General features: G+C 38.7%; 3 protein-coding genes across 12 annotated transcripts; 2 read left to right on the top strand and 1 right to left on the bottom strand.

Annotated features, from left to right (window-relative positions):
• Positions 1–13,305: 13,305 nt before the first annotated feature.
• Positions 13,306–63,077, bottom strand: CDCA2 (cell division cycle associated 2). 5 transcript variants are annotated; one of them, XM_032332198.1, is made up of 16 exons: positions 62,991–63,077; positions 62,295–62,358; positions 62,026–62,199; positions 60,753–60,907; positions 48,986–49,136; positions 47,406–47,605; positions 45,702–45,786; positions 40,365–40,451; positions 39,843–40,051; positions 37,532–37,616; positions 36,827–37,077; positions 32,298–32,376; positions 30,921–31,009; positions 29,840–29,977; positions 19,932–20,103; positions 13,306–17,024 (listed from the first exon to the last, which is right to left on the bottom strand). In XM_032332198.1, exons 2-16 carry the CDS (start codon positions 62,356–62,358, stop codon positions 15,796–15,798), a joined length of 3,168 nt encoding a protein of 1,055 aa, XP_032188089.1. In that variant the 5' UTR covers positions 62,991–63,077; the 3' UTR covers positions 13,306–15,795. The 5 variants fall into 5 exon arrangements, with proteins under 5 accessions (XP_032188089.1, XP_032188090.1, XP_032188091.1 ...); XM_032332199.1 differs by lacking the exon at positions 62,991–63,077 and adding an exon at positions 62,812–62,909; XM_032332200.1 differs by lacking the exon at positions 40,365–40,451.
• Positions 63,078–63,092: 15 nt separating this feature from the next.
• Positions 63,093–107,616, top strand: KCTD9 (potassium channel tetramerization domain containing 9). 5 transcript variants are annotated; one of them, XM_032332204.1, is made up of 13 exons: positions 63,713–64,031; positions 64,298–64,967; positions 73,244–73,365; positions 75,787–75,830; positions 79,381–79,477; positions 80,097–80,155; positions 80,360–80,488; positions 91,595–91,662; positions 91,750–91,845; positions 92,764–92,913; positions 102,301–102,406; positions 103,143–103,276; positions 105,692–107,616. In XM_032332204.1, the coding sequence occupies exons 2-13, from the start codon at positions 64,932–64,934 to the stop codon at positions 105,806–105,808; spliced, it is 1,158 nt and encodes a 385-aa protein (XP_032188095.1). In that variant the 5' UTR covers positions 63,713–64,031; positions 64,298–64,931; the 3' UTR covers positions 105,809–107,616. The 5 variants fall into 5 exon arrangements, with proteins under 5 accessions (XP_032188096.1, XP_032188098.1, XP_032188095.1 ...); XM_032332205.1 differs by lacking the exons at positions 63,713–64,031; positions 64,298–64,967 and adding an exon at positions 63,093–63,167; XM_032332207.1 differs by lacking the exons at positions 63,713–64,031; positions 64,298–64,967 and adding an exon at positions 63,629–63,648.
• A 3,343-nt stretch (positions 107,617–110,959) lies between these two features.
• Positions 110,960–115,507, top strand: GNRH1 (gonadotropin releasing hormone 1). Of its 2 annotated transcripts, XM_032332210.1 has the most exons (4): positions 110,960–111,029; positions 111,910–112,051; positions 113,313–113,408; positions 115,359–115,507. In XM_032332210.1, the coding sequence occupies exons 2-4, from the start codon at positions 111,911–111,913 to the stop codon at positions 115,398–115,400; spliced, it is 279 nt and encodes a 92-aa protein (XP_032188101.1). In that variant the 5' UTR covers positions 110,960–111,029; position 111,910; the 3' UTR covers positions 115,401–115,507. The 2 variants fall into 2 exon arrangements, with proteins under 2 accessions (XP_032188101.1, XP_032188099.1); XM_032332208.1 differs by lacking the exon at positions 110,960–111,029 and having other exon boundaries at positions 111,852–112,051.
• The last annotated feature ends 2,350 nt before the right edge of the window (positions 115,508–117,857 follow it).

Raw genomic sequence — 117,857 nt, 5'->3', positions numbered from 1 at the left:
AGGATTTTACTTGAAGTAAATTAGTCCTGGTACCAAAAGGGTCGCCTCAGAATTCCTCAGTGAAAATCTCTAAAGGATATGTCACCCCAATGGATTGTGCTTGTTATTATTCTCCGTGTTTAGGCATGAGAACATTGAGTCAGACCAATCAGCTCCAGTTAGCTGAGAAGGAGAGCAAATCGACAGCTCTTGCTTGCTGCTCGAGTCTGGCCTGAGCTAAAGGCACACCACCAGACCACATCTCCAGTTTCTCAAGTCCTAACCACCAAAATGTTAACAATATCGTCAGCACTCCCTGAGAAAAATAAACCTTCATTTCAAAAATAAACCTGACTAGAGGTATCTGAAGATAAAGTGTTGGTTTCCAGCCAGCAACAAAACTACACAAGAGGATTACAATTACTTTGAAATAGAGTTCTGGAGAGCTCATCAGAATTAGGAAGAACTGTGAAAACAAAGCCCCAATAGCTCCAGCGACAGAAGCATGTGACAGGTTAGCCAAGATTAGCGCGTGGAGGATCTCAGGGCCCCGGTAGAGCTGCTCCTAGTTTTTCTTACTTTCTCCATTTTTATAATAGAATGTAGTCAGCAATCTAGACCAAAGAACACTGTTTTTGTTAGGAGTGTAGTTTTAATACTGTTACGCTGAAAATAAATTAAAAAAAAAAAAGAGTGTAGTTTTAGAAAGCACACAGGGCTTCAAGGACTCAGAAATGGGTTCAAATCCCTCGTCTTCCACTAATTGAGTTCCTGCTGGAAATTTACTAACTCCTTACATCTCTTTAGTTACTATGTTCTGCAAAATGTTGTTAATAATATCTGCTTCTTGATGCTCTTGAGAGAATCCGATGGAATATTTTCCAAAGCCTCCAGGACTATGGCTGGCACATAATACATGCTCATTAAAAGACGGTTGGCTCCTGATCTGAATCAGAGACAGAGAAACACTGCGGAACTGTGGAAGTACTCCCAGCGCTGTAATTAGAGCCCCTTAATAATAATCATCATGACATGCTATCCCATGTTTTCAGGAGGTTTACACTGAAGAATTCAGGCGTACAGAGGCATCATATCTGCAATCCTATTAAGTGGTTCAGAAAAAAAATATATTTACAGATAGACAAATATGGATATAGAGATAGGCAGTTATTACGGTCCCCAACTTAGAACGTTTCAACTCAATGACTTGACTTTACGATAATGCAAAAGTGATACGCATTCCATAGAAGCCAGACTCCAAATTTGGGATTTGGATCACTTCCTGTGCTATGACAAGGGACACGATCCTGTCTCATAACGTAGGGCAGTGACAGTAGCTCCCAGTCACGCCATCATGAGGGTGAGCAACGCATCCACTTAGCACCGTACTGTACCCACACGACTATTCTCTTGTCACGTCCAGTATGGTATTTAATAACTACATTATTATCAAACAAGCTTTGTGTCAGACGATTTTGCCCAACTGTAGGCTAATGTCAGTGTTTTGATCACGTTTAAGGTCGGCTAGGCTGAGCTCTGATGATGGGTAGATTTGGCACCTTAAGTGCATTTCGACTTAGGAGATTTCCAATTTAGGATAAGTTTATTGGGAGGTAACCCTTATAAGTCAAAGATTGGGATCTATACAGACATAGATCTCTTTATCTGTCTATACAAATATGCCTTTCTTGAGAAAAAGCAGATGCAGTAAAATACTAATCTTTGGGGAATCTTAGTGAAGGTGATTTTTAGTATTTCTGTTAACTTTTCTTTAAGCCTGAAATCTCTGTAAGTCTGAAATCACATTAGAAAAAGTGAAACTTAATGTTATCTTATTCAATCACATGCCAAGCACTGAACAGGGACCTTTACCCATAATCACTACGTAATTTAACCCTCCCAGTTATTGCAAGAGAAAATATTATTTTTTACCCTCATTTTACAGATGTAGCCACTAAGAGGTCCCGAGAGCTAAGTAATTCAGCCAATAATACAGTAACCGGGGCACTGAGATTCAAACTCAGGTATCACTCCAAATCCCTTGCTCTTGACCCACAGACGTCACACTGGCAATTTACATCAAAGGTAAAGCTTACAAAACGATTAGAAAGCAGAGAGCATAAAAAGCTCGAGATCTGTGTGTCTCAGGGTCCAGCAGCTGCTACAAGCAGTGGGTCAACAGGAACACTGATCTTCGAGTGGCATAAGATTGTTGTCACCTGTCTTTTTAAAAAGTTCCCTGACTTGTTTAAAGTGGGCCATGCTTTGAGAAATACTGGGATGATTGCAGGAGGCTTAGCCAGCCTCCCCCTGCCCCCACTCAACATCTGTCCCAAGGGTGTAGAATGAATTTGGATTACATGCTTTTCCAACAGAAACAATAGTCTCAGCCCCTAAAGCAGGTGTATCATTACATAGCCTGGCCCTCAGTCCCTCAACAAGCATCTATGACATCTGTTCTGTGACCAGCAGCGAGTCTGTTGCTGTGGTCGATACACAATACACAGAAAGCCCAGTTGGTGGTCCTTTCAAGAAGGCTAGGACATGGTCAGGTGACAGAATATCATATATCCCACAAAAGCAACATGCAGAGGGAAAAGACACACGCCCTGTAATCGGCAGACCTTATCTTGGCAAGGAGTGAGCAAGTGGTTCCAAGTCCATGGCCATCAGTTTCCATACATTCAAGGTGAGAAGTTTGGGGGGGAAAAAAGTCCCTATTTTGTTCTTCATCTCTATCATTCTGTAATTTTCTAAAGTTGTTTTACACATTGCATATCTCAAGACTTCCAAACTACAAGCACAAAAATACTAGATCTTGAAAGTTTCTAACTGACGTTTTATGGCATCAGTGTTTATGGCACATGGTAAGTACAGGTAAAATGGGATCATCATGCAGTAGGAAAGTCTTAAAAATGTCTGTTCCCAGTGCCCCTTGCAGTAGCTATTGGGGAAAGCAGGGTAGCATGCCCCAAACATGGATACTAGCTGCTTTAGAAGGGAGCTCCCATTCTCACACTGAAATATCTTGGTACCACTGCCTAAACTAGAGCAATGAGTTGAAGAGACCCCTTCACTTTAACCAGCCTCTCAGCTAAAAGCTAGCATGCCAACTAAACTTATGCTCTACTCACTGGTAATTAGTGATCATTTGCCAAACATTTCTTTTGGCATTTGCCTCCCCATGCCCTCAACACAGGACTTATGGCAGTCCTACTTCCTGGGTCTCTGGACAAAAATGGTAACAGCTTCCCAAAACTCAGATATATTTCTACACAGGGCTGAGGTGCCCAGAAGGATAGAGAAGTACCTATTTAACTTGAACCATTCCCAGAACTGGATTTAGGGTGGACAAGACTTGCTCATGGAAACCCGTTCTTCTGTCAGACTAGGGAGTCTAGTCTTCCTGTCAGTTCTAGGGAGAACATCTAGCAAGCTTCCTCCATTTTGAATGTTTGTTTTTGGCCAAAATGCACATGTGACCACTTGCTGTGAAACCATAGTTGAGTATATTTTGAGTCGATGAAAATGTTTGATTTCCACAGATAGGAAAACCCTAGGGGAAGTTTTGAGTAAGATAATACAACATTTTAGCAAAAGTCAGGGTATTCAGTACAGGATTACACAACCAACAACCTTGCTCTTGTGCATGTCTGCCCTAACCCCCATTTGATACAGAGATATCAGAACTAGGGAGTGAGGAGTGCAGCAGGTGGTTCAGTGGCTGAAGTTCAGGTACCTGAAATCTTTTAGGCCTGGGATCGATTTCCTTTTGAAGACATGCAGGACGAGCCTAGTGGCTAAGAACATGAAAGCAAGACAAGCAGTGGGAAGATGCCCCCCCCCACCCTGCCAAATGGAGCAAAGGGGGCCTTTGTGTCTGTAATCCTGAGGCAGAGGGTAACAGCCTTCCATCAGGGGCATTTCTAATAACACGAGCAAGTCTAGCACAGAGAAAATTCTCACCTTCATGTCCTTGACTATTTACAGCATTTTCCTCAAAGGAGAATGGACTTGAGAACACAACAAACTCCTAATTCCAGCTCTGTCACTTACTAGCTACGTGATCTTGAGCAAGTCACATGACTTAAAGTCTCAGCTTCCTTATCTGTAATGTGGGCATAATAATGAGACCATGTAAAATGAGGGTCCATGGGAAAACCCTATAGCGACCACAGTATAGACAGACACCCGAGAAAGGAAATGGGCTTCTGTCACAGAAAAGTGTTGAAGGATAATGAAAACAAGGGGCACCACATCTGTGTTAGTTGATTTTTATGGCAGCCACATAAAGGAGATAGTTACCACTAACTTGCCCATTTTACAGACAAGGTAACTAGTGGACACTTTTGTTGTTACTGTTCTAAGCACTTTACTTTTTTTCTTTAAACTTCTCACCGTTGACCCTTGAACAACGCAGGGGTCAGGGGCACCAACACTGCCCCCCTAGTTGAAAATCCACTAACTTTAACTAACTGTTAACTACCTTTTGACTCTCAAGAAACTCAACTACTAATAGCCTTCTGTTGACCAGAAGCCTTACAGATACCATAAACCGTGGACTGACACGTTCTCTGTATGTTATATAGGTGATAGCTTGTATTCTCATAACACAGCAAGCTCTAGAGAAAAAGAAAACGAGAAAATCCTAATATATTTATTTATGGTATCGTATTTGCCAAAAATCCATGCCTAACTGGATTTACGCAGTTCAAAACCCTGTCGTTCAAGGGTTCACTGTAATTCCAGATTCATAGGAAGTTGCCTGTGTGCGGGTTACCTAGTCTCCCCCCTGGCTGCGTCTCACCTAAAGGCGGGGGCTGTTCCTATTTCCTCAGGGGCACCAACGAGAAGTGGAGCCCAGTCCTCTGAGGCGGACAGTCGGGAGCGTGGCTGGGGCCACTGGAGGGCTTTTATCCGGATTAAGGAATGAACGAATGGATGTCAGTGCTCTGGGGAGCTTGCACTAATCCCCTGATTGGAGACTAATGTGACAAGGCAGTAACTGAGGTTCACCGACTGGGTACAGCTGCTTCTGCCTCGGAGCAGGAAACTGGCCCTACCAACCTGATCGTTAGCGATCCGACCCGATTGGACCCGTGGAGGCTGCCAGCTCGCTCCGGTGTCCTCTAATCTGCTAACCAGGCTCTGGATGCTGACTGGCTTCCAGTCACCAGCTGGGCACGGGGTGATGAAAGGCTTGCTATTTTATTGCCGGTCCCTCCGGCTCATCTGCTCTTCCATGCACTCGGCTCCCTGTTCCAACTTAGCCCCATCTGAAGCCAGCAAACGTATAGGGCCAACTGTACCCCGCCCCTTGTGCGCGCCAACTTTCAAACTTGGAAGGGAAAAGAGCTCCCACATTTCTTCCTGCGCTGTTTACTGGATGGGAGTGATTTCATCAATCATGAACATCCTTCTCCGAGAACTGGTTCCCAGGAAACGAGGAAACTCCATCCTTTCCTTCAACACAGATGCTGCTTGCCGGGTGGGCTATCCGCATGACCCAGGTGATGTCTCCCGAATGCTCCGCATGTGAGGCCATCTTTCCTGTGGGCCACAACGCTCGGGGGGCCAAAAATCCTTAAGGAAAATTATAATCCATCTAGCGGCTCCCTGCACCCCAGCTGCAACTCCAGGTCCTCCGCTGCCCACGGGGAGGCAGCGGCTGGTGAAACTGGTTCGTGAAACTGACATAGCCCGGGTGATGGCAAAAACAAAGAATACTTGTATTCCTTAAAAAAATAAAGGAGAAATGTTCTCTCTGACCCCCACTAAAACAAAAACCTTTGCAGAAAAAAAGCACCCTGCTCAGCCGCGATAAGGTGAAAGGTTAAATGTGGACAGAGTAGTAATATATAAGCAGTTTCTTAGTTTTCTGGTGGGAATACTTAACAACCTAAGTATGTTTCCCCAGGAGGTAATCTATTATATTTTGTCCAATTTTTTCCTCCAAGAACTGAATCAATTCATGATGTAATGCCCAGGGGAGAAGAGTCTTCTGGAAACAGAGTATCTTTCTGGGGACAAGGTTGAGGAAAACATCTTAATATTGTTACAGCTTTGGCCTGGCGGTAACAGCTCCTAGCTTGTGGAGATGGCAGAGCCTCGGCCCTGGGAAGGCAGGGAAATGTCAAAAGGACACATGCCTCGGAAGTGTTCGGCATATGCCCAGAACTGCTCTCCCCTCCTGGAGAAATACAGGATATAAATCCCCTCAGACGTTTACACGACAGCAGCGGGGCACTGGGCACATTTCAGCGATCTGGTTGAGAGTGCTGCTTGTTGGAAGTGTTGGCATCTAAAAGCTGAGGCAGTCCTGGATTCTGGTTTGAACACTATTTCTTCTGGCTTCTTTCCTGTTCCCAGTCTCCTCTCCTACCGCACCCCCTACCCCCTCCCCCCCTCACCAAATATATTATAGAACAAATGGCAAATCAACACTCATCATTCACTTACTTTTACGAAGAGAGATGCAAATTTTGATTATTTGTGAGATCCTGGATGAGATTCAAAACCCCATGGCAGCTATTGACTTCAAGGGCTCCTCCAACTAAATTTTTTACAAGAACAGCCACCAAGTACCCAAATGGCCTGACCTCCTTAAGCACGCAGGTGGAAGATGAGGGAGGCAGCTGAGGCAAGGGAAAGCGATGGGCCCAGTTTCAGAAGGCCCCTGGTCTTTCCAGGCTTTATTCTTGCTTCTTCTCTCTGTAGGCAGAGAAAACCACTTCCCTCTTGTTCATCTTATTCATGAGACGGGAGCATCGTATGTCTTGTTATGTACTTTGAGATAGCAGAATACCTCAGAAGGGCGTTTGTATGTTTTACTATAGTGTGGGTTGGAAAAAAACCTTACAAAGTGCAAGAGTTAAAGCCTTGATTAAGGGTTATGAATAGAAGGCAGTTGGGCCCAGGGTACATACCTAAAGAAAAGGTTTCTGAGGGGAAAGGAAGCCACAGTACACATTAAGAGATTCCGATTTGACTGAGAAATGTACATTTTTTTTTAATCTAAAAATAACTTTGCTTATTTTTAGGGGAAAAAAAAAATCCCACAAACCCTTCAGCTCCCATGGAATTGAGAAAAACGATAGAACTGATAATTCGGTATCTAATTATTCTTAGACAACCTAGTGAAATTACCCTATGCATCCACACTTAGGTCTGAATAGTTAAGTTGAAGAATTTAGAGCGACATTTAAAATAGAAAAGAGTTTTGGGTTTTTTTTACCCAAGAAGTTTGCATTCCACCTTCCTCTCCTCCATCTTAAATCTTACATTCACATTTGCTTCTCAACAGCCCAAGAGCCATGGACCTCGTGGACCCACTTATCCAACACAGGAGTCTTTCCATTTCCCACCATTCACACACACCACACAACACTAAAAACCCACTCCTTCAAATGATTTATGTCCAGAACATGCCAGTCGGGCTGCTTGATGGGAATTTGGTTGGACTTCGCAGGGCTTGGTAATTAGCTATCTTCACAGCAATGTGCAACTTTGCTAACTGAAATGCAAGTTGCGGGCAGCGTTCTCTGTAGTGTTTATTGTATGAAAAGTTAACGACCAATGAAATTAACCGATGGCTTAAGTCCATTTGCACAGATGTCTGATATTGTTCAACCAAACATTTGATGAACGTTTGTGTTTTCTATTTCAAAGTAAAGACCTAAAAGGTGGATTGAATGAAGTCTTTGCTACCATTTTTCGAAGCAGACTGCCTGGCTCAAAAATTTATGTTTCCAGTATTTCTTGGTTAAGGCACAAACCATGGTCATGGGTGACCATAAATTTAAAGTTATTATTCTAATAAAAAATATATGTTGCCAGGGTCATGAAGCACAATGGTGCATTACAGAATGAATTATCTTGATTGTGCAGAGTACTTTCTCCCTACAGATCCAAAGGGTGGGAATACTTAACAACCTAAGTGGGGGTAGTTGGAGTCAGTAAACAATGTTGGAGGCATCATCATAAAGGAGTCATTGATACTCACTAGAGTGAATTCTGGGGGGGCCATAGAAGGCTACCATCAAGGGAGTTTTACTGCATATTTGCTGGGTCTGATATTCCTAGAATTCTCAGATTCTTAGTGGTCTTTCTAAATGTTTAAATACTTAAATTCAAACTTTTATCACTCTTCAGGGACCTCTGTAGAATTTATTTACATTTGGCGTTACTATTATCGGAGGGAAGTTCATTTAAAAAATACCAAAAAAAAAAAGTAGTCTATTTAAAAGCATTACCACAAATGCAATTACTTAAGACAAACGCCACACATTTGTAAGAAAAAAAAGTAAGAAAAAAAGAATGTAAGAAAAAAAAATGCCACCTGCAAGCTGTAAATATGTGTATTAATTTTTCCCCACAATATTTGCTTTGGCTGCAAACTATCCTAATATTCAGTTGAACAAGGGCTAAAAATTGTCAAACCAAATTCTTGTTTGAGAGCTGAGCTCTAACTACTGCCAGTTTGAGAGAAACACACATCCAGGTTTAGGGAATATGTTTTGTTTGTTTTGGCTATGACACAGGGCAGAACACTTTCCATCCCATTCGAATGCATTCAAGAGAGTTTGAAATATTGCACAATAAAAGTCATTCATTATATCTGTCTCCTTTCCCTTCCAAAAACAAAAATGGCTGCCCAGTTCCAAATCTACACAGGGGGCAGGAAGAAGGGAGTCACAAGGTCACTGGAAATCACCCAAGACTAACACCAGGTTTTTCAGGTTTGAGGGAATACTTCTGAAATCTTCATTCCCAAACCATACTTAAAACAAGAAAAGACTGGCTGGTTTTGGATTATTGTTCTGTTATGAACAATTAGAAAACAAACACATTAAAAAAAAAAAAAAAGAAAAAAAAAGAAAACAAACACATTGTATTCAAATGTTAGGCATAAAATCACACACTTTACATCCATGTGCCTGGAGTCTGAACTAAACTTATTTGAACCAAGCAAATCCTTTAGCTATGAAGTTTCAACTATTCAACACCAATCTTATACTAAACAAAAATTATGTCATTCTTTGGGCCATATATGTGGAAGAACTAATTTTTGCAAACACCTGATGCTATTTAGCAGTTATCTGACATGCCTAAATAGACCCTCCCCCCCAAAAAAAAATTTAAAAAGACATTCACTTTGTGCTTACCAGATATCACAAGCCTGAAAATGCAGTTTGTTTTTAAATAGGAAAAACAGAAATGTCACTAACAAATCACCACATTTAACATTAAAAACAAGTGGAAGAATTGTTTTCTTAAAGCAAATACTAAGTGGGTAAATAAAGCCATGAGAATAAAACAATTATTAGATATAGCAAACAGAAGAGCTATCTTCACATTTCAGAGCTTAACAATTCACGAATACACTTAAGAAGTTGGGACTTCAACAAATATATATAATTGGAATTTTCTTAAATTATATCTAAGACCAAAGTGCCAGCTGTTTGCAATCCCACGGGCCATTTTGAGCACAGAGAACATAAAGTAAACCATTTATCGGACACTGTGTATGCTGCGGACAGATGAGGAGGATGCCTGAAGAAAAGCTGCTCTACAGCTCTGCTCTACAACTGGATATTTTGGAAACCCCAACCTATCCCACAGAAAATGCAAACTTGTATTTTTCTTTAATGTGTATGCTCATTTATTTTCCCTTTTCATTTAACTGATACAATGCTTAAAGTATCTACAAATAGCAGCTCCAGAGGACACTTCTCAATATCCTAAAATTTTCCAGAGTCCTAATAAATCTTAAAATTAAGGTCACCCCCAGGCTAAGCAGGATTTTGGTGGAAGATGTGAGACAAAACTATGTATCAGGAGAATGGCAGTAATTACTCCTCTTCTCACTAAAGCTATTATGTTACTTGTAGTCTGTTTTGTGATTTAATAAAAAACAGAGAAGCATCAAAGAAGGTACAAAAATGAACACATCAGTAGACACACAACAGTAGACAAATTTGTAATTGTTAGGCCATAGTACATTAGTAATTAGTCAATTCTAGAGCCCAGTTAAGATTATGAAATAATCTAAAAAAAAAAAAAAAAAAGAAAAAGAAAAAAAGAAAGAAAAAGTAAAAGGAAATAATCTCCAAATAAATTTAAAGTAAAAAAAAAAACTTTTTAAATATATAATTATTTATTTATTGTGATTTAATTCCATCCCAATTCTGTTCACTTGATCATGGATTCCAAGCCCTGAGTCAACCCTCTGACACAGTACCAAGAAATCTGGTAATACAAAAGATAGGAATGCATTAGCATTCAAGAGGGAAGATTTCTTTAAAACTTGGTTATGTACGGGGGCACCTGGGTGGCTCAGTGGATTAAAGCCTCTGCCTTCGGCTCAGGTCATGGTCCCAGCGTCCTGGGATCGAGCCCCGCATCGGGCTCTCTGCTCTGCAGGGAGCCTGCTTCCTCCTCTCTCTCTGCCTGCCTCTCTGCCTGATTGTGATCTCTGTCTGTCAAATAAATAAAATCTTAAAAAAAAAAAAAAACTTGGTTATGTGCATTCACAATTGCTAGTCTAGTTTCGAATCCGTGCTTTATCCAGATTTATTCATAGGTCAGAATTTAATGGGAAGAAAAATACTGAAAACAAAAACAAGTATGAGATGAAGCCAACTTACATTGCCTCCTCACAGCAAATGACTGCAAAAGTTACAAAATAATTACAATTACGTTTGGAATAGAATGTGTCTTTTGAATCCCCAATCCCCTAAAACTCCTGTTAGTGTATTTTGTTCAAGCATCACTTTTTCCAGAAAGAAACCAAACAAACTCACCTGATCTCCAGGTGATGCCACTTCAGGGTTGAGAGGACCAGGATCACCCGGATTATAATTCTGCCCCTCACACAAAACTGAGTATCCTGAAGGCAGTGATTACATTGGAAATTAATCCCTGGCATGCATATTAATGAAGCTACAATCTGCCTACCTCAGGTGACCTGCTGTAGGAAACTTTTCCCATGTTTAAGAAATAATCCTCAAATGCTAAGGCTACTTTATGAGTAAGTGTAGTGGCAGTTTTTATACAAAAACCAAACTATAGTAAAAATCTTATTTATGAGAAAAAATGAATCAGACTTATAATTTAATATTTTTGGCAAAGACTTTTGAACCTTATTTTAATTCAACTCACTTTATTTCCTTGCTGATTTAGTGGTAGTATTCAAAAAAAGAATTCTTTCTCAATGACTAAATCCTATAGTGGCTCAGGGTGACAGTTTAGAATCATGAACAAGAGCACTGGGCTGAATGTGTATGGACTCACGGAAGTTGGTTTCCTTCCTATGTTTCTGATAGCTTATTATAGATTCTTAGCCCTAAATGGAAATGCAGGTCTGGATATAATTGTAGGCTACAGATAGAATTGGTTGGTCAATCTCATGCTTCTAATGGCCTCTCACACACAAAAAAACTTTTAAACATAAACTGTGATAAAGAACCATGATAATGGGGAAAAAAAATTAAAGAGCTTTCCATGGTAATCAAGATGGTGTGATGTTGATTTGAGAACACACACACAGATTAATGGAATAAAGTCCAGAAATAGACCTGTACATATAAGGTCAATCAATTTCAACAAAAGTGCCACAGAAATTCAATGAGGAATGCAAAATCTTTTCAACAAATGGAGAATAATTTCCATTAAAAAACCCTGACTTTACACAATATACAAAAATTAATTCAAAGTGCATCTAATACCTGAGAGCTAACTCTAAAACTTCTACAAGAAAACAGAGGAGAAAATCCCTGTGCTTTTGAACTAGGCAAAGATTTCTTAGATAAAACACAAAAGCACAAGACATTAAAGAAAAAAAATTGATAAGTTAAAAGATTACACTAAAAAGACACTAAGAAAATAAAGAGACAAGCCATAGACCGGGGAAAAATATTTGCAAGACTCATCCAATAAAGAATCCATATTCAAATAAACACCGAACTCTTTCCCTCAACAGGAAAACATCAGTAAGTAAAGAAAATGTGGGCAAAAATCTGAATAGACACTTCACTAAAGAGGATACCAGAATGGCAAATAAGCGCAGGAAAAGATGTCTCCATCGTTAGTCGTTAGGGAAAACTCCATCAAGACCGCAGTGAGATATGACAGCACAGCGACCAGAATCCTACAATGAAGGCGGCAGACGGCGCTGGGTGCTGGTGAACGTGCACGGCAAACTGCACACGTTGCAGGTGAGCATGCTCAATGGTGCAGCCACGACGGAAAAGCCTGGAAGTTTCTCAGAAAGTTAAACATATCCCCACCCTACACCCCAGGAATCCCCATTCCTAGGTATTTACCCAAGAGAAACGAAAACATCTCTTAAAAAAAATGTTAATGTTCATAGCAGCTTTATTTGTAATTGTCAAAAAACAAATATTGGTGAATGAGTAAAGAAACCTGGTACATCCATAAAACAATACTACTACTTAGTGATAAACAGGAATCAACCACCTATGACATGACACGTGGATAAATCTCTAAAGCATTCTGCTAAATTTCAAAAAAAGAAGGCTATTCACTCTTACATCCATTTATAGGACATTGCAGAAAAGGCAAAACTAGAAAGACAGAAATCTGCTAAGCAGTTGTGAGGGACTGGGGTTGGGGGAGAGGAGACTGTCCACATAGAGGGCAGAGGTCTTCCGGGGTGATGGAAATGTTCTTCTGCGGTAGTCATTATACGACTGGATGAATTTGCCAAAATTCACACTGTACTCTTAAAAAGATCAACTTCACTCAGTTTACTGGAGTTATTTACACTTTAATAAGCCCGACTTCTGTAAAAACTAAGTTCTTTCAATCTAAACCATGAATCGGGCATTAATAATCCTTTCCTCCTTGTTGCACCAAGTCTAAGCCCCAAGTTCGATTCCACAGCTCAAGGGCCAGATGAGCTGGGGCAGCGAGAGAAAATGGAAGCCAAATGGCATTCAAACAGAGGGAGGACAACGTGGCAAGCAGAAGGAAAGGAGATGCATCCCAAAATCTTTATGAAAGACATGGATCAGGTATGAACTGTGGAGGATAACTTGATATCCATTTAATTTTAATTTCAGGGAATTTATCTTACAGACGTTTTCACACAAGCCCAGCACAACTTGGGTCTCCACAAGGAAGTGGAGACAGCGAGCATTTTTGTTAGTAAGGAGATGCGCAGAGTGTACAACTCTATGCAGGGATTCAAAAGACTGAAGGAGCACGAGGCCTCCCCATAACAACACGGTAGTTTATTGAGTAAAAAAACTGAGCTGCAGAACCGCACATTACAGTGATCCCGTTCGAAAGCATGTTGGCACGCAGGCCAGTTGTTAAGTGCTTACACAGAAAGCTTTCAGGAAGAGGCAGGTGTGGCTACAGGATGCTTCACATGAGGTGAAGAAGACAGTTTTCAATTGTGTACCGTTTTCTACTTGTTGCGATAGACATACAGGGCCTTTGATGACATAAATGAGTGAAACTAAAAGTTAAAGAGAAGCACCCACAGCAACAGTGACTAGCTGCCCGGGGTTTAAGGTAATGTAGCCAGATGTCATGCTGCCATCTTCTGGAACAAACAAGAATCTACAGGATCAACAAAAGATAACACAGATTTCCTAAGGCAGAATGTCTAGGGTTACTGCAGTAAAAAAGATAAGGCAAGTACAAACTCTTCCAAAGCCCAGTTTCTGATTCAACCATTAATGAAAAGAAACAGCTAAAAAACAAGCAAGCAAGCATGATCAAATACAGAAATAATTAACTTTTCACAAATCCTGGGATACAAACGAGACAGTGGATAAAATTATGTCCAAATTTCTTTGACTTCTCAGACCTCTTCTTTTTTTGAAAAACTGCCCATTTGTTATTTACAAATATCAACAAAACATTTATACCCACACACCCTAAAACCAACAAAATGCATCAAGGGTTTTACATTTTTAACTGGAGATGCCAGAAAACAATTTTACACTTGAAAACTCAAGCCAAAAAACAAATCCCACAGATCAAATGCTTCCCTCATCCTCATTAGCACATTTTAAGAAATAAAATAAGCATGTGAAATTCTTAAAATTCAAATACAACTGAGATCATACATCATACAGCAAAAAGGGGAGGAAAAAAAAACGATCAGTAGTTTTGGCCTTCACATTAAACGAGGAGAACAAAAAGCTTAAAAAACAAAAAACAAAAAAAAACTCTTAAACATCACGTTTCTGAAAGTTTTAAATCTTTTCTTTTTAAATTTACCAAAACCAAAATGCTTCGTTTTTTTGCAGGGAGGGGGGGGGCAGGGGGAGTGTTGGAGGGGTTGACTGTTTTCAGTGTTAGAGATCTGCCAACCATACCAAACTATAAACGGGGAGGGAAAAAAAGCCCATAAATAATTTACGTGTAAAGATAAAAGAATTTTTTAAACAATCCACCTTTTAGCAGAAGAAATTGGGGATCACTTTGAGTGTTAATGTAAAATACATTTAGTCTTTAGCAGCAGGGCTTCCAGACCTATTGGTGCCAAGAAGGTAACAAATAGTCTCTCTCTGAGGCGGGGGAAATGGGCGCTCAGCAGGAGCTTTCTTCCCTGTTGTGTTATTTATAGAGAGCTCTATTTGTTAACATGTTTCTGCTATCAGGGAGAGAGAGAGTTTAATGATTTAAAGGATTTCAAAGACAATTGTTTAATGATACAATGATTTATGTGCATTCACAAATTCCAGATATATAGCAATTTAGATTTTCAAACTGCTGTCATCAAAACAGTGATAGAAGAGCACACTGCTGAAATGTAACTGGAAAATCCGAAACAAGTGACAGTACTTGCTGTTGTGAAATAGAACTGCTGGAAAAGACATGTTAAAAAAGAAATCAGCCATCTACCACCACCTTCATGGTAAGTAAACGAATTTTCCAGCACCCTTTCTTATGAGTTTCTGGATTTTTTTTTTTTAAAAATTGTTTTAAAGGAGAACCATGAATTAAATCCCAAATTACTAATTTGGGATTTCTTGGAATAAATCCTAAATGTGACTAATTGGAATGATCTGGAAGATGATTCAACTAAACTGCTCTGTTTTCACCAAAACCAGTCCTGCACCTCCCACCCCACAAAGCACGTAAGAATCTTGTTTGAAGGACAAAATGTTTTCACCCTAGTTATTTATAAACTGTATATTCATTTTATAATGCTAGATTTATAATACTCTGATTATTAAAAGAATTTTCCAAAATGCCATGTTTAGGTTTTGATTTTAACCTATTAATATACAATTTTCACTTGAGACAAAGTAAATCATTAAAGCTTCTCAACTTTCAACCAACAAGTCTTATGATTTCTATCTTTCCTGTTAACATTTTTTAACCCTTTTTTGGGGGCAGCATTTTAAAACACATCTTTTCTCATTTTCTCACAGTGTTTTAACCTTGTATTTATTACCTTCAATTTTTACAAAATTACATTAATTCCATCATTTTGTTTTTTAAACTCTTCTCATGCAGACAGAATGAGTCACTTTTAAAAGACAGTTGTTTTTTACAACGGAGACAAGACTCTAAAGCTTCAGTGAACATGTACTAATGTGAAAGCTTTAGTAAATATGTACTATTTGGGGAGGGAAGAACATTTTTAATAGAATGTTTCCCTTTGGAATGAAGAAATTCACTTATTTCTACTTACAAATTGGTTCAACTCAAATGATTTTATTTGCAACTTTCAAAACACCGAAGTTGAACAAAGGACGAGAAGCAGAATGAAAGGATCTTTTAAGCACGGATGGTTACCTTCTCTGCGGCCACAGGTTCTGTAGGAAATGCCAGTCACTGCTTTAGTTCCTGGACATGTCCCACTCTTTCGAAGTCCTTTAGAGAGGTCTCTCCCTTTTGGCTGAGAGAGGTTCTTCTTTTCAAGCACTTTGACTGAGTCGTATCTTTTGAATTTGCGAGTGTAGATGTACAGAGGCTCTTCCTCCTCTTTCCAGATGAGCTGGAAGCCCTGGCAGCAAAGCCCTCCCTATTTTCTTTACCTGACACGGGGAGCGAAAGACTCTGGTTCTGTCCAGAAGATGCAGTTTCTTGAGAGAGGGACAAGCTTTCAAATCCTCTGCTGTCAACCGTACATATTGTTCTCCTTTTCGTGTTTTGGGAAGTGCAGGACGTGGAAGGAAATGGAATTGAAATCCACACAAGCCCTTCATCTTCCAGATCTTTCCGTAGCCTTGTGCTACGTCTTACCTTTGTTTCGCTATTTGTTCTCTGGAAGGTTTGCTCTATGGAGGCGGATAAATCTTTATACAGTTCAGAATTTTCTAAACCAATTTCTAGAGAGTTGCTCACCACGTAGGGAGGTTTGTGATTTCCAGTTTTTTCCAAATATAAACTCTGGCAGTCGGAATAACATGTAGAGCGCCTTCTGTGCTTCTTTTCTCCACCACTCACACCCGTGCCACTCTGACCTTCTATAGAGCTTCTTCCCAAAGCTGCATTCAGACTTTTACTGTCTTTTACATGGTCACTTAAGATCTCCTCATTTTTTAAGTCAGATGTTAAGGGCATGGCCTGCCGTTTTCCTTCAGTAGCTATTAAAAAGTCATCCTGTTTTTCATACTTTATGTTTACATTTTCTGAAATTTTAAAGATCTGAAAAAGGTTCTCCACATTCTGACCGGCAGCAGCCAATTCCCGGGGTGGCGGGACGTTACTGGATTCTGCATCGTCTGATGCCAGGGGCTCCGTGGTCACAGGAGCACAAGAAACATGACCGCTTCCACTCTCGGAGCCGGCACTCAGTCCGTTTTCGCCTTCTGACTTAATTTCTGCTTTTGGAATAGTTTTCTGTTCATTAGTGGCTATGGCACTTTTATTTAAATCTTGCTCTAAAGTAGCGTTGATAAGCGACAAGGACCTTTTTGTGAAAGGGCTGCACGATGCAGACAGATCATATTTATTAAAGCCTTGACTCATCTGCAAATCTTCCGGGTTCTGGGGCAGAAGATTCTTTCTTTTAGGAAGCTTTGTTTCTTCAAGTTCGCCATTGGAGTTGAAATCATCTAAGGACATGTAAATAAGTTTAAATCTCACTAAAAAGTACCAATGGAAAGAAAGGTCAACGGATCAAACAGGTGCCATATCGTATTCTGTGTTTTAGGCTTTCAAAACTCACAAGACTTACAAATGCTATGCCGTACTTGCTCCCATCTGTCATCCTGCTCTTTCTTTTTTAGCTCTTCCTCAAGCCACAGGTTAAGAAAATATGAATTTAATACATGAGTGAATAAAGTACATAACCTCAGACCGTGAAAATGAGAAGTGTATCTCAAATTGCTTCCTCTATTCTACTGTAGTTTCCACACCTCAAGGTCAATTAGTATGAGGCAGCCCCACTTCCCGAAAAATGAATTACTGAAAATGGGTGTCCCCGTGCTTCAGCAACTTTCCTAGCTATGTTTCCCCTGAAATAGAGAAAAGAAAACTTGGAATTTTGGGGGATCTGAGGATTTAGCTGAAAGGGTACTTCTCAAGACGCTTAGGTCTTATGTTAAAAATTTTAATGTGATTTAAACTGCACTGTATTCTCAAATAGAACTGTTTGTTTCAATATTCTAAAAATCTTCCCCTTCCAGCTTAACTGGAAGATACTGCATGTGGAGGCTATCCACACTCTGTGTGTGGAGGATACACTCTGTCACATCACACAGGTGAACAAAACATTATCAACGTTTTAAAGCTATGTAGCACAGCCTTAAATAAATACATCTTAAAATAATTTTTATTTTTAAAAAATGGGGTGCCTGGGTGGGCTCGGTTAAGTCTCCAGCTCTTGATTTCAGCCTAGGTCATGAGCTCAGGGTTGTAAGACAGAGCCCCAGGTTGGGCTCTGACTCAGCAGGGAGTCTGCTGGAGGTTCTCTTCCTCTCCCTCTGCCCGCACCCCCCAGCTCCCATGTGCATACGTGCACACATGCATGCTCTCTCTCAAATAAATACATCTTTTAAAAAAAATTAGGCTATGTAACACAACCTAAACAAATTCAGGCTTTCAGCGTTCTAAACCTCAGTACTATTGGATGTCATCTCTCTTGTTATCTCAGAGAGTAAGGTTTTTAACTGGCACAGTTAAATAAGTATAAAAAATGTTTTAAACAAAATCAGAACTGTAAGATATACAAAACATCAGCTGAGCCACAAATCTAAAAAGCAGTATTTCATGATTTGATTACTTCAAGTCAGGTCACGTGAGGCAGAGATTAACATAGGGCCCATCAGTGGCAACTAACTAATGTGTCAGTTGGGCTTTTTATACAACTTTAAAAACCGATATTTAATGTATTTTTCATGAAAGTGGCATGCTAAAGAAGAAAGGTAGGGGACAGGGATGGAGGGAGAAGAGAGGTAGAAAGGAACAGGGGAAAATGGAAAAGGAGGGAGGGAAGATTTTGCTTTAAACCCTTATGAGGGATGATACCCTTTTATATAGAGATATATAGATATACATACATTTATATATATATAAAAAAATACTTCAGGTATCTTTAAAAAGAAATTCTCTAAATAAGACGCAAGATGAAAAACATATACTAACAGTTATTGTTTAAACATCTTTGGAAAAACTCCAGTCAGGAACTGGAGATATAATGAGATCACTTAGTTTTCAGTCTCAAGGGGACTGCAATTTGCAGGGAAGGGAGATAGAGGGAACATTACAAACTTGATGGTAAATAAAGGTATAATGCGAACAAAGACTTCTGGAAAGGCGGCCAGCAGAGCTAAAGCTTCAAGGATAAGCAGCATTAGGCCAAGATTATAAAGAGGTGGGCTGGTCAGCTCCCTGTCCCAAGACAGGCACATAAATGGGCTGGGGCAGGAGCAGCGTGTTTGTGATGACGGGCTAGCTGTGTTTGTTTAAACTCTGTGCTTTCCGGAAGTTGAGAAGTAGGCAGAAGCCAACAGTCTAGGATGGCATATGCCTATTCATCCTTGGATCTATTATAAATTCTACAGATATGTTGCAAATGGTATGCGGGTTCTACTCACGTGATGACAGACAAAGACGGCTTTTTTAAAACTATTCTATACATAATTAACACCAAATGTATGAAAACATACTCTTATTAATTTCAGCATGATTTGGTTAATTTTAAAACTCAGGCATTATAAAATAGAAGCAACTCCAATTTTTATCTAACCAAGGATGTCAGCTGACTTAATCTTTGCTTCTCAAGAAAACTGTTTCAAGGTAATCAAGTTCAATTTATAAATGTTATTTCTAGTAGATGTTTTAGCAGTGCCAACTCTACTGAAACATCATAGGGCAAACTTTAAAAATATTTTTGTCCTTGATTATAAAAGATCTATTACTGAGCCATCACCATATTTACTCTTCATGATGGACCAAAACACGATACAGAATTCATTATAACAGAATGCTATAAAAAACATAAAATGCTTTACGAAGTAAAAGGATGGAAAGAAGTTATTTCCCCTAAAATTATACAAACTACCTTGTGTCTTAAGTTTCTCTGGGGAGAGGATCCTGAGCTCCCATCAAATTCTGAAGAGGGTTAAAGTTATGAACTACTGCTTCTTTAACTTAAAATTCTCCCGTTAATATGAGGGATGGTTGCTATTTTTACAGTTTACAATTGCTCTTTTTTTTTTTTTTTTTTAAAGATTTTATTTGTTTATTTGACAGAGAGAGATCACAAGTAGGCAGAGTGGCAGGCAGAGAGAGAAGGGGAAGCAGGCTCCCGCCAAGCAGAGAACTCACAAATGTGGGGCCTGATCCCAGGACCCTGAGATCATGACCTGAGCCAAAGGCAGAGGCTTTAACCCACTGAGCCACCCAGGCACCCCACCTATAATCACTCTTTAACAGTGACAAGGAAAAAGGGAAAAGAAGGTGCAACAGCAATAAAGTGGTGGAGGGGATAAAACATCAATAGGAAAAGAGCAGAATACCTGAACACAGTCTTCCGGGGCCTGGAGTGGGAGGCCATATCTCAGAAAGCTCGGGCAGCTCCGGAATAGGACTGAGCAGCGGCTTCTTTGAAGCAAGGTCTCTTTCCCCATATAAAGACTTCTGAACACTCTTCTTTCCCTTTGCTTTCTTCTTCCTGAAACTTTTTAAAGCCTGTGAAATGTATTAAAATGCCGTAATCAGGAAAGATGTTACACCATATACAATTTTGACCCTCTAATTAATTCTTAACAACAACAACAACAAAATTCTTACTGAAAAGGACCAGTTATGCCATTTAAACTTTTAGAAATTCTGAGTTAGGCGTGGAGGGCTGGGTAGCTTACACAAAGTCAAATAGAATGTGAAGCAGAACTCAATTTACAAATGATCTGATAAGCAATGGTCTACATTTCCACAAAATATTTGCCAAAGTAAATTCTGGGTAAATGAAAGATAGATGCTATAGATTTGACAGGCTTAAGACATGAGATATTTGAAAGTAGGATAGTTAGGATCACTCGCGATTAACCTTGAATGAGCTATCTACTGGAAGCCATGGGATATTGTCTTCTGCTCAGAGGTGTGGAAGAAGAAATGACAGTTGTGTACATAAATGTTAAAGATAACACAAAGCTAGGTGAGGTGCTTCCAACAACAGATGATTTCATCAAGACTAAAACGAGTAAGTCAAAATAAGATGGGTTAATGAGCACAAACAGAAGATGACAGACAATGGCCTGGTAATAACTGATGAAAAACACGCAGGCTTCTATAAAAATTAAAACTGTTCTAATAATATCTGGAATGCAGTATTAAATTCAGTTTTGACTGCCATGTTAGCAACTGAGAACTAATGTTCACTGTTAAAAAAAGAAGTTTCACCTAGAAAGAACTTCGGGGAAACTCAAACATTGTATTGTTATGAACAAAAAGAAATACACTCAACATGTTAATACTGGAAAGAAATGGACTTTAGGTCAACATAAAGAATATGTTTTTAGCAGATAAAGCTGCCAAAAAATGGAATCCATTCAAACATTCATTGAGAGATCACTATGTATAGGTATATTTTAAATGGTAAGGTGGAAAAAACCAAACCGAATATGATTTTTAGGGGGCTCCCAGTCTTAACAGAAACATATAAATATATAAATATTTATAAACTATATACATATATAAATATATGTATCCATGACAGACGATATGGACTGAGATGGCTACCTTGCCTACAGGGGGCTCCATAAAGCAAGCAAGGCCCTCGTATGCAAAGGGTATGAGCCTGAAAACAATGAAGGTTCACTGCACAGTGATTCAGGGAGTTACAACATTTGATTTCACATTTAAGAAAGATGATTTGGGTGAAAGCATAGAAACTAATGATGTGAAAGAGTGGCTGATGTATTCAAGAGTACAAAAATGGCACAGAACTGTATGTTCCTTGAGATATCTATAGATATCCTGTAAAAACAAAACAAAATAAAACATTCCATGGACAAATAATTTTAGAACTGTACAAGATAAATGTTCCTCTTGGTGATTTATAATATACATTTAACATTACATTCTCTGAGAAGTCCTCAGTATAAATAATCTCCATACACATTTAGGAATATGCTGGGTTAACTATTTTTCCATGGCGCGTATATATATATATATATATATATATTTTTTTTTTTTTTATGGAACGTCTGTTGACATTCCATGGAACAGTTGGGGAAACAACAGCTTGGTCAATGGATGTGGAAACCAAGAGAAAAATCTTAACTTGGGCTCCACAGATGAGATTCCATCTCTGGTGCCAGATGCCCGCCTCTGCCACCTAAATGCCTTCCCGTCTTAGGCAAGTCACCTCACCTCTCTGTACCTCCACCTCCTCCCTGCAAAATGGGAACCACACCAGCACACATCACAGATCCCTGCGTTGAGTATGAAGTTAGTTAACATAAGTGAAATGGTTAAACTTAGGCTTGGGCCGTGCACAAATGATCTGTGTCAGCTCTTCTCGTTCTCTCAGATTCCTTCCTAGCACTATGAGAACAGATACAGGGAAAATTTTTAAATATTTTTTAATACCAAATTGTGATCAGTCTTACTGTGTGACACAGGCACTGCACGTTAATATGTTACAGTCACTGTTGTCAGGTTATAACTTCTAGAATAGCCTCTAATTCATAGGTACAGAAAATACCCTTTTAGTAGGATTTTGGACATCTTTGTTTATATGAAACATCTCCAGAACCTACAATAGTGCCAGCACATAATGATTCTCAACAAACAAAAACAAATGAATAAATGTGAAAGAAGAGATCTAGCTAAACTTCATAAAATTTGCTACCGATGAAAAGCTAATAATGCTTTTTCATTGTTATGGACCAGCAGAAGTACACCACCGAAAGATAAGAGGAAAGAGTAAAGCACTCATACTCTCATGAACATATGTCTAGTACTGCTTGTCCATTAGAAGGTTTCATCTGCAAACGCTAGAACCTTATCAAAATTTAAGTCTGCTCCAATACAAAAAAGCCTTGTTTATACTGTAACAAAGCCAGCTGCATATGACTGGGATCCTAGGGAAGCCACAGATCTACAAATGTAAGGTTGGTTTATGACTTAAAGCAAATGGACAACTGAAGGTATTATCCCCAAAGTGATTCCATTCATTCCAGAATCACCAGTATTTCTTCTCAGTGAAGGAGATCGTGAAACAGATATAAATCCTTATCTTTTATTTGCATAAATAATACTTAAGTTGCTTCCAGTGAGTTGCTTCAAAATTATTTAAAAATAATTCATGTACATGACAACAAATCAAATTGTACAGGAAAACTTTTATGATGAAAAGCATGTACTTCCTTATTCCTGTTTACTTCTTGGTTCCATTTTTTGTTCTTATAGCTAGTTACAGCTCTCCAAAGAAGAGGCTCATAGTATTGTATTTTTAGTTTTCTTATGGAAAATTTAAGCACACAGCAGGTAGAATAGTATATTGAACCCCAGGTACCCATCCTCTAGCTTCAACAATTACTAACATATAGAAATCTGGATTCATTTATAATCCCCTTCCCTCGGATTATTTTAAAGCAAATCCCAGGCATTAGCCCATTTTGTGTGAAAATCCCTGCAGCATTCCCAGGAGATAAAGCTCCTTTTTTTAATTCCATAATAAAATGAAACCTTTTATTACTTGGCATTGAACTTTATTATTGATGTTTACCTTTTGTAATGTCATTTCCCCCAGCTTTATTGAGATATAATTGACAGATAAAATTTAGGTTTAAGGTATACAATGTAATGACTTGAGAAAAGCCAGTTCCAAGAAGTTACATAGAGTGTGATTACATTTTTATAACATTTCAGAAATGACAAAATGAAAGAAATGGAGAACACATTAATTTAAGGTGGGGAGAGGCATGGGAAGTAGGCAGGGTTACGAAGGCAAGAGGATATCCGTTTATTTTGACTGCAGGTATTTTTCTATGTCATATTTTCTAAATTTTCACTGGGGGAAACTGGATAGAGGGTACTTGGGAAATCTCCATAACTCTTGTTACAACAGCCATGTATCTAAAATGATCTCAAAATAAACAGCCTAGACACAAAGAACAAAAACAGCAATTCTCCCTATATTTCCTCAGAGGTTTAGTTTCTCCAATTGGCCCATCAATGTTTTTTACAACTGTTCAAAATCAGGATCCCAATAAGGTCCTTACACATTCCATTCGGTTGGCAGATCTTGTAATCTATGGTTCTTTCTTCCCTCACCATTTGATGAGTAAACTGAGGAACTTGTCTCAAAGAATTAGCCAAGTTCTGGATTTGGTTGACTGCAATCAGGGGGTCTTTATTTTCCTCTCTCCCCCACACTTCCTAAAACTGGTCATTAGATGTAGGCTTGATTAGATTCAGCTTTGATTTTTTTTTTTTGAAAGATTATTTCATGGATGCCTGTAGACTTCTTCATTGCATTGGAAGGACCATGTTCTCTCCCCTGTGACACTGTGATTGACCGGGGGGCTCAGGTGTCCACTGCAATCCATCCATTCTGACTCCCCCATCAGCCTACTACCTCATGACCAACAACTTTCATGAAAGTTTTTTTTTTATTTATTAGTAGAAATTCTCCTATAAGTAACTCCCTCATCAACTATTTGCTTCCCAGAAATAAAACTCCTGTATTTTCCAGTTTTCACAAAAACAAGCTGGTGAGCTCCTAAGGTGACCTTTAAGATTTTTTAACTATTATGAACTGAAGTATTTTTTTCACATTTGAAGTCTGTTTTAATCCACTACAATTTTTTTTCCTTAAAGGTTTTATTTATTTATTAGAGAGACAGTGAGAGGGAACACAAGCATGGGGAGGGGCAGAGTGAGATGGAGAAGTGGGCTCCCCACTGAGCGGGGAGGTCCATGCAGGGCATGATCCTGGGAACCTGAGGTCATTACCTGAGCCAAAGGCAGACACTTAACCGACCAAGCCACCCAGATGCTCAGCCACTGTTACTTCTGACAGTCACACTGTCCTACCTTTGGTGAGTGGAGCCCCTTTGAAATGGTTTGAGGAACTTCTCCGTGGCCCCAGTCGTTTCTTAAAGCTTCCTTCACTGCACACTGGTACAGACCCAGGCTCGTTTCCTACATGCGCTGTTCATAAATCTAAAAACGGCCATTTCACTCCGGAACCCTGATCACTTTTAGTCGAAAATGGTATTCAGAAATGGCAACCTAGGTACCAGGGTTGCTCACTGCTTCTAAACCTTGACAGAGCTAGGAGGTCTTTTTTAAAGGAAAAAAAAACATGAGTCCATACTGATGTTTCTAATTCAAATTTAGCCTAACAAGATTCTGAATTTGAATTTTTATTTTTTGTCTAATGATGAAGTCTGGATCCCTGAGAGTAAAAAAAAAAAAAAAAAAAAAAAAAACCACAAAAACCTTTATTTTCTTTATTCTAGATTGCGCTCCTCTCTCAAAGGACTCTTCATACATACTATCTTTGGCTTTTTCTCCCACTTTTATGAAAAGATTTATGTGTGTATATGAATATATACACATTTTCACACATGTTTAATGTTCCCTATTTTCTTAGGTAAAACGTAGTATATTCGTTTGTCATATTGGCTGTCATAACAAAACACCACAGACTAGGTGGCTTACACAGTCTTAAATCTCTTGTCTCACAGGTTGGGGGCTGGAAGTTCAAGACCAAAGCACTGGCAGGGTTGGTCTCCTCTGAGGCCTCCCTCTTTGGTGTTTAGATGGCTGCCTTCCTGCTGCCTCTTTATGTGGTCTTCTCCCTGGGTGTGTGCTCACTTAGGGTGTCCTTTTGTGTCCAAACTTCCTCTTATAAGTACACAATTAAGACTGAATTAGAGATCATCCCGAAGGCCTCATGTTAAATCAGTCACCTCATCAAAGGCCCTATCTCTAAATCGAGTCACATTCTGAGGTACTGGAGGTTAGGGTTTCAATAGAGAAGTATTTTGGCGACAGGGTGGGGGCGGCATCACAATTCAGTACCAAGAAGCCTACTATATATGTTATTTACACCTACTTTTTTTTTCATTTAACTGTAAATACATCCTGGCATCATTCCACCATTGGATATTCTCTTCACTCTACTTTACAGCTGTAAAATACTTCGTCAGTACACACTAGTTTATCCAACCAGTCTCATACTGATGGACATTTTGGTTTTTTGGTTTTTCCATTACAAAGGGTACTGCAAAAAATAACTTTGTTCATATACCTTTTTGCACTTTCGTCATTGGATCAGAGACAGATTCCCAAACATGAGATTGCTGGGTCAAAAGGTAAATTTGTTTCATTAGCTTTCAAAATAGATCTTGAACCCCTAATCCGTAAGACAGTTGTAAGGACAGCTGTAATACTTGCTATCGCCAGGCATCATTCTAAGCATTTTACAAGCACTAACTCATTTAATGCACGCAACAAGCTTATAAATTAAGTACATTACCTTTATTTTAAAACCAATAGAGAAATCAAGAATCTTGCCTACCATTCCACTGGTAGGAGGCGGTCAAGCCAGAATTTAGAACCCAGGCAGTCTGACTTCGGAATTTGCACATTTCCCCTTAGACTGAATGCTAACACTCTCACTGACATCTTCTCTACCCACTTCTCACCTTCCGATTCAGCTAATTCAGATCATCTTGCACAACAATCAGGTTCTTAAAAAGCTTTGCCCTTAGTTGAAAACAGCATTTACATTAGGACTGCCAAGGACAAATCTTGGCTTCCTTTCCTCTGGCGCCCCCTGTAGATAGATGACGCTTGGCACTAGAAAACATACTTTTCCTTACACTCCTTTATTGCTTGAAATCTCACTAACTATTGCTTCATGTTTACTCCAGAACTTTTATACACGGACTTTTATTTGAAATGGTATAGGCATATAATTACCTTTCTTTTTCTTCTCATATGACATGCCTTCCACTTTCTCAATCATAGGTCTTTTCGTTTTTCTATCGAGACCTTCTCCCTGGAGCACCCTTTCCTCCTGCTCAAATTGGGACTGTTGCTCTTCTGCGCTGGCTGAACAACCACGTTTGGAGATTTCCCTTGCATCGCTCTCCTGTATTATTAGGATCCACTGTGTGTCCTGAATCCTTAAGCTTACTTCCTCAGTTTTGCTAGAGTATCTCCTTTAGTAATGCCCAAAGAAAAACTTTCAGAGTCCTTGAAGTGTCTAAATGTCTTTATTTTTTTCTTTTACACCTAACTGGATTTGACTGGGTACAGAGTATTGGGCTGACATCAAGTTTTGTTCAAAACTTTAAAGGTCCTGTTCAATTACCTTTTACCATTCAGACCACTGCTAAACTTGATACTCTCAGATTCTTGTTTCCTGGGAGGAAAAGTCCACTTTTCTTGTTATCCTTATTGTTCAATTTCATAATGACAGAATGAAGTCCCGGCCTTTTTTTTTTTAAATTGTACTAGGCATTCAGTAGACCCTTATACCCTGAAGACTCTTTTCTTCCACTATTGGAAACCCCTTCTTTGGACAGTTTCTCTCATTCTATCTTCTTGTTCTCAGATACCTACATAGTCTCCTAGATTCAGCTTTCATATCTCTTACTACTAGTCTGTTTCTCTTTTGCTCTACCTTCTGGGATACTCCTTTTTTCTCTAGTCCAATGACTAAATTTTATGTATTTATGAATATTTCTCCCTCTGCTCCTTTTTTATAGCATCATCTTCTTAGTTTTATGCAGATAATATTTTCTTAAATCCGAGTATGTCAGGTCTTTTTAAAATAAAGTTTCCTTCCATTCCCAGAATAATCTTTCTTTCTGGGGTCAGTTTTTCAACTTTTTTTTTTTCTTTAAGATTTTTTATTTATTTATTTGACACACAGAAAGAGACCACAAGTAGGCAGAGAAGCAGGCAGAGAGAGGAGGAAGCAGGCTCCCTGCTGAGCTTAGAGCCAGATGCGGGGCTTGATCCCAGGACCCCGGGAACATGACCTGAGCCCAAGGCAGAGGCTTTAACCCACTGAGCCACCCAGGCGCCCCAGTTTTACAACTTTTAAATATAGATCTCTCATCTCTGGTTTGTACTGAGTTGTCTGATTTTACATAAGAAAAGTCTGGATAAATTGGTCAGAGAGTTCCCTGTTTTCCAGCAACTCTTTCCTGCAGGGAAATCCTAATGGCAGCTCTGTGCAGGGTCGGGGAGGGCAGAATGTTGAGTCTCAACCATGGGCATTGCTTGAAGGCAAGAGCAAGCTGTCAAGACTATGGGACTTTCCAAATGCCCAGAATGAGGGCTTTCACCTACATGACAACATCTGTTCTGAGATGGGAGAACCTGATGGGACAGGACGTGAGGTGCCAACTGGTGCAAACTGTCTCATATACAAAACTTCAGTCTTTCTGTTTTCCATTACCACTTCCCACTCTCACCTTCTACTGGATCTGCCAATACTGGACACAGATTTCCTGGGATCGTGCTATGTGCTGGCTGGTTCCCAATGCCTCTCTGACTCCCTCCGAGTACATTCTGGGCTGTAAATCTACACCTTTCATCTGTCAATGTGCCCTCGTCTGCTTTGTCTTCCAGAGATTCACTGAAGGCTGTCCTCTGTTGCTTAACATCTTTCCTCCCTTCCTTCCTCTTCTCATTGCTATTCTGAGGCTAGTCTTTTTATTATATCAATTATTTTAACTCCAATGTGTCCTGGGAGAGGTTGGAACAAACCTTAATGCTCAATCCTCCTTGAACTTTCTGGCTATCGATTTTATGTCAAAAAGTACATGTACATTCTTTGTAGCAGTTTTTTTTTAGTCTGAAAAAACCAATTTCTAATGTAGTAATAAAGATGTATGCATATTTTTGAATTTATGTGTATTTTTTTTTTCAGCAAGGGGATATTTCAGAGAAGTGTGATCTAAAAGAGGGATTGAACCAGGAAAACTTTCAGTTTTTTCGGCTTTGCTGGCCTGCAGATGTTTGGGCCATGTTTAAGTCAGTTTTTGTTTCATGGAACACGATGGAAGTTTACTAACTGTTTTGGGGGGGTGTTGGGGTAAGATTGATGAGCTTAGTTTTGGAAAAGTTGGTATCTGAGGGGCTTGTAGGATGGTTTAAGAAGAGAAGTCTAGTAGGCCATTTATCATGTTTATAGATCAGACAGATTTGGGATGCATCAACCATGCTGCCAATGACACCACCCAGAAAATATACAATTTAGAACGGCAAAGAGGAGCTCCAGGTAATACAAACTAAGGGTGGATGGAAGGAAATCAACCCGTAACAGAGACTGTAAAGGGATGTTCTGTTATGTCAAATGCTGCTGAGGGGCCACTTAACAAAGCATGAGACCTCAAATCAAAGGCTGCTCTCGATTGTCACTAGTTTCTCAACACCTTAGGAAAATAATTCCAATGAAGAGGTGGAAAGTGAGAGCAGACTTCACAGAGTATCTGCAGCTATGACTGCCATAGGATCACCGATGTGTGTCTCTCCAGGACCAACGTTAGACGGCAGGAGGGTGGTGGGGGACCAATCCAGACTAGAAGTGGAAGGCAAGGGATGGAGAACGCACGTTACTGACAAGAGTTAGTGAAATAGCTCAGGCAGCATGAACAAGGAAACGTAGGAAATAACGGGATATCTGAATGCCAGAGAGTACACGGAGGAGCCAGAAGACTGTTCATATCAGAAGAGGTATGTAAGGGAGTGAGAACGTGGCAGGAGAGGCCGCTGGGGTCAGCAAATGGGACAAAGTAGTGTGTACTATTAAAAGCAGGAAGGTCTTAGGTACCAACAAGCTGTGGGGAAAGGCAGAGGAAGGCCTGGATCACTGAAGTGGCCGAGGTCCAGTGACTAAGTTAAGGTGCTAGATCAGCCATCCATAAAGAGATCGTAAAGTCCCCTGAGCCAGCACAGGCCTTGAAGTATTGAGGAAGATGAAGAGCCAGTTTCTAAATTCTCCCTTAAATACGGGAAGAGATCCAGCCCTGGCAGAAATGAAAGCACACAAGGGCAGGTGGCACACTCATCTTTGTCTAAGAAATTAGGGTGATTTCATAGGGTGAGATTAGATGAGATTCAAAGGTAAGAATCAATTTAACACTTGAGTTCTGAGTTTTACTGTGTTGAAAATGTACATAATACAATGAAGAAAATACAAAAATGGTCCTCGGGTAATTATAGCGGATTACATATATTATAAATTTTATATATACATACACACACACACACACACACACACACACACACACACACACAAAAATTGCCTCTGGCCCTTTCTATTCTATGATGATTTTAATACTCTTGGTCTGATGTTAACTAGAAAAATTTTGTTTCCGTGCATTCCTAATCATATAACAAAGATATGTACCAATTAATTCTTCTCTTACTGTATCTTTAAACACACACTTACCTGATTCTTTTTAGAAAGTACTCTTCCTGTGGACTTCCTTTCCTGAGATTTCCTCCTATTAATTTTCTTTTCTTTACAAGGCTGAGCTTCTGTATTAAATAAGTTGCAACCATTCTCTTCTGCAAAAGTGATCAATTGCTATAAAGAAAATTTAAAGGAGGGATATCACAAAACACAAGCAAGTGCATTTTAAGATATGTTTCTCACATTTATTTTCCTTCCCACACTGTTTCTACATTTTCTATCCCACTTCCTTTTAATTCACAAGTTCCACTGCAAGTATTTTAACCATCTTAAACCCAAATGGGAGAAGAGTAATTACCAATTTCTGATCTTATCAAACGTATACCCAGAAGCATATGCACTTTGTCCATTTTTTTAAAAAAGAAAAAAAAGTGTAAAATTAGTTATTTCTTCAAATATTTACTAAGCATCTACAATTTAGCAGCTAAGTGCTGTGGAGTTATGGGGGATGGTGGGGTAGGAACATGTACTTAGCTTATCTAAATGTGAATTCTGGGTTTATCACCCAACAACTTCAGCTAAAAGGGCCCATCATGGTATACTATATATTTATAAATTTAAACAAAAATCCAATTTTATCTAATTTAATGAAATAGGAAAAGACGCATTCAGTGGGAGTTAGGCTCCTATGGAATAGTTAAAACCCAATGTTAAAAAACCTGGAAAAAAATGAAATATTTTATGAAAAGTTATAATTGTCATTGTCTGGGACTGTTAAGTACACACTACTCTTCTCCACTGTGAACTTCAATAAAATTCATAAAACCACATAGACCCCAAACAAATGTTCCAAACAGATTACCTTCTACATTAACACAAACTTTGAAAGCACTGTATTACTACATTGTAATATTACTGTATTTTTCTTCTAACAGAACTAAAATGAAATCAGAAAAAAGAACATTACCATGGGTTATATGTTATGTAGGTAAGGTATGAGCTCTCAATGATATTAATCAAATCAAGATTTTACCTATAATCACGTGATTATAAAAACAAAAAAAAATTTATAGCAAGATTTAAAAACAAATACATTGTGCCAAATACAAATACTTACACTACTTCTGTTAGAGGCCCGTGTTACTCTACCAACTTTATGGGAGGCTATTTTCTCATGGTTTTTTTCAGAGCTGAAAGTATCAGTGCCTGATGAAGAAGACAAGCAAAATAAGGGTAGCTAACAAAAAGTTGTAAGTCATCATTTTTCAGTTATACTGCACATTGTTTTGGATATGCACCTTTGCTTTTAGCATAATATAATATCTAAACATAAATAATTAATTACCAAAGATAAATTCTGAGATCCAAAACATGTTTTAAGATTTAGAGTTTACTGAATACCCAAAAACTTTTACCACTTTCCATGGAGAATGCATGCCATTTAGCCCTAAGATAACACATGAAATCAGATTATAATAAAATGCCATATTTTCACTCATGTCCATTTATTCCAAGCTACATTTCAATGAATTACAATGAAATTGCATAAAGGGCATTAAGATGATCATGAAAATAATTTTTTTAACTTACAAAATTCAGGTAACTATTTCATTTGATCACTTTTAATGTTGTATATGAAAAGTAGTATAATATGTAAAAAAGCATGGGCTTTGGAACAGACTATGCTTCCAGGTTTAGCTCTAACTTCACACTCCAGGTCTTAGATTCTGTACCAGTGAATCTGGTTTGTGTCTTCCAGCCAATGAGAAGCCACTAAGGGATTTCTTTCCGGAAAAAGACATGAATAACGGTTCCCATGACATTTGTCACCCAAGTCCTGTCTTGCCTTGTCACGATCATAAAGAAGCCAGGGACTTGAAAAGTGCAAGTGCCCAACAGACCAACTTAATGTTGGTAAACAATTCTGGACCCTGGAAAATGATCCTTGTGATCCACATCATTCAGTTGTGTCAATTGTCACAAGGAGCTTACTACTGACATGTTGAGAGGAGTTGAGAGGAGTTGAAAGGAGAACTCCATTGCCTGCAGGGACTTGAAAAACAGGGCCCACCATCTACGGAAGTTAACTGTGGGTGATTACAAGGTATGGGGCCTGGATGGGCAAGAGACTACTTTTTTTTTTTTTTTTTTAATATTTATTTATTAATTTTAGAGAGGAAGCACACAAGCAGGGAAGGGATAGGAGAGGGAGAGATTTCAAGCAGGCTCCAACTCCCTGTTGATCTTGGGGCCCCGCACGGGGTTCAATCTCAACCACCTTGAGATCATGACCTGAGTTGAAATAAAAGAGTTGGATATGTAACTGACTGAGCCACCCAGGTGCCCCAAGAGACTTCCTGTAAGCTTTCTATACTATATGATTTTTTAAAGCAAGTATGCATTGTTACAATAAAATTTTTTAAAAAGGAAGTTAAGTTTTAGTTTCATAATGAAAATGACACTTGTCTGATTTTAAGATAAAAAAAGTTACTACCTGAAAGAGTCTCAGAGATTGAAGACTTATTAACAGGACTCAGAACTGCCAATGATACCTGAAGAGGTTCTATGTTTTCCTAAACAAAGAAAAACAAGAGTAGAAATTAGACATCCTTAAATTCAGTGGACATGTACTGTGCCCAAAAAAAAAAAAAAATTTTTTTTTCTTTTGGGCATTTTTGTAGATGGAACTTGAGTAAGCATACAGATGGGAAATCAATAAAAGATTAAGAAAAAAAAAAATCAGGGGCGCCTGGGTGGCTCAGTGGGTTAAAGCCTCTGCCTTCGGCTCAGGTCATGATCCCAGGGTCCTGGGATAGGGCCCCACATTGGGCTCTCTGCTTAGCGAGGAGCCTGCTTCCCCCTCTCTCTGTCTCTGCCTGCCTCTCTGCCCACTTGTGATCTCTATCAAATAAATAAATAAAATCTTTAAAAAAAAAAAAATCAGAGCAAAATAAACATACTGAATATAAAAATATTTTACAATATTTACCAATCTTTAATGAAACTGTTTATTAACTACAGTCCAACAAATAAAATATTAAATGATGCACTAATAAGCTACTCTGTGGTTTACTTAAAAATCACATGTCCTAATTCTAAAGTAAATAGGATATTCCATTAATAAACACAACCTAACATTTCAGTATAACTCAGGGGGACTTCAGGGAAAATAGCAATACAATTGTAGATGTCAAATCTTTTCTTTCCCACATAATTAACATTATCATGGTAGCTACTGATTTTTCAAAATAAAACTTGTCAGTTTGAAGAAATTTTCTATAATCACCAGTTTGCTCAGAGTTCTTATCAGAAATGACATATGGTTTCCTTAGTTTGTTAATATGGTAAAATATAGACTGTTTTTCAGATAGTAAACCAACTTGCCATCTCTGGGTTAAATCTCAGTTGGTGTTGATATAGTACCTTTTTATGTATTATGTTCATGAGGTGATAGTTTTCTTACAATGTCTGATTATGGTAGCAGGTTAATGCTGACATTGAACTGAACATTACTTCCACCTCCTCAATTGGCTTGAAAGGGTATACATAAAATTAAGAATTCCTTAAAGTGTTTGGTAGAATTCATTAGCAAAATCACCTGGACATGCGGTTTTTTCTTTGTGGGAAGGTTTTAACTACAACTTAAATTTCTTCAGTTGATATAGGGCTAATGAGGTCATTTATTTCTTCTAGTGTGAGATTTGGTTGTTTTTCAAGGAATGGTTGTTATTCAAGGAATAGTTTGCTTATGTTGTTGAATTTATTGGCATTAAGTTTTTCATAATACTTCCATATTATCTTTTTATCTGTATCACCCTTCTAAAACCTGTTAGAAAATGCGGTCAAGTCACATTTTATTCCTTATATTGTAATTTGAGTATTTCTCATTTTTTTCTCTGAATAGTCTGATTAGAAGTGTACTCATATCTTCCAAAGCATAATCTTTTTACTTCAATGATTTTTTTCTCTATTTTTGTTTTTTACTTCATTGATTTCTGCATTTATCTTAATTCCTTCTGTTCACTTTGGCTTTAATTTGCTTTTATTAGCTTCTTAAAGTAGAAGTTGGAATCATTAATTTGAGATGTCTCTTATGCTGAAATACAGGCTTTAATTATTTCCCTCTAAGCCACTTTAGTTTAGTGTTTACAGCATACATGTTTAACTCAAACCGCTTTATGTAAAGCATAAGAGCACCTCCCAGCCTTCAAGCCATATTATTTTTGTTGTATTTCTTACTGACATGTTATAAACCAAACAATATGCTATCATTATCCTTGCTTTAAAGAATCTTTTATGGAGTTTAATAATAAAAAAAAGTCTGTTACATTTGCCCACATGGGTTAGCAGCTTCAGTGGTCTTCATTTCTTTGTTAGATTTCCATCAGGAGCCATTTTGGGGGGCGCCTGGGTGGCTCAGTGAGTTAAAGGAGCCATTTTGCTTTCGACTAAAAAATTTCCTTTAACATTTCTTCTAATGCTAACCCACTATGGCAATGAATCCTCTCAGCTTCCAGATGTCTAAAAAAGCCCGTCCTTCACCTTTGTTTTGAAAGATGGTTTCACTGGATATAGAATTCTAGGTTGATATGTTTTGTTGTTACTGTTTTGGTATTTCCTCCAAGTAAATGTTGCTGCATTGTCCTTTGGCTTGCAGTTTTAATGAGAGTTCGGCTGCCTTTCATGTTTGTTGTTCTTTATGGTCATGGGTCTTTTTGTTCTAGGTCGTACCAGGCCATATATCATGGTTTCTAAGTAATGATGTGTCTTTGCATATTATTTCATATTTCTTATGCTGGGAATTTGAACTTGAGGATTTGTGAGCTTTAAATTTTATCAAATCGGAAAACTCAGCCATTATGTTTCAAATATTTTTTCTGTTCTGATCTCTCCTCTCCTTTGGGGACTCTAAGTATATGCATATTATGTCACCTTAAGTTGTCCCAGGCTTATCAACTGCTCATTTTTGTTCAGTTGTTTTCACTCTTTCAAGAATAGTTTCTATTGTTACATCTTTAAGTTTGCAAATCTTTTCTTTTGCAGTCTCTAATGTGTTATTAATCTCATTCAACATATTTTTCTTCCCGAAGCTTCTAATTTTCAGCGACTATAACCTCCAGAGTTCAAGTTAGATCTTTTCTGTATCTTTCATGTTCTTAACAAGTTCAAACTTTGCTCTACTACCTTGAACATATGAAAGATAGTTAAAGTAACTTTTTAAATGCCTTTGTCTACAAATTCTACCATATGTGTAATTTCTGGGTCTATTTTTTTTTTTTTTAAGATTTTATTTATTTGAGAAAGAATGAGTGAGAGAGAGCATGAGAGAAGAAGGTCAGAGGGAGAAACAGACTCCCCAAGGAGCTGAGAGCCCGATGCAGGACTCAATCCTGGAAGTCCGGGATCATGACCTGAGCTGAAGGCAGTTGCTCAACCAACTGAGCCACCCAGGCGCCCTCTGGGTCTACTTTTATTGACTGGTTTTTCTACCCACTGGGGGCATCTTTTCTTACACATCTATTAGTTTTTAATTGAAATGTCAGACATTTTGAATTTAATGTTATTTGACACTGAATAGTTTTCTGTTGAGTTAGGTTATACAACACAGTAAAGTCGCTTGGAGGAAAGCTGTGTCCTTTCGAAGTTTGCTTTTGAGTTCTGCTAGGCTTTTAGTCTAATTATGTCCTGCTAGTGAGGCAATACTCTCCCGAGTATCTGATGCCCTCTGAATTACAAGGTTTCTTCAACCACTCATGTTGGTGGGAATAGTTCCTGCCCATCTGTAAGCTCTAGGGATTGTCTCCTCTGCTCCATGTGGATAGTCCTTTCCCTGAAATCAGGCAGTTTATTCACAATCACACATTGACCAGTACTCAGCTACAGGCTCAAGTGAACCCTTTGCAGATCTCCAGAGCTATCTCTGCAGCTCTCTCCTCTCTGGTCCTTTGCCATGAGCTCTAGCCTCCTTTGCTTTCCCAGACCCCAGCTCCATTTTCTCAATTCATGGAGATTGGCAGGCTCTACCAAGGTAAAACCTTCCTGTGCTGTGACCTGGGAAGTATAGTCCAGGCAGTAAGCTGGGGCTCCTATGCAGCTTGTCCCATTTGTTCCTCTTCTCTTGGGGATTACTATCCTGTACTTCCTGATGTTCAATGTCTGAGAACCACTGTTTTGTATGTTTTCTGGGAATTTTTTTTTTTTTTTAGTTGTTTCTTACAAAAATGTCAGTTAGGTCCCTCCAACTCCATCTTGGCTGAACATGGAATATTTTTATTTCAAAATATAACAGGCAAGGGAGAGAATGAATGATGGCCCCAATATAAAAATGGGTAAAGATTAATAGACAATTCTCTAGAGAAGAAATCCAAAGGCTTATAAACCTAGGAAAAAGGTTCAAACCTCATTAGTAAACTAAAAGTTTCAAGTCATCTTTTTCTCTTATTGAGATATTTTTAAAAAGTACTGTCAATACCCAGGTTTACAAAGTGTGGTAAAATAAAACCTTTATACTGCACTTTCTGAATGCTCAGCAATATATATCAAAAAGGTTAAAAAAAAAATCCATTTTTCATCCAGTAATTCTACCTACAGAAAATCATCTTAGAGGAAAAAAGTTTGTATTTACAGTGTATCAGTTCTAAGGTTGTTGCTCTCTCAAATCTTTCTTCCTCTGAAATCTGAGTATATCCTACAATTCACGGTGTATGACAGCTTTAGTTCTGGCCCTTTTCTTGGTGATAGATAAAATGATGGTACATCCTACAGTCAACCGTATTTAGGGTCATGAAATATGCAGTGCACAAGGTGTCATGCAAGTATGAGAACACAGCTAATCCCCCATACACCTGTCATGATAGGCACAGGGTTGGGGGGGAGGGAACCTACCTAGAAAAATGCATTAATTTATACCATGACACATCATTTAGTCCATTTTGTGATTTCAAAGCATAATTATTATTCACACAAAACAGGTGAGGCCTGATGGAAATAAAAACAAGTTTGTTTCACATTTTTCACACTTACAAGATTCTCCCCCTTGTCATCAAAATTTGGTTGTGATAACTGTAGCTGCACAGGAACTGGTGATTGCTCAAGTAGCAGAGGACTGACACCACTTAAATCCCTTTTGCGGACAGGCGTTCCTCCTTTACGCAATGGAGTATTTGCTGGCAAAGACTCATCAAACACCTCAGGGCTTAGATCCTCTCCAAAAGTAACTCTTTTCCTCTTCCTGATATTTAGAGAAGCTGGCACTTTGCAATTTTCTTGACCTTCTGTAGATAATAAATGGGTAGATTAAAAAATATTAGGCTATATTTCTTATCTAAAAATGCATATCCTAGAATCTTTTAACATGATTAGATTCAGCTCTTACCCATTTAATAGAAAATAGTTTGTAGAAGAAAGAAATTCAAAATGAAAAATGTTAAGAAGTAGTTCTAAAATATGAAAATAGATTTTAAAGTAAATGTTGCATGAGTATCTTAGAAGTTTAGAAAATTGGAATATCAATTTTCTTTACAAGCAGTACCATTAAGTACAAAAGGGCAGATGAAATGGACAGAGTAATTGTCTCTCCAAAGAGATTCCAGGCAATTGTCCCTCCTTTCCATATAATGTGAGAAGCATCAAGGCATTTAGCAGATCACTGAAACTACCATATAGAAGATCTAATATTTCACAAGAAAAGGATACCATGAAGCTTCAAAATAAATGTGAATTTCTTACCTGCTTTTTGTTCTTTGCAATAGTTTGCAAGACTTGAGATTAAGCCTGGATGAGTCCCATCATCACAGAGATTGTCACAGTGTTCCTAAACAAAATAAACATAAATGAATAATTTTACATATATAAATGCATATGCACTTCGGTAAGAAGGGCCACTCTGAACTGTCTGCCCAGGAGAGATATTATGCAGTGTTGCAGATTACATTTACTTTCATAATTGTTCTGGCTTACTGACATGGGCAACAAAGAAAAACTGGATGCCCTAAACATTACTTTAGTAAACAGTATTTTAGGTCAAGATTAAAGAACAGAAATCCATAAAAAGGGCTGAATTCACTCCATCATTTTTAATCTGGCAAATGAAGATCAGGAAAATGTGAGTGGCTAGAGTTATACCACAGTTGGTGTCAGATAAAAGAACTATCTACAGGTATGAGAATTGCATGAAAATAAGAAAACAAAAAGGTAAATGGCATAATGGGGTGTTTTGTCTTTTAAATATGGGAACCACACCTTTCCTAAATTCTTGAGTTTGGAACAAGGCAAAAAGTTAACATCTGTCCCTGTATACTTCCCCAAAAGCTTGAGAGAGTAGGCAAGCTGGGGAGGGAGGGTCAGTCCAAGTCCTGAAGCACCAGACAGGGTCCCACTCAACATAGGGCCCCAAGTGACGCAGGTGGGAGCCAGGGCTGTGGGCTCCATGAGTCACCTCCAATTCATCACCTGCTTCCTACACCCTGGACAAACTCCTCTCTAGGGCTGTTCATTGACTCCACTGCCCCCATTTCAGGAGCAGCACTTCTCTCAGCATCTGTCCTGCCCCCAACAAGCCTCCTTGAGTAACTATCTCTCAAGTCCATTTCATCTTCCTGATCAGGGAAATGCCTTTATTTATGAAATCAGTGAATGCAGAAAACAAAATTCTTGAGAACTTTGAGGCTATCGTTAATTAAAACAACCACAAAAATTAGCTCACGACTCAAACTGTATACACCTACAAACTTTAGAGAGCTCAGTGAAAAGATCATTGATCATAAAAATCTTCATAAAATTTTCGTGGTAGGACTTGTTGTTGGCTATGTAATGCTGTTAATCAGTAAGGGTTATATGGATCATGAAGATGTTAAGTCTGTTTGAGGAGAAGATAAAACGAATACAAGATATGAATAAGCAGTTTTGCATAGAAACCCACATCAGCTCTTTGACCGGAAAAACTGTTAAAATGTTTTAGATAACCGGTGTCCATAACTATTCATGTCAATAGAAGATGGCTACCTCCTTTTGGCTTTAGAAACAGATGTGTAGGCCTGGTTATACATTTAAATGCCTGTGGACTGAAAACAAAATAACTTCTCATTTGCCAGGCACTGGTGCTAATTTCATATTATTATTGCAGTTAATGCTCAAATCACCTTGTAAGGTAGTTACTAGTGTTGTCCATTCACAAGACTAGTTGTGAACTAGAAGGAAGCCAGGGTATAAAAAGTGACATAATTGGCCCAGCAGCTCTTGAACTTCAGAGTGAGGATCTGAAACCAGGCACTTGGGACGCCAGAGCCCATTCTCTCCACCTCTCAGAGTTTATAGCCTGCCATGGATTTCTATATCAGATTTATCTGGGTTCGTTTAATAACCTCAAGCCTAAATTTACTTCAAATGGGGCTAATATTCTCCTTAGAGTACTAGGTCTGCATGTCCATGATCTATGCCAGAACTGTCCATAGACATACTCAATCAGGGGCGCCTGGGTGGCTCAGTCCGTTAGGCATCCGACTCAGGTTATGATCTCAGGGTCATGAAATGAAATCCTGCATCAGGCTCTGCTGAGCGTGGAGTCTGCTTAAGATTCTCTCCCCATGTCTCCCTCTATCCCTCCCTGCCACAACTTGTGTGCATGCACGCTCTCAAAAAAAATAAATAAATACAATTTTAAAAGACTCAATAAATGCCAGCTAGTTCCCATCAACCTACTCTTTGCTCATCCAAGCTGAGTTTAGAGAAACATACAGGCCTGTGAATAAGCTATCTCTGAGACCAAATATTTTAGGTGGAAATAACTAACACACATTAATAATTATGAAACTCTCATACAGTAAAGTCTACATATATCAAATTGTACAAGTTATATTCTATGCTGAGTTTAGAAAGAGAGGAAAGAAGGAAGGAATGAACTCTGCACAGTGCTCTAAGTAAGGAAAGGAGGGAAAAACATTTGAAACCAGTATGACATATACAACAATTCATAAAAATTGCTTCAAGCCCAAATGCATATTTATTCAATTTGCTTTAGGAAAAGGAGCTCTAAACTTACCTGCAGGCCCTCTGGAAACAGCTTAACAGAGGTTTTCTTTAGCACAGAACGAAGTACAAAGGTCTCAGAGGATGAAACGTCCCTCGTACACTGTGAAGTAACCAGGGACCTGACTTCAGGAGTGGTGTCTGTGCTCACTTCCATCAAATTGTCAAGTGGAACAGTGTCCCTTGATCTTTTGCCCTCTATACACTCGGCAACCATGACTCCTTCAAAGGAAACATGTAAACAAGAGAGGTGGAAGACATCTGAATCAAGTGTTCTACACCAAAAATACTGTGCATTTGCAAAGAGACTAACAAACACATTAGAAGAAGTCCAACCCCAAAATATCCACCTTAGGGCAGAACATCTGGAATTTCATTTGAATATATAAAGAAGACACGAGGCGCTGGCCATAGTTTTCAATTCAAATCTAACTCCTGAGGGTAAAGGTAAGCAAGGAGTTTTGGCTGCCATGAATCCTAGAAGATTGCCCAGGCCTCCACTCATGACCGCTGCGCTTTGCACCAGAAAACTAACCTGAGCTGAACAATGAAGGAGGACCAATTTCATTGCTGGAGTCAGAGGCATTTGAGGATGCAAGGGTGGTGCGAGGGAGAAGATGGGCTGTGAGGAGAGAGATGATTAAAAAAAATTTTTTGCATGTTGTGTGTGCTCTCAAACAAGGCAAGGCTTCCTCCTGCATATTTTTTTCTCACAAGAGAGCCTTTCCTTATGATCGACGCTTAACAAATATATATTGGGCACTTATGATGTGACAGGTGCTCTTTTCTAGGTGCCAGAAAGACAATGATCAATAAAAACAGACAAATCTCCCATACTCTGGGGTACACACAGACAATATAAACACCCGGGAGTGGTAGAAGGAAAGAGGGAGCTACACCTATTAAAGGTGAACATAGCAAGAGGGACCCCTATGCTGGAGCTGTTCTCTAGCTTGTGTGCAACATGGTCATATAAGTCTACAGGGGATAAAAGTACACGGAACTAACTATATACACAAATGAGTGCATGTAAAACTGGGGAAATCTGAGAAAGAGTCAGTGGCTTGTATCAGTGTCAGTTTCCTGCTTGGGATATTGTATGACCACTACCCAAGATGCTACCACCTGGGGAATTTGGGGGGGTCGGGGGGACAACACTAAATCCTTTTAGATATGATTTTGTACAATTGCTTGTGACTCTAAGTCACCTCAAAATAAAAAGTTACAAAATGTATAGGTAACAAGTAGTAATGTATTCCTTTAAAGGAAATAATATCAAAATTAAGGGGATATGGCAGGATAAGGTGGGAGGGGGGAGTTGCTGTTTGGAGGTGTTCAGGGATCAAGCAGGCATCTGAATGAAGTGAGGAAGTGAGCTATGCATGTATCTAAGGAAGAACCTTACATGCATGAAACCAAGTGCAGAGAACTGAGATGAGAATATACTGGACACATAGAGGTAGAACAAGACCAGTGTGGCTGGAACAGCGTGAAAAGGAGAAGAGAGCTAAGAAGCTCCAAGAGAAGGCTAAGGACTAGGTCAGGTATGGACTGAGTCCCATTCTAAGTAGGGTGGGAGGTCAATGAAAGATTTTGAGAAGGGGAGTGACATAGCATAGCTAGCATTTTAAAAGGAACACCCTGGACGCCATGTAGAAGACTCCAAAGAGGGGGGGCTGGCAAGGATGGAAGCAGAGCAATCACATAAGAGGACACACGAAGCAATCCAGGCATGAGAAGGTGGGAGCCCGGACCACAATGATAACAGTTAGGGGGTGGGAATTGGTTAGACACCTGCTATATCGTCAAGATAGAACAACCAACAGAATTTGTTAATGGGACTGAAATTGAACTTTTCTTTTTTTTTTTTTTTAAAGATTTATTTATTTGAGGGAGAGAGGTGGGAAGAGGGCTAGCAGGAGAGGGAGTGAGAGAATCTCAAGCAGACTCCCTGCTGAGTATGGAGCCCAACATGGGCTCCCAGGACTCTGAGATCATGACCTGAGCCAAAGTCAAGAGCCAGACACAACCAACTGAGCCACCTCGTTATGCCCGGAAGTTTAACTTTTAAAAGGGAGGTGGCCAGTGTTACTCCAATGCTTTTGACTCAAGCAGCTGGGTGAATGGTAGGATGGTTTATTGAGATGAAATAAAACAAAACAACAAAAAACAACCCAGAGATGAGCAGACTGGGGAAGGAAAAATAGTCAAGATCTTCTTGAGTATTAATTCCTAAGTCTGAGATGTTTATTAAACATCCCTGTGGAGACCAGAAAAGGCAGTTGGGCACTTCAGAGTTCAGGGAAGAGGCCAAGGACGGGTATTTAAATTCTGAAGTCAACAGCATACAGGTAGCATTTAGTGTTGTGGGAATGTCCACAATCACCTAGCGAGTGAATGCAGAGAGAAAAAGCCTGAGCACTAAAGCCAGGGCACTCAAATGCTTGAAGGTTAAGGGATGTAAGAGAAGAAAATAAACAGACAAATAAGGAATGGTCAGTAAAACAAGGAAGACCAGAGAAAACGGCGTCCCGATGCCCAGTAAAGAAATGGTTCCTCTAGGGAGGGCAATGGCAGCTCTGCCTGCCGTGCTGGGGCCCTGGGGAGAGGGTCTGGTGAGAATGCCTAATGGGATAGCAATGAAGAGGTGACCAAGACCTGTTAGGAGCTGGTGCAAGTGAGAATGGGAGGCGAGGAGACAGAGCTCCACCTGCTCTTAAAGGGAGCTTTGCCATAGAGGAAGCAAGGAAATGGGGTTTTGGCTGAAGGAAATCCCGGGACAAGGGTCAGTTTAAGAAGGGAGATAATACAGCACACTGTATGTTAATGGGAGAAGTGAACAACTCAGAACAGAGGGAACACCTCAGGCAGGAGGTCCTCTAATCAGCAAGGGATCACCCTCAAGGGACTGGCGTTGGGTCAGAGCACAGAGGATCTACTGGAACAGGAAGGGAGGGGGAGGGAACAGATGCTTGTTCAGAGGGGCATGAGCATGTGATGGTGAGTGGCCCAGCCCATTTGCTTTGGACATATTTCATTCTCTCCATGACAGAAGCATCCAGGGACAACTAAGGGGCACCAGGGAACTTTATCTCAGTCATTCATAGTAGGGCTGTCAGATTTAGCAAATACAAATACATGAGGCCCAGTTCAATTTTAAATTATATCTAATTATTTAAGTGTATGTATGTTGATATAAAAGAAAAAATACTGCACGAAACATACTGTGTAAAGCAAAAACAGTGCAGGATTTAAAATGAATATAAAAGTAATATAGAGGTTATCAATAGTGTAAAGGACCATAAAAGACATGGGTGGGCAGACAGGAAATAGAAACTTTACAAACTGTCTGGATCTATTTCCCCTAACACCAACTCTTTTTGGGTTCCAGGACCCAATTCCAGCTTGGGGGAAGCAGATTCTCCCACACACAATGCCATCAAGCAATTCTCAGACATCAGCAGGAGGTCCAAGAACTCAACCCAAGTCTGACCCCACCCAGAGACCCAGAGGCTGATCAGGTTCCATAGGTCAAGGGCTCAGTCCAACAAGAGCATCCCTCACTCATTTAAGATGCCAGTCTGGGGCACCTGGGTGGCTCAGTCAGCTGGGTCCTGGGATTGAGCCCCACATCAGGCTCCCTGCTCAGCAGGGAGTCTGCTTCTCTCTTTCTCTGCCTTTCACCCTGTTTGTGTGCTCTTTCTCACTCTCTCTCAAATAAACAGATAATTAAGAAAAAAAAAAAAAAAAAGCCAGTCCCAAGTCCTGGGCTGTCACTGGTGCCTCTGACATGCTATAGACTGGAGGTTCCAACAACCTCCTCCTTGGATTTCAGACACCAGTCACAAGTCCAGATTGCTACCTAAACTTCTGACTGAGTGGCTATCAATCAAGAGGTTCTCTTAATGTTCTTTTAATTTGCCAGAGCAGCTCACAAAACTCAGGGAACCACTGTTTGCCAGTTCATTAGAAGAAATGAGAAAGGATATCAATCAACAGCCAGATGATGGAACACAAGAGAGATCTGGGGAAGAGGTACAGAGCTTTCATGACCTCTCTTAGAAGTAACACTCTACCCACATTACCATGTGTTTGTTCACCAACCAGGATGCTCTCTGAACCCTGTGTTTCTGAGTTTTTATGGAGGCTTCATTTCATGGCCATGAATGGTAACGCCATTGGCTGATTCAACCTCCAGCCTCAATCCCCTCATCAGAAGTCAGAAGTGGGGCTTAAAATTCCACCCTCCAATCACATAGTTGGTCCTCTTGGCAACCAGCTCCCCACCACTGGGTGGGGTCCCAAAGGCACTTTCATTAATAGTAGTAAGATATCATGTCACCTTTATAGGTGTATTTTCAGGAACCGTGGAGGAAGACCAAATCTATCTGAAAACCGTGTATTTGGTCATCTATTTATTATTATTTATTCATTCAGTAAATATTCATTTAGATAATGAATATAAATATATATTTTATAAATTATTATACTACACTGTCTTTTACATGAAGTTGTACAACATTAACTCTAAGTAGACTGAAAGGTTAAGAATGTATTTTGCAATCCCTAAGGTAACCTTAAAATGATACAATGAGGTATAGTTTGAAAGGTAAATGGGTAGGGGGTTCTAGCTGGCTCAGTCAGTAGAACACACAACTCTTGATTTTGGGGACATGAGTTTGAGCCTCACTTGAGGATGAGAGCTTACTTTAAAAAAATTTTTTAAACAGGGGCGCCTGGGTGGCTCAGTGGATTGGGCCGCTGCCTTCGGCTCAGGTCATGATCTCGGTGTCCTGGGATCGAGCCCCGCATCGGGCTCTTTGCTCAGCGGGAGCCTGCTTCTCTCTCTCTCTCTCTGCCTGACTCTCCGCCGACTTGTGATCTCTCTGTCAAATAAATAAATAAAATCTAAAAAAAAAAAAAAATTTTTTAAACAAATATTTAAAAAAAAAAAAAGGTAATGGATAACTGGCTTTCCAAAAAGAATATTTCAAATAAACCTCTAAAAGAGAGAAGGGAAACAGAGGAACAAAAATCGGAACAGAAAATGCATGAAAAAAATGGTAGATTTATAAATCAAACCATATCAATAATGACTTGAAATGTTAATGGGCCAAGTGCCCCATGGAAAGGCACAGGCTCTTGGAATGGATAAAAATGCAAGACCTAACTCTATGTCTTTAAGTTTTACTTTAAAGATAAAGACACAGGTAGGTTGATAGTAAGCCTAATACCTTACTGGTGACTTTCACACATACCAGCATACGATTTGGGGAAAGTTTTGAACGTTGGTCCCTTTCCACACTTAAAAACCAAAAATAACCTCAAAAAACAAAAAATGAAAAACCAAACCAAACAAAAAAACAACACACATGGAAGTGTTTTCTCTTACAAAATAAATGTTATATGTTCAGACATCCTGTTTTGTTTTGTTTTTTTAAGATTTTATTTATTTGACAAACAGATCACAAGTAGGCAGAGAGAGAGGGAAGCAGGCTCCCTACTGAGCAGAGAGCCCAATGTGGGGCTCAATCCCAGGAGCCTGGGATCATGACCTGAACTGAAGGTAGAAGCTTTAACCCACTGAGCCACCCAGGTCCCCCAAGACATGCTGTTTTGTTTTTTTTTTTAATAACAGATTCTGTCAACTTGGAAATATCTCACTCTTACCAGCAGCAGTTTAAGGGCAAAAAAAGTCCTCTCTCATACAAGAATTCTGAAACATTTCTACTAGACCGAGAGCTCCTAAAATGTAGGGCGCTGCCTCAGTTTCCCCAAAGATTAGTAAACCAACCACAAATGTCTACTGAACACATACTTCAATAGGTGAAATGGCACAGGTACTAGGTACTACAAAAGATTAAATACTTACCACTTGAAGCCTCTGTGAGCTTGGAAAGTGAAACAGACTCTCCAACTAAATATCCAGACCGTGTTAAACCAGATTCAAAAGATTTCTTGGCAGGGGGATAAAATTAAAGAAATATTAAGTCTTATTACTTACAGGAGTATTGAGATCTTTATAAAGATTAAAGTATTACAGATTACCTAGAAATCTGATCTTAAACCAGTCACTACCTAGCTGTTAGGAAAGCATACATGGATGGAGCTAAAAACATTGTAACTGCAGCCTAAACATCCTACTGAACAAATTTCAGCTCCCTAGGAAGTCTGGAGGGCACGTTTCGTTGCCTTACTATTAGAAGTCTAAAAAACTATAATGATTAATTTTAAAGAGGAAATTCTCAAAAGTAATGAAGAATGGGGGTGTCTGGGTGGCAGAGTCGGGTAAGCATCCAACTCTTGGTTTTGGCTCAGGTGATGATCTCAGGGTCGTGAGATGGAGCCTCACACTGGGCTCCATGCTAAGCGTGGAGTCTGCTTGAGATTTTCTTTCCCCATCTCTACCCCTCCCACTTGTGCTCTCTCCCACCCCCTCTCTCTTAAATAAAGAAATCTTAAAAAAAAAAAAAATAATAACAAAAAATGTTACATAATTATTTTAAAAGGTATCAATAGCTAGGAAAAACATTAACAGCTAGGATAGAAAATACATTCCTATTAATGTGGACACCATTTCTAAATCATGATGTATGCCCGAAGTGCTGATGAAAAACTATTGGTTTTCCCGGCTGATAATTTCCTATCAACTAGAAAAAAAGAGAGGGAGCAGAAATTGTAAGTGACTGTAAGCTAGAAATGAAACCTACTGGGCCCTGAAGAATCTTACTATCAAACATTTATTATGCCAGTCCAAATCAGATCAACAGAATATGCTCTGAGTCTTTGCAACAGAGAAGTTACAGATAAAAAGTTTCAGATCTAATGGTGTCAGGTGTCTGCTCTAACTAAAGATATGGGAACCAGCTATGTCACACCAGAAGTAAAGCACAGAAAGCCAATAATGAGAGAACCAGCTTCCTGTTTACATGTGAGTGAAGGTCAAGATTCCTCAATAGTAGTATTTAATTCATGGAGCTTAAGATCTTTTGATAATCTTGACAGGCTTTAGGTAGTCATAAACAACAAAAATCCCTACACCTACTTGAAAGAAGTGAGCAGAGCAAAGGAGAAATTGCTAAACAGCACCCTGTTTCCTAGCCAGTAATAAAGCAGGTAGAGGCAGAAAAGCCAAGTGCAAGACCTCTCAGACCTGAGCAGCACAGCCCAGAGAGAATCTTCAGCTCATTTGCCAGTTGCGTAAATAATATGCTCCTGTTTCTGCTTCCACCAGCAGACTAAAAGCTGCTCGAGGGGAGGACCATGATTTTCTCACAGCTGTACCATCAGTATCTAGAACAACAGCTGGCAAGCAGAAGACCACAGGGCTTAATATTTTCATTAAATGTTTTTTTGTAACCAAAAGCAACATATTCATCAAAACTGTCTAACCAATAAGCTAACAACAAAAAAATTTAACAAGTAGGAGATTCAAACACACACAACATAATTGAAAACTCAGCTACAATATAAAAAAACAAGGTACCCTAGCTGGAAAAGGGTTCTGACAATCTTAAAAGTGTCCACCCAGAAAAACCAAAGCTTCATTTTCCTAGGACTCTGGTCAGTGAATTACCTCGGAAAAATCTGCAGGTGCAGCTTCAACAGCACACATTTTGCCTGTATCAGGAGAAGGGGCACTATGGAATATCTGAAGATGAACCGCATCCGTGAGATTTTCATCAAAGCCACTCTGAGAGGATATCCTTCGACGCTTGGATGATAAGTTTGCGGGGAACTCAGACTCTTGACATCCACCAAGATGTTCCTTTTTGGCTATATACAGGCAAAAATATTTTCTTTTACTATACCACTTTTAAATTTTGCACATAATAATTTCAGTAAAATGTAGTGCTTGAATCTAAATATTTTATCAATTAAAAGTACATTTTTCTATTCAGAAGAAATCTAGCTGAAAGATAAGAGAATATCACTATTAAAAGGATAATAAATATTATTAAAATTTTTTTCTAGACTTTAAAAATGTACAAACACACACTAATATGTATTTCTATTTCTGATATAGTATCTCACTATTTTAAAATATACAAGGAAACCTTCTTTTTAACTTTTTTTAAGATTTAAGATTTAAGAACACATGTGAGCAGGTGGAGGGGCAAGAGAGGGAGAAGCAGGATCCCTACTCAGCAGGGAGCCCAAAACAGGACTCCATCTCAGGAGCCCAAGATCATGACCTGAGCCTAAGACAGATGCTTAACTAAGTCAGCCAGGGGCCCCTCTTCTGAACACTTTAAAGGATGTGGTTATGTTCTAATACTGGTTCTGCTTTGACTATGTATGGTTTTATGAAACATATAGCCAAAATGTGCCTCAGTTCTTCCCAGCCACAAAAAGTGAATTTGGTCATCTGCAGAACTAGAGCAATCATGCCAGTAAAATATTTTAAAATACAGGTCAGGAGTGAAAAATAGGTAAGTTACAAACTACAAATACAAACGAGTACATCAGAGTGGGTCACACACTGGGGAGGTAGATGAATGGGACTTGAGTAACAGTGCTCTGTGCGTGAGGAGGTGTTGAAATGTACCTGAAGTTGGTTCAAGAAACCAAAACAAAATCACGTGGAACCTCAGCGTGCAAAGCACCGAGGAATGGTTATGATGATTATGGTAATGTCAAAACTTTGTTCAATTCTGGCATTTCAAATGCCTTGTGATTGCAAACTCAGAAGTGATAGGAAAAAGTGAGTTATGGTAAAGAAGAGAACAGGCTATTAAGATGCCAGATTAGATATATCTGTTTATAACATCAGGGCTGAGTGTTTGGTATTCATAGAAATGCTTGCCAAGCTTAATAATCAACTTCCAAAAATCAAGGTTTAAATGTTCAAATTTCCCTCATTCTAAAGATAAAACAAGCCAACCAGCTCTGCCATGTTAACACACAAAACTCCACTGTGGCCATGTGGAATTATAGGCTCGGGAATGAGTGAAAAATCAGGTTTTTTTCAAGACAAACCAGAAATCCAAATTTTTGTGTGAAATTTCCCAAATTTTAAATGTTAGGCTCCATTTAAAAATACAGCTCTGCTCAGAAAAGACTGCCTTCACACTGTGGAACTAAATCTTTTTTATACCTCACAGGCGTCTCTGAATAAACACAGAAGTCCAAACTCACTGAATTCTTTTTACTTACATGAGCCTGTTGTCTTGAACTCTCCTTCAGCCTCTGAGAATTCAGGATGGTCGATCATGTTTTCATTCTCCTTTATGCAGTGAAAAGCTGACTGGAAGGCAGACATTCGCTCCCTTAAAGAATTAACATTTCGATACGGTACAGGACTGCCCTGTTAAAATACAGACATGGAGGGTATTATAAAGAAATCAAACGGAGCATCTCTATTCTAGGCCTATAACCATTGTATCCAGGACTAAATACATAAAGGCTTTTTGAAGATCAGAGGTAATGAGTGTGGCAGAGCCTCTTCTCCCTTGAATCATGTATTTTCAGTTTGAATATTTCGGGCGCTGCCATCACCCTGGTTTCTCCTCTGCTCCTCCCTCGGTTTTCAACCCAAGCCCAGAGAACAGCTGTGTGGTTATGTCTAGGCATACAACCTGGCTCAATACTGTTATTAGTCAGGCCACACACATGACAGAAATCTGGAGTAGGTGGGGAACAGCTTTAAAAAAAGCACCTGTGCAAAATACATCCCCAGTTATCTGGGGGCTAAAAACTCTAAAAGGATTCTTCCTGCAGAGCTTAAGGTCTCTCTTTTAGAGTTCCTAACCTGAGACAATCTTGACAAATCAGATTAGGAAAGGGAAAGAAGTTGAGCACAAAAATGTTTGAGAGGTCTAAGTAAGCAATTACATGGAGAACTCAAGAAAGCACTGAATCCAGAGACGGGTAAGAAAGAAGAACCTGCCACTTTAGAAATTTTACCATATATATATATATATATATATATATACACATACATACACACACACACACACACACACATACATACATAAAACAATCCACTGAAAACCATCTGCATGACACATGAGGGTCTCAAAATACCCAGGTCAATCCAAGCTAATCTGACTGCCTATTTCCATCCATACACACCCCTTCCCCAGGAGGCCAGGACAAGACGCAGATGTTCCCGGAGCAGTTCAGAGACCCACCTTCGCACTTACCCTCTCCCCAGCTAAATTTTCCTGATTTCATAGGACCTTACTTCCTCAGCACTAAAAGCTGTCGTATGCTAAAACTACAAAGCCAAATAGATGGTTTAAGCACAAGAGCGCTCTGGAAACTCTGCTAACAGGGTTTTAGCCAAGGAGTCATCAATTTCATGGACACTGGCAGGGAGAGAAGTGCCAGATACATGCGAGTAACATACAATTAAAGAGTTCTGTTACCCAAAAATTATTAAGTTCTTTATCCAGTTCCCCCCCGTTACTATTTAGTCTAATATTTCCAGTAATTTGGAGCTAATAACAATTTAAAAATTATACCAACAGATAAAAGTAAAAAATTACCTCCCTTTATGATATCATCTGGAGGAAAATCAGTTAAAAGTTTGGAGCCATGATTGATGGTGGATCTGTTCACACACTTGATTCTATTCCCAGTTAAATACATTCACAAAGCGAACTGTTACATAATAACAATATTTTAAATCCAAATATGGTTGATGATGTAAACCTTTATGACATAACACACAACATTCATAAAAAGCTGGTGGCCAACTCTTCTCTATGATACGGAGAAAAGAAACAGGTTATCCCAAAGTCATACAATTTACCTCCAATGGGCTTCTTTTGGGTCCTCCCATTTGAACACGGTAGGGATCGGTTAAAGCTCTGAAATGCTGCCTAACACAAATGCAAGTTCCCTAGTTAGAATTGTTCTTCTCTATTTCCTGATGGAGAATGGGAATATATAAGGGAAACAAAACATTCAAAATGCATTGCTTTATTCTTTTGTCTTATGACCTTTGTTAGTCAACAACATTCCTTCCACGTACCAGATATTGTTCCAAGGGCTCAGGACATAGAGTGGGGGGAAAATCACACTTTGGACAGAAATTCTGAAAACATATTAATGTAGTTTCAGGTACAGGAAGTGCTAGTGAGAAGATGAAAAAGGAACATGATGAAGTAAAAGTGCTGCTCTGGCTTGAGTCAGAAGAGCATCCTATCAAAAGCAATAGCCAAGCTGGAACCAAAACAGTGAGGAAACCACGAATTATGGATCACTGCAAAAAAATTAAATTAAATATTAAATTAAATTAAATTTTTAAAAATTTTTTAAAAAGTAACAGTGAGAAAGTGGCAGTGGAGGAGAAAGGCATTCTGTAGTAACAAAAGCTTGGATGAAAAAAACAGGATGCAGCAGGGAAAAAAAAACCCCATCATGCCCAGGAAACGGAAGGAGATGGGGATATGAGGCTAATGGTGGGCAAGGCTCAGATCAGGAAGGGCGCTGCAAGCTTCAAAGAAGGGGTCTGGGTTTAATTCAAGGCATAACAGAAAGCCAGTGGAAGGTTTTAAGCAGCAGAAGGAATGATCTGATTTCATCTCTCTCTGACTGCTCTAGGGGATGCTGGGTGGATTAGGGAAGGAGGGAATTGAGGAGAGCAGTTAAGAAGTGCATTTGGTAACCTAGGCAGGAAACATATGAGAGCTGTTGTAGCAGTGGAGCTGTGGGACATGCAGTCTTAAAAGGGTTCTGATAGGTAGTGATGTGCTGGATGTGGAAGAAAGAAACCAAGGAACATTAATAGGTAGTTGGCCTGAACAGCTGGATGATGGTGCCATGTCATACAACTGGGAAACGGGCTGGAGAAGCTGGTAGGGAGAAGAAATGTACAGTTTGGCTACGGCCAAATGCTTATAAAAACACCCAAGTGAAGATGTTGAATAGGCAACTGGATATCTAACACAGTCTAGTGTTCTATGAAGCTCTGGGCCAAAGTCAGACATTTTGCAGTCAGTCTACAGCTGCTGATAGTAGCCACGGGAAGGGATTAGGTAGCCTAAGGAAAGCAACCGAAAGGGGACAGAGGGGAGCCCTAGGGCACTCAAGCATTTCTAAGGAAAAACTGGAAGCAGGGGTGGAATTAGCACATGAAACAGAGGGAATGACCTATGACAAAGAAGGAAAATTAGGTCAGTATGGAATCCTATAAACCAAGTGCAGAAGGTGTGTAAAGCGGGGAGTGGTTGAAGACTTCAAAAGCTGAGGAAAGGCTAAGATGCATACTTAGATTTAATCTTTGTCTTGGCCAGGGATCAATGGTGACAAGAGTCTTGCTGACAGAGTGGTAGAAACAAACAAAAGCCCAGTTGGCGTGGCTAGCAGCCACAGAGAGGATGGGAGAAGGGAAGTGGGGCAAGACAGACTCACCAAGTTTTGCGGTGATGAAGAGGCACAGAAATGGGACGCCTGGAGGTCTACGAGGAGTTAAACAGATACTAAGATTTGTTTGTACTAATGGAAAATGAACCACATGAAAAGGAGGATAACATAATTGCAGAAGAAAAACAAGCTCAGTATGACCTGTGTGGTCATAGTAATATAAAACCTGAATAGTTATATAACCCAACTATTAGGAAGTTGTGGAGAATGGGAAGTACACATGTGTATGTAGGATAGAAAGCATAAGGAAGAGAGAAGGGCTAATTCTCTACCATCCACAGAGGGAAGTTAATAGTCTTTATGCTGAAAGATTAAATAGTAGCAACTAGACAAAAAGTAAAAGGCATCCAAATTGGAAAGAAACAGGTAAAACTGTCACAATTTGCAGATGGCATAATAAATATAGAAAACTAAAGACTCCACTAAAAAACCATTAGAATAGAGGTGCCTGGGTGGCTAAGTGGGTTAAGCCTCTGCCTTCAGCTCAGGTCATGATCTCGGGGTCCTGGGATCAAGCCCCACATCGGGCTCTCTGCTCAGCGGGGAGCCTGTTTCCCTCCCTCTCTCTGCTGCTCTGCCTACTTGTGATCTCTCTCTGTCAAATAAATAAATAAAATCTTTAAAAAAACCATTAGAATAAATGATTTCAGTAAAGTTGCAGGATACAAAACCATCATACAAAAGTCTGTTGTGTTTCTATACACTACTAATGAACTAGCGGAAACCAAAATAAAAAAAAAAAAAAGGGCGCCTGGGTGGCTCAGTGGGTTAAGCTGCTGCCTTCGGCTCGGGTCATGATCTCAGGGTCCTGGGATCGAGTCCCACATCGGGCTCTCTGCTCAGCGGGGAGCCTGCTTCCCTCTCTCTCTCTCTGCCTGCCTCTCCATCTACTTGTGATTTCTCTCTGTCAAATAAATAAATAAATAAATAAATAAATAAAACAATTACATCAAAAAGAATTAAACAGCTAGAAATAAATTTAACCAAGGAAGTAAAAGACCTATGCAAGGAAAACCATAAGAAACTGATGAAAGAAACTGAAGATGTAAATATATGGACAGATACTCTGTGCCCACGGATTGGAAGAGTATCATTAAAATGTCATACTGTTCAAAGCAATCTACAGATTCAATGCAATTACCAACAAAATTCCAGTGGCATTTACCAAGAGCCAAGAACATCCAATGGGGAAAGGACAGTCTCTTCAAAAATGTCATGCAGAAAACTGGACAGCCACATTCAAAGCCATGAAACTAAACCACAGTTTTACACCTACACAACAACTAACTCAAACTGTTGAAAGACATGAAATCATAAAAATAGGTGGTGAGCAACTTGACACCAGTCTTGGCAAGGGTTTTTGGTTTTAACACCAAAAGCAAAGGCAACAAAAGCGAAAATAAATGTTATTTACTATATCAAACTAAAAAGTTTCTGCACAGCAAAGGAAACCATCAACAAAACAAAAAGGCAACCTACTGGATGGAAGAAAATATGTGCAAATAACATATCTGACAAAAGGGTTGATATAATATACAAAGAACTCCTGTAATTTGGGGCACTTGGGTGACTCAGTTGATTGGGCATCTGCCTTCAGGCTCAGGTCATGACCCCAGGTGCTGAGATCCAGCCCCCCCCCACCCCCACTCTTGGGTTCCTTGCTCAGCAGAGAGACTGCTTTTCCCTTTCCCTCTGCCTGCTGCTCCCCCTGCTTGTGCTATCAAGCGAATAAACAAAATCTTAACACACAAAAAAAACAAAAACCCAAAACTCATGTAACTCAATAGCAAAAAAAGCAAGCAATCCAATTTAAAAATTGGCAGATCAGAACAGACATTTTTCCAAAGACACAGATGGTTAACAGACATGTGAAAAGATGCTCAACATCACTCATCATCAGGGAAACGCAAACCAAAACCCAATGAGATATCACCTCCTATCTATCAGAATGGCTATTAAAAAAATAAGCCATAAGTGTTGGCAAGGATATGAAGGAAATCCCTGTACACTGTTGCTGGGAATGTGAATTGGTGCAGCCACTATGGAAAACAGTATGGAGGTCTCTCACAAAAAAAATAAATAAATAAAAGTAGGGGCGCCTGGGTGGCCCAGTGGGTTAAAGCCTCTGCCTTCAGCTCAGTTCATGATCCCAGGGTCCTGGGATCGAGCTCAGCAAGGAGCCTGCTTCCTCCTCTCTTTCTCTCTGCCTGCCTCTCTGCCTATTTGTGATCTCTGACTGTCAAATAAATAAATAAAAATCTTTAAAATAAATAAATAAAAGTAAAATGACCATAAGATTCAGTAATTCTACTTGAGTATTTACCCAATGAAAATGAAAACACTAACTTGAAAGGAAGTATCTACCCCCATGTTCACTCTATCATTATTTGCAATAACCAAGATACAAAAACAACCTAAGTGCCCATCAGTGAATGGATGGGTAAAGAAGATATGGTATATATACACAATAGCATATTTTTCAGTCAGAAAAAAAGAAGGAAATCTTGCCATTTGTGACAACATGGATGGACAAACCCTGAGGGCATTACGCTAACAGAAATAAGTCAAAGAAAGACAAATACTGCAATGTCACACTTACATGTGAAAGCTCAAAGTTTAAAAAGAAAGAAAAAAAGGAGTTCATAGTTACAGAGGAGAGAGTGGTGTTGCCAAAGGCAGGAGTCGACAAAATGGGTAAAAGGAGTCAAAAGGTACAAACTTCCAGTTATAAAATGAGTCATAGGGAAGTAAGGTGGAACATGGTGACTCTAATTAATACTACTATATTCTAAATTTGAAAGTTGATAAGAATAGATCTTAGAAGTTCTTATCACACACATAAAAATTTGTAACTGTACGATGGATACGATCAGACTTATTGCAGTGATCAATTCGGAACACAGTTGAACCCTGAACAACAAGGGTTTGAACTTCAAGTATCCACTTAAATATGGATGCTCTTTTTCCAATGAATACCATTCTGTTAGTGTATTTTCTCATTTTCTTAGTAACATTTTCTTTTCTCTAGCTTATTGTATATTTTATGGTACACAGTGCATATAATATACAAAATATGTGTTAATCGACTGTTATCAGTAAGGCTTCTGGTCAATAGTAGGCTACTAGTAGTTAAGATTTTCGACAGCGTGGGGGTTAGTGCCCCTAATCCCCATGCTGTTCAAGGCTCAACTGTGTATAAAATTTTGAATCAGTACATTGTACACCTAAAACTAATGTTGTATTTCAATTAGAATTCAATTTTTTAAAAAAAGGAATTGCAAGGAAAATTAAGAGCTATGAAAACCAGTACCAAAGCAACAGCTACAGAAGTTGAAAATGAGAGCCCCGGGAAAGCGAACATGGAAAAAAGGCAGCTGCACGCCGTAGTTCTTATAAATAAATCCCAAAGTACTGTTTCCTTAAACAATGTGCATACATAATATTTTTATTTATATAAATTTTAAAAACTTTAAAAAATGTGTTTGCAAGAAAACTTCAGAGAGTTAGAACATAGATCTAGGCTGGGTAAGGGTAAGAGAAGACATAACGTGAGCAGTAGATAGTACAGGTGTGGTGAGATCAATAGTCTGGAGGCTTCGACAGAGAACTGTGAAGTAAACTGGAAAGATGAAATCTGGGTCAGACTGAGGTGGGCTGAAAGAAGATCTCAAAGGTGCAACAGTAGCCTAGTGAGCACATAAGCAGATGCCTGAGGTAAAAAAAGATCACTGGAGCTACAGAAGTCAAGGAGCTTGACTTGCCGGGATGGTGGATGATCAACCATGTGCTTATTGAAATATTCAAGAATGAAAGCAAGGGTAGTGGAGGAAAGATGGAGAGCCACTGCCCTTTAACTTTTCCTCTAAAGTATTTTCTTTCTAAAACAGGAGAAGGTCAGGGTGCCTGGGTGGCTTAGTCAATTAAGCATCTGCCTTTGGCTCACATCATGATCCCAGGGTCCTGGGATCGAAACCCAAGGAGTCTACTTCTCCCTCCCCCTGCTCTTGTGCTCTGACTCTCTCTCTCTCAAATAAATAAAATCTTCAAAAAATAAAGCAAGAGAAGGTGGAGAAAAAAGATGAAATATGTAAGTATAGAGGCCCTTATAATTTACAGAAAGAAAAAAACAAGTCCTACTAGTATATTTGTGGAAACTTCAGTAAATTAGAATATGTGAACTAATATTATTTATGCAGTGAATTAATTTGTTGAGCAAGGGAAGAAGAGATAGGGTGAGAACAGGAAGAGACATCAAGGGTATTTGCTATAGAGGCAAATCTCGAAAGGTCAAAGGACAGCACTGATTGTCCATAAAAACTGCTCACATGGAAAGCCCTTACTCTTAACAATGCTAGATATTAGAGCTATATATTCAAGGAATTCTTTTAATACATATAATCACATGTCATGGGTATGGGGTGTTTTCATATATACATTTATACACACACAAATATATATATTTATATGCATACAAAAAAACCATAATTATCAACAGCACATACGGAATGTCAACAAAAAAGGAACTTAGGCCAGAGAAAGCTGAAACTGACAGGGACTTTTTACGCATTCTGAAAACAGGAAATAAGCAGACCTGCAGTAGACCCCAGGAAGGCTCAGCTATCTAATGTATCAGGTATTTCTGAAAACCAGGGTCAAGGGCAGAACTCAGAACAGGAACACTGAAACTCTACCAGTAGCACTTGAACCCACAGATCTCTTCATAAAGAAGAAAAGACCTTTACAGTCTGGAGAGAACACAGAGATTCAGAGATTCAGGATTCCATGATTTAAGACTCCACAAACAGCTAAGGAGAGGACGATGTGCACTGAAAACAGAGGCCATCCAGGACTTCTTGGTGAACTTCTGACTTGCAGGCATTTTCGACACTTAATTTCCAGAGTCGGGGGTTCAGGTTTATACCCCAGGAATTCCTTCCAGAGGAAAAAAGATCTGCCAAAAGAAAAGTACCACAGGATTCTGATACTTGGGAGTTCCTCCAGTGAAAAAGTGGCCATGTCTACACTGAAGTCCACTGGCTAACAAAACTGGACCATGCACCCTGACCTCTCAGTCAAGGTTTTAAAGAGTCTCACTTTTAAAAATGAACAGAGTGTCAAGGATCACTAGATATCTGAAGAAAGATCTGAGCATGAGTCAGAGTCTGAACTAATCAGGTAGCAAAATGGAACCTGAAGGCAAAGAGATCCTGCAAGGGGAGGACGAAAACATCCAGGAAAATATAATGTCCCTAACGGGGCACAATGTTCTTTATTTAATACAAGAACAGAGCTTAAAATGAAAAAAAAACAGGCCATACAAAAGACAGGGAATCAAAATGGGTGTTGAATGAATGAATGAATGAATGAATGAATAGGATTCTTCATCTCTGTAAACTAAAATACCATGGAGCAATGCCTTCAAATTTTGATGGGAAATATGTGCAACCTAGATTCTATAGTAAGACAAACTATAATCCAAATGTGCTAGTAGAGTAAACATCATCAGATATGCAGAAGCTCCAGAAAAATGAGCTAGTAAAACAAGAAGAAAGATATGTGGACAAGGAAACAGAAAATCCAAACAGAGGAAGAAAAGAAAATCACCAGGGATGGTGAAAGCAAGTCACAAAGTGACAGCTGACCAACAGACCCAGATGGCAACCAAGCCAACAGAAGACAGAGAACACCAAGGAAAAAGAAAAGAACCTGCAGATCCTTAAGTTTAACAGATAACTGTCAAAGTCCAGGGATGAAATTATGTGATAAAAGACTAAACCAAAAAGTAATAAAAAGTACCTACTAACTAGAGGAAAAATAAAACTTGTGTAAGAAAAGAAATGGAACATAGCATACCAAACAGCAGTTTGTGAAAAATATCTGCATGGTTAAATAATGCACACGAAGTCTTAATTCAAACAAAAATTATAATTGTATTGGAAGGATGGGGAAGGGGATAGTGTTAGGATAGCTATGGCTAGGAGGTATAAGAGCAAAATCCTCATTTTTTCACAGAAATAACTACAATGATAGTAAATCCAAAGCACACTATGTTCCAGGCACAGATCTAAGTACTTCACCTCTACTAATTTAATCATCCTCATTGAAAACCTTGCTTTTATTTTCACCCCCATTTTATATGTGAGAAAACAGAGACAAAGAGGTAACTTGAAGTGCTGGCTGGCTCAGCCTGTAAAGCACCCAACTCTTGATCTCGAGGTTGTAAGTTTGAGCCCTATAACAGGTGTAAAGATAAAGAAAGAAAGGAAGGAAGGAAGGAAGAAAAAGGGAGGAAGAAAGGGAGGGAAAGGAAAGAAAGAAAAGAAAAATTAAGTGACTTGCCAAAAGCACAATTAATTAACAATAAAGCCAAGAATCAAACCTCAGCAAATAGCTCCACAGTCCATGTTCATACCTAACCTAACAGCAGTTCTCAGAAAGTGTTTACACTCTAAAATCTTTAAAAAAAAAAAAAAAATTATTGAGAACACCAAAGGCTCTTAGTTCATGTGCACTATAGCTATCAAGAGTGTTTTAACAGGCTTTCCAAAATTGTGGCTACTCTTCCTTTCATGGAACATAAAACCCAAAGATTTCCTAAAAGTCAGTTGCAATGTCAAATATGAAATTCTATCAATCATATTCTGTGGGCTAAAATCTATGAGTCTCTTGCAATTTGAGGGTATATTTTGCATGCACTGGTCATTAGGGAAATACTGGTTCACTTACTTCTGCAGATCTTCCAAATGTTGACACCTTTTATTGTGTAGTATTAAAGAAAATCACATTCATTAATATCTCCACTGATCTTATCAGGAAAGTTTAGCTAGTGGGAAGTTCTCAAACTCATGGTGCTAAGCAGAATTTTTCCAAATTCTAATTTTCTCCTGAAAACTCGAGTTTTTTAAGCAACATGTTTTAAGAAACATTTCCATTTTTCCTTGAAGTGGCAGGTTCACTGTTCATTTCTGAAAAAACGTTATTCACATTTCCAAGTCTGACTAAGCATGATGACTGTCAGTCTTTCAAGTAAAAATGATGCTCCATGAAAAAAAGTGGCCAGAGTTCAGATTATGGCTCAAAACAATTACACACATGATTTTTTTTTTCAGAACATCCATCATACTTCTGTATGTAATTTGGAAGTGCCTGAAGCATATTTCCCATTTTAATCACACATAACACAAGGGTAGAGAATAAAATTTACAATGTTCACTGCATCATTATCAGGGATATTAAGTGAACCTGGCATTATCATTCCCTGTGAAGGCTTAGGAGTGTGGAATAAAATGATAGCTTGGTGCCTTCAATCTTACCTACCATTGCTTCTGTGCTGTGAATGCAAACAACATAGTGGGAAAAGGAAAACACCTCGGTGCTATTACAAAAACCTGTTTTAACCTCACAGACCTCTTGAATGGGACACAGAGCTCCCCGGGATGGTCAGATAATCTCTGAGAACCACTGCACTATGTAGCCTTGTGCACAGTGTCTAAAACTGAAAAATAAAGAAGTGACAATAAAGTACATTTTAAAATAGGAAGGCCTGGGTCGCCTGGGTGGCTCAGTGGGTTAAGCCGCTGCCTTTGGCTCAGGTCATGATCTCAGGATCCTGGGATTGAGTCCCACATCAGGCTCTCTGCTCAGCAGGGAGCCTGCTTCCCTCTCTCTCTCTGCCTGCCTCTCCGTCTACTTGTGATTTCTCTCTGTCAAATAAATAAATAAAATCTTTTAAATAAATAAATAAAATAGGAAGGCCAGTACCAAAAGAGACAATATAAATAGCTGTCCTTCAAGAAGGGGAAGCATTAACTGTGTCTTTCAAAGACACAGTTGTACACTACTGACTTTTTAGGAACATGGATTATTCTTATAAAAATCCGCAAAAATAGCTATATCCTTCCTCATCAGAAGACAAGTAATTTTTTCCTTTTCGTCAGGTTATCCCAAATATATTTTGTCCTGGGGGAACTCTTACTCCTACATTCCAACATGCGGGAGTCAAAAAAAATGAAGATGCTTCAAGAATAAATATTAAAAGAAAAAGGTTGAAAAACACTACCTCGGGGCACCTGGGTGGCTCAGTGAGTTAAGCCTCTGCTTTCAGCTCAGGTCATGATCCCAGGGTCATGGGATCGAGCCTGCATCGGGCTCTCTACTCAGCGGGGAGCCTGCTTCCTCCTCTCTCTCTGCCTGCCTCTATGCCTACTTGTGATCTCTGTCTTTCAAATAAATAAATAAAATCTTAAAAAACAAAATAAAACACCACCTCACTTCATTGTAGAGAAAAACATCAACTGGCAAAAACAAAACAAAACAAAAAACCCTGCAAAATAAAATAGCTCCTCTAGAAAACCATTTCTATCCAGGATTTCCTGATTTTTAACATAGCCATGCTCAACATCACTATCAATGAAAACTGAACACTCGTCGTAAAGACAGAGAAAACATTACCTCCCCAGATCCAAAAACAGATGAGATGCACAAGAAGGTAGAAACACCGTATGAAAGCTTCGTAAGAGAATTCATGACAGAAGTTAGAAGAATACCATACCAGAAAAGGGGAATTCGGTGTCAAAGGAGACTTCTCTGCCTTCTTTAAACTCCGCTGCTGAGCAATGAAACGAATAAGATGGTTTGTTTCAGGAGAGCCCCGAGCACCGATTGTAGAACGTCGTCTGGATTTTTTAAGGTAGGATGAGGACTTTCCTATAACGAAAACTGTCTTTTACATTGGAACAAAACAAGGCTATCATGAGTAATCATGTACTGAATTCCCTGTAATATACCAACCTAAAAGAGAACATGAGAAGCACCTATTACGGAAATCTAAACAGAGAATTATAGAGGAAGTTATTCACACATCATCAGATGGATAGGGATCTTTGTTTATTAATTTATTCCATGCTTCTGGAAGTGCCTGGCACATAGAAAACGCTGATCAGAGAGTTGTGGCATGAGCACATGAACACATATTTTAATAGTTCTCATTTTTGTTTTATATTTCCTGCACACAGGAATGGGTAATGTCTAGCTTTGGACTAATAACTTCTCTTTTTTCGGAATTAGTCTGTCTTATCCCCAAGAACTGAAAAGAAAGCTCTCTCCACTTTGGCACATGCACTCCCATGTTCTCAATTTTCAAAATCATTTTTCTCTGAGAAACCAATCCACCTTCCACACACTATGCTGCATTCGGGCCACATGCTAAAGAGCACAAAATGAATCCAGTTTTTCTTTTAAAGGCTTATAGATAATGTTCTTGAGAATGGAAACAGAATGGCACATCACTGTGTCTTGTCTACATCATGCATTATTCAGTCTAGTGCCCTCTGACTTTTCAGCCTTCCTTCACCTTCTACTTCTAAATACTCTTCTCCAATCTAATCCCAGTTTCACGTTTATTTCCTCTCTTAGCTAAATCAGACTTCACAGATGAATTTCATTTCTACTCCTTGCAGATTCGTCCGAGTCAACTTTGCTTGTGATTTTGAAAGAGGCATACCCAATCTTTCTTAATAGCTCTTCAACTTTCTTCTATTTTTGCCATATGTAAGCATAAAATTTATTACTACTTAGAGGAGTCAGGTCAAAAAATGATTCACAGGTGTATTCTTTCCCAGTCTGAGCCCAGGGCACATTGTTGAACATTATGCTGCTTGCCCTGGGAACCAAACTGCTATGCTAGTTGCACCGTGCATATTCACAGAAATCTCCCTAACAAAACATTTGTAGAGTCAAAGTAATGGGAGAGGGTAGATTAGATGCACAAAACTGCGTTAAAGTTATTTTTAAACTTCAAAAGCACTGCAATAAACTTCTTTTACCTGAAGAGTTCTTTACAAAGCTTTCAGGTGTAATTCCCAATTGCTCTACTGTTACTGTGGAAAAGTCCAAAGGTGACTTGAAAGTATCCAGTGTGCAACCATTAGGAGTCACTTCAGGTTCATGCTTCTGAGGAGTTACAAGATTCCCATTTCCCAAAATGAAAGAGGAATTTTCTGAAACAGACAACATGTTGTGAGGGCCAAACATCATTATGAAATCAAACACCTAAACCTCACATTTTACAAGGAGGCAACAGATCACTACATACCATCATCACGAAGAGCAGGCTCCTTGGTTTCAAGACGCTCGCTGTCTTTGGGGTTGCTATCCATCTTAAAAAAAAAAAAAAAAAAAAAAAAAGCCATTTCCGAGATTAAAGATTTGATCAAGATTCTCATTCAAGACTGAATTCTAATCTATACACAATCTATACAGGCATGAAAATAGAGGCCAAGCGGGTATTTTGAGGGCTTTTCAAAAAGACAAATGCAGGAAACTGCTGTTGGCAACAAAGCAGACCTCCCACTAGAAGCCAAGGCTTTTCAACCTTGGCGAACATCTAAATCATCTGGGTACCCTGTTACAGACACAGCTTTGCGGATTCCCAGAAGTTCTATTAAGTAGGTCTGGCGGGGCTCCAGGAAACCTGCATTTTAGAAAGCACGCGGGGGATCCGGCTCGGGTCTCAGGAGGACCACCATCTCCGTGGAGCAGGATAAGTGAGAACACGCTTTTGAGAAGCACGGCCCAGAAGCAGCTCTGCAGGACCAGGGCCCCTGCCCTACCTCTCACTCCCGCAGCTGGGCTCTCCTCCCACTGGGTGTATTTGGAACGTTCCACCGCCTGAGTGTCGTGCAGGGGCTGACGGTTCGCTCGAGAAGGCAACTGTCGGCCGCCAAGCCGGCCGCCGGGAGCTGCCTCGTCCGGCCCGAGGAACTCCAACCCAGCCGTCCGCGATCCCCACCTTCTCCTCCGCCGGCCGCTGCCCGCCGCCCGCCGCCAGATTCAAATCGCCGGCCCCGCCTCCCTGGCGTCGGCGTTACTCCAGGAATCTCTACGCCGCGGCTGTCCACACGTGTCCACGCGCACCCCGAACTCTCCCGGGCCTGTACCTAGTCCTCCCAGGACCAGGAGTGGCTTGGTGAGCTCGAGAGAAGCCACCACTAGCTGCGGGTGACGCGCCAACCAGAGAGAGGGGCTGCTAATCTGTATCCAGGGGGGACTACTTTCCGTGAGAATCTCGCGGAAGAACCCTTCGGTTAGCGCCTTAGCTCCGCCCTCGCTTTGCAATTGGATGCTGCAAACTTCGAAAAGAATCATTGGGCCAATCCTGGCAGAACGACGGGCGGGCTCTTGCCCAATCATCCAGTCCGGACAGCGGCCGTTTAGTCCGTGGTTTGAGAGACTGGGCGGAGGCGCTGACTTGTATGGGTCCCCGTTAGCGCTCCACCTCTTTCCTTCCAACCCCGCCTCCCTATGCAGATGAGCTCTACCTGGTATGGGGTTTGCGCCTGCTCAGTAACGCCTAGAGCCGCCGTTCGCCTCCAGGTTGTGCTGATTGGCTGATAACCCTTCCCGTCTGCAAGACTGCAACCTCTCTTCCCTCCCTCCACCTGGGCTGGGTTAGTATGAGCCCACCCAGTGCAGGGCGATAATTGGCTGAGTTCTGGCCGGCGCTGCCGGTTGATTGGTGGAGCTTAGAGTCAGTCTGGGAGAGGTGGGGGAAGGGTCCCAGGCTGACTGAGGAGCCCAGGGGCGGGGTGGGAAGGGAGGACCGGCCAACCCTGGGGTGTGGGACCGAGAGTGCGTGCGAGTGTGTCTCAGTAAGAAAAGGAAGGTGGCGAAGGGAGGAGAGTCCGAGTGGGTGGAGGGAGGGGTAGGGCGGGAGAAGAAAAAGGTGGGAGGAGAGCCAGGTGGGAGGGTGGCGACTCACTCAGGACCCAGTGGGGGCAGCGCGATGAGGCGGGTGACCCTGTTCCTTAACGGCAGCCCCAAGAATGGAAAGGTAAGGAGGTCGGTAGGAGGCTGGCCGCCTGTGGGGGGAGAGGGCAGCGGAGCGCGGAACGGGCTGGCAGGGCAGAGGGCTGAAGTTGGGGAGAGGGGCTGGGAGGTGGGCGTGCGCCGGGGTGGAGGGCGTCCGGGAGGTGAACGTCGGGTTCCCGCGGCCTCCTCCCAACCCGCGGGATTCCTGGCCGGAGCCTGCCCTTCGGCTCCCCCGCCGCCCTGGGGGCCAGCGCAGGTCAGCTTGTGCTTTATCGTTCCCTCGTCCAGGTGTGGGTCCTGGAAAGCGGAGGACTCGGACGGCGAGGGGAGGGCCGCTATCACCTGAGCGCTTGGTGCTGGTGTTCCTCTTTCCACCTCCTCCCCGAAGACCCTGCTGCCCCCCACCCCTGGCTGTAGAAGGGCGCTCGTTGCCACCTTGGTGCTGACTAATGGTCTGCTCCAGAAAGTGGTGGTTAACAACTAAGGCAGACTCGGAAGGTTGATCAGGTAGAAAGAATAAAATTGTCTGTCGCTGGATAAGTCAAATATCCTTCTGTCCTAGGGCGAATAGAAGAAGATTGAAAATTAAGGACATTTGCGTGATGGTTCCTACCTCTCTCTATCTTGTAGGCGCCCCAAGCCCCGCCGCCGCCAAACTTACGTACTCACTTTTTTATTTTGCTTTGTTTTATTTTATTTAGTTCCTTAGAAGACTGTCACAATGGACCAAAATGGGTTGATTTGATTACTAGTTGCTGTGTTAGGCCTTTGTTGAGGGTGTGGTACCAAATGTTTTTTTCCAAGGCTGGAGCAAGCCAAAATGAATCCTGTTCCTTCTCAAGCCTCTTGCCCCACCCATGGAACTTGTTCGGCTTCTTTGGAAAATTTGACTGTTCAAGGCAGACATTTATGATGTGGCTAAATGACATCTAGAAGTAACTATGCCTTAGAGTCTAAGGTAAAGGTAAATTGACCTCACTATATTATTTGTCAGAATACAATACTTCGTTTCTTGCATGTTTTGGAAACAGTACGTTTTTAAATAGTGTAATTGTGCCCCGGTATAAAAAATGGTTTTCGAACTACTCTGAAATTTTAAATAAATCTGCTCCAAAAATTTGAACCACGTATAGTTTGTTGACTATAATTTTGTGTAATTCTGATTTTAGAGATTTAATGTATAAAAACAACTGGCATATATTCAAGTTCTTGAGTTTTCATAAATATTACTTCAAAATATACTTCACAGGGCTCATACTATTTCTGACCATTAACTTTCTAAACCTGTTTGTCTGTTAGCTACTAATAATCTAAAACTTACATTGTTACTGGAAGAAAAAATTAGTATAGCCAAACAACTGCAATATGTTCTCAAAAACAGACCTTTGGTTGACCTTTTTATCTAGCATCTTTTTGTTTCTCTCTGAAAGACAAGATGTTTAGACTCAGTCATAAATATTTAACTGTGCTCTAATTCTCCTCTGAAACCACTAGATTTTGTTCTTTCAAAGATCGGTATGTTAATCTTACCATATATATTTTAAAGCTATCTCGTTTTGACCGGATTAGGTTTTGGGGTTTAAATTTTTAAATTTTTAAAAAATATTTTGAAGGAAGTCTCAAAAGATTGAAAAAAAACCACATCTCAAGTAAATAAAGATAAATATATTTATGTCGTGAAGATCATAAAGACCCAGACTGGAGAAAGAATACTAGTATGATTCAATATTAAAAACAGATCATACTATAATCCTTACTACTCAATTAGAAAACATATTCTTTGCCAAAGTTCTGTTTCCTCTCTCTCCAGCTGATTTAAAAAAAAAAAAAAAAAACCTGTAATTACTCTTATTTGACAAAAGAGCACAGAATACGTTAACAGCTTGCGTGTTTATGTAAATAAGGTGACTAGAGTTAGCCAGGATTGGCATGATCATGGCACGATGTTCATGAAAGACATGCTGAAACAGAGCACTACTATTAGAGTTTGAGTTCCCATCCAGCAGCTGGAGTATCTGTCACTTTCAGTCTCTCCTTATTAACCTAGCTTCTATTTTTGCTTCCTGTTCTAAACTAAAAGATCAGTGTCTGTTTTTTCAAATAAGTTTCCCTCCTATAAAGCTGCTTCTATGGTTGCCAGACTGGGCCCTAAAGCCTGGGCTTGGAGAGGCAGAGAGTTACTGCAGGAACTACATCATATGTTTACCATGACTCTTCTATATACTGAATGAACATTAAGTGTCACTATTACATGCTTTGATGTTGTAGTTGTAGAGAGGGCTGTGCGTACTCTAACACAGTGCTTGCCAGAATGAGGTGGTACACCACAGAGGGTGTGCAAGAGGAGCCAGGGGAGTTTAAGAAGAAATATTACACTTTTTATTTATATTTTTACCTGGAAATATATAATTATATGAAAACTTGATTTTTTAATCCGTAAAGACACACGTTTTCCATCACTGAATGTGTCAGGTGGTCTCAAGTCTACTGAGAGAAGGAAGTGCGTTCATATGTGAAAACTTCTTCCCCGATTGGTTCATGTTGGTGTATTGTGATGAACTGAAGCATACAGTGCAGGTTAAGATTGCATTATCCAGGTTTTTTTGTTTGTTTGTTTGTTTTTTAAGATTTTATTTATCTATTTGACAGACAGAGATCACAAGCAGGCAGAGAGGCAGGCAGAGAGAGGAAGGAAAGCAGGCTCCCCGCCAAGCAGAGAGCCTGATGTGGGGCTCAATCCCAGGACCCTGGGATCATGACCTGAGCTGAATGCAGGGGCTTTAACCCACTGAGCCACCCAGGCGCCCCGCATTATCCAGTTTTAACTAAATTAACCTTCACCAAAATGTCAAGTGGCTTGCAAGATTCCTTCAAAGCTGCAGACTGAAGACTTACCTGAACACAAGTAAGCAATGAGAAGATGGCAGAGCTACCACTTCTCCAAATATAAACCATGAGATTTTGAAAAGAAAAAAAAAAATTTCTGAATCTAAGAAGTCCAAAAGTGTCAGGGTTGGTTTTTTTTGTTGTTGGTTTTTTTTTTTTTTTTTTAAAGATTTACCTATTTATGTGAGGGCGCTCGTGCACGTGTGCGAGTTGGGGGAGAGGCAGAGGGAGAGAATCTTTCAAGCAGACTCCCCACGGAGTGCCAGAGCATGAATTAGGGCTAAGTCCCATGATCCTGAGATCATGACCTGATCCAAAACCAAGAGTTGAATGCTCAACTGACTAGACCACCCAGGCACCCCCAAAAGTGCTGAATTTTAAGAAGACTATTTAAAGTCCTAATTAGTAGCTGTTTTTAACTGTAAGCCACTCCCTAAGTGTATATTGTTCTTTGAAACTTAAGCTGAAGATGAGATGAGGTCACCCTAATTAGCAAGATGTTTAAAAATATTTTCCAGTATATGAAGACAATAAGATGTTTTTCTTTTCCTTTCTTGTTTGTTTTCAGTGTTAAAAATCAATTTTACATTTGGCATGATTTCCCTAAATTTAATGATATTTAGGGGATATTTACCAGCCAGCAGCATATTGAAAATCGATAAAGGTCCTCATTTGGGAAATCATGTTTTTTCTGACCGTGGCATAAACTTTATATATAAGTAAATAAATATACAATACAAATGTTTGAGCACATGCCCAAAAATGTTTTACTGATGGGGTACATAATCAAAAATGTTTGAAGGCCATACTTCTAAAAAATTGGGATCTTCAAATTTGTTTTTTTTAGTTGCTCCAAAAGGATCAGTGTATCCTCTCATCCTTTCTCCGTATGCCTCAGAATTCCCATTTTTCTCTTTTTAATATTCTCTGTAAATAGCATTAAGGAATTTGAAATGAGGACTCAGACATCTGAATGTTGTAAGTGGCTTCTGAATAACTAATATCAGCTCAAAATTTCTGTAAATTTTGAACAAGAGTTGCTTTAACTTCAGAATATTTAGTAATAGGCTGTGCAAGTCACAGACCTTTTTATATCTTATTTTTTCAGCCAGAACTTACTGAGGACCATGTTGTACAAGGAACCATGCCAGCTCACTGCAGACATAATGGGATGTGAGATAGGTCTTCTATACTGATGTTTACACTCTTTATCCAGGACATAAGTGTTTTCTTCTGGCTTTGATATTAGGTCAGAAATGTTGTTAATATAAAGTATCCAGATTTAAATCCATTATATTAAGTTGAAGAAAGATGAAATCTATGTGATCTTTGCCTATTGAGATCTAAACATTAATAAGAACTTTGCTCTTCAGCTTTAAAACATTTAAAAAATACATTTGATACATATAAAGAATATTAATATGCATAATACTTAAGAGGAAAATAACATACCAAATATCAGTAAACCTGCCACACAACATAAGAAAAAATATATTACCAAAACTTAATGTGCTTATTCACTTTCCTATCCCCCTGCTTCTCTGTGAAGTCAGCTAATTTCATGAATGCTGTATTTCTCTTTGCTCTGTGTCTTTAATAGTTCATTTATAGATAGTTATATATATATTTTTAAATTTGCTATATACATCTTTAATAGATAAAACTGATCTGTATAGCTATATATAACTGAACTGTATATTTGTCATCTTTGGGACATATCCTAAATGGATGTCATATGTAATATCTTTGGACATATTTTTCATTCAATATAGTATTTCTAAGATTACATCCATAATGTTACACATAGTTTATTATTTTTGCTGCTTTATAATAGTCCATTGATTACAAGCACTATCCCATTTCATCCATCCTCCTGTCAGTGGACATTTGGGTTGTTCTTTTCTTTATATTTTGCTATTAAATTAACAGTGTTGCCATGAATATTCCTGTGTAGGTATCCTGGTGCACACATGCCAGCATTTTTCTAGGGCAGTGGATGGCAAACTTTAGCATGCATTGGGATCTGTTGAAGAATGGAGAAAACACATTGCTGGGTTCCATCCTCAGTGCTTCAGATTCAGTAGATCTAGGGTGGGGCTAGGAATTTGAATTTCTAACATATTTTTAAGGTGAGTCTAATGCTGCCAATTAGGGACCACACTTTTTTTTTTCTTTTTAAGATTTTATTTATTTGAGAGAAAGAGAGAAAACATGAGCAGGGGGAAGGGCAGAGGAAGAATCTGGCTCCACTCTCCTACCCTTTGCTCTGTTGGGGCTCCATCCTAGATCCCAGTACTCCAGGACCATGACCCAAGGTGATGGCAGCTGCTTAGCCTACTAAGCCACCCAGGCACCCCTAGGGAACACATTTTTGAGAACCAGTGCTCTGTGAATATAAGTTGTACTAACAGTTGACCCTTCAACAATATGGATTTGAACTGCACGGGTCCATTTATGTGTAGATTTTTTTTTTTTATAAATAACGTATAGTACTATGAATATATTTTCTCTAGCACACTTTGATATAAAAATAGAGTAACATAACTTAAACATTATGTGTTAATTGACTATGTTATTGGTATGACTTCTGGTCAATAGTCGGCTATTAGTAAAGTGTTCGAAGAGTCAGAAGTTATATGTGGATTTTACACATCCTCTACACAGGAGATGGGGAGTTGGTGCCTCAAAACCCTGCATTGTTCAAGAGTCAACTGTATTGGGTGTTAGGTATATGAATGCTTAATTTTTTTAAATGCCAAATTGTTTTTCAGAGTTATTGCAGTAATTTTATATCCCACCAGCATTGCATAAATCTTCCCGCTGATCCACATCCTCCTCAATGCTTGATATTCTCAATACTTTTTAATATTTAATATTTTAATATTTGCCTTCTTGACCTAAGGTTATGTTCTCTTTTTTAGGAACAAAGTAATTTTAAAATATGTGGAATTTAAGAAACAAGACAAAGAGGAAAGGGGAAAAAGAAAAGCAAACCAAGAAACAAACTTAACTATAGAGAACAAACTGATGGTTATCAGAGGGGAGGCAGGATTGGGGGGATGTGTGAAATAGGGAATGGGGATGAAGGAGTACACTTATGATAAGCACCAGGTGTTGTATGCAAGTATTGAATCACTCTGTCGAACACCTGAAACTAATGTTAAACTGTTAACTAACTGAAATTTAAATAAAAACCAGCCCCCCCCCCAATTTTAGTATTGAACTAAAAGTGTAGGTAGAGTAAATTGAGTTCTGTGTTTGGTAATTGTGATTGATGGTTTGGTTGAATAAATCAGCCTGCATAAATTGAATAAGTATTTTTTGATAGTATATTAGTTAATAGATAATATGGGCATAAAGAAAAATGCTTTATGTACATTTTATGTAATTTTTAAATTTGAATAACATAGGTTACAATTTGAAAATGGTGTTTAAAGGCAAATTAAAACTCACTAAATTGATATGCCCTCCTAGACACAGTATAACATTGGCTTTCCCAATTGGTAGATGGCTTTCACTTGTCTTGGGCTCTGAAATTTAGAAAGGATTAAGTTAAATAGTAGCATAATATGGTGATCATTAACTTAACTAGAAGCACTTCTCAATTTACTCCATAGAATGTTTCCATTCTAAGTATAGTGCCTTATTTATTAAAGTGGATAATCCCAGTAACTTAGGAACTTCAGGTCCACCCTGGGGAGCATACCACACAGAAAGCAAATAACCATTCTTAGCATGATCATTTTATAAATGCTTGGCCTCTCTGAGGACTAAAATAAGCTTAGTGTATAACAAAGCTCATATCTATGATATACAGGATTTTCATTGCTGCTTTCTCCCCAACAAAGCTGTTACATAAGGAAAGGTACATGAGCCAGTCTATTAGAGACTTTCTTATCAACTTAAAATGTTTCCAAGCCTATCACATTTTTATGTTGGTATTTATCTATTTTTAAATTAGATATTCTGATTGGTTCATATGAAAGACAGATTTCGAATATATGTTTACAATATAATTCCATCTTATTTGTTAGTATGCTTAAGAAAGTAAAGCTGAAGTGATCTAATTAAAAAACAAATGCCAAAAATGCCCTCCAAATGAAAAATAAGAGTGGTAGCCCAACTTGAGGGCAGTTTTCAGATCTACAGAACTGTGAGATTTCTTGCAATAATTTCACTACTACTTTCTCTAATTGCTGGCCTTTTGATTATTTCATTTAGAGGAAAGTGTGAGTTGCATAACATCAATACATTAAATTTTCCTCCATTTTGTGATAGGGCTGGTTGAGGGAGAGGAGTGAAAAGAAATGTTGGGGGAGAAAGTTGATGTTCTATCTAGGAAGGAGAGGATAATGTCAAATCAACTAAAGCCATGTAAAGATGTATAAGAAGCAAAGGTCAATTAAAAACTTCTTACATAATGGCAACTATGAAAAGAATGCTGAAATTGGAAAGGATTTTCTTACTCTCCCCTGGCAGTTTCCAGGCTGTAAAAGTCGATCCTACATTTGCTTTGGTCAGTCTCTTGGGCTTCTATGCTTTTGATTCTTTTCAGTTTTCTCTCCACACCCTTTCTCTGCCCAGATGGGTTTGCTGCACGTAATGCCTTATGTTTTTTCTCTTCCTTTTCTCCCAGGAACATGTATCTGCAGTAACAGAATTCCAGGCTCTATTACAGAGGCGAAAAAATGATAGGAAATAAAGGAGACACATTTTATTCAGGTTTCAGTTATGTATGGCATGTCTGCTGTGTTGAGACACTGCCAAGTGCTTTCCATTATTTTTTTTTAAACCATGGCAAGATATACATAACATAAAAGTTACCATTTTAGCCATTTTTAAGCATATAGTTCATTGGCATTAAGTATATTCACCCCTACTTCCAGAACTTTTTTTTATCATACCTAGTAGAAACTACATACAAACAATGACTTTCCAATTCACCCTCTCCCCTGGTAATCTTTATTCTACTTTCTGCCTCTATGAATTTGCCTATGTCATATAAGTGGGATCACATAATATTTGCCCTTTTATGTGTCTGGCTTAGTTAGCATATGGCTTCAGGATTCATCTATATTGTAGCATATATCAGAATTTCATTCCTTTTAATAGCTGGATAATATTCCATTGTGTGTATTTACCGCATTTTGTTTATCCATTCATGTGTTAAGGACAGTTGGATTGCGTATGACTTTTAATCCACCTACATCCCATTAAAATTGTGCTTGCCTACAACTCTTCCCTAGAATTCACCAGCTTGCTATAGTTATCTGTCCTTTCATCTTTATTAACCAAGAGAAGACAGTTGGGAATCTGAGTACTCTGCCATGAAGATTGCACACTTCCTTATTGGCAAACAATTCCCTCTATACCCTGCTATTCATTTCATTTATTTAACTGAAAATTCAGGGTCTACTAAACTCTAGTCACTGGTAAACAAAGGATCAGCCTTGTTTCTTATTTCATAAGGCACTTTGATCCAGTATCCTGTGGGAAGTTGATTGGCTGTTCATTCTTCATGTTCAGCCCCTCATCTATGTTTTATTCTTAATTTTCAGTGATCCTAACTGATAATGGTAATGCTATACAAATCAGCCACTGGGAGCCCATAGTTAAAATTAAATTGGAGCAAAAAACAACTTAACTACATGTAGAGATTCTCAGCCTCCCCACCTATGCATTTGCATTGCTCCTACATCTATCAGACTGTGCCTGATGTAAAGCAGAAGAGAACAATTCACTGTATCCCAACTGTTGGCTGTATTTAGAATTAGCTAAAATCTGGCTTTTATAATATCAGTAGTTACTGAAGAATTAAATGAAGTGGGAAGTTGTTACCTTTCACATGGTGATTAATGTAGTGAATGTTATCATAAACAGTAAATATTCCTATTTTTAAAATAAACCATTCCTATAACAAAGGAATAACATAAAAGCAACATTACAGAGGTCTCAGGCACTTTGCTAAGCTCATACCATGCAGTAACTCATTTCATCCTCATGATCTGATGTCCGTGTGACTTTTATTCATTTTTGGTTAAAGCAACAGAAGCATGAAGAAGTTAATTTGTCTCATGTCGACAGATGTCAGAATCTACATGCAGGTGTGGGTCTGTCTTCAGAACTAGAGTGTTATTTAACATACATAAGATAGTAGACTATTTTCATGCAGAGATGATTTCTTACACTCTAATTTTGGATCTCAGCAATATTAGATATAAGAACCTCTCAAGATCTCCTTTTATTGATAGTCTGATTTTTAGTCCTGTTTATAGTATGGTGGTTTATAATTTGTAAATAATGAAATTCATTATATAAGTTGTCCAAATTAATCTGGTGTGTTCACAGGTGGTCGCTGTGTATGGAACTTTATCTGATTTGCTTTCTGTGGCCAGCAGTAAACTCGGCATAAAAGCCACCAGTGTGTATAATGGGAAAGGTGGACTGATCGATGATATTGCTTTGATCAGGTAACCTTCACCTTCTTATAAGCTGTCTACAGTGTTCCCTCAGCATCTTGGTGCTCTGCTGTTTCCCTTAGGCAGTAGTTTAATTACTGGTAAGAATACAGAATTTTGGCAAATGATTGCCTAAAATTTGCTCTTTAGAATTTAAGTAGTTTAGACTAACACTATATGGTAGAAGATCCTCAGTACATTCCAGTATTCTGATAGTCTTTCTGCATATTTCATACATGGAATTTTTTTCTTTCTGTTGCTAGAGGTGGATCTAATAGGATGTGCAATTCAGGAGGGGTGTCAAAATTTATTTTGGTATTACAGAATTGATGTACGTACATTAACTCATGACTTGATTGCCTCTGAACCTGTGTTTTTGTAAGATAAATTTAAAATGTTGATCCTTCTCTACTTGTTATACAAATAGTCCTCACAGCAAATCAGGCCAGTTTGCTAAATGACTAATTTACACAGCTCATCAAAAATCAATTTGTCAAATGACCAATTTGCCCAGTGTTTTCTAGTTGTTAATTTCACCACATTTTAAAAAAATTTTTTTTATTTATTCATTTGAGAGAGAATGCACACAAACAGCAGGAGAGGCAGAGAGAGAGAGAAGAGAAGCAGGCTCCCCGCTGAGGCAGCCTGGAACCTGATGTGGGGTTCAGTCCCAGGACCTGGAGATCATGATCTGAGCCAAAGGGACACCTACCCATCTTAGCCACCCAGGCACCCCTCACCACATCTTTTCTACTTCTTTTCCCACTGGCTTATAATTTGGGTTTGGCTAATACCCATTTAGCATGTTTCAAAATTCAGATGCCTAGAACTTTCGACTCTGAAGACATGCATTTTTTTAATGTTAGAAATCTGATTGATCTCTTTAATTTTATATGCTCCTGCTTATTGTTTAGTTCATTTCCTAAGAATGCTTTGAATTTCATAAACCTTACAAGGACCTACTTTGGTAAAAACTTGCTAAATAAAGTAGAGCTTTAAGTAGGGTTAACTCACCAGTGATCACCACCATAGTGATTTTTTTTTTGGTTAGGTTTTGTTTTTGTTTTTAAATATCCTAGGCAGATCTGTCTCCTTAAAACAGATTAGTTTACCTCATTCCATCCTCGTAGGATCATAGAATTTTGAAGCAAGAAGAGACTTGAGAAAGAAAATAGGAAGGAATGCTAAGTACTGACTCTGCCCAAGTCACTTCCATTTAATTGGAAGACATGGGATTTTTTAAAATGATGGTATGAAGATAATGATGCGCTGAATTACAGTACAAAAATACAAAGCTAATTCAAAGTTTAGTTTTCATTTAAACTCAGGTCAGAATGACCTTTCAACATAATATACTGCTTTTGAAGGTAATCGCTTCTAATCTCTTCATTTTATAAATGAGGAAACTAAACATCTGAGAAGTTCAGTGTCTTACCTGGGTCACACCGTTTAGCAGTTGATTTTTGTTAATGAGAAGAAAACAGATGTTCATACTAGTCTTAAGTTAATTGGCATAGTGATTAAGTAGAAGAGATTGTAGACTTAAAAGATACAGCTTTAAAATCCAAATCAATTAGAATTTCTTAATTTTTTCAACATCTGTCTCCCAGCTTCTTTCTGTTTTGATAGATAATTGAGTCTCATTGTTGGATGATTTGCATCAAACTAAATTTCTCCTTAACCCAGATGCTGCCTCTAAGAAACATTTAGTGTATTCCTATGATGCCTTATAGGAAATAAAAATTTTTGCAACATAGAAGGTCAGAACTGAAGCCTTCTGAACTAGAAAATACCTACTTGATTAAGAACTGGTGGCTCACAGTATAATCTCTAATCATTTATTTGCGCAAATAGATATTTTGAGGTAGGGGAGGAGAATATGCACTAATAATCTAGAATTTTGGATTATATGCAGTCATTTTACCTTTGGGTGTGTGGTGGGTGTTAATGAGTTTTTATAGCAGAGTTCTGATTGCAGTTTTATTCTTCCTAGATGTAACATAAAAATGTATTTTCATTTCCAGAGCACAGAGCAGCTGATGATTTAGAAGAAAAACCCAATAATTTATTTAGGGTTATAGAATTAAAGTAAAAAAAGAAGAGTTGGCAGTGCCTTTAATCATATCCCTTGAGCATGAGAATATGTTCTCCAGTTGATAAGAAAGCTGTGAGTTCACAGGATTTGCATAGTGGGTTTTGTTTTGTTTTTACCATTTTAAAAGTTCTTCCATGTGCAGGACCTTATTTGAATTTAAATCCAAAGACCCTTAAATCAAGAAGTTAAGCAAAGCACTGAAACTTAGTTTCTTTGCAATATAGACTGATAGCAAAACCTGTCTTCTGCATAATTCTAAGGTATAGGTCCTCTAGTCAACTGATAATTAATGTGATTTCTGGATTTTGATGGTGGCTTTTAAATTTTGATTTTCCCAGGGATGATGATGTTTTGTTTGTGTGTGAAGGAGAACCATTTATTGGTAAGTGACTTCCTTACAAGCCAATTTTATCTGCCAAAATGAAAAAGATGGCAAATATTTTACATGCACTTACTAAGCTTAACTGAAAAGGATCTCATGGCAGCATTCAGATCTTCATACCTTTTTTTATTCTAAATTGGGTGTGTGTTGAAGTAAAGTTTTAATTTGAATTATATTATCATATTTTAGTATGGATACCTCATCTTTTACATGCTTTAAAATGCACTGAAATTGCATGGGTTCATCAAAAATGACATGATAAGGTCATTTTGATTGTGGAAATACAACTTTTTTCTGATATGTTCTCCTTGAGAGTAATTGTCCCAATTCCTATAAGTGTTAGGTTATAGAATTTTGAGTGTGTACTGCTTGCATAAGTTAGCATTTGACAGTCATTCATAGTGGCCATATCAGATCAGTCAAAATGACTTGATATCAACCACATACACAAACACATAGGCTACTTTTTGATTTGGAAGAAAGCTTATACAATTGTGCATCTCAAGAAAAAGAGCCTAAGGCTTAAATAACATCACTGTTCTTTAATGAGTATTTGATATATTTAGGTCCATACAATCTGACCCTGAATATTTAATGATTTGTGTAAGCCATGACAGTAATTGTATTTGGTGAGCAGAGGGAATTCTTAGGATCATCACACAGGCAGTTGCCAAATTAGAAGTAAGTACATTCTCTTCTCTTCTCTGTCTTTATCTTAAGACGATGAGCACAAATTTTTCCACATCTTTTATCCATTAGCTTAACAAAGTATTTAGCAGGCAGTGGTCACTTAATTGGTTCATTGTACACATACAAACAAAAAGTAATCAAATAATGTTTTTGTCTTACCATTATGAACTTCTGGATTTAAAAATATTTGGTATGTTTTCATGCTTTGCGTTTATGGATGCTTACATTGTTTTACGTTTGACTGGTGGAAACCTCTTCAACTCCTTTTATTAAAACCCTATTGGTCTTTTATAGCTTCCTTACTATCTGGAATAACAAGGCATTCATCTTATACTTCTATTGCAGACCCAGATCAATATGTTTTACAAGAAGCCCTAATGTCTTTTACTAGGAAATGTCATTTCAAAACACAGTCTGGGTGTCAGACAGGCTCTTTGCCACTGGGTTCATTATTTTTACTAGGCTTTTTGGTAGACAGAGTTGAAAATACATAGCTAGCTAGAAATGCAATTTATGTGTAACATATGATAAGAAAGTTTATATAATATATGGCATTATAAGAGGTAGAATTTCTCCTGGGTTCATACTCACTCACACTTTGGTTTATAATCAGGATGGTTAAGATTTTTATTTAACCTTTTCTGTCTTACACCTATGTCTCCTTACATCCATATCAATAATTCTGGCTTGGGGGAATGTAGGGAATGATAGAATTATGTCACATAAGTACTCATTTCATCCCACACAAAACACACATAAAAGTGTCAGTATCAATTCCAATAGTTTCAGTACCAATATGAATCCTAAAGACAGTTAAACATTTTTTTGCAAATGCTCATTCCTTTCTTTCCTTACTTAAAAAATAATTTTATTGTTTCTACATTATCAGCTTACATAGCATTATAGACTATACTCTCTCTTAAAACTGTCACTTAGCTTTACTCTTTCAAATGTATTTAATGCTCATCCCCAATCCTTATGTTGATGCCTCCAGTGGTTGTCTGAAACTCTAGTAGATTCTTTACAAAGAACTTCCAAGAAGAACAATGTTCTCTGACATCTCACATGTTAATAACAGTTTGTGGCTTCTATTTTTGACAATCACTTTGACTGGATATAAAATCATATGTCAAAACTGAACAAATTGAAAACTTTAATGATGTATGTTTTATTGTGTATCAGTTATCTCTCAACTAAGCTGTTAAAAAAAAAAACCCTTGGTTCATATTTTCTTTCTTCAGATATCTTAAATATGTTGTACTCTGTCTTATTCTGGCATAAAATGTTCATGTCCAAAAAATATTATTCATAATGATTATTTTTCCTAGGTCACTCAAAGGATTATTCTCTTTCTTTAAAGAACAGTAATTTTGGTAGACTTTTTCTGAGTATTCTGAGCTGATTCTCTCTGTCTGATAAGTGGTGGACCTTGTCAATATGTACTTTCAAATCTTCTTTTGATTTCAGAAAAGTTTTCTTGAATTCTAAATTATGCATTTATTTTGTCCCCCTGCTTTAATTTTCTTTCAGTACTCCTATTGTTTGTATGTTGGATATTCTACACCTGTCTTCTATCTATATCGGAAATTTTCTCTGCACTCCTTTTCATCTCTTCCTTCATTTCTTATTATTTTAAAAGTTTTCCTCTTTTTCATCTTTTCTTTCCTTTAAGGTATTACCTGTTTGTTCTCTCCTGTGCTGCTTCTAGTATAGTTTCATTTCTGAATTAGGTTTTGGTTTTTTTTTTTTTCTTTTTTTTTAAGATTTTATTTACTTATTTGACAGAGAGAGATCACAAGTAGGCAGAGAGACAGGCAGAGAGAGAGGAAGGGAAGCAGGCTCCCTGCTGAGCAGAGAGCCCGATGCAGGGCTCAATCCCAGGACCCTGGGATCATGACCTGAGCCGTAGGCAGAGGCTTTAACCCACTTAGCCACCCAGGCCCCCCGAATTAGGTTTTCATCATAGTTCTCATTCTCTCCTCTGAGTTCTCTCACTTCATTGGTGAATTTTGTAATTCTGGGTTATGTTCTTTTCATATTTTATACTATTTACTACTTTTAGCATGTTTGGAATATTTGGTAATAGTTTTTATCTATTTTGGGGGCATTTCTTTCTGGCACATTTTCATGGTCTATAGGGATGTAATTCTTATTCTTTGAAAATTTTTGTATGAGATTTTCTGTTGCCCATTTAACATGAAATTGTTTTCTTTAACTTGAGAAGGGAAAGCTAACTTAGGGAAGGTTTTCTAATTTCATGGCTCTGAAGTTCACTTTTCTGTTATTTGTGTGACATATTAAAAAATATGTAAGTCACCTTCTGATGTATTCTGGCTGTTTTAGACCTTTTTAACTTTTATTTGGACTCCTTCTCTTTTGTCTCTTTGTTCTGTTCAGCTTGGGTTCTTTTTCCAGCATCTTATCCTTGGTGTATTGGGCTTTGTCCTAGAAGGGAGTTTTGGCTGGTGGGTTTTGAGGTTCATTTATAGCCTCCTAAGAATCTTACTGCAAACTACTTGCTTCATCCACCCATAGATTGAACATACCCCTTCCTCTTTCAGTCTGCTATTCTCAAATAGATTTGCCAAACTTTGAAGTGAGTATGGATTACTTTGAAATTCTTAGGTTCATCACCTAACCTGTTGTTTCTGTCAGCTTCTTCCTTCAAAGACGCTAATACTGTGGTGCTCTTATATCTGTGGGATTACCTTATCAGTTTTGTCTTGAATGCTATCAATGCATCGCTAGTAGCTCTGTTAAGCTTTTAGGTATGTTTTTACTGTCAAAGTTGAAGCTTATTGCCATCTTCCCCATTAACTCAATCATACCTTTTTTATTGTTTTCTACATGTCATTTCTAGATCCTCAGACAGATTCTAAACTACCTGAAGGGTTGTCAGGATCTCACACAGACTGGCTAACCTTAAATGTTGGAGGGCGGTACTTTACAACTACACGGTAGGTGCATGTGAATGTGTGCACAGGTGTGTGTTTGAGGACACTATGTAGTATTTGTTCTTTCCTTCAGTTTTGATGATTTCCTTAGAAAAGACTGTAGTACCTTGTGATCTTAAACCATTTTTTAGAAAGTTTTTTTAAAGCGTAGAAGAATGATTCACAGGTCCTTCCAAAGAAAGCATGAAAGGCATGAACATGCTTTTTAGGTATCAAGTATTTTAGGGTTTTAGAACAGGTTTTTTAGATGTCAGGTAATAAACATGTGACACAAGTAAAAATGAACAATATTGAAATTTGTAGCAACTACAACTGCGTATGCTAAAGGGGTAAGAACAAGGCAAGTTTAGATCAAGAATATTGTGATATGATAGCTTGCTAGAAGAATGAATTAGTGTTTAAGTTAAAGGAACCTAAAACAATATTTGAATCAAAGGAAATGCCAGATTAGAAAGGAGTTTGACAAGTGGCAACTTATTGCACATTTTTTTTCCCAGCATCACTCCTACCAGGTTATAGCATGCATCTTTTTGAGAGAGCAGCTGGGATCAAGTATACTCTTGACTTAATGTTTGTTTATAAAGACAAATGGAGAAATCAATTTTTTTCCCTGAATTCTTAGGAGCACTTTAGTGAATAAAGAACCTGACAGTATGCTGGCGCACATGTTTAAAGACAAAGGTGAGTGCAACACATTGTTTTCACATTTTGTGAGACCTCTTTATAGCTGTATTGGCTTAACTCTGTCCTTCTGTACTTTTTAATGATACCAATAATTTTTACACGAGTGAAAACTTACTAGTATGTTACACAGTTTTTCTTCCTAAATTTCTAACTTTGTTTCTTGTTCATGGTGGGGTTCTCTTCACTATAATGGTGACACAGGTGTCTGGGGAAATAAGCAAGATCATAGAGGAGCTTTCTTAATTGACCGAAGTCCTGAGTACTTTGAACCCATTTTGAACTACTTGCGTCATGGACAGCTCATTGTAAATGATGGCATTAATTTATTGGGTGAGTTTTTATGATTCCTCACATTTTTGTGAAGTTGGGATTTTTAAATTTTGTTGCCACTTGCAGAGTAATATTAGTAACATAATATATTTTCATAAAGTGAAAGCATATCTTTTCCACTTTTAAAGCTAAATTTTTATATATATATATATATGACTATATATAGGTATGGAAATAGATGTAGGCACAGATACAGTCTTTGTGTATGTGGGTATATGTCTAACCCATAAATTTTGATTTTAGATTCTAAAGAGATTTAGATTTTATCACAAGGGACTTTAAGCGATTTTGTTGTTTTTAATCAAATTGTGACTGTGACTTCACTTCAAGTTATGCACCTTCCCATCATGTTGAGACGTAGGGTCATCAAAAGGGGAAATTATCTTCAGAATCATAAGACTGGATTAGAATCTCAATTCTACAACTTACTAGAAGTTTAACTTGGGGGAATTCTCTCTTGAGTCTACTTTGAAAATAGAGTATTAAAAATATGCTCATCCCTGACTACATCACAGGATTTTCACATCATAGAGATGATGTCAGCCAGATCCCTTATAAAGCAGTAGATGCATCTTCAAAGCTCATAGGCCTCTACCTGACTAAATTTGGTGTGACTTGATGAGTGGAGGGGTTGTGGTGAACTTGAGTGCACATTCCTAGTTAGCTTCCACAGATTGTTGCCATGTAGGTGTGTGGACATAGGGTGTCAGAACCTTGATTTTTAAAGAAAAGATAGAAATCTAAAATTTTACGTGAAATCTTCTTGTTTTGAAAATACTGTATGCCAAAAACATCAGAATCAGCCTGGGCTGGTGGTGAGGCAAAGGAGAACTTAACAATCTCTGGAGTATGATAGATAACATTCAGTAACTTTCATTGTTTCTGTATTAAAGTCTGCATTGCCTTTAAAGCTTACCCATTGCAAAAATATGACCTTATTTGACCTTTCATCTAGTGTCATACCTATTCATTACAAATTCTTTGTTGCTTTCTTATTTTTTACCTACCAACTGTTGCTTAAAACCATGTAAAACCTATTTTCATTTTAGTCATTCTGCAGAAATTATCATTAGACAAATAAGCAATGGTCCTCTGTTGTACAGCCCTTTGCTTTTCAGCAGCTAGACCACTCCTGCTTACACTCTGGTGGCCACTTTTTTCTGAGGACACTTAAACTTCACTGTGCATCCTATGGGCTCTTCGATGCTTCCTAGTTTAATTTTTCTCTGTATCGCTGATAGCCTTTCATATCCTCCCCACCTGGGAAAGAACATCAGAAATACATATCCATGCTATCCCAGACTTCAGCTATTGCCAAGCTATGCTTGTTCCTTTTTCAGGTTTCTCAGCCATTGTTGTATTTATTCAGTTGTTCAGCAAGCAGAGCTCTGTACTGGATTCATTTTATAAAGCGTTACTACTTCTAATTAAGATTTTTTTTTTATTTATTTATTTGACAGAGAGACATCAAGTAGGCAGAGAGGCAGGCAGAGAGAGAGAGAGAGGAGGAAGCAGGCTCCCTGCTGAGCAGAGAGCCCAATGCGGGACTCGATCCCAGGACCCCGAGATCATGACCTGAGCCGAAGGCAGCGGCTTAACCCACTGAGCCACCCAGGCGCCCACTACTTCTAATTAGTACAAAATCTAGCCAGACTCTTTATAACATTTACAGGTTGCCCACCTGATTATATGCTTTACAATAATCCACACTGACTTATTTCCCTTCTACCTCTATTTACTTAAATGACCTTATTTCTTACTCTTCCTAATTTCTGCTTTCATCAGTGAATATATTTTTTCCTTATTTTCATTATTTGTTTTCTGCCTTTAATGACCTTCACTTTTTCCAGTGAATCATATTGTCCTATTCTGCTACCATTTATCTTCAAAACCTTCTTTTTCTGATTTTTTAAAAATATTTTACTTATTTAAGAGAGAAAGAGCACGAGTAGAGAGGAGGGATGAAGGGAGGGAGAAAAGCAGACTGTCCACTGAGCAAGGAGCCCAGCACAGGGCTCCATCCCAGGACCTTGAGATCATGACCTGAGCTGGAAGTACACACTTAACTGACTGAGCCACCCAGGCACCCCTCATTTTCTGCTTTAAATTATCATTCCACTCAGTGGGTTAAGGCCTCTGCTTTCGACTCGGGTCATGATCCCAGGGTCCTGGGATCGAGCCCCGCATCGGGCTCCCTGCTCCACAGAGGAGCCTGCTTTCCTGCCTGCCTCTCTGCCTACTTGTGATCTTTGTCTGTCAAATAAATTAATAAATAAATAAATAAATAAATAAATAAATTATCATTCCTTTCCTTGACTTATTTGACTTCAATTATTCTCTAACTTGAAAGCTTTTCTTGCATTGCAATATTTTATTTCCTTGAAGTCACATAAATTTCTGAACACATAAATTTGGTCTGAAGTCACATAAATTTTCTGAACCCCAGTTTGATACAGTAAAAAGAGAATGGTCGTAAATGTCAGGAAACATAAAATTTAATAATGATCAAGGTGATCATTTGCCCTCCAAGTGCCACACATTATACCTAATTATATATTGCATATCACTTTTTTTTTTAATTAACATAGAATGTATTTTTTGCCCCACAGGTACAGGTCTGTGAATCATCAGATCAGACTGACACATTTCACAACACTCACCATAGCACATACCACCCACATGCCCATAACCCAGCCATCCTGTCCCTACCACCCCACCACCCCAGCACCCTCAGTTTGTTTCGTGAGATTAAGAGTCTCTCATGGTTTATCTCCCTCTCCATCCCATCTTGTTTCATTCCTTCCCTCCCTACCCCCAACAATCCCCCGCCCTGCCTCAAATTCCTCATATCAGAGAAAGCATATGATAACTGTGTTTCTCCAGGTGACTTATTTCACTTACCTAATACCCTCTATTTCCATCCACATTGTTACAAATGGCAAGATTTCAATTTTTTAATGGCTGCATAGTATTCCATTATATATCTATCTATACTACATCTTCTTTATCCATTCTAGGTTCTTTTCCATAGTTTGGTTATTGTGGACATTGCTGCTATAAACATTGGGGTGCACATGCCCCTTCGGATCATTATGTTTGTATCTTTAAGGTAAACACCCAGTAGTGTAATTGCTGGGTCACAGGGTAGCTCTATTTTCAACTTTTTAAGGAACCTCCATACTGTTTTCCAGAGTGGCTGCACGAGCTTGCATTCCCACCAACATTGTATGAGGGTTCCCCTTTCCCCACCTCCTCACCACATCTTTCTTTTCCTTACTTGTTAATTTTAGCCATTCTGACTGGTGTGAGGTGGTATCTCACTGTGGTTTTAATTTGTATATCCCTGATGCCAAGTGATGTTGAGTACTTTCTCATGTGTCTTTTGGCCAATTGTATGTCTTCTTTGCAGAAATGTCTTTTCATGTCTTCTGCCCATTTCTTGATTGGATTATTTGTTCTTTGGGTGTTGAGTTTGAGAAGTTCTTTATAGATTTTGAATACTAGACCTTTATCTGATACATCATTTGAGAATATCTTCTACCATTCTTTTGGTTGTCTTATGATTTTGTTGACTGTTTCCTTTGCTGTGCAAAAGTTTTTGATCTTGATGAAGTCCCAGTAGTTCTTGCTTCCCCTGCTTCCCTTACTTCCTTGCCTTTGGCAGTGCTTCCCTTGCCTTTGGCAGTGTTTCTAGGAAAAGTAGCTGTGGCTGACTGAGGTCAAAGAGGTTGCTGCCTGTGTTCTCCTCAAGGATTTTGATGGATTCCTGTCTCACACTGAGGTCTTTCATCCATTTTGAGTCTAATTTTGTGTGTGGTGTAAGGAATTGGTCCAGTTTCATTCTTCTACATGTGGCTGTCCAGTTTTCCCAACACCATTTGTTGAAGTGACTCTTTTTTCCATTGGACATTCTTTCCTCTGTTGTTGAAGATTAGTTGACATAGAGTTGAGGGTCCATTTCCGGGCTCTCTGTTCTGTTCCCTTGATTTATTTGTCTGTTTTTGTGCCACTACCATACTTCCTTAATGATTACAGCTTTGTAATAGAGCATGAAGTCTAGAATTATGATTTCACCAACTTTGGTTTTCTTTTTCAACATTCTTCTGGCTATATGGGGTCTTTTCTGGTTCCATATAAATTTTAGGATTATTTGTCCCATTTCTTTGAAGAAATTGATAATATTTTGATAGGGATTGCATTAAATCTGTAGATTGCTTTAGGTAAATGAACATTTTCACAGTATTTGTTCTTCCAGTCCATGAGCATGGAAAATTTTTCTATTTCTTGTGTCTTCCTCAGTTTCTTTCATGAGTACTTTATAGTTTCCTGAGTACAGATTCTTTGCCTCTTTGGTTGGGTTTATTCCTAGGAATCTTATCGTTTTGGATGTCTTCTGTCTTGCTGTTGGTATATAGAAATGTAGCTGATTTCTGTGCATTGATTTTATATCTTGACACTGTACTGAATTCCTGAATGAGTTCTGGCAGTTTTGGAGTGAAGTCTTTTTGGGTTTTCCACATAAACTATCATATCATCTGCAGAGAGTGAGAGTTTGACTTCTTCTTTGCCGAATTAGATGCCTTTTATTTCTTTTTGTTGTCAGATTGCCAAGGCTAGGACTTCTAGTACTATGTTGAATAGCAGTGGTGATAGTGGACATCCCTGCCGTGTTTCTGATCTTAGCCGCAAAGCTGTCAGTTTTTCCCCACTGAGAATGATATTCGCTGTGGGTTTTTCCTAGATGGATTTGATGATATTGAGGGATGTGCTCTCTATCCCTACACTTTGAAGAGTTTTGATCAAGGAAGGATATTGTACTTTGTCTAATGCTTTTTCAGCATCTATTGAGAGAATCATATGGTTCTTGTTCTTTCTTTTATTAATGCATTGCTTCACATCGATTGACTTACCGATGTTGAACTAAACTTGCAGCCCAGGAATAAATCCCACTTGGTCATGGTGAATAATCCTTTTAAATGTACTGTTAGATCCTAACGGCTAATATTTTGGTGAGAATTTTTGCATCTGTATGCATCAAGGATATTGGTCTGTAATTCTTTTTTTGATGGGGTCTTTGTGTAGTTTTGGGATGAAGGTAATGCTGGCCTCATAAAATGAATTTGGAAGTTTTCCTTCCATTTCTATATCTTGGAACAGTTTCAGGAGAATAGGTATTAATTCTTCTTTAAATGTTTGGTAGAATTCCCCTGGGAAGCCATCTGGTCCTGGGCTCTTGTTTTTTGGGAGATTTTTGATGACCGCTTCAATCTCCTTACTGGTTATGGGTCTGTTCAGGTTTTCTATTTCTTCCTGGTTCAGTTGTGATGGTTCCTACATCTCTAGGAATGCATCCAGTTCTTCCTGATTGTCAAATTTGCTGGCATCAGTTGCTCATAATATGTTCTTATAATTGTTTGTATTTCTTTGGTAGTGGTTGTGATCTCTAGTCTTTCATTCATGATTTTATTAATTTGGGTCCTTTTCCTTTCCTTTTTGGTAAGTCTGGCCAGGGGTTTATCAATCTTATTAATTCTTTCAGAGAACCAGTTCCTAGTTTCATTGATTTGTTCTACTGTTCTTTTGGTTTCTATTTCATTGATTTCTGCTCTGACCTTTATCATTTCCCTTCTGCTTGGTTTAGGGTTTCTTTGTTGTTCTTTCTCTATTTTAGTTGTAGGGTTAGGTTGTGTATTTGAGACCTTTCTTATTTCTTGAGAAAGGCTTGTATTGCTATATACTTTCCTCTCAGGACTGCCTTTGCTATGTCCCAAAGAATTTGAACAGTTGTGTTTTAATTTTCATTTATATCCATGATTTTTAAAAATTCTTCTTTCATTTCCTGGTTGACCCAGTCATTCTTTAGTAGGATGCTCTTTAGCCTCCATGTGTTTGAGTTCTTTCCAACATTTCTCTTGTGGTTGAGTTCTAGTTTCAAAGCATTGTGGTCTGAAAATATGCAGGAATGATCCCATTCTTCTGGTACCTGTTGAGACCTGATTTGTGACCCAGGATGTGATCTATTCCGGAGAATGGTCCATGTGCAGTAGGGAAGAATGTGTATTCTGTTGTTTGGGGATGGAATGTTCTGAATTTTATCTGTGATATTCATCTGGTCCAGTGTGTCATTTAAGGCCTTTATTTCCTTGTTGATCTTTTGCTTCGATGATCTGTCCATTTCAGTGAAGGCGGGTGTTAAAGTCCCCTACTATTATTATATTATTGTTGATGTGTTTCTTTGAGTTTGTTGTTAATTGGTTTATATAACTGGCTGCTCTCATGTTAGGGGCATAGATATTTAAAATTTTTAGATCTCTTTGTTGAACAGACCCTTTAAGTATGATACAGTATCCTTCCTCATCTCTTATTATAGTCTTTGGCTTAAAATCTAATTGATCTGATAGAAGGATTGCCACCCCAGCTTTCTTTTGATGTTTATTTTTTTTTTTTTAAGATTTTACTTATTATTTATTTGACAGAGAGAGAGATCACAAGTAGGCAGAGAGGCAGGCAGAGAGAGAGGAGGAAGCAGGCTCCCTGCTGAGCAGAGAGCCCCATGCGGGACTCGATCCCAGGACCCTGAGATCATGACCTGAGCCGAAGGCAGCAGCTTAAACCACTGAGCCACCCAGGCACCCTCTTTTGATGTTTATTAGCATGGTAAATTGTTTTCCACTCCCTCACTTTAAATCTGGAGGTGTCGTTGGGTCTAAAATGAGATTCTTATAGACAGCTTATTGATGGGTCTTGTTCTTTTTATCCATTCTGATACCTTGTGTCTTTTGATTGGGGCATTTATCCCATTTACATTCAGGGTAACTATTGAAAGATATGAATTTAGTGCCATTGTATTGCCTGTAAGATAACTGTTACTGTATATAGTCTCTGTTCCTTTCTGGTCTATCTTACTTTTTTTTTTTTTTCACTTTTTTTTTTTTTTTTTTAAGTTTTCATTTATTTGACAGACAGAGATCACAAGTAGGCAGAGAGGCAAGCAGAGAGAGAGGGGGGAAGCAGGCTCCCTGCTGAGCAGAGAGCCTGATACGGGGCTTGATCCCAGGACCCTGGGATCATGACCTGAGCTGAAGGCAGAAGATTTAACCCACTGAGCCACCCAGACACCCCAGCTCTAACATATTATTAATTTCCATATTGATTAGGTCCCTAGCCTTCAGTACTTCCTCTTGTTCTTTTTTTGTTGTGGTGAGTTTTTCAGCCTTGTCATTTTATCCAGATAAGAATAGATGAATGAGAGAACAAAATACTAAGAGGTTAACAATGACCTGAGAAAAATATATACTAACCAAATCAGGGGGAGAAGAAAGGAGAGAAAAAAATATATAAATATATATTTTTAATTTTTATTTTTATTTTACGTATATATATACATGTATATATGTATATACACATATACATATATGTGTGTGCATATATATAATATAATATTTTATATATGTGTGTGTGTGTGTGTGTATATATATATAAATAAATAAAAGACTGATGCATAGAATAGAGCCGTACACTTGATTTTGAGTGTATTTTGGTCTGTTAAAATAAACTGTCTCCCAAAACTTTGAAGAAAGAAAAACTTACATATATTTTAAAATAAAGATAAACACATCAAAGGGATGGAATATTACTGTAAAGATGAAAATTACATATATTTAAAAATAAACACATTGAAGGGATGGAGTATTACTGTAAAGATGAAAATTTAGAAAGATTCTAAAAAAGCATTGATAAGTTGGTTGAAAAAAAAGAGGAAAGAATGTTATCAGGCTGGAGACTAGAACAAAGCCATGCAGTAGATTTAGGGTATATTTTCATCTATTAGAAGAATTGTATTCCAATTTCCTTTAGAAGAAATTATATTCCAGTTTCTAATTGGAATTTCTAATACAATTTCTAATAGAAATAGAAATAGAAATTGTATTCCAATTTCTATTAGAAGAAATTGTATTCCAAATTTTTAAAGAAAAAAACCTGTCTGTATACAAAAAATAGGTTAACTACAATAAAGGGATAAAATATAACCATAACAATGAAAATTTAAAAAGATTTTTAAAAGGGTATTGTTAAGGTAAAATAGTTTAAAAAAATTAAAATACGGAAGAGAAAAGGTTAAAAAAAATTTAACTTTGGAAGAGTAAAGGATCATGGGGAAAAAGCCATTTATTCTATGTGTTGCTTTCCCCTAGCTCTGGAGTTCCGCAGTTCTCATTGATAAGTGAACTTGGTCCTAGCTAGATGTTCTTGCTGATCCTCTGAGGGAGGGGCCTGTTGCAGTGATTCCCAAATGTCTTTGCCCAAGGTGGAATTGCACTGCCCTTGTCAGGATCCAGGCTAAGTAACCTGCTTGGTTTTGGTCTCTGGAGCTTTTATTCCCTGAACACTTTCCATATAGCTTTGGTGGACGGTAATGAGGATGGTGGCCTCCCAATCTCTGGCACCGCAGGAGCCGAGAGCTCAGGGCCCCACCCCTCAGTGCACCCTCAGAGAAAAGCAGTCAATCCCTCCCATTTCCCTGGTCTCCAGCTGCATTCTGTGCTCACCTGGCCTGTGACTGAGCGTTTCTGTCTCTGGTGCATGGTCCTGTTTGGAGTCTAGAAACCTAGCAGATTTCTGCAGTGTACTTCTGTGCTGCTGCTCTCAGGAGGAAGGAGGGAGTTCTCCCTGGATCTGCTACCTGTGGGGCCCCTGCTCAGAAAGCAGTGGCCTGACTGTGCTGGAGATTATGGTTTAAGGTAACCCCAAGCTTGAGTCCACTGCGTGGCTCTTTAGCCTGCTTCCCTGCTCCGATACCTGGGGCTCTGTCACAGTCAGGTACCCTGGTCTTTTTGTGACCCAGGTCCTGAGACCATACTGTCCCCGTGAGGGCTCCACTCCCACTTAGCCTCTGGAGCAGTGTCCCTCAGTGGACAAGACTACTGAAAGTTCCAATTTTGTGCTCTGCTGCTCTACCTCTTGCGGTGAGCTGGCTCCATGCCCCACATTCTCTTTTCCCATCTGTTGCCTCGGAATCACTTCTCCGCATGTCCTACCTTCCAGAAAATGGTTGATTTTCTGTTCCTAGAATTGCTGCTCTTCCTCTCTTCTATTTCCTATTGAGTTTGTAGGTGTTCAAAATGGTTCAATAACTATCTAAGCTTAACTCCTGGGACCTGATATTTATGCATCCTACTCTTCTGCCAAGTTGCTCCTCCTATTCTATTGCATATCTCTCTTAATACTTATGTCAGCTTTGTGGAGAAAGTGATAATACTACCATTTCACAATGTAAACAGGAACTTTAAGAGAAAGAATACATAGCTTCTCTAAGGCAAAAAAGGAAGTAAGAGGCAGAAATGGGATTCAAATCTAATTTCTACTGGTGCTGACAGAAAATTTGCTAAATATTACTTCCTTTTCTCAACTGTGCCCCATAGGTGCCTTTTGTGTTTATAAGGCTTTTCTGGAATTTTTAAAGTTTTGATTCTAAACCTAAAAGTAGGGGGAAAAAAATCCTTACTCTATTCCTTGGGGGGTTCTGATCGACTCAGAAGATCCAGGCACACTGAGAGTGAAACTCATTAGAAATCTCATTTTAGGGGCGCCTGGGTGGCTCAGTGGGTTAAAGCCTCTGCCTTCGGCTCAGGTCATGATCTCAGGGTCCTGGGATTGAGCCCCGCATCGGGCTCTCTGCTCGGCGGGGAGCCTGCTTCCTTCTCTCTCTCTGCCTGCCTCTCTGCCTGCTTGTGATCTCTCTCTGTCAAATAAATAAATAAAATTAAAAAAAAAAAAAAAGAAATCTCATTTTATGGTGGGTGTCTACCAGGGATAGATAGGAAATATGGCTGCCCCTTCATGAGGAATCCAAAAATGAGGCCACTCTGGCGTGGACTGGAAATTGTTGTGCCAGAACAGCTGCCTAAGATGACTTTTGTTTTGCAACTGGAATATTAGAAGTGGAAATGGGCTTTCCCTGAGAAGATCATAATCTTCCCAGATAACTGCTGAGCTTCCTATATCTACCTATAGTTACCCTTATTGGCTTGGAACTATTCAAAGGAAGAGATTATGTCACTTAACTTTCTTTTTTTTTTTTTTTTTTTTTTGTCACTTAACTTTCTTTGTAATTTCTAATCCTTGGGAATTTTTTTTAACAAGTTAAAAAACTTAGCTAAATGACTGAGGTCTTCATTTGAAGGAAAATGGATTCTAATTTTCTTCCCAAATATCCTGATGAAGATGTTTAATAGATGTAAGAATATACATTATATATACTAAGTCACCTAGAGAATGTACAGATTTTTTTTAACCGAGTTAAGACAAGCAAATGATACATAAAAATCCCTTTTATCATTTAGAAATAGTTTTTTTAATCATTTATTTTATTTTATTTTATTTTATTTATTTATTTGACAGAGAGAGATCACAAGTAGGCAGAAAGGCAGGCAGAGAGAGAGGAAGGGAAGCAGGTTCCCCGCTGAGCAGAGAGCCGGATGTGGGGCTCAATCCCAGGACCCTGGGATCATGACCTGAGCTGAAGGCAGAGGCTTTAACCCACTGAGCCATGCAGGTGCCCCTAGAAATAGTTTTTTTAATTGATTTTCCTTCAGAGAGTGTTCTGAGTCATTCTGTTGCTTTTATTTTGAAACTAGTATACTTTTATTCATTTCTATAATTTACTGATTCAGTAAGTAAAAGAAAGTTGTCACAAACCCATTCATATCTACTCCACTGAAGAAGTCAATGAAATGTTAAGATGAGGTGAATTAATCATTTATTAGATTCACAATCAAACTTATTTCAATTATTTTAGGGACTCATAAAATTAGGAGGTTTTGCCTGTGGCCTATTATCAGAAAATTTAGAAATATAGAAGGTTTTCATTCTGATTCATTAGTTTCCTGTTTTTATTTTGCTGAATGTAAACTATGTAGAAAAACTTCATATTACATATATTTAAAAGTATTCTGTATACACGTTCTACACTTGAGTTATTTTTCTTCTATATTGATTGCCTGCTTGTTGAATTTCACTTGTATTGTGAGGATTTAACAAAGAATTTTTTACAAATATTAAAATGAATAGTTTTCTGTAAAAGTCACATCGTTTTTATTATGATAGGTGTGTTAGAAGAAGCCAGATTTTTTGGTATTGACTCATTGATTGAACACCTGGAAGTGGCAATAAAGGTAAGGCTCTTTTTACATTAGCCAGTGTTACAGTTATTGTAGCTGCCTCCCAAAATGCGCCACTGATTTCTTAATATCTGTTTCAAGAATTCTCAACCACCAGAGGACCATTCGCCAATATCTCGAAAGGAATTCGTCCGATTTCTGCTAGCCACTCCAACCAAATCAGAATTGCGTTGCCAGGTAATTAGAGCAGACTTTTATGTGAAATATTTGTGTCAGCAAAGCTATGAGTAAAGTTTAACATTTTTCTTGGATTTTTTTTTTCCCCTCATGTTCCTTTTTCAGGCAAGATACAGTTTAATTATGGGTGATAGCATTAATTTAATCCCAAAATGGTTAGCAAAAAAAGAGATGCAATGGCCTTTTTTATTATCTAATATGCCCCATGTGGCAATTTGAATAGTTCATCAGAATTGCAGCAATTAAAATAAAAAGTCCATTCTTCCTATATTTGTTATATATGGCCAGTCAGTGGTAGATACTTTTATGTATTAAAGATTTTATAAATCTCAATACTTACTTTTTAAGAATAAAACTACCTTGAATTATTGAATACTTATAAAATAGATAAAAATATATAAACAATACCTATTAATACTTACATGGCCAACAGAGACAGTTCTTTAGAAGTTTTTGCACATGGGGCAACTGGGTGGCTCAGTGGGTTAAGCCTCTGCCTTTGGCCTGGGTCGTGATTTCGGGGTCCTGGGACTGAGCCCCATGTCGGGCTCTCTGCAAAGTGGGGAGCCTGCTTCTCCGTCTCTCTCTCTCTGCCTTCCTCTCTGCCTATTTATGGTCTATCTCTGTCAAATAAATGAATAAATCTTTAAAAAAAAAAAAAAAGAAAGAAAGAAATGTTTGCACATAAATAAACTATAGCCAGACTGGATTTTAATGTTATATTTAAAGTTGTTTTTCTAAGAACCCATTAAGGATGCTGGTTTTATATCTAAGTTTTATCTGATCATGTCTTCTAGTAAACTCCAAATGACTGACCTGCCAGTTGCTTCTAAGAAACTTGGGGGTTAGCTACAGTCATTAAATGTAATATAACAGATGGTTTAAATTTTGTGACAGTTTGTCTTTTCTTAATTTTAGGGTTTAAACTTCAGTGGTGCTGATCTTTCTCGTTTGGACCTTCGATACATTAACTTCAAAATGGCCAATTTAAGCCGCTGCAATCTTGCACATGCTAATCTCTGCTGTGCAAATCTTGAAAGAGCTGATCTCTCCGGATCAGTACTTGACGTAAGAATCATTTTTTTGTTATAAGAGAGAATTAAATGTTTAGTCTCTTGAACAGTGTCAACAAGCAGAAATGATCTCTCTCTCTCTATTTGGGGTTTTACTTGAAAACATAGTTTAAGTTGATAAAACCCAAGGTTCTAAAAGTGAAATATGTTAGTTTTGCAACTTTAATATCCTTCAATAAATGAAGACCTGAAATATTTAGCAACTAATAAGAAATGAAATCTTGAAATTAGATCCTCATCCCTTCAATATACTGTACTTTAAAAGGACTTCTATTTTAAGTGAATTAGGAGGGTAAAGCTGAATAGGACCTTTGAGATCTTTTATTCAGCCCCATTCTTGGAGTGGGGAAATATCGCTCTACAGGTATTTGGCAGAGATATTGTGAAATAAACATGATGTGTGTCAGGTTGTGTAAGTTAGCATCTCTGTGTCTCTCCTTCTCTCTATATATATATACTTATGCGTGTGTGTGTTTACCATGTTTGTGTGTATATATATACATTTGACCCTTGTACAACACTGGGGCCGGGGCATTGGCCTCTGCGCAAAAATCCACATATAACATTTGACTCCCCCAAAAGGTAACTACTAATTGTCCACTGTTGACCAGAAGCCTTACCAATAACATGAACAGTCAATTAGCATTTTTTTTAAGATTTTATGTATTTATTTGACAGAGAGATCACAAGTAGGCAGAGAAGCAGGCAGAGAGAGAGAGAGAGAAGCAGGCTCCCCGCTGAGCAGAGAGCCCAATGCGGGCCTCAGCCCCAGGACTCTGAGATCATGACCTGCACTGAAGGCAGAGGCTTAACCCTCTGAGACACCAAGGTGCCCCAAACCTAATTAGTATATTTTTTATATGTCGTCTGTATTATATACCCTACTCTTACAGTAAGGTAAGATAGAGGAAAGAAAATGTTATTAAGAGAATCATAATGAGAAAATACATTTATAGTACTATACTATACTGATTTTTTTTTTTTTTAAAGATTTTATTTATTTATTTGTCAGAGAGAGAGAGAGCGAGAGCGAGCACAGGCAGACAGAGTGGAAGGCAGAGTCAGAGGGAGAAGCAGGCTCCCTGCGGAGCAAGGAGCCTGATGTGGGACTCGATCCCAGGACGCTGGGATCATGACCTGAGCCTAAGGCAGCTGCTTAACCAACTGAGCCACCCAGGCGATTTTTAAAAATGTACATACAGGGGTCCTGGGTGGCTGTCGGTTGATCTTGATCTTAGGGTCACAAATTTGAGCCCCACATTAGGCTCCACACTCAATCCCAGGACCTGGGATCAAGACTTGAGCCAAAGTCAGATGCTTAACTGACTGAGCCACCTAGGCACCCCTCTATTTTTAGTTTTTTGAGGAACCTCCATACTGTTTTCCACTGTGGCTGTACCAGTTTGCATTCCCACCAACAGTAGATGAGGGTTCTTTTTTCTCCACATGCTTGTCAACACTCGTTATTTCTTGTGTTTTTTATTTTAGCCTTTCTGAGAAGTATGAGGTGATAGCTTATTGTGGTTTTGATTTTTGATTTGCACTTCCCTGATCATGAATGATGTTGAGCATTTTTTCATGTGTCTGTTGGCTGTCTGGTTGTCTTCTTTGGGAAAATGTCTATTCATATCTTTTGCCCATTTCTTAACTGGATTATTTATTGTTTTGTGTTGAGTTGTATAGGTTCTTTGTATATTTTGTGTGTTAACCCCCTATATGGGATATGTTATTTGCAAATATCTTCTCCCATTCAGTAGGTTATCTTTTTGTTTCATTGATGATCTCATTTGCTGTGCAGAAGTATTTTCTTTTGGTGTAGACCCAATAATTTAATTTTGTTTTTGTTTTCTTTGCCAAAGGAGACTTACGTAGAAAAATGTTTCTTTGGCTGATGTCAAAGAAATTACTGCCTGTGTCCTCTTCTAGCATTTTTACAGTTTCAAGTCTCACATTTAGGTCTTTAATCCATTTTTAGTTTATTTTTGTGTATGGTTTAGGAAAGTGGTCCAGTTTCATTCTTTTGCATGAAGCTATCCAGTTGCCCTTACACCATTTGTTGAAGAAACTGTCTTTCCCATTGTGTATTCTTGCCTCCTTTGTCACATTTTTTTTTCTTTTGACGGGGACAGGGCAGAGGAAGAGGGAGAGAGTATCTTGAGCAGGCTTGATTTCACAACCTAAGGTCATGACCTGAGCTGAAATCAAGAGTCAGATGCTTAACTGAGTTGCCTAGGCACTCCTCCTTTGTCATAGATTAATTGACAATAAAAGTGTGGCCTCTTCTACACTCTATGCTGTTCTGTTAACTGTCTTCTGTTTTTGTGTCAATATTATACTATTTTGATTATTATAGCTCTGTTTTTTTTTTTTTTTTTAAGATTATTTATTTATTTATTTCACGGAGAGAGAGATCACAAGCAGACAGAGAGGCAGGCAGAGAGAAGGGGAAGCAGGCTCACTGCTGAGCAGAGAGCCCGATGCGGGGCTCGATCCCAGGACCCTGAGATCATGACCTGAGCCGAAGGCAGAAGCTTAACCCACTGAGCCACCCAGGCGCCCCTATTATAGCTCTGATTTATACCTTGAAATCTGGGATTGTGATACCTTGAGTTTTGTTCTTCTTTTTCAAGATTGCTGTTTAGAGTCTTTTATGTTTCCATATAAATTTTACAATTATTTGTTCTAGTTCTGTGGAAAATGCTATTGGTATTTTGATTGGAATTGCATTAAACCTCTAGATTGCTTTGGGTAGTATGGACATTTTAACAGTATTGGTTCTTCCAATCCATGAGCACAGAATATCTTTCTATTTGTGTCATCTTCAGTTTGTTTCATCAGTGTGTTTTATAGTTTTCAGAATATAGGTCTGTCATCTCCTTGGTTAAGCTTATTCCTAGATATTTTATTCTTTTTGGTGCAATTATAAGTAGAATTGTTTTCTTAATTTTTCTTTCTTCTACTTCATTATTAGTATATAGAAATACAAACAGATATCTGTATATTCATTTTTGTATCCTGAGACTCTACTGAATCCAATTATCAGTTTTAGGATTTTTTAGTGAACTCTTTTGGGTTTTCTCTATAGAGTATCATATTATCTGCAGATAGTGAAAGTTTACATCTTCCTTACCAATTTGAATTCCCTTTATTTCTGTTTTCTTGTTTGATTGCTATGGCTAGAACTTCCAGTACTATTTTAAATGAAAGTGGTTCAAGTGGATATCCTTGTCTTGTTCCTGATCTTAAAGGAAAAGCTCTCAGTTTTTCCCAGTTAAAGATGATGTTAGCTGTGGGTTTTTTAAGTATGTTCTTATTATGTTGAAGTGTGTTCCTCTAAACCTACCTTGTTGAGGGTTTTTATCATAAATGGATATTGTACTTGCTAAATGCTTTTTCTCCATCTATTGAAATGGTCATATGGTTGTTACCTTTTTTGTTGTTGTTTTTAACATGATACGTCATGTTGATTGATTTGCAAATATTATTTGTATTTTTGTATTCTGGAAATAAACCACTTGATCATGGTGAATTCAGTTTTTTTTAATGTGTTGTTGAATTTGGTTTGCTACTGTTGAAGATTTTTGCATCTGTGTTCATCAGAGATCCTGGCTTGTGGTTTTGTTTTGGTTTTTTATAGTCTTTCTAGTTTTGGTATCAGTAATAACACTGGCCTCACAGAAGGAATTTGGAGGCTTTCCTTCGTCTTTTAGTTTTTGGAATAGTTTGAAAAAAGTAGGTATTAACTCTTCTTTAAATGTTTGGTAGAATTCACTTGTGAAGCCATTGGTCCTGGGTTTTTGTTTGATTGGAGTTTTTCAGTTACTTATTCAATTTCATTGCTACTAAGCAGTCTGTTGAAGTTTTTTATTTCTTCTTGATTCAGTTTTGGGAGATAATCTATATTTCTAGGAATTTATCTATTTCTTCTAGGTTGGCCCATTTATTGGCACATAATTTTTCATAGTAATCTCTTAAAATCCTTAGTATTTCTGTGGTGTATCAGTGGTTATTTCTCCTCTTTCTTTTTTTTTTTTTAAATATTATTCGTGTCCTCTTTTTTTTTTTTTCTTTAGAGTCTAGCTAAAGGTTTATCAATTTTGTTAAACCTTTCAAAGAATCAGCTCTTGGTTTCATTGATCTGTTGTTCTTTTAGTCTCTTTTGAATTTATTTCTATTTTAATCTTTACTCTTCGTTCCTTCTACTGGCTTTGGACTTTGTTTATTCTTCTTTTTGTAGTTCTTTTAGGTGTATAGTTAGGTTTGAGATTTTTCTTGCTTCTTGAGGTAGGCCTATAGTGCTATAATCTTCCCCTGAGAACAGCTTTTGCTGCATTCAAAGGTTTTGGACCATTGTATTTTCATTTTTCTCCATGTAAAATGAAAATGTTATTAGAATGCTAATGCTAATTAGCAATTAACATGTTGAACATGTTAATAAACATTAACATGTTTAGTATCTTGTTATTCAATCTCCCATGTATTTGTGTTCTTTCCACTGTTTTCTAGTTTCATGCCATTATGGTCAGAAATTTGCATGGTATGATTTCAGTCTTTTTGATCTATTCCGGAGAATGTTCCCTTTGCAACTGAAAAGAATGTGTATTCCACTGTTTGGGGTGGAATGTTCCAAAATAACTTTTAGATCCATCTGGTCCAGTGTGTTACTCAAAGCCACTGTTTCCTTGTTGATTTTCTGTCTGGTTGATCTATCCATTGATATAAGTGGGGTGTTAAAGTCCTGTACTTATTACTGCATTATATTTTTTTCCCCTTCTATGTCTGTTAATAGTTCCTGTAGGTGCTCCAAATAAATATTTGCCATTTTTATATCCTCTCGTTGCATTGTTCCCTTTATCATTATGTAGTGTCCTTTGTTGCTTGTTACAGTCTTTGTTTTAAATTCTATTTTGTCTAAGCTATAAGTTTTGCTACCCCAACTTTCTTTTCACTTCCATTTGCATGGTAAATGATTTTCGATTCCTTCACTTTCTTTTTTTCTTTTTTAAGATTTATTTATTTGAGAGGGTGAGTGAGCAGGGGGAGGGGCAGAGGAAGAGAGAGAATCCTCAAGCAGAGGCTCCCCACTGAGTTTAGAGTCTGACATGGGGCTCAACCCCAAGATCCTGAGCTCATGACCTAATTGTAAGAGTTGGATGCTTAACTGACTGCACCACCCAGATACCCTTCCACTTTCAAACTGCATGTGTCTTTAGGTCTTAAATGAGTCTCTTGTAGGCAGCTTATAGATGGTTCTTGATTTTTTAGCCAGTCAGTCAGCCTGCATTACATCATTTAGCCTATATTACATCAGCCTACTTTTTTTTTTTTTAAAGATTTATTTATTTATTTATTTATTTGCAAGAGAGAAAATGAGCAGTGGGGGGAGGGCAGAGAGAGTAGGAGAGAAAATCCTCAAGCAGACACCGTGCTAAATGTGGATTGTGAAGCTGCGTTCAGTCCCAGTACCCTGAAATTATGACCTGAACCAAAACCAAGAATTGGACGCTCAACTGCCTGAGCCACCCAGGCACCCCAGCCTATATCTTTTGATTGTAGCATATAGTGTATTTACATTCAAAGTAATTAATGATATGTATGTACTTACTCCCATTTTGTTACTTGTTTTACAATTGTTTTTGGAGTTCTTCATTTCCTTTTTTCTATTGCTCTCTCCCTTGTGGTTTGATGGCTTTCTTTAATGATTTACTTGGATTCCTTTCACTTTATTTTTTGCATATCCATTACAGGTTTTTGATTTGTGGTTACCAGTAGGTTCATAGATAACATCTTATATGTACAGGTATCTGCAACCTTGCTTAAGTTTGAACCAATCTTAAATGCACTAAATTTTTTACTCACCTCCCCACCCCAACACACAAACACACACATTTTATTTAGATGGTGTCATATTTTATCCTTTTGTTTTGTGAATCTCTTGATTTATTTTTATGGGTATAACGGATTTTAATGCGTTGGTGTTTTAACTTCCATAGGTTTTATAAGTGATTCATCTACTACTTTTATTATATTTGCATTCACCTGTGAAATTTTTTCCTTTCCTAATTCTCTTTCTCTTACTTTCCTTTCCTATTTATTCCTTTCCTAATTCTCTTCCTATTCTCTTTTCCTTTCCTAATTCTGATAATGTCCTTTTTTTTTTTTTTTTTTTTTCCATTCGAAGAATTGCCTTTAACATTTCTTGTAAAGCTGGTTTAGTGGAGATGAACTGCCTTCTACTTTTGTTTGTCTGGAAAACTTTCTCTCTCCTTCTATTCCTAATGATAGCCTTGCTGGGAAGAGCATAACTGGTTTCAGGTTTTTTCCTTTTAGCACTTTAAATATGTCATGCCACTCCTTTCTGGCCTCCAGTGTCTGCTGAAAAATCAGCAGATTGCCTTATGGGGTTTCCCTTGTATATAACTTTTTTTTTCTTGGTGCTTTTAAATTCTCCCTTTATCACTACTTTTTGCCATTTTCATTATTACATCCCTTGGTGTGAACCCTCACAGGTTGATTCTTTTGAGGTCTCTGTGCCTCCTGGATATGGATTTCTCTTTTATTCCCCAGATTCAAGTTGTTTGCAGCTATTATTTCTGGAAACAAATTTTCTGCCCCCTTTCTGTCTCTTCTTTTTCTGAGATCTGTGTAATGCATATGTTACTACACTTAATGTCACTGAGTTCCCTTAATGTAGTTTAATTTTTTTTTCTTTTTTCTTTTTGCGGTTCATCTTCGTTGATTTCATTACTCTGTCCTCCATCTCACTGATCCATTCTTCTGCTTTCTCTGGTCTACTGTTTATTCCCTCTAGTGTATTTTTAATTTCAGTTCTTCATCTATGATTGGTTCTTTTATATTTTCTCTCTCTTTGTTAAGGGTCTCACTGAGATCCTTCTCTCTCCTCAGATCCAGTAACTCTCTTTAGGATCATTTCTTTGAATTCTCTATCAGGCATATAGCTTATTTCCATTGCATTTAGCTCTTATTTTCATTGCATTTTGCTGTGATTTTGTCCTATCCTTTCATTTGGGACATATTCCTCTGTTTCCTCATTTTGTCTAACTCTCTGTATCTGTTAACATGTATTACAAGAATCAGCTCTGTCTCCTGCTCTTAAAAGTAGTGGCCTTAGGAAGAAGAGGTCTTGTAGTGGCCTGTAATCCAATGGTCCTTGTTCACCAGAACCAGGCACTTTGGGCAGAGGTGTCTCCCCTATGTGTTGCATGTGCCTTACTGTTGTGGCTGAGCTGCTTTTGCCTTCAGTCTGGTTGGCTGCTTCAGTGCATTTTCCTTGTGGGCAGGGTTTGGTCCCTGTGCTGTTGAGTTCACAGTCTGGGGCCACCTTGGGCTTATAGTTGAGTCAGACCAGATGCCAGCCCCCAGCCTGTTGCTGGTGCTACAGTCACACCTAACTGCAAGGTGCTCTCCCTGTGCTGTCACCTTGGGAACTTTTGATAATAGTTACAGCATATTTTACCTGGGTGCACATCAGAGAACCAGAGACATTTATCTTCATATTATCAGCTTTCAATCTGGTTAATATTTTAATATTTAAAATACAGTCATTGGGGCACCTGGGTGGTTCTGTGGGTTGGCCATCTCTCTTCAGCTCAGGTCATGGGATCCAGTGATCCCATGATGAAGTCCTGCATCGGGCTGCCTGCAGGGACCCTGCTTCTCCCTCTCCCTATGCTGTTCCCTCTTCTTGTGCTCTCTCACTCTGTCAAATGGATAAATAAAATCTTTTTTAAAAAAGTTAAAAAATAAAATAGAGTCATCTCTTAGTTATTTTGTCCTTCCAGGCCCTCATTTATCTTACCACTCAGTCTGAGCTTTTGTACTACCTTGTATAAATGCAAAGGCAGAGATGGGAACGTATGTGTGCATTTCTCAATTTTCTGTGATTTGAAATGATCTGTAGCATGTTTCCCTTTCCATAGAATTGACTGTGGGGTAAATGGAATTGCACTTATAAAATACAATTTTTTTGTTAGGTATGGCAATAACATAACTTGATCAACCTTAGGATTTTAGAAATCTTCACTATTATAGTTTTTTTGTTTGTTTGTTTTAAAGATTTTTATTTATTTATTCAACAGACAGAGATCATAAGTAGGCAGAGAGAGGGGGGAAGCACGCTCCTCACTGTGTGGAGAGCCCGATGTGAGGCTCGATCCCAGGACCCTGAGATCATGACCTGAGCCGAAGGCAGAGGCTTAACCCACTGAGCCACCCAGGTGCCCCGATTCACTGTTGTAGTTTTAATGACAACTACAATTATCATTTATATAGTGCCTTACATTTTTGTATGTATGTGCCTTACAGTTCTTATGACAGCTTTACGTTCATCATCTACTTTGGTCACAATTAGTGAAGTTCTAATGTTAATGTCACCTTTATAGCTTCCTGCCTTATCCAGTTGCTGTTGGAGTTCTGATCTGATGACATTGAATCCTCAGAGATAAATTAACATAATTTAAAATTCTAACATATATTTTATAGTTTTTTACTAGATTTTTTTTTACTAGTTTTTTTTTTTTTTACTAGTTTACTATTTACTTGTTTTGTGTTTTGCATTATAATTTGGGTGTTCAGGGTTGTCAGTGGTGTATAGTAGTGGTTGATACAGAAAGAACCAACAACAGTTTGTAGTCTTTTGTAGCCAGATGATGCCTGGAACTGTTGGCCTTAGTATTCTTACCTTTGAAATGAAGGTAGTAATAGCAGGATTGAACATCAAGTTGATTCCTACAGAAATAAGGAAGAGAAATCCCTACCCCTGACAAGATTATGCCTTCTTTACCCATACATTTCAGCTCTCATGTCACAACTAGGGCTGTTCCTGAAAGTAGAAGTAGGATGTCACAGTTGACTCTCCCAACTCTTATCTAAACTCTTAATGTTTTGTGTAAAATGGACGTATTAATTGGGCTATTCTTTCTTTTAAAATGGTTCTTTTAAAAGAACTATTTCTGGGGCACCTGGGTGGCTCAGTGGATTAAGCCTCTGCCTTCGGCACAGGTCATGATCTCAGGATCCTGGAATTGAGCCCCTCATCAGGCTTTCTACTCAGCAGGGAGCCTGCTTTCCCCCTCTCTCTCTGCCTCCTCTCTGCCTACTTGTGACCTCTCTTTCTGTCAAATAAATAACTAAAATCTTAAAAAAAAAAAAAAAAAAAAAACACTATTTCTTAAAATAGTTCTCAATTCTTTTTGGGTCTAGTGAGAAAAGTCTTCATTGTAAATAGAAAATAATTGATGGTGAATGTATGGAATTGAGTTTCCACCCCTTGTCTATCTTTTCTTTTACTGTTTGAGCCAATTTTTTCTTGCCCAAACAAAATTCTGAATGTTAAAACATTGACTTCTCTCTTCCTTGCCAGTGTGCAAATCTCCAAGGAGTCAAGATGCTCTGTTCCAATGCAGAAGGAGCATCCTTGAAACTGTGTAATTTTGAAGATCCTTCTGGTCTTAAAGCCAATTTAGAAGGTAAGCTTCTATCTGTAATTACACTGTCTAAGGTAAAAACAAACCATGAAGTAAAAAGCCCAGCAAAATAATTGTTACAGGGAAGTCATGACCACTATAGGAAGATACAGATTTCTTCTGTCCTCATACTTGGAGAATGAGCAAAAGAGTAAATTCTTTCTTGGTCTCAGTCATATGTTAGGCAAGAAGTTAGGGAAAATCCAGCCTTCGATCATGAATAAGGCTTTAGTTGGAGCATTAAATACCAGCATCTCAAACTTGGAAACTAAACAGCATACTCTTACACTGATTAAAATGAATTTCAGTTTGCACAAAGTCAGGCAGTTTTTGTCATTGTGATTTAATGCTTTTTCATGAATGCCTGGTGACTGTTGTGTCAGTGAACTGGTCACTTGGTTTCGTTGCAGGTTAGGGACACAGGGTGCTTCCCTTCCTTATAACCTTCCAGAGTCTGCTGTAAAAACGCTACTTGTCTAAGACTGAATTGAATCCTTCCCTCAAAAATATCGACTAAAACATTCTTCATTCATAGTATAAGCAAACAGTTTTTTTAACAGTGAACTCTTTCTGTGTGGAAGTTGGTTGAGAGACTGAGATTTATGGTTCGCAGAGTTCTTTCCAAAAGTTAAAGAAGCCTGTCATCATTCACCTCCATTAAGTCATCCTGTGGTTTTTTGAAGGTAGAGGACTCTAAATATTTTTAAGTTCAACTACTCCCTAAATATATTCACTTTAGGTGCTAATCTGAAAGGTGTGGATATGGAAGGAAGTCAAATGACAGGAATTAACCTAAGAGTTGCCACTTTAAAAAATGCAAAGTTGAAGAACTGTAACCTTAGAGGAGCAACTCTGGCAGGAACGGATTTAGAGGTGAGTCACCAATTTCTTAAGAGTTTTTGTGAATCCACAGTTACCGGGTATCTCACGAAAATTTATTGAAATCATAAAGTACTTGGCTGGTAAAAACCGGCAGGTAGCATGCCAGCACCACTGGAGGGATGTTTTTTTATCGATTGCTTGTTTCAACAAATTTGAACCCCAAAGCAGGGTTCAGTTACACAAGTCCTAGCTGCCAGTCTCAGATTTGGCGATTCATCTGACATTCACTCTAAGTTGATTTCCTTTCTCCTCTTTTCCTTGGGTCTCCTTCAGGTAGAGCAGTTTTGATGGGTGTCTTTATTAATCTAATTTATTGTGGATTATTTTTAAAGATTTTTATTTATTTGACACAGAGATAGCACAAGCAGAGGGAGAAGCGGCTCCCCGCTGAGCAAAGAGCGCAATGTGGGGCATGATCCCAGGATCTTGAGATCATGATCTGAGCTGAAGATAGACGCTTAACTTACTGAGCCACCCAGGAACCCCTCATTGTGTTTTTCTTAAGTTTTAATTCCAAGCAGAATTGAATGGGGTCAAATTATTTTTTTAACTACTTGAGAAATTTAAAAGATATCCAGGTTTGAAATCAGGTTCAAAGCAAGCCTGTTCTAAACTGGAATAATGTTCTTTTTGAATCTCAACTTGAGATTTTAATTTTGTCCATGTATCTCTTTCATCAGAATTCTCTGTGTTGTCTTAATTGCAAATGCAGCTAGCAGACTTAAGGGCTATTGATCAGACTCCAGTGTTGTCCAATAGCACTTTTTGCAATGCTAGACAGGTTCTAAATCTGTTTAGTACAATAGCAACCAGCGCTGTGGCTGTTGAGCACTTGAAATATGGCCAGTGCAACTGAGAAATGGATTTTTAAATTTTATTTCATTTTAATCCATTTAAATATAAGTAGCCATGGGACTGGGTGGCTCAGTGGGTTAAAGCCTCTGCCTTCGGCTCAGGTCATGATCCCAGAGTCCTGGGATCAAGCCCCACTTTGGGCTCTCTGCTCAGCGGGGAGCCTGCTTCCTCCTCTTTCTCTGTCTGCCTGCCTCTCTGCCTACTTGTGATCTCTGTCAAATAAATAAATAAAATCCTTAAAAGTAAATAAATAAATATAAGTAGCCACATGTGGCTGTTGCCATCATATTGAACAGTACAGCCCTATCCCAGAAAATCTGGCCTATATTGGACTGGAGAGAATAGTAGGTCAAAATTTGGCTTGTTTTTTTTTCTTTTAATGTTTTTGCCTGTTCTCTTGATAGATGTTAACAACAGAGTAGCAGGCCCCGTTAAACTTAAAGGCAAAAATAATCAGCCTAAAGCCAAAAGTATAAACCTATTTATTTAATTTCTTATTATTTATTTAATTTTTTAATTAAATTACACACAGTTATTTAATTTTTTATTATTTGGTACTGTCAGACCAAAGATAGATGATCCCCCCTACCCTTGGTTTTAGTTAACCATGTAATCAAAGTCTTCCTGATTGCAACTGATTGCAAAGACTAATCAGGTTGACTGTTGAAGGGCAGCTGGTGACATTCTGTCCTAAATGGTTATGTGCCATCGCCCAGCATCTCCAGGGACTTATCCAAAATCTGTCTCATCTGTCACTGTGATCGCAGGAACAATTTAAAAACTTCCAATTGTGGTGGTAGTTAACTGTTATATACATTTATTAAAACTCATTGAACTGGGCGCCTGGGTGGCTCAGTGGGTTAAGCCGCTGCCTTCGGCTCAGGTCATGATCTCAGGGTCCTGGGATCGAGTCCCGCATTGGGCTCTCTGCTCAGCAGGGAGCCTGCTTCCTCCTCTCTCTCTGCCTGCCTCTCTGCCTACTTGTGTTCTCTGTCAAATAAATAAATAAAATCTTTAAAAAATTTTAAAAAAAAAAACCTCATTGAACTGTGCATATAATTTGGGATTTTTAAAAAAAGGCAGTTCCCTGCTATAAAAAAGTTCAAGTTGAGGAAAGGCAAAATCTCCTACATAATTTAATTTTGTAGTAAAATCTCTTGCTCAGATGTTTTTTAATGATGTTTCCCAGCCCTCCTCAGGTCTTTTGTTATTGTTGTTGTTGGATTATAGTAATTTGCACAGATAAAATTTATTACATTGGAGTCCATTCTGGGTTTTAAATGACTGATTCTTAAATATATGAACAGAAGAGACATGCTTCCTCTTTAACCTTTATTTAACTCTATTTGTGATGGTCAGCCTGAGTATCACCTAGAGAAAAGAAATCCAATAGAAGAAAATCTGACTTTCTTCCTAAAACAGAATTTTTCCAGAAATAACTGATTTTCATGATAACATGAGTTTCATGGGCCCGGGGAATCATTTTGAGAGGGAGCAGAGAAGGCCCTCACCCTGCACCCAAATTTCGTGAATATTGGTTTTGTCTTGCAGAATTGTGATCTGTCTGGCTGTGATCTTCAAGAAGCCAACCTGAGAGGTTCCAACGTGAAGGGAGCTATATTTGAAGAGATGCTGACACCACTGCACATGTCACAAAGTGTCAGATGAGAATTTCAGTGCTGAAGGAAGAAGTCCAAGATGCAAAATATTTTCCTTATCAGTTTTTTTTTTCTCCACCCACTCAGTTGTCTAGAAGAAATAACACTGTAAGAGAATTAAAAAAAAAAAAAAAAACCATTTAAAGGATTATGCTTGTTCTCAGAGGTGCATAAAGGAAAAAAGTGACTTTTTTCCATATTCTGGTTTTAATGGAGAAGCACTCATGTAATAGATGTAGGGAAGCTAGATTAGCTTGCTGCCTTTTGAGTGGAGGTAGAGGGATTTTCCTGGCTTTATGACCAGGAATAGGATCCATTATATTTGCTTTTAAATAGTCATGATGTGGAAATACCATCTTGGTTTGAAATGTACTTGAGGATTTTAATTTATGAAAAGCACAACATATGCAATTATATTTATTGAATCTTTAGATGCAGTATGGATATTTAAATTGTTAAACTTTATGAAAATTTTGCAGAGTTCAGGTTTATTAATAGCTTTAGTGATGCACTCCCCTACTTTAAATACCTGTCACGCTGTGTGAATATGGTGAGATCAGATTCCCCAAGGCTCTCTTTTCAGGTTCATTTTTATCATGTTTATTTTTTAGAACAAAGCAGTAGCTAAATTAAATCCTCAGTTCTTACTGATTGAGACAGAGTGAAAGAAAAGACATCATTATCAGCTCAAGTTAAGGTGGAATTCTCCAGATGGACAGTCTCCAGATGGACAAAGAATTTACCTATTGCTACAGCTTTTAAAGAGCATCATTAGAATTTCATTCAAAGCAGGTTCCACTCAACGCCAGACCAGGCAATTTTATCAATTTACACTACTCGCCTTGTTTCCTCCTGTATAGTCAAAATAAGCATAGGAAGATATGTCAGAACCAAAAAACCAAGGTGCATTATTAATTTACTTCAAATGCCAAATAGTTTAAACAGGGCCAGCTTAGAAATAGGCATAAATCCCAGTCCACTGCAATCCAAGCTATAAATAAAATATGAATGAGTATGGCAGTCATCTTTTGGGCATCACCATAACTGCAGCTAAAACCCTACAGTGGGGAATGAGGGGACTTTAAACTGACAGTTTGATTATAGCCACCAAAAAACTGAAATAAGAGTAAAGGCATTTGGCTGGTCCAAGGTATAATACCAATCAGCACCTGTCTTTGACTTCTATTTTCTGGTTTCATTTAAATCAATTCTAGACTTATTTTCTCGAGTCCTCATCTCTGTGGTAGCAGAGACAGGGCCTCTACTCCTTACCAGTAACCCATGTCCTTTTGTCTGCCCCAAGAACAGGGATATAAGCTGTGTCCAAATAGGTTCTGAATTCTGCAGACTCATCAGTTTGAAGCAATGAATCATTCAAAACTACTTTGTCTCCTCTGGGGGAACGACATGTCTTCAATATTTACGTAGCTTCTTCTATATATACATATGCAAAGCTTTCCTTAACAGTAAAAGGTACAATATGCATAGTGGGAGATCGGACCTTTACCAGTGAGGGAAAGCAACTTCAGAAATGAATTATTTTCTTTGCTTTATTATTTTTACCAAGACAGAGAAGTATTGTATTGAGAGATATCTATTTTCATAATCAATATGTGCCTAAATTATATTTAAATCATTTCACTCTGTACTATATATTTTCAATAATTATAGAACGTGTTGTTCATCCACTTAAGGGTACCTCTGTAGACAACTTAAAACTGCAGAAGAATCCGAAAGAGCTAAACGTGGTATGCTTAGAAACTGCAGATTTTGGATCTAATGTATACTGCATTAATAAATGATGTGAAATGTTGAAAAGGAGTTTCTTGTCATGTTTTTGAAAATCAGCACTTGTAATTTGCTTACATTTCTTCACCGTATGTTGATGACCAGCCCCAAGGGTCGGGTTGGAAATGAAAATGCAACATTATAATTAAAACCGATTAGTCTCTTTGAAAATGCCATTCAGGCAAATTTACTTCTTAAAGTGTGATTATTTTATGACCCTCTTTTTAAAATCCACCATGCTAACAACACAAAGAGATCTCATTAATTCTGAAAAGACAAGAATGCCTTCCAGTAATACTTTGAGTTAATTTGAGTTACTCTTCAGCTGATGAACATTAAAAGTTAGCTTTATTAGGTTAAAATTTTCCCCAAAACATTCTCACCTAACACCTGGGAGAGAGGATTTTGAGGGAGGGGTTTCAAAATAGTAAAACTTCTATTAAACCTAGTGATGGAACATGTCTGTACACGGGTAAAAATACAGGTGCGGGTGGGAGACTAGAAAAAGGTTAAACCTAAATTAACATTACCAACATGGATAAAATTCAGTACTTGTGTAATTACTCAGGTTGTAATATAATCTAGTTCTTCTAATTACAGTTTCAAAAAATTTTTAGGGCGCCTGGGTGGCTCAGTGGGTTAAGCCGCTGCCTTCGGCTCAGGTCATGATCTCAGGGTCCTGGGATCGAGTCCCGCATCGGGCTCTCCGCTCAGCGGGGAGCCTGCTTCCTCCGCTCTCTCTCTCTCTGCCTGCCTCTCTGCCTACTTGTGATCTGTCTGTCAAATAAATAAATAAAATCTTTAAAAAAAAAAAAAATTTTTAGTAGGAAATACTGCAGATTCATTTTCTTACAAAGGTTACTATCTAAAATCAGGACTTGGAATATTTTCTCCAGTTGCTCATTTCATGAATTGGTGACTTACACTGTAGATCTACCCCCATGTCAGCTTCAAATCATGTTTAATGAAAAGCCCTAGAATTTCATTAAATTTCCAAGGAGGTATTATCTTTAAAATTAAAAGGTACACCTCTGTGAAGAAAAGTGGTTACATTTTCTGTACAAAGCACCTTAATGCAAGGATTAATTCTCTGAAAGCCTTTCACAATTTATAATATGCCAGCAGGAGTTCACCATGGATTCCTCCTGCTGAGATTTTACATTAGGCAAAAAAGAGGGTTGTATCCATCACTCATCAAGATTATGGAGTCATTATTGTAACACTTAAATAGTTTTGAGAATGTTGAAAGTGAAACCATTTTCCCTCTAAAGCCATACACTTTAAGATCTGGAATTTTCTAAATTGAGAAAAAAATTATGACAACCATAAAATCCATTCATGATAAATGGTCTATCCTTGGAACTATGGAAAGCTTCAAAGTTTATCACTAAACATCGAAATTCCATTAACTGCATGTTTGATCTCTTACATGATACTGTAGAAAATGAATCTGGCCTTTGCCCTTGAGATCTATGTGCCCTAAGAATATGACACAGATTTGGCATAAAGCATACTGTATGTATTTTTATACTATGTGGCTGTGTTCATCCCAAAATTGCAAAACATGTTTCAAAAGTTTAATACCAACCGATAGAAATAAGCTACAAGATATCCACTGATGCGTAACCAAAGAGAAGTGCTTAACATGAAATAAGGGTCAGATGTCTTACCTCCTTAGTCCTGACCAGTGACCACTTCTGCTTACACAACACTGTTAGAAGCACACCTCTTTCAGCAAATGGGAAATCCGTTGGAGAATTTGAACACTATTCAAACATAATGAACTCCTGTTGAAAAAGAGCCTCTCATTACCTTTGTATTACAGTGAGATGAGATAACTTTCAGGTCAAAATGGCTCTTAAAATTATTCAGTGTCTAAGGAAATAAAATAAATGAAATTAATCACTTTTTTTTTTTTTCTTTAAATTCCCCTCTGTCTGCAATTATACTTGAAAGCTTATCCCCTTCTCTACCCTATCATGAGACTCTGACAGCCTCCACAGAAATGGCTGACGAAAGCACAGAGTCAAGTTGCCCTCCACATTGCTCTTTATGCTGACATCTTGCAAATGTAGTTGATCCAGAAGACACTGGGCAATGACTGATTGGTTTAGATCTTACCTGAGGAGAAACTGCCAATCCTAGCTCTAAAATGAATATTCTAGTCATTTTTAACCATTTTACAACTTAGCTAATGTAACAGGCCTCACACACAATTGTACAGGAAGATTTAATTCTGTGTCTGATAAAACATATCTTTGATGCAGAAATAGAGGAAGCCTAATCTGGTTTAAAGGTCCTTACTTTTTATTCATTCATTCATTCATTCTAACTTAAACTTACTGAATGCTGACTAAATGCTAGGGATTTAACAGGCTTTTAAATAAGATGGGCTCCTTGAGTCTCCTGAGTCACAACCCAGCAGTAAATTAGGGGAAGACAATCATGTGTTCAAATAAATGAAACAAGGAGTATGTTTATACTGTGTAAATGTTATACTGTATAAAATATCCCAAGGGTTCACCACTGGGTTGGCACATCTATCTATGAAATTTGGATAACAATATCCACTTGGCAAGCCTGTTGTAATGAGTGAGGTTGGTCTTATTCAGAAGCCAGTTAACTACTATTTCTCACCTTGGTGTTCCCACCGCCTTTAGCACAGTGATTTGCATATTTTAACTCAGTAAGTATTCTACTGAAATGAGCCAACTGTCCACCCACCAGGTGGTCTTGGGCTTGGTGTACTTGAACTACAATGTTTCTCCCTAACATTGTGATGCTACAGAAGGCTTTCCAGATAAGTCAAGGAAGGAACCTGGTGGGAGGAGATGGGGGAATTTTCAGACTCACAGGATCTACTCTAGGGTCCTAGATGGATGCAGGTATAGTGCCAATAATCACTTCTTAGTATTTATAAATCAGCTCTGCTTACAAATGAAGAATTGAAGAGCTGAGACCAGTTCCCAGGCATCCTGACTCAACTTCTTGCTATAATTATTACATGGCCTCCTTTGTGAAAGCTTTATGGTTTGCATTTAACATCACTTAATTGAACGACAGCCATTTTCCCTCAGCTCAGGATAGGTCTATCAGTTTCCTCAAGAGAATCTAAACTAGCTAGATTTTAATCTCTGAATTGTGTTCTCAGCTGTAAAAGTCTTAGCTGAGGTTTTAATGGCCAAGATTTAAGTAAATTTTATAGAGACACCAGTAGGTGTTCCAATTACATACACCATTAAAGGGCTTTATGTGAATAAGATTTAAAAAATTACAATTAAAAAAACCCCCCATAGTCCATGTGCAGTATAATTTACCAGCAGGAAAGATTTCAGTACTGAAAAAGTCTCATATATAAAGGAAGCTAAGAAAATGAAAAATCACAGAACTCTACAAACTCAAAAAGCAGCTCGGGATTCTTTTGGCTTTTTGTCCGCAAACAGGTAAAACAGCTTTTCTATTTCTAGCACTGGTTTGAGACCACATGCTTTTGCCTGTCTGTAGGGCATTTTTCACCCGAAGGGCTAAATCCAAGAAACCTTGACCTTCATGGTCCTTGTCATGAGGGGCCACAGAGATCCAGCCTTTGGGGAATAATTACCACAGTTTATCGACTAGTATTTGATTTTAGTCTTTAGCCTCTTTCCCATCAGATGAAATGTAACTTGAAGACTTTGTGAGAATTCCTCCTGTAAGCAACTAATTCAAGGCTACCTTGGCCACAGAGACATCTGGTCTGGGGCTTGGTGCTTTGAGAGGTGTTGAGTTCTCTCTCATGCTCACAGATGGTCCGGCCAGCACTAATGACAGGAAAGACACTCAGCAAAATGTAATTAGTGCCACAGTGTATGCATTTAATGTCCTACAACTTTATATTAGCCAGAGATTCCTAGCAGGATCTACCTTTCCAAGCCAATGGTCCAATTCTCTTTAACTCAGGAATTGGTAAACAGTTGGAAACTAATCTGGGGTGTGGGGGAGTGCCGGGGCGGTGGATGTTAAGGCAAAAAGGTGAACTTGGTAAGTGAAGGAATCAGGGAGTTTGGATAACCAAATAAATACTAAAAATAAAAGCAGACTCACTTGGTACGAAAATGTATTGAGGGTGCAAGTTCCAAGTACTGCCTTTATCTCCTGTGGCTAGGACACCAGAGGCAAGCGCCTGGGGATGTGTGTTTCACGTCTATGTGTGAAAGCAGGCAGCTGCCACTTCCGCCTCCTATAGACTTAACATAGAAACATTAGGCTTATCACCAAAAAGGTCTTGACTTTTTGCTCAACCCAGTCCAGGTCTGTTCTCACTGTTGCACTGATGTTCCTTAGAATGGAACCGATTCCAAAACTTGTCGCTGGTCTTCTCTTGCTGGCGTTATGTGTGGTGGGCTGCTCTGGCCAACACTGGTCCTATGGACTGCGTCCTGGGGGAAAGAGAAATGCTGAAAATTTGATTGATTCTTTCCAAGAGGTAAGGCTCTTTCATCATCAAAGTAAGATGTGGCTTATGTGGTTCAGTCTACAGTAACATTCTGTGTGTGCCCCAAAGCGTGCTTTGCTGGGCTCCATGGACTGTCGGTATTCTGGGGGACATGAGACAAGTGCAAAGGCAAGTCCCATCCCTGCTTTCTATTCAGACAGGAACAGTTCCAAGGGAATATGGCAACAGATGCGAAGGAGCAGGTTGTACTCTGAATATCTAGAATTGCCAAAGGAGTTCAAAACGGTGGGATGGACCCAAGGTCTCCAGAGGAAGAGGATTCCTTAGGATTCAGAAAGAAAATCTTAGAACTTCAGCTTATTTTTTTCTCCTTGTTTTGTCTTTTAAAAGTACCTATGATACTAGGCTGGTATACATTTCATAGCTCATAAATAAGTATTCTTATCAAGGATGCATCATGCCTTATCATTTCTTTTTACTGAAATGGGCATTTAGGCAAAGAACTTGGAGGCTGCTAGTGGGGAGGGGCTAGTAAGCTCGAGGACACAAAATATATACTGGGAAGTATCCTGAATTTGATTTCATATAAATTTACCTCAGTACGTGTACCAGGACTAACATAGGGTACTTGGTTTTTTAATCTATGAGACTTCTTGGGGTCATATAAGGATCACATGAAAGAGGTCTTAGATATTAGCTGGCTAATGTCCAAAATGATAGTGGATTAATAAACATACAGTTGTTATTGTTCTTAAATTAATGGGAAACAAACAGAACCTAAAGGATGAGTGATTTGGGGCTGGGACACTCAACATAGTGCTGACAAAAGGAAACTAGAGAAACTTAAAATCATTTCTCTTTCTTTTTGGAGGCATAAGAAAGATAACTTAGTATGAAATAAAGATGGACTGGAATCTGAAGTCTCCTCTCCACAGATTACATGTGAAGTAACTCTTATTTAACTATGACATATTTAGTGAAAATTGAAAATAAAAGTCATCCTTATTCGTAACTAGAAGATCCTAGACTTTTTGTAGACCATCCCTTCATGAGGTTCAAAGTACTTCATTCTCATCATCTCTAGGGAGAAAATATACTCTCCTTACTACCAGTACCCCCCAGAACACACCACCCCTCTGTATAAATGCCTCAAGGGTGGGTCCATGTTCATAAAGTCCCTGTCCCACAATTCCCTTGACCTCACTCTCCACACATAGTTCTTGGTGGAAGTAGAAAATAACGTTCCATTCCATTTGTCTCCATCAGCAAGAATCATGTTCTTTTTTCTCAGCTAGCGGAAGAGCTTGATCAACCAGCAAAACCTCAGCGCTTGGAATGCACAATCCACCAGCCTCGACCTCCCCTCAGGGACCTGAAAGGAGCTCTGGTGAGTCACAGCTATAATGACATGAAGTTTTAGAGATGGAAAGGTCCTTGGTGCCACCTCCCAGGTTGTCCATGTGGGACAACCACCCTTCAGCTTCTGTGGGGCTTACCTTTCTGACTGCCTGAATTCCTCCCGGGGTAGGGCCTCACTATTCTGTGACACCCTCTCTCAGGGGGTAGACAGTACTAACGGTTAGAACCTTTTTTCCATTAGGTTGAAATCTCTCTGTAACCTTTATCCCCTAATCTTGGTTCTAGCCCTTGGGATGACTGTTACATTTCTTCCCACTGTTACATGTCATTCTTCACATGTTTTCATCTACCATGGTCTCCCCCCCTCCTTACCCCGACTCATCTAATCTAGGCTAATCCTCACCTCTCCACGGGATTCCTTAACTCTTCACTAATGTTCTTGGTATGAAATGGCTTTTGCCTGGAAAATTGTAGAAATAAAAAAATGGTGCTCTAGTTTATTTTTCCCTTTTGGAATAAAAAATTCCAAACTAGTAAATTCATAATTCAGAGCCACATATTTGATTTCCAGTTTTCTGACTGGATTCTAACCATCTCCAAATTCCCACCCAAAATGGGAATCTGCTAACCTCATGTGGGTTTTTGATAATAAGAAAGCAAGTATGCAGAGCACTGAATATAATTTGAATTGAACTCACCGTTGTGTTCTTTGAGCTCCCGTGGTCCATTTGTTTGCAGCAGTTGAGGCCACTATAGTTGATTAGCTGCTCTGCCAGGAGCAGGGAAAGCCTGAATAACTCATATACAAACACAAGATATAGCTTTCATTTTGTCCAATGACCTTGACTTCCACACCTCCAGTTCAACGAAAAAAAGCAGACAGACATCTTTATTGGCTTTCTGTGTCTACTCCTACTTACCACATAATAAAAATAATAGCAAGCAGTGACATTTCCCAAACGTACCTTAGAAAGAAGTGAGGCAAAAGTTGGTTAAAAACAAACTGAGATCGGGGCACCTGGATGGCTCAGTGGGTTAAGCAGCTGCCTTCAGCTCAGGTCATGATCTCAGGGTCCTGGGATCGAGTCCCGCATTGGGCTCTCTGCTCTGCAGGGAGCCTGCTTCCTCCTTTCTCTCTGTCTGCCTGCCTCTCTGCCTACTTGGGATCGCTGTCTGTCAAATGGATGAATAAAAAATCTTAAAAAAAAAAAAAAACTGAGATCAAGGGTGTCTGTGTGGCTCAGTCGGTTGAGGGGGTCCACCTTTCAGTTTCAGCTCAGATCGTGATCTCAGGGTCGTGCGATCAAGCCCCACATTGGGCTCCACGCTCCGCATGGAGTCCGCTTGTCCCTCTCCCTCTGCTCCTCCCCCTCCACCCCACTCACACGCGTGTTCTCTCTCTCCCTCTCAAATAAAATCTTTTTTTTTTTTTAAAGATTTATTTATTTATTTATTTGACAGAGAGAAATCACAAGTAGTCGGAGAGGCAGGCAGAGAGAGAGAGAGAGGGAAGCAGGCTCCCTGCTGAGCAGAGAGCCCGATGCGGGACTCGATCCCAGGACCCTGAGATCATGACCTGAGCCGAAGGCAGCGGCTTAACCCACTGAGCCACCCAGGCGCCCTCAAATAAAATCTTAAAGACAAAACAAACCAAACGGAGATCAGACCTTTTTTCCACCTCCTTCACATCTTATCCTTAAACTATTAATGTGGATCTTATGTTTATTAAACAAGTTAGAAATACATGATCTGTTACATCTTTCTAGCCCTTTCTAGTGCACAAAAATAAACAGATTTATTCTTTCTGTATCAATACAGAAAGGGCTACGCTGGGCCCTTGGTCCAGTGTTCCTGCTGCTGCACATGGTGTCCCTGCATTCACCTGTTCCAATATTTTGGAAACTAAAAGATCAAAAGCATAGTGAAATTCAGCTAGTAAAATCAACCTTGACATATTTTTTGCTCATGTATTTCTTAGGAAAGTCTGATTGAAGAGGAAACTGGGCAGAAGAGGATTTAAATCCGCTGAACCAGAGGGACTGACAACACAAGTGTAATTCTGATATTGAAACTTGTGACTCATTTGACATCTTTAAATTGTGCGAATTCCAGATATGCTTATGCTAAACTCACATATTTATGGCGAAGTACGGTGTTGTGAATAAAGTGGCACAAATGTTAATTTTTTCTCTAAGGCTGAACTCTGGTGAGGAAGGGGCCCTATCCCTGCCCCAAGTACAGTCACCTACTGGGCCGGGCCCCAAAATCTGACGCAGCAACAGTTTTCTATTGGGGTTGTAGCTTGATTTTTGACTATACTCCGTAGAAGTGAGATCACAGCCAAGACTTCCCCTGGCTTGGGGAGCAGTCCCTTCCCAGACTGCTTTGCATCTCTTTGGAAGTCAACTGGAACCTGAGAGGTTCTCTCCTCCGGAGAGAGTAGGCTGAGCTGGGCCCTTGGTCCAGTGTTCCTGCTGCTGCACATAGTGCCCCTGCATTCACCACATCCAGTGGTGCACACAGAGGCTTGGGACCGAGGCCTGAAGGTAACAGCGTTCATCTTGGGAAAGGCTCTGGAGTATAGAATCTGCTGAAGACAGGATTCAGGTATTCCCGTCAAATACTGTGGCCACCATTCAACTCTCCACAGAGACCAGTATCCGGCTTTGTGCGGGGACAGATGCATAAACGTTTTCATTAACCCTCACAGTGACCTTGGAAATTAGCTATTCTGGTCTTCCCTTCAAAAGGAGACCGGGGTTTAAAGGACCTGCTCAGTTCCATCGGGGTACGTGAGCAGGGCTCCCATTTTGCACTAGAAGAGCAGCGGATAGTATTAGACTCGAAAGTCAGTATGTATTTTAACTGGTTCTAGTTTGTTAGCTGGAGCTGAAAAGGGATCCTGGGGGCTCATGTGTCGACTTCATTTACTGGTGACCATTTCGCTCTGGGGTCCCAGACACTATGAGACCAGTTCTCAATTATCCTCCCAACTTCCAAATGACTATGAGACTTTTTGAAAAACACTGATTTCAGGTAAATTGCCTGATGTCCCGGTAACTGAGCCCATGTTCACATGGCAATGATCGAGGCCCTTTCCCTGTTTCACTCACAGACAGAACCTTCCTGCTCCTCTCCCTGCCCCTCCATCTCAAAAAAGGGCCCATGTAAAGGAATTTGAACTGGGGTTGGAAACAGTCCACGGGAGAGAAAACCTTCCTTTTTAAATACAAATCATCATAGTGCAATAGATTCCCTAAATATCTCCATTTGAAGAATCACTAAAGCTCAAAGAACTTTCTTGCTCCCACTTCAATAAAATTAGGGAGATGTAGTTCACAACCTCCTCTGTGGAACAAAAAGCAAAACTGCATATTTTCCTTAATCAACACATACAAGGCGGGATGAGAGGCTTCCATCAGCCAATCGCTCAGTAACTTTTTTTGTTCCAAAAAACAACACCTTTTACAACCTTTACATCAGTTAATGCATTAAAAGAACAGGACAACACACTTATTCTTTTTTGAGATTTCATTTATTTATTTGAGAGACAGAGAAAGAGTGAGAGGGGAGCTCAACACGGGCCTCGATCCCAGGACCCAAAACTCATGACCCGAGCCTAAGGCAGATGCTTAATCGACTGCACCACGCAGGTGCCCCCTCACAGTCACTTATATTTTACGTTCTGTTGGAGTCCCAGTTTTCCAGAAGCTGTGGGCTTCCCCGGATGGTCTACAAAGATGCTCACTCAGCTGCCTGATGCAGACAGCATCCGGTGGTTTGCAACTTACGTGAACATGTTTGGTACCTGATTCACGAATGGCCAACTGCCTAAGGAGGAGAGTGAAAATGACCCCTTTCTTAACATTTTACACATTTTCCTGAACTTGAAGAACTCTCTACCTCATCAAGGCAGCGTCAAAAAAAAGGCCTGTATGTAGCCTTTTGAAAGAAAAGGGTGGAGAAACATAGCAAGAGCTCCCTTTCGTAAGTTCTCAAGTATATGTTCTCAAGTATGTAAGTCTCAAGTATATGTTAAATGATCAAGAGTCAAAAGAGTGGCTTTGAAGACGGACCATTTTAGCAAAGAGTTTAGAAGCTGCATAATCCTGGAGAGGATTGGGAAAAAGCTGAGGATCGCTGTAAGAAATAACAGCACTTACACATTTGGACAGCGAACAGTGCTCTAAAGTAGCATTTCTCACTAGGGACAGTAGATCCAAAAAGACTCCCCAGGCTTACTGATTCAGTCTTGGGGCCCCAAACCATTTGCATCTTTAACATGCCAGGGATTCTTAGGTACACAGTGGGGGCATTATTGCCCTAAAAAGCGATAGATGGCAAATGTTTAAAAGCACTGGGACAGTTTTCTTTAAAGAAAAAAAAAATCTTAGGCATAAGCCCAGGACTTCAAACAGTGTGGCTATTCTAACTGAAATGTGGCCGTCCCCACAGTACGACACACCACCAGCAGGGA

Source organism: Mustela erminea, chromosome 2 (assembly GCF_009829155.1).
Source record: "Mustela erminea isolate mMusErm1 chromosome 2, mMusErm1.Pri, whole genome shotgun sequence".
Taxonomy (NCBI): domain Eukaryota; kingdom Metazoa; phylum Chordata; class Mammalia; order Carnivora; family Mustelidae; genus Mustela; species Mustela erminea.
The sequence above is the reverse complement of the archived record's forward strand: the minus strand, read 5'-3'. Positions and strand labels throughout refer to the sequence as shown.

What these genes read in the sequence shown, in the direction of transcription:
- GNRH1 (XM_032332208.1), top strand. Translation starts at nt 111,899, where the DNA reads ATGTTCCTTAGAATGGAACCGATTCCAAAACTTGTCGCTGGTCTTCTC. An exon ending in TGATTGATTCTTTCCAAGAG is followed by an intron (nt 112,052 to 113,312) that starts GTAAGGCTCTTT and finishes CTTTTTTCTCAG; the next exon opens with CTAGCGGAAGAGCTTGATCA. An exon ending in GGGACCTGAAAGGAGCTCTG is followed by an intron (nt 113,409 to 115,358) that starts GTGAGTCACAGC and finishes TGTATTTCTTAG; the next exon opens with GAAAGTCTGATTGAAGAGGA.
- CDCA2 (XM_032332198.1), bottom strand. Translation starts at nt 62,358, where the DNA reads ATGGATAGCAACCCCAAAGACAGCGAGCGTCTTGAAACCAAGGAGCCT. An exon ending in CTTTGTAAAGAACTCTTCAG is followed by an intron (nt 60,908 to 62,025) that starts GTAAAAGAAGTT and finishes TTTTCGTTATAG; the next exon opens with GAAAGTCCTCATCCTACCTT. An exon ending in TCCTTCATTGTTCAGCTCAG is followed by an intron (nt 40,052 to 40,364) that starts GTTAGTTTTCTG and finishes TTTCCTTTGAAG; the next exon opens with GAGTCATGGTTGCCGAGTGT.
- KCTD9 (XM_032332203.1), top strand. Translation starts at nt 63,984, where the DNA reads ATGAGGCGGGTGACCCTGTTCCTTAACGGCAGCCCCAAGAATGGAAAG. An exon ending in GATGATATTGCTTTGATCAG is followed by an intron (nt 73,366 to 75,786) that starts GTAACCTTCACC and finishes TGATTTTCCCAG; the next exon opens with GGATGATGATGTTTTGTTTG. An exon ending in CGGTACTTTACAACTACACG is followed by an intron (nt 79,478 to 80,096) that starts GTAGGTGCATGT and finishes CTGAATTCTTAG; the next exon opens with GAGCACTTTAGTGAATAAAG.